Source organism: Cetorhinus maximus, chromosome 1 (genome assembly GCF_964194155.1).
Source record: "Cetorhinus maximus chromosome 1, sCetMax3.hap1.1, whole genome shotgun sequence".
NCBI classification, from domain to species: domain Eukaryota; kingdom Metazoa; phylum Chordata; class Chondrichthyes; order Lamniformes; family Cetorhinidae; genus Cetorhinus; species Cetorhinus maximus.
In genome coordinates this window covers 9717393-9861571 of record NC_135879.1, presented here as the reverse complement: position 1 = coordinate 9861571, position 144179 = coordinate 9717393, and the positions used below count along the sequence as shown (strand labels likewise).

Genomic DNA, 144179 nt, shown 5'->3' with positions numbered 1-144179 from the left:
TCAGCTCCTGACCTTGTCGAATAGGTACGAGGTACTTGCTTCCTGTGTGGATGAGGAACAGGGCTGTAGGGAGGATGAGCCAGCTGACCACGGCACCGTGGCACAGGAGGCCATTCAAGAGGGGGGAGCAAAAAGACAAGTGGTAGTTGTAGGGGATTCTATAATTAGGGGAATTGATAGTATCCTTTGTAAGCAGGATCGAGAGTCCCACATGGTATGTTGTCTGCCCGGTGCCAGGGTGAGGGACATCTCTGACCGGCTTGAAAGGATATTGGAGAGGGAGGGGGGAGGATCCAGTTGTTGTGATCCACGTCGGGACAAATAACATAGGTAAGACTAGGAAAGAGGACCTGTTTGGGGATTATCAGGAACTAGGAACTAAATTAAGGAGCAGGTCCTCAAGGGTTATAATCTCCGGATTACTACCCGAGCCACGTGCAAATTGGCATAGGGACGCGAGAATAAGGGAAGTAAACACGTGGCTAAAGGAGTGGTGCGGGAAAGAGGGGTTCCATTTCATGGGGCACTGGCATCAGTATTGGAACAGGAGGGATCTGTACCGTTGGGACGGTCTCCACCTGAACCAATCTGGGACCAATGTTCTAGCGAAAAGGGTAAATAGGGTGGTCAACAGGACTTTAAACTAGAAAGTGGGGGGGAAGGGAAGGGTAAAACTCCAAGAAGTATGACTAATGGGAAACAAAGCAGCAGGTTAGCGTGTGGGGGGGTTGGGGGGTTGGAGGGTGGTGGACTCAACTTCATGGAAAATTATGAAAAAACTGAAAAGAAAGGAGAGCCCAGGAGAGGCTATTACATTCTCCAGAACACAAAATAGGATAGAGTGTTTGGAAAGGACCAGGAATCTAACTTCAAGCACATCAGATAAAGGGACAACAATGAGAAAGGGGACGGGAAATACAGACTGAAGGTGTTGTATCTGAATGCACGCAGTATACAAAATAAGGTAAATGAGCTTGTGGCGCAGATTGAAATTGGCAGGTATGATGCGGTGGGCATCACGGAGACATGGCTGCAAGGGGATCAGGACTGGGAGCTAAATATCCAAGGATATACATCCTATCGAAAAGATAGGCAAGTTGGCAGAGGGAGTGGGGTAGCTTTGTTTGTAAGAGATGAAATTAAATCGATAGCAAGAAATGACGTAGGGTCAGATGATGTAGAATCTGTGTGGGTAGAGTTGAGGAACTGCAAAGGTAAAAAAACCATAATGGGAGTTATGTACAGGCCTCCGAACAGTAGTCAGGATGTGGGGCACAAGATACACCAGGAGATAGAAAAGGTGTGTAAGAAAGGCAAGGTTACAGTGATCATGGGGGATTTCAATATGCAGGTAGACTGGGAAAATCAGGTTGGTAGTGGATCCCAAGAAAAGGAATTTGTGGAATGTCTACGAGATGGCTTTTTGGAGCAGCTTGTGGTAGAGCCCACTAGGGAACAGGCAATTCTAGATTTAATGATGTGTAATGAGGCAGATTTGATAAGGGAGCTTAAGGTGAAGAAACCCTTAGGAGGAAGTGACCATAATTTGATAGAATTTACCCTGCAATTTGAGAGGAAAAAGCTGGAATCAGATGTAATGGTATTACAGTTGAATAAAGGCAACTACAGAGGCATGAGGGAGGAGCTGGCCAGAATTGACTGGGAGATGAGCCTAGCAGGAAAGACAGTGGAACAGCAATGGCAGGAGTTTCTGGGAGTAATTTGGGAGACACAGCAAAAATTCATCCCTAGGACGAAGAAGCATACTAAAGGGAGGACGAGGCAACCATGGCTGTCAAGGTAATTCAGGGACAGCATAAAAGCTAAAGAGAAAGCATACAATGCGGCGAAGAGCAGTGGGAAACCAGGGGATTGGGAAGCCTACAAAGACCAACAGAGGACAACTAAAAAAGAAATAAGGAGGGAGAAGATTAAATATGAGGGTAAACTAGCCAGTAATATAAAAGAAGATTGCAAAAGGTTTTTTAGATACATAAAGGGTAAGAGAGAGGCAAAAGTGGACATTGGGCCGCTGGAAAATGACGCTGGAGAAGTAGTAGTGGGAACAAAGAAATGGCGGAGGAATTGAACAGGTACTTTGCGTCAGTCTTCACAGTGGAAGACACGAGCAACATCCCCAAAGTTCAAGAGAGTCGGGGGGCAGAGTTAAGTATGGTGGCCATTACCAAGGAGAAGGTGCTAGGAAAACTGAAAGGTCTGAAGGTGGATAAATCACCTGGACCAGATGGATTACACCCCAGAGTTCTGAAGGAGGTAGCTGAAGAGATAGTGGAGGCGTTAGTGGTGATCTTTCAGGAATCACTCGAGTCAGGGAGGGTCCCAGACGACTGGAAAATTGCTAATGTAACCCCCCTGTTTAAGAAGGGAGTGAGGCAAAAGACAGGAAATTACAGGCCGATTAGCCTGACCTCGGTCGTTGGTAAGATTTTAGAGTCCATTATTAAGGATGAGATTTCAGAATACTTGGAAGTGCATGGTAAAATCGGGCAAAGTCAGCATGGTTTCATCAAGGGGAGGTCATGCCTGACAAATCTGTTAGAATTCTTTGAGGAGGTAACGAGTAGGTTAGACAAAGGAGAGCCAATGGATGTTATCTACTTGGACTTCCAGAAGGCCTTTGACAAGGTGCCGCACGGGAGGCTGTTCAGTAAGATAAGAGCCCATGGCGTTAGAGGCAAGGTACTAGCATGGATAGAAGATTGGCTGTCTGGCAGGAGGCAGAGAGTGGGGATAAGGGGGTCCTTCTCAGGATGGCAGCCGGTGACTAGTGGAGTTCTGCAGGGGTCAGTGTTGGGACCACAACTTTTCACTTTATACATTAATGATCTAGATGAAGGAACTGAGGGCATCCTGGCTAAGTTTGCAGATGATACAAAGATAGGTGGAGGGACAGGTAGTATTGAGGAGGTGGGGAGGCTGCAGAAGGATTTGGACAGGTTAGGAGAATGGGCAAAGAAGTGGCAGGTGGAATACAACGTGGGGAAGTGTGAAGTCATGCACTTTGGTAGGAAGAATAGAGGCATAGACTATTTTCTAAATGGGGAGAGAATTCAGAAATCTGGAGTGCAAAGGGACTTGGGAGTCCTAGTCCAGGATTCTCTTAAGGTTAACTTGCAGGTTGAGTCGGTAGTTAAGAAGGCAAATGCAATGTTGGCATTTATTTCGAGAGGACTAGAATATAAAAGCAGGGATATGCTGCTGAGGCTTTATAAGGCTCTGGTCAGACCACATTTAGAATATTGTGAGCAATTTTGGGCCCCGTATCTCAGGAAGGATGTGCTGGCCCTGGAGAGGGTCCAGAGGAGGTTCACGAGAACAATCCCAGGAATGAAAGGCTTAACATATGAGGAACGTTTGAGGACTCTGGGTCTATACTCGATGGAGTTTAGAAGGATGAGGGGGGATCTGATTGAAACTTACAGAATACTGAAAGGCCTGGATAGAGTGGACGTGGGGAAGATGTTTCCATTAGTAGGAGAGACTAGGACCCTAGGGCACAGCCTCAGAGTAAAGAGAAGACCTTTTAGAACAGAGATGAGGAGAAACTTCTTTAGCCAGAGAGTGGTGAATATATGGAATTCATTGCCATAGAAGGCTGTGGAGGCCAGGTCATTGAGTGTATTTAAGACCAAGATAGATAGGTTCTTGATTGGTAAGGGAATCAAAGGTTACAGGGAGAAGGCGGGAGAATGGGGTTGAGAAACTTATCAGCCATGATTGAATGGTGGAGCAGACTCGATGGGCCAAATGGCCTAATTTCTGCTCCTTTGTCTTATGTCTTAAACCGCTACAAAGTCACAAAAAAGGAATGGAACCGGACGGACTTCCCGGCAACGACCTAAGCACGGGAAAAGACAATGGCAAACTCAACCCTGTCGACCCTGCAAAGTCCTCCTTACTGGCATCTGGGGGCTAGTACCAAAATTAAGAGAGTTGAGAGAGCTGTCTCATAGACTAGTCAAGCAACAGCCTGATATAGTCATCAGCAGCATGTACCATCTACAAGGTGCACTACAAGGATTCACCAAGGATCCTTGGACAGCATCTTCCAAACCATGACCACCACCATCTAGAAGGACAGGGGCAGCAGATAGATGGGAACACCACCACCTGGAATTTTCCCTCACCATCCTGACTTGGAAATATATTGCCACTCCTTCATTGTTGGTGGGTCAAAATCCTGGAACTCCCTCCCTAACAGCACTGTGGGTGTACCTACACCTCATGGACTGCAGTGGTTTAAGAAGGCAGCTCGCCACCACTTTCTCAAGGGCAACTTGGGATGGGCAATAAATGCTGGCCCAGTCAGTGAAGCCCACATTCCATGAATGAATAATAAAAAAAATTAGATGGATGACTAAAAGCTTGGTCAAAGAGATCAGTTTTAAGGAATGTCTTAAAAGAGGAAAGAGAAGTAGAGAGTCAGAGAGGTTTTGGGTGGGAGCTCAGAGCCTAGGGAGCTGAAGTCATGGCTGCCAATGATGGATCGATTAAAACTGGGGGTGAATAATGGACCAGAACATAGAGCAGAGATCTCAGAGGATTGCAGGGCTGGATCCGCTCACAGACTTTGGGAGAGGTGAGGCTACACAGATTTGAAAACAAAATTTAGAATTTTAAAGTATTGAAACATACATTTTCAGTAAAAGTACCTTGGGATATACAGCACATATGAAGATGGAACAACTTACCACAGCTTTCGCCTCACACCCAGTTATTCCAATTTTCACGAAAGAAGATCCCAAAAGTTATCATTCGATCATACGCTTGATCGGGTATGTTGGTGCTGATTATTCTACAGCATTTAACAAATATCCATAAATGGCTAAAATTGGTTGTTAAAATGATTCTTCAGATAAATAATAGTCCTTGATCATATGATAGTAATTCTAATTTTCTAGAGGCTTCAAACTGTTTGAAGATACTAACGCTTGATCACTAACAAAGTGATTCATGCTTGCTCTCTGCTACATATTTCTGATATCTCAGATCACTTCATTTCCTGCATGCCCACACAGTTAGCATGTTATAAGAAGAATTCAGTTATTGAATCTGAGTCAGAGTGCCATATTGATTGAAATTGTGCATCTTGTTGATAAATTCTGTTTATATTAGGGATATTTTATTTCAAGTACAATCACTTATGCATGCTAGACTGTAGATGTACTTTTTGACTCTGTAACAGCCCCTTTAAAGGATGATGCTTTCATATCGAAACAAGTGTTTATATGGTGCAATTGTTAAAAATGTACAGGAAAGCAACCAAAACATTCATAGGCAAAAATAAAATAGTGTCGATGCGGGAAATCTGAAACAAAAACAAAGTCCTGGAAATACCCAGCCGACCTGGCAACATCTGTGAAGAGAGAGAGAGAAACAGAGTTAATGTTTTCGTTCTGATAAAAGGTTATTGTCTTGAAACATGGGCCTGAATCTTCGGCTCAGCGAGTGGGGGCGAGGTGACGTCGGGCATGCGTCCCAACGTCATTTAGATTTTCAGTTCGGCGGGTGCACAGCCAAGTCAGCTACGTGCCCGCCGTACTGTCAAAGGCCTACTGAGGCCATTTAAATATCAATTAAACTAATAAACCGAGCTGTCCGTCCAATCTTAAGGTTGGCGGGGGGGAGGGGCAGGCGAAGAGCCCAGGCGGCCTTCACATTTTTCATGGAACCTCATCCACGGGCGGGACAAGGTTTCATGGAGGGTTTATAAACTAAATACATTTTTTCATTAATGTTCATTGACATGTCCCAGCTTATGTTGTCTTTTAAAATCTTTCCTTTTCTTTATTGAAATTTTTGGAACTTAAACTCATCTCCCTGAGGCAGCTTTGTGCGTCAGGGAGATTTTTGTGCACTTTCGCGCGCAGGCCCCAACTCAGGGAACCGCTCCCCACCCCCCCCTGCCCGCACAGGGAGCACTCAGCGCTTCCGGGCGCACGTCACACCAATTAAGGCCCGCCCACGTAAAATGGTGGCGCGGACCTGGGGTACGAATCAGGTCCGCGCCTGCCACCGCCCACCCTCGCACAACCCCTCTGACTGTGGGGGGGGGAATTCTCCTCATTAACTCTCTTTCTCTCTCCACAGATGCTGCCAGATTGGCTAAGAGTTTCCAACATTTTCTGTTATTAAGTAAAATATGAATTTAATTCACAGATCTTGACTCGAAACGTTATCTCTGTCTCTCTCGCTCCACAGATGCTGTCAGACCTGCTGAGTTTTTCCAGCATTTTTTGTTTTCATTTCAGATTTCCAGCATCCGCAGATTTCAGAGATCTAATGTGTGGAGATTGTCAAAACCAATCTTAGGTATCCCAAACACGTGCAATCTTTTTTATTTGCTCACAAGATGTGGGCGTCGCTAGCTTGGCCAGTATTTATTACCCACCCCTAATTGCCATTAAGAAGGTGGTGGAGAGTTGCCTTCCATGTAGTGTAGGTACAGCCTGCTTGCTGAGGCGTAAAATGACGCGAGGTGACGTCGGGCATGTGTCCCAACGGCATTTAGATTTTCAGTTCGGCGGGCGCACAGCTAAGTTGGCTACGTGCCCGCTGTACTGTCAAAGGCCTATGAAGGATTTTGACCCAACGACAGTGAAGGAATGGCGATATAGCTCCAAGTCAAGGTGGTGATTGGCTTGGGAGGGGAACTTGCAGGTGGTGGTGTGCCATGTATCTGCTGCCTTTGATGGTAGTGGTCATGGATGGTAGTGGTCGTGGATTTGGAAGGTGCAGTCAAAGGTGCCTTGGTGAGTTTCTGCAGTGCATCTTGTAGATGGTACGCACTGTTGCCACTGTGCATCAGTGATGGAGGGAGTGAATATTTATTGTGGTTGATTGGGTGCCAGGCGGCTGTGTCCTGGATGGTGTCGAGCTTCTTGAGCGCTGTTGGAGCTGCACTCATCCAGGCAAGTGGAGAGTATTCCATCACACTCCTGACTTGTGCTTTGTAGATGGTGGACAGGCTTTGGGGAGTCAGGAGATGAGTTACTCTCCGCAGAATTCCCAGTTTTTGACCTGCGCTTGTAGCCACAGTATTTATATGGCTAGTCCAGTTCTGTTTCAGGTCAATGGTGACCCCCAGGATGTTGATAGAGGGGAATTCAGTGATGGCAATGCCATTGAATGTCAAGGGATGATGGTTAGGTTCTCTCTTGTTGAAGATGGCCATTGCTTGGCACTTGTGTGGCGTGAATGTTGCTTGCCACTTGTCAACCCAAGACTGAATGTTGTCCAGGTCTTGCTGCATTTGGACATGGACTGCTTCAGTATCTGAGGAGTCGTGAATGGTGCTGAACATTGTGCAATCATCAGCAACCATCCCCACTTCTGACCTTATGATGGAAGGAAGGTCATTGATGCAGCAGCTGAAGATGGTTGGGCTGAGGACACTATCTTCAGGAACTACTGCAGTGATGTCCTGGGACTGAGATGACTGACCCCCAACAGCCGCAACAAACTTCCTTTGTGCTAGGTATGACTCCAAGCAGCGGAGAGTTTTCCCCCGATTCCCATTTTGCTAGGGCTCCTTAATGCCACACTCAGTCAAATGCTGCCTTGATGTCAAGGGCAGTCAGTCTCAGCTCACCTTGGGAGACCATGTTTGGACCAAGGTTGTAATGAGGCCAGGAGCTTAGTGGCTCTGCTGGAACCCAACCTGAGTGTCAGTTAGCAGGTTATTGCTGAGTAAGTGCCACTTGATAGCATTGTCGATGACTTCTTCCATCACTTTGCTCCTGATCGAGTGTGGACTGATGGGTGGTAATTGGTTTTTGTGTACAGGACATACCTGGGCAATTTTCCACATTGCCAGGGAGATGTTAGTGTTGTAGGTGTACTGGAACAGCTTGGCTAAGGGCGCAGCTAGTTCTGTAGGACAAACCTCTTGCTGGAATATTTTCAGGACCCATTGCCTTTGCAGTATCCAGTGCCTTCAGCTGTTTCTTGATATCACATGGAGTGAATCATATTGGCTGAGGACTGGCATCTGTGATACTGGGGAACTCAGGAGGGGGCCGAGATGAATCATCCACTTGGCATTTCTGGTTGAAGATGGTTGCAAATGCTTCAGCCTTGTCTTTTGCATTGATGTGCTGGGCACTCTTATCGTTGAGAATGGGGATATTTGTGGAGCCTCCTCCTCTGTTTAGATGTTCCAGGACTGCAGAGCTTAGATCTAATCTATTAGTTGTGGGGTCACTTATTTCTGTCTATCGCATGCTGCTTCTACTGTTTGGCATGCAAGTAGTCCTGTGCTGTAGCTTCACTAGGTTGACACCTCATTTTTAGGTATGCCTGGTGCTGACATGCTCTCCTGCACTCTTCATTGAACCAAGGTTGATCTCCTGGCTTGATGGTAATGGTAGAGTGGGGGATATTCCGGGCCATGAGTTTAGAAATTGTGGTTGTATACAATTTTGTTGCTGTTTTTGATGGCCCACAGTGCCTCATGGATGTCCAGTTTTGAGTTGCTAGATCTGTTCAAGATCTATGCCATTTAGCATGGTGGTTGTGCCACAGAATACAATGGAGGGTATCCTCAATATGAAGACAGGACTTTGTCTCCACAAGGACTGTGTGGTGGTCACTCCTACCAATACTGTCATGGACAGATACACATGCGACAGATAGATTGGTGAGGATGAGGTGAAGTATGTTTTTCCCTCTTGTTGGTTCCCTCACCACCTGCCGCAAACCCAGTCTGGCAACTATGTTCTTTAGTAGTCGACCAGCTCGGTCAGATGTGGTGCTATCGAGCCAACCTTGGTGATGGACATTGAAGTTCCCCACCCAGAGGGTGCCCTTGCCACCCTCAGTGCTTCTTCCAAGTGGTGTTTGACATGCAAGAGTACTGATTGAGCAGATGAAGGGACGTAGTAGGTGGTAACCAGCAGGAGGTTTCATTGTCTCGAGTCGATCTTGAGGACTTCCAGAGCAACTCCTCCCCAACTATACCACTGTCCTGCCACCTCTGGTGAATCTGTCCTGTCAGTGGGAAAAGACATACCTAGGAATGGTGATGGTGATGTCTGGGACATTGTCTGATTCCTTGAGTATGACTGTCAAGTTGTTGCTTGACTAGTCTGTTGACAGCAGTCTCAATTTTGGCACAAGCCCCCAGATATTAGTATGAAGGACTTTGCAGGGTCGACAGGGCTGGCTGTGCCATTGTCGTTTCCGGTGCCTAGGTCGATGTCCGTCTGGATTAATTCCATTGTTTAGACTTCATAGTGGTTTGATGCAACTGAGTGGCTTGCTAGGCCATTTCAGAGGGCATTAAAGAGTCAACCACATTGCAGTGGGTCTGGAGTCACAGGTAGAACAGACCAGGTAAGGACAACAAATTTCTTTCCCTGAAGAGCATTAGTGAACCAGATGGGATTTTATGCCAATCATTCCATGGTCACCATTTCTGAGGCTAGCTTTTTCATTCCAGATTTATTAATTGAATTTAAATGTCATCAGCTGCTGTGCTGGGATTTGAACCTGTGACCCAGAGCATTAGCTTGGGCCTCTGGATTGCTAGTCCAGTGGTGTTGCCAGTATATCACTGCCTCCCCCTAAATTTAAATTTTAGCGGTGTGTACACCCTTTTATTCTGCACAGAATACTGCCTTCGCTTTGTATGCGCAATTACTGAGACAGCCTTGAAAAGCCTTAAGTATAGGAGGTTTGTTGAACATTTTAAACACCTCATAGAGTTGATACAGAGAATCTGTTCCCTTTGGTGGAGTAATGAAAAACATGGGGGCACATGCTTTAAAATAGAGCTAGGCAATTCAGGAGCATGATATAAAAAAACACTTACGCATAGGGGAGAATTTTCTCCCTGTCGGGCGGGCCAGTCGAGAGTGGGCACAGGCGGGTGAGGAGCCAATCGGCGCCCACGATTGGCTCCACACTGCCATTTTACACGGGCGGGCCAATTAAGGCCCGCCCAGCGTGATGCATGGCCGGTAGCGCTCAGCACTACCTGTGCTGGCGGGGTGGGGGGGAAGAGGGAGAGTCGGCATGTGCGCGAAAGAGCGTAGAAGTCTCCCTGAGGCATGGAGCTACCTCAGGGAGATTAAGTTCAAATTGAAGTATTTAAATAAAGAAAAGTAAAAATTATTTCGACATATCCCCTCATCTGACATGTTTATGAAATGTGGAAAAAAATTTATTTATTTAATAAAACCTTCAGGAAACCTCATCCCGCCCGTGGGTGAGGTTTCCTGAAAAACCTGAAGGACGCTTAGGCTCTTCGCCTGCCCGCCAACCTTAATAATTATGTTAATTGAATTTTTTATTGGCCTTAACAGGCCTTTGACAGTTCGGTTGGTGCACAGCTGCCTCCGCCAAATTAAAGATCTGAATGACGCGCGGTGACATCAGCACACATGCCCGACGTCATCGCGTGTCACTTTACGCGATGGGGTGCCCCGCATGTCGACGTGAAAATTCTGGCCATAGAGCAGTAGAAATCTAGAACTCCCTCCCCTAAAAGGTTGTGAATGCTGGGAGAATAGGGTTGAAGTACCAATCATCCCTGGTGTAATTGAAAAGCAAGGCAAGCTTGAGCGGCTGAATGGCCTAATCCTATTGCTACTTGGAACCTCAGGGAAGATGGACGTGTACTCTGCACTATTGCACATTGACCACAATATTAGTCTGAACACCCAGATTAATGCCTCATGCTCTACACTCTTTCTACCAACTGTGTTAACTTTGTTATACAATTACTAGCAGAGTCCATGGTAGATCTCTAATGTCCATTTCTATTCAGACCAACGAGGGCAACAATGTTTTCTCCTGAGACAGTGTCCACTCTGCCAACTGGCTGTTGTTCCAAGAAGGATGTTAACCTTAAAGGCTATTTAGGATGCTTTGGCGGAAGTTTGGTATATCAAGTGAAATTTATTTTTTGCTTCATTTTGTTTGCATACTTAACAGTTGAGTCTTTGATTTAAAACCATAATAGCTAAGTACAGCCAAGGTGAAGGAGGGTGGGGGCTTGGTGTTAAAACAATGGTTAGCTCCAGAACAGACAACAATAATAAAGGGAACATTGAGCATCGACTAAACAGGCAGGCAGAGCTAAGAATAGAAGAGGAAATGGAAAACTATTCACCTAATTGACACAAAACTAATTGAGCCTGAGAACTAGCCACAATCAAACGACTTCACTGGGTAAATGTTCCCCTCCAGTTTATTTGTACCATGCGGGGATACATTTAACAGTTCTGCAAATAGTCACTCAGGGCCTGATACATATTGATGTCACACTGGTGCTCAGTCATGCACTCATGTGCAGAATGTAAAGCCAAACATCTCCTGAAGCTGAGAATTCCCCTACAGTACAAATAGACTAAACTCCCACTGCCAGCCTCCCTCAAGAGTTTCTCAAGAAGCCAAGATCTTTCTGCGATAAATCTTGCTTCAGCTGTGCAATGAACTCCACTAATAGGTCAGCTATTAGAAGCTGTACCAAAGCTTGCTGAAAGTTTAATAAAAGTTTGGGTTTATTTTTCAACGGGAGCCTGTTGTCCCTCATTTGCACTGATTAAAATGATCAACATAACAAGAAAGGAATGAGGATAATTCTACAGGTTCGTAAGATTAAGAACTCTCTCCCGACGTTTATTATTTATAAGGTCCCACAAAAGCTTTGTTCGAATAAATATCACAGTTCGCAGTCTAGAAATTAAATCAGAAAAAGTTTTACAGAAATATGGAAGAGCTTTAAAATCAACACTAGGAGAGGAACCAGTCATGATTACACCTCCCACCCCACCCCCCGATCACTATTCAAAGACACAGGCAAGGAAGTTAATGTGCATGGAGTCTATGATGGGGCAAGCCGTAGTTGCACTGCCAACTATCATTTAGCCAAACTCTCACACGACAGTTTTCTACTTAAGGCAATAGGAAGGAAGATTGCTCGGCCCATTGGAACTGTACACCAGACGGGGAGAAGAAATGACAATAAAAATCACAACACAGTGGCTGAGAAATCTGGCTGTGCAGTACCTTTCTTTCAGGCGCTAAGGAGCCTCCCATATGATGTCTCAGAAGCACGTGTATGCACATGTTAATCAGGTGCCACTCGCCATACGGGATAAGATGGATGCATCGCATGTCGGGAACATTTGATCAGAGAAATCATTTACTTAAATTTGAGTCCTCCACAATTTTTCGAAAGCCCCAGTGCTTCATTTGCCACGCATGGTAGATTTGCACTTAATTTGTAACATGCAACATTGCACTAACCAGCAGGAAGGCACTCTCCACTCTTACCTGAATTAGAACCTGGGAGGTGCAGGAATCGAGGGGAGAAAATGGTTGGAAGATTCAGGAGCAGCAGTGATGTAAACTTAAGCATCACATTACACAACTTTCAAACCATGATGTAGCTTGGCTGATGGTGAGAAAGGGCCCCCCACCTCAGATCCCTCCTGCAGGCCCGAAGGCTCACACCGTCCGCACATTGTCCACTATCACTGGGGAAAAATAAACTTAAAAGCTTTGCTATATTTATTTATGATAAAGAAAATATGATTTTTCCTAATATTATTGTGGGATACTGAAGCAGGCTTGTGGGGGCTGTGTTGTGTGTGTGACCAATTTAACTAAACTGAAGACAGTCAGACTGCAAGGTTTGAATCATCAAAGGGAATAGGTGTAAAAGCAGGCATTTTGAAATGGGCAAGCTAGGATGAGATCCCAGTAGATACCGTATGAATGGGAATTTGCATTATGAGATAAGTGAGGAGTGAATTGTTAGCTGTTTGAATTTCAAAGAGACATGACAAGAAGTTTTACAACTGGCAAAATCATAAATAAATATGGTAAAGCTATTAAGTTTATTTTTCCCAAAAGTGCTGGCCATAATGACAACATGAAAGATTTTTATATACTGGGAAAGGTAACTTTCAAAGAAAGTTTAGAACAATGGTTTTAAGGAATCAAAGGGGAGAAAATATATTTAAGGAAAGGTTGAAAGCTGTATGAAGGGTGTGGCCAGGTGAGATCTTGAAAGGTGGGTTGTGTGAAGACAGACTTGTGAAAAGCAGCTTCTACCCACCCCAGAGAAATGCTTGCTTGCCCCAAAAAGCAAGTTTTGGTAAAAGCCTTGGATTTCTATTGCCAAGTGAGAGGGAGAGAGAAACTGTGAAATACCTTCCTTACAGTGATAGTGGGTGCCTTGTGGTAATATTACTGGATGTTTTATAGATTAAGAATCTATTTGGACTGTTGACTGGAAAATGGTGTTTATTTTGGGAGTCTAGTTAAGTAGAGGCCTTTTGGGAAATGTTGTAAGACTAAATTTAACTTGTGTAACTGTAATCTTGTGTGTTTAAGTTTTCTTTTCTTTTGTTAATAAATGTTTTAATTTAATACTTAAAATCTCTAAAAGTAGTAGTGGAATCTTTACTTCTGACTTCAATGCACATAGCTTCTCTTAATGAAATACAAATTGCAAATCATTGTGATAGCTTGGCCAAGTTTCCCTTTGGGATTTGGTTAGCACAGTAATTGCCACTTGCCATATCATAACATGGGGAAGAGACTGTCGTCCACCTCCTTCTGGAATGTGCATTTGCAAATAACGTCTGGAAAGAGATGCAGTGGTTTTTGTTGAGGCTCATTCCAAGCAACTCCATGAAGCAAGGACTCAGTGCTCTACTTCTGTTCCCAGGGATGCACGCCAAAATAAACATCAACTGCTGCTGGAGAACCATCAACTCAGTAAAAGCTGCTCTACGGTCTTCCCGAAACTTATTGCAAAGACTTCTTCACGTCGCAGTGTTGCAACCTGGCACATTCCATGGTTCAGGAATCTGAGTTGAGGAACACACTAAAGCTTGGGGCAGCAGTTGCAAAGGCCACATTCTGATGCCCTTCAGCCATAGTGCAACCAGGGGCTGGAATCTGTGCAAAACCCCTCGGACTGTATGTTTAACATGTAATGAATATAATATTAACTGTAATTGCAAACGTAGTGAATAACTTATCTTGGGAGTCAGAGAGGTGGTGGACCTGTGAGGGAGCAGCCCAGAGTAGGGGCAGATAAATCGGGACTGAGGCTTGAGGCCTACACTTACCTTGGGAGTTGGAGAGGAAGCAGACCTGCAAGGGAGCAGCCCGGAGCGGGAGCAGATAAATCGGGACCAAGGCTTGAGGCCTACACTTACCTTGGGAGTTGGAGAGATGATGGACGTGCAAGGGAGCAGACCAGGGCGGGAGCAGATAAATCGGGACTGAGGCTTGAGGCCTACACTTACCTTGAGAATCGGAGAGGCACACCGGTCAGCTGCTTGGAACTGGCCCGCGCTGAGTCCGAAAGGAGAGGAAAATAAATAGTGACATCACAGAAAAACTGTAAGTTCATTGGATGGTAAGAAACTGCTGTTAGAGACTGCCTTTAACTTGCTGTAAATTAGAAAAGCCTATTATTTTTAAAGAAGAAGCTATACTTTAATTTAAGTGAGAAACACCAGGAATAAGGGAAAGTCAGGGCCAGTAGAATAAGGTAATATAAGTAAACCAAAGTAAAATAAAGTTAAGACATGGCAGGGCAGCTTGGTTGAGTGGAATGTCTGGCCTGTAATATGTGGGAAGTCATGGACGCTACCGGTGTCCTAGACAATCTCGTGTTCAGGAAATGCTCCAGCTGCAGAAACTTGAGCTCCGGGTTTCAGAATTCACGTGGCAGCTGGAGTCACTGTGGCACATCCACGAGGCTGAGAGCAACTTGGATAGTATGTTCAGAGAGGTGGTCACACTGCAGCTTGGGAGCCTACAGGCAGAAAGGGAATGGGTGACTGCCAGGGAATCCAAGAGAACTAGGCAGATAGTGCAGGAGTCCCGTGGGGTCCCGCTCACAAATTGGTTTTCCATTTTGGAAGCTGGTGAGGGCGCTGGTTCCTCAAAGGAGTGCAGTCAGAGCCAAGTTTGTGGCACCACGAGTTGCTTGGCTATAGAGGAAGAGAGAAAGAAGAAAGGAAGAGCAATAGTGATAGGGGATTCATTAGTTAGGGGAACAGACAGGTGTTTCTGTGGCCATAGACGTGACTCCAGGATGGTATGTAGCCTCCCTGGTGCCAGGGTCAAGGATGTCACAGAGCGACTGCAGGACACTCTCTCCTGGGGGAGGGTGATCAGCCAGAGGTCGTGGTTCATATTGGTACCAACGACTTAGGTAGGAAGGGGGATGTGGTCCTGTGATCAGAATTTAGGGAGCTAGGTAGAAAATTAGCAAGCGGGACCTCAAATGTTGTAATCTCCAGATTGCTCCCAGTGCCATGTGCGAGTAGAGAAATAGGAGGATAAGGTAGTTGAATGCGTGGCTGAAAAGATGGCACAGGAGGGAGGGCTTTAGATTCCTGGGACACTGGGACTGGCTCTGGGGGAGATGGCACCTGTAGAAGCTGGGTTGCACCTGAACAGAGCCGGGACTGAGTTCCTTGTGGGGCATTTTGCTAGTGCTGTTGGGAAGGCTTTAAACTAACTTGGGGTGTGGAAACCAGGGGAGAATGTGAGAGAGGAATACCAATGTGTGCAAAATACTGGGAAAGACAGATAGCACCAAATTAGAGAATAGTAAGTTAATAGACAGAGTTGGAGTAAGGGAGAAAGTAATGAAGTCTAAATCAGTATTACTATGCATGTATGTGAATGCACGGAGTATAGTAAATAAGATTGGGGAGTTACAGGCACAGATTGCCATGTGGAAATGGATAACAGGGACGTGACTCAAGGAAGGGCAGAACCGGGTGTTAAATATTCCTGAGTACAAGGTGTTCAGAAAAGGTAGGAAAGGAAGAAAAGGAAGATGGGTGGGGGTATTGGTTAAGGAGAGCATTGCAGTGTTGGAGAAAGAGGATGTCCCAGAGAGCTCAAGGGCAGAATCAATTTGGCTAGAGCTAAGGGACAAAAAGGGTACAACTACATTGATCGATGTAGTCTATAGACCGCCAACTAGTGGGAAGGATGTAGAGGAACAAATCTGCAGGGAAGTTACAAAGAGATGCAAAATTATTGAGTAGTTATAATGGGGGACTTTAATTACCTGAATGTAGACTGGGACAGTGGTAGTGTAAAGGGCAGAGAGGGGTAAGCACTCCTAGATTATGTTCAGGAGAATTTTTTACAGCAGTATGAGTCCAGTCCAATACGAAAGGATACACTGCTAGACCTGGTTTTTGGAAATAAGGTGGGCCCAAGTAGATCAAGTGTCAGTGGGGGAACATTTAGGTGACGGTGATCATTGTATTGTAAGGTTTAGGATGACAGAAGAAAAAGACAATAGGCAATCCAGAGTAAGATTAATTAACTGGGGGAGAGCCAACTTCAATGGAGCAAGAGCAGAGCAGGGGTGGATAGACAGGAACCAAAATTTGGCGGGAAAAACTAGCTGAACAATATGCTACCTTCAAAAAAGACATGGTTTGGGCACAGTCAAAGTATGTTCCCTCAAAGGGGAAAGGTAGGGCAAATAAATCCAGAGTTCCCTGCATAAAAAAGATAGAAATTAAGATAAAGAAGAAAAAGTATGCTTATGACTGGTGTCAGATAGAAAATACAATTGAGAACCAGACAGAATTCAGAAGGTTCAGAGGGGAGAAGATAAAGCTAGAGACCAGAAGAGGGATTCTGAGGAAAGACTGGCAGCCAACATGAAGGGGAATCCCAAAGTCTTCTATAGGCATATAAATAGTAAAAAAGTGGTAAAAGGAGAAGTAGGGCCGATTAGGGATCAAAAAGGGGGTTTACACATGGAGGCAGGGGGCATGGCCGAGGTGTTAAATGAATGAAAATGTCTTAACCAAGGAAGCAGATGCTATCAAGGCCACGGTGACAGAGGAGGAAACTCCGCCACTAGAAGGGTTCAAAATTGATAAGAGGAAGTGTTGGATAAACTGTCAGTACTTAACGTTGACAAGCTGAGATGTATCCAAAGATATTGAAAGAAGAATGGAAATTGCAGGGGTATTGGCCATAATCTTTCAGTCTTCTCTAGACTTGGGGAGGTGCCAGAGGACTGGAGAATTGCAAACATTACGCCTTTGTTCAAAAAAGATTGTAAGGATAAACCATAAATCACAGACCAGTCAGTTTAACTTCAGTGGTGGGGAAACTTCCAGAAACAATAATTCAGGATAGAATTAGTGGTTACATGGAAAAACGTGGATTGATTAGGAGAGCCAGCATGGATTTCTGAAAGGAAAATTGTGTTTAACTAAATTGCTGGAGATTTTTGAAGAGGTTACAGGAAGGGTTGATGAGGGTAATACTGTTGATGTGGTGTACATGGACTTTCTAAAGGCATTTGATACAGTGGCCCACCCAGACTTGTGAGAAAAATTAGAGCTCATGGAATAAAAGGCACAGTGGCAAAGTGGATACAAAATTGGCTGAGTAATAGGGAACAGAGCGTAATGGCCAATGAATATTTTTCTGGCTGGAGGGAGGCTTGTAGTGGGGTTCCCCAGGGGTCAGTATTGGGACCCTTGCTTTTCCTGATATATATTAATGATCTAGATCTTGGTGTGCAGGGGACAGTTTCAAAGTTTGCGAATGATACGAAACTTGGAAGCATTGTAAACTGTGAGGAGGACAGTGTAGAATTTCAAAAGGACGCAGACAAGTTGGTGGAGTGGGCAGATAGGTTGCAGATGAAGTTCAATGTGGAGGAGAGTGAGATGATGCATTTTCGGTGGAAGAACATGGAGAGACAATATGAAATAAGGGATACAATTCTTAAGGGGGTGCAGGAGCATAGAGACCCGGGTGTATATGTGCATAGATCATTGAAGGTGGCAGGACAGGTGGAGAGAGCAGCTAATGAAGCATATAGTATCCTGGGCTTTATTAATAGCGGCATAGAGTACAAGAGCAAGGAGGTTATGTTGAACTTATATGACACACTATGCTGACCTCAGCTGGAGCATTGTGTACAGTTCTGGGTGCCACACTATAGGAAGGATGTGAATGAATTGGAGAGCGTGCAAAAGAGTGGTTCCAGGGATGAGAAACTTCATTTATGAAGATAGATTGGAGAGGTTGGGATTGCTCTCCTTGGAGAGGAGAAGGCTAAGAGAAGATTTGATAGAAGTGTTCAAAATCATGGAAAGAGTTGATGGGGAGAAACTGTTCCTGCTCGTAAAAGGATCAAGAACGAGAGGGCACAGAGTTAAAGTGATTTGCAAAAGAAGCAAATGTGATGTGAGAAAAAACCTTTTCACACAGCGAGTGGTTCGGGTCTGGAATGCACTGCCTGGAATTGTGGTGGAGGCAGGTTCAATCAAGGCATTCAAGAGGGCTTTAGATGATTATTTGAATAGAAACAATGTGCAAGGGTACGGGGAAAAGACAGGAGAATGGCACTAAGGCATAATGCTCATTTGGAGAGTCACAATGGGCCGAATGGCCTCCTTCTGCACCATGTGATGTGATTTTGTGACATACAGTATTGGAAGAAACTGATTTGTTTTGCACCTATGTAATGTCCACTTTGATCAGTCATGTGATATACTTTTACGAATTTTATGAATAAAGTGTGTTTTTGGAAAAAAGTTACAGTTTATTAAAAATTCAGAGTTGTGCATTTGTACAAAACATTACATTCAGCAAATAAATCACAGAAACATGAAAATTCAATGCTTACAAGATGGTTTGAATTATGAAATAATTTGGATAAAGCAAGTTTGAGTTAACAACAACTTGCATTTATATAGTGCCTTTAAAGTAGTAAAACATCCCAAGGTGTGTTGCAGGAGCTTTATCAAACAAAATTTGACTTCATGCCACATAAGGAGATATTAGGACAGGTAGCTAAAATCTTGTTCAAAGTGGTAGTTTTTAAGGTGAACCTAAAAGGAGGAAAGGGAGGTCAAGATGCAGGGGGGTTTCGGGAGGCAACCCCGGAATTTAGGACCTGGACAGCTGAAGACCCACCTTCCAGAGGAGGGGTAAAGGAGTTCTGGGATGCACGAGAGGTCAGGATTGAGGGAGCCCAGTGACCTCGGAAGACTGTAGTGTTAGAGGAGGTTACAGAGATAGGGAGAGGATTTGAACACAAGGATGAGAATTTTAAAGTCAAGGCGTTGCTAAGTGAACACAGAGGTGATGAGTGGACGGGACTTGGTGCAAGTCAGGATTAAGACAGCAGAGTTCTGGAGGGCATCAAGTTTTTGGAGATTGGAAGCTGGGAGGTTGTCCAGGGGATAGTCTGGAGGTGATAGAAGAGTGGCTGAGAGTGTCTGCAACAGATGGGCAGGGATGAGTGATACTACAGAGGTGAAAGTAGGTGGTCTTGACCAGGGAAAGGACATGGAAACAATTCAAAGGCTGTTTCTAGTACTCTTGACCCCCTTGAATTTATGTACACTAGTATTTATGAACATCTTGTGGCATTCAAGTAATTCATCCTCAAAATGTTTTTTTTTTTCGTGATGAAGCCAGTTAACATCTGTACTCCTGTAAAGTACCAAAGAACCAAAGTGTGGTCAGAAATGATTAACTCTTTAATATCATATTTACACATATGTATATACAGATATATATGTGAGATAATACAACATAACATATTGCATCTACATTGACAAGTATTAAGAAATTACAGCTGCCTTGGTGTCATGTCCATGTGGATTGTACTGAGTGATGCTGAGTGCTTTAAGCCAGGTATTTTGTTGGCACTCACTGCACAAGGTGACATTTCATTGTTTAATTAGATACAGCATGTAAATGAGCATCATCACCCTGCCACCCCCTGAGATATCTGGGATGAGGATGGGCACAAATAAGGGCAGGTGTGGACTGTTGTGCTGCTGGCTGGCAATGCCAATTCCTCTTGTTAACGGCCACTGAAGACTAATTATCGGAGGCCTTTTTTCAGTCAGCCAGTTCATAGCACCCTCGCCTTTGAATCAGAAGGTTGTGGGTTCATGTCCCACTCCCGGAAACCAAGAACTGTGAATGTACTCGAAAGAGTTACAATCTGTGACTGTTGATAACTCGAAAGAGTTTCAGGTTCCAGGCAGTAGGGGGCAGTGCAGCTGCCTTGAGGCAGCCTCCTGGTGGCAGACCGAGGGTGATGCAGGTGGGTGGGGGAGGGGGCGGGTTGTGCTCAGTGCTCCAGCCAGGCTTCGATTTCCTCCTTGCCTTTCTGGGTTCAGCTGCAGCCCAAGGCCGCCCTGTGGGGAAACACCCCATCCACCACCCCCAGCCCCCACCTACTCACTCTCAGTGGCGGCCCAGTCACAGAAGGTTAGAGAGACGGTGCCTCCATTTTGGGGCGCCCTCTCTCTCTCTCTCACTTATCCGCAATGGCATCCTGCTGCTGCTTTCGAGCTAGAAGGCCCCTGATTGGCCCTCCAGCTTTTGAGTGCCCTCCAGCCATCCTTATTGTCCAGTTCAGGGAGAATCATGACTGAATAGCTGTTCCCAATACCAAATGGGCTTCTGACTCCAATTTAAGCCTGACAGTGGAGTCCTGAAGTCTGTAGAGAAAATCCTGCACTTGGTGTTAGTGTGTGGGTGAAAGAAGTAGATAAATATATATATATATATGTGGTTACAGATGGGTGTTGAGAATTGGAGAAAATCTCCATTAAAAATCCACAGAAGCAGCTGGCTTTGATGTAAATACTTTAGACCAGTGACAGGGTTTGAGGCATTTATTTCAAAGCTGCAAATTTATCAGCTCACTAGAGGTCTCAGAAAGCTCTGCAGACACAACATGTGATTACTTTTTTTAAGAAAAGGTCGCTTGTTTATTTTAGATTTCCCTGTTTGATACAATGAGCTACTTTGAGGCGAACTTTGCAAAATGAAACACCAGCTGCAATCTTTAATTCTGAGGCTAACACAGACATGCTCCTATCAGTAGATAGTGTGTTAAGGGTATTTGGTTGTAGTTGAGGGGGGGGTGGGGGTGGGGGGGTGGGGAACAGAGACAGGAAGAATCTTCGCAGCAAAAGGGATAAAATGACTGAAATAATTCTTTTCATCTCCATGCAGTTCAGAGTTTGCGATGGGAAATGCATTGAGCTCTATTTTCACCTGGCTGTCAGGGGAAGGGAACTTTAACTCAGTCATTTGTTCTACCCCACATAGTTACACAGCTCCAAATCATCTGCTTGTTCTATTTGGTAAATAGCTTTTGACCGCGTGCAGCACAGAGGTTATTGGATAACCTGACTTCTACAGGAAATCCAGTGAGGGATCAAATTGTTTGCACACTGATTACTCCTCAGTTTGCTCCTCAGTCTGCACCTAATTTGTCCACTTTTCACCTCCCTAACATCACCCGACTTTACACCTGTCTCAGCTCATCCACTGCTGAAACCCTCATTCATGCCTTTGTCACCAACTTGACTATTCCAATGCACTAGAACATACAAACCAATGAATTAGGAGCAGGAGTAGGCCACTTGGCCCCTTGAGCCTGCTCTGCCATTCAGTAAGATCATGGCTGATCTGATTGCAACCTCAACTCCTCACTCCCGTCTACCCCCAATAACCTTTCACCCCCTTCTTTATCAAGAATGTATCTAGCTCCTGGCTGGTCTCCCAAATTCTACCCTCTGTAAACTTCATGTCAACAAAAACTCAGCTGCTAGTGCCTTAACCGACACAAAGTCCCATTCCCCTCTCACCCCTGTGTTAACTGACCTACATAGGCTCCCGGTCAACAACGTTTTAATTTTCAAATCCTTCCATAGCCTGGCCCCACCTATCTCTGTCATCTCCTCCAGCCCCACAACCCTCCAAGGTATCTCCAATTCTGGCCTCTTGACCATCCTGATTTTAATTGCTCCACTATTATGTTGCCTTAGCCCCAAGCTCTGGAATTCCCTCGCTACACCTCTCAGCCTCTCTAACTCACTTTCCTCCTTAAAACCTACCTCTTTGATCAAGCTTTTGTTCATCTGACCCAGTGTCATATTTTGTTTTGTGATACTGTTGTGAAGCGCCTGGGGATATTTATTACATTAAAGGCGTGATATATATATATAAGTTACTGTTGTTGTTGTTGAAACATATCAAATGGCAAAGAGAAAAAGAACAAAACAATCCCCAGTTGGTCTAGAAATCAGATTGGTCAGATAAATCTGTATGAGCAAGCAGGCCTTTAAGAAGGGAGCTTATTTTTGAGTGAGCGTGACAACAACAAATACTTGTATTTATATAGCCTCTATCATGTCACAACATTTCCTAAGGTGCTTCACGGGAGCATTAGAAAACAAAAATTGACCCTGAGCTACATAAGGTGATTTTAAGGCCAAGCTTGGTTTAAGAGGTAGGTTTTAAGGAATGTCCTAAGGGAGGGAAGTGAGGGAGAGTGGCAGAGAGGTGTAGGGAGGGGATTCCAGAGCCTAGGGCCTAGACAACTAAAGGCACAGCCAGCAATGGTAGAGTGATTAAAATTGGGATGCTCAAGACACCAGAAATGGAAGAGCTCAGATATCTTGAGAGGGCTGTGGGGCTGGAGGAGGTTACAGAGATTGGGTGGAGCGAGGCCATGGATGGATAAAGGATGAGAAGATTAAATTGAGGCTTTGCTCGACAAGAAGCCAATGTAGGTCAGCAAGCACTGGGGTGATGGGTGAAGGGCCTTGTTGTGAGATAAGGCACAGGCAGCAGAGTTTTGGATGATCTCAAGTTTACTGAGAGTAGAAGATGAGCAAGCAGCCAGGAGAGCGTTCAAATAGTCAAGTCTAGAGTAACAAAGGCATGGCTTTCAGCAGCAGATGAGTTAAGGCATGGGAGGAGTTATGCCATCTTACAGAGGAGGAAATAGGCAGTCTTAATGATAGGGTGACAGTGTGGTTGAAAGTTCATCTCAAGGTCGGCTAAGATAACAAGGTATTGAACAATCTGGCTCAATCTCAAACAGTTGTCAGGGAGAGGCATGCGACGGAAGTTTACACCCCTGTACCCTCTGCCCCCCCACACAGGATTGGGATGGTGCATGAGTTAGCATAAAATTGGGCACCATGGCATTGACACCGTAGCCATTGGCTGTCCACCACCACCCGCCCCGTGGGTATTTTACCCATGGTGGGGGAGGCTCTGGGTGCCCCATTCGCCTGTGGATCACTCCTCCTGCCAACGCTGGGATGTTTCCCATGACAGGGGAGGCCAGCACCAAGTGTCAAGTCCACAGGGCGAAACCTTGCGGCCTTGCTGCCAGGTCAGAAGGGGAACCACCTGTTCGGGTACCCTAAGTCCATCAGAGCTTCCCCCTCCCCAAGGTATTCTCCCCACCCTCATAATTCCCTTCCAACCCACCCCTGTTGATCCTGGCCCTCACCACCTTCACTGGGGCCTGCTTGGCTGACACGTAGTTCCAGTAGTGGCCACTACTCCCGGAGGCGCTACTTGGTCAAGTAAGCTGCTGGCTATTTAAAGTGAAATGGCTGAAGGTGAGCCTGCCAAGTGCAGGCGAGCTCACCGCTGAATTTTACACTGAGTAGGGCAGTGATCCTATCCCCTATGTAAAATTCAACCCATGGAATCGGTGGCTAGGGAATGTAGTTTGTGGTGGGGACTGAAGAATTTGGCTTCAGTCCTCCCAATATTTAGTTGGACAAAATGGCTGCTTATCTAGTACTGGATGTTGGACAATCGGTCTTACAGTTTAGAGACAGAGGGGGGATTGAGAGAAGCTATGACAATGTAACCAAGAGGCAACATGTCGATGAGAAAATGCAGGGGACCACGGATAGATGCTTGGGGGATGCCAGGGGTAATGGTGTGAGAGTGGGAAGAGAAGCCACTGCAGGTGATTCTCTTGCTACAATTGTACAGATAAAAAAATGGAAGAAGCAAGTGCAATCCCACCCAGCTGGAGAATAGTGGAGACACACTGGAGGAGGGTGGTATGGTCAACCTTGAGAAAGGCTGCGGGCAGGTCAAGAAGGATGAAGGGGGATAGTTTACATTTGCCATAGTCACATAGGTTGCATTTGTGACTTTGGTAAGAGCCACTTCAGTACTGGCAGGGGCAGAAACCTGATTGGGGGGGGAATTCAAACATGCAGTTCCAGCAGGAATTTGGGAGGCGACGGCATGCTCAATGACTTGAGAAGATATGGAGGTTGGAGATGGGGTGGTAGTTAGTAAAGATTCACATAGTTGCTTGGCAGTTGAACCAATAAAAATGAAGGTCTACATAAATGGTGATGTTTTAAAACAAATCATTGCTACATATGGAAAACAACTGATAGGAGGGAAGAAAAGGAAACATTTGTAAGGCTATTAGCAAACAGCAGGGTAGTGGGACTAATTGGATAGCACACAAAAGTATGGTGGACTGAATGAGCTGTAAGATTCTCATGATAAAATAATTCATAATGAGCTTATGATAGGTTAGAAATCCACCACTGATTGTACTTTCCCCTTGAATTCTGCAGCCCAGTAATGAATATTAAATAGCTGTAGTTTAGTCTGCCTTCTCTTCAGTGTGCTTTTGAGGGTTGTTATTATGCATTTGATGTGTTACAGTTCACTCACGGAGCCTGGGTTGCTGTGGCAACATGCATTTTTGCATGCATGTTGCAGTTAGGAGCCATGTATAGTGATGGTAGAGACTCCAAATTTATTTCCGTCACATAGCTGACCAGGAATCTTTCCTACTCTTACCGTGTGCTGGAAGAATGTTTAAGTTGATACACAGCCTGTTTGGTCACATTATGAATGTGCCTTCCTTGGCTATCAAGACCTGGGGTGGGACACTAACCTGGAGCTTCTGGCTCAGAGGCAAGGACCTCCTCATTATGCATGTAGCTCAAGTCATTAACAAGTAATAAAATGGACCCTGTAGTCAGAAATGTTAGAGCTAACTCTTTAACAGAACAACTACACAGCAATGAAAGCTCTCCCCTCCCACGATTCCCAGTTGTAGCTATTGGCAACCAGCCTTGATTACTGTTCATTTCACCACTGACAGGGTTGCAAAGCCTTGGAAATGGCCATCAGGATTGAAGAGCATCTTTTCCACCAATCTGGTTAGGATTCCCAATCCTTCATGATTGTTTTTGGGATTCCATGAATTAGGAGGAGATCGATCATAGGGATATGAATAAAAAAAGTGTGAATGTTTGTTTCTCATTTTCCTGAATCATAACCTAAACATTTATAAGTTATATAAACATATTGGTGATGGGATATTGAAGTTGTTTGACTGGCAGTCATGACTGGCAGTTATTTAAGAGTCCATATGCTTTACAATTGGTGCGGATAGGCAGGCGTTTCCACAAGAATGACAGACAACCAATGGTGGGGCTGTGAGGGCCAGACAGACGGAGGAAGCAGAACATGTGATGAAACCTCCAGGAATAGGTCCAACCAAAATTGGCACACCCAAATGGACTAAAATGCATCAAATACTAAATACGCTGCAAACAAGTTATTAAGCATTCTTTGATCGTCAAAAAAAATCAACCTTTGCCCTCTAATAACCTGCAAATTCCTTCCTGAAAAATCTGCAGTAATGATGTAAACACTCGCTAATCCTCTTAGACAAACATTGTCCTTCATTTTGTGCTTGGTGCATTGACAATGTCTTTGCTACAGACCACACTCTACTCACTCTCCACTCCCAGGCAGAAAGCTTTAAACTGCTTCCACTCGCGTTTCATTAATGAAACTATGAACTGGTCAATGGAACACTCATGGGCGTACTCGTGTGTAAGATCCTCAGGAAAATTAAATGGATGATAAATGCTGGCCTTGGTAGCATCACCAACATCTCCAGGACCAATGGCTAAAAGAAAAACCCACCCACTATCGTCCAAAATGAGGAAGTTAAAGAGTCGGAACATGCAGCACATTGTGGTTATCATATAAATAAAAATTTAAAAAATAATTGAATACTGGGAATCCGAAATAAAGCGAGGAAATTTTGGAAGTACAGTATTCTGAGAACAGAACAGGTTATTAATGGGTTCTATTGAAGGGTTCATTAAAACAAATCACAAAAAATATTTAAAAGTGGAATGTTGGTCTTTATCCCAAGAGGGTTGGAATCCAAAAGGGTGGAAGTTATACTATAGAGTTCTGGCAAGACCCCCATCTGGAACACTGCATTCAATTCTGGCACTGTCTTTCAGGAAGGAATGATGTATTGGCCTTAGAGAAGGTGTGGTGTCGATTCACCGGAATAACACCTGGGCTGAAAGGGTTAAATTATGAGGACAGGTTGCATAGACTCAGTTTCTCTTCCATTGAAGATAGAAGTTTAAGGGGTTATTTAATTGAGGTGTTTAGGATGATTAAAAGGGATTTGATAATGTAGGTGGACAGAAACTATTTCCTCTGGTGGTGAAGTCTGGAACACAGAAGCATAGCCTTAACATTTGAACTAGACCATTCAGGGGTGATGTCAGGAAGCATTGCTTCACGCAAAGGTTAGTGGAAATCTCAAACTCTCTCCTCCAAAAAGCTTTAGAGTCAACTGAAAATTTCCAAACCGAGATTGCTAGGTTTTTGCTAGGCAAGGATATTAAGGCTTATGGAACCAATGTGAGTAGACGGAGTTAATATACAGATCAGGTGTGATTTAATTGAATGATGGAATGATGGAATTAGGGGGAAGAATGGGCTAATTCAGTTCCCATATTCCGAAAATGCTTAACTTGCCTTTTCTCTCTGCAGACACTGACTAACTTGTTTGGGATTCCAACTGTTTCTAGCTTTATCAAGTGATGTGACAATCATCCCACTAATGCTCTCAATTTACAATAGAAATTGAAATTTTCTAAATGACTGATTAGGCCTCAGCTGGAGTATTTTGGACAATTCAGGCCCCCACACTTCAGGAAGGATGTAAAGGCCTTAGAAAGGGTGCAGAGGAGGTTTCAGGTATGAACAGAGGTTGGACAAATTAGGACTATTCTCCTTGAAATGGACAAGGTTAGAGTTCACTTCATAGAGGTTTTCAAGGTGCTGAGAGGTTTGATAGCATAGATAGATAGAGAAAAGCTATTCCCTCTAGTGAGTGGGCCAATAGCCAGAGGTCATAGATTCAAAATGATTGGGGAAAGGTCTAGAGGCGAGATGAAGAGGAATGTTTTCACTCAGAGAGTTGTTGTCATTGACCTGAAAAGGTGGTAGAAGCTGATTTCATAAATAATTTTAAAAGGGAACTGGACAGGTATTTGGCAATGAGGGACTTACAGGGGTATGAGGAAATAAACATGACTTCTCTTTCAAGAGCTACAGACAAGACAGGCTGAATGGCCTTGTTCTGTTTTTTAAAATGTATTCTTTGATGGGATGTGGGTATTACTGGCAAAGACAACATTTTGTTGCCCATGAACTGAGTAGCTTGTTAGGCCATTTCAGAGGGCAGTTAAGAGTCAACCACCTTACTGTGGGTCTGAAGTCGCATATAGGCAGCAGACTTCCTTCTCTAAAGGACATGAGTGAACTGGATGGGTTTTTACAATGATCAAGAGTTTCTTGGTCACCATTACTGGAGTTTTAATTCCAGATTTTATTAATTGAATTGCTGTCACAGTGGGATTTGAACCCATGTTCCCTCACAGCACTAGCCTAAGCCTATGGATTACTAGTCCAGTGACATTACCACCATGTCACCACCTCCCCTGGTGCTGCAAGGTTCTCTGTTTGTATGAAACCAACAAAAAATCAAAAGGTATATATTCAAACTGTACATTATTGATGTTCACTGCTGATAGCAAAAGATCAATGGAATAATTTTCATTCCAAACGTAACTCTGCATCTATTGTGAGCAATTTTTCATTGGATTCAGAAGCAGCGATGGGGTCTGGATAGAGAAATTCAGATCTATAGTAGAACAGAGAAACCTGGGGCTTGGAATTTTAATTTGCTTAGCATCTCTGTTAAATTAGCAGAGGATAGAATGTCAGATTCCATTAAGTATCCCATCAGTTCAGGGGTCTAATCTCGTTCCTGAAAATGCAATATGGTGACAGGATATAATAAAAACCTATTAATAGACTGTGATTATAACATCTGAATATGCTGCAGTCATTTTTTTTTTTACAGTTCTTACTTTTCCCCCTTTACAACAGATGCACAGACCAGTAAGTACCTTCTAGTCTAACTCTGTAATATGCAAAGTTGAAAACACATGGAAATACAATAAGCATACACATCAGCGGGCAAATATAATGTGTATTCCGTATGCCACAAGAGAGGCATTGAGAAAATAATTGATGAGTATGTATTCTTACAAGGTTTAAAAAGAAGGATCAATGGTTTTGAGTCAATTTAATAAAGGGGAAGAAAACTTCCAACTTCCGCTCACATATAGTCATGACAAAGAAGGACTGACTTGCATTTCTGTAGCATCTTCATGACCTCAGTACATCTCAAAGCCAATGAAGTACTTTTGACATGTAGCTACTGTAGGCAAAGCATCAGCCAACCTACACACAGCAAGCTCCCACAAACAACGTGATGATGATCAGAGAAACTGTTTCAGTAATTTTGATGAAGGATAAATATTGGCCAGAACGTTGGGGAGAACTCCCCTACTCTTCTTTGAAATAGCACCATGGGATCTTTAACACCCACCTGAGAAAGCAAGGCCGCAATTTAACGTCTCACCTGAGAGACGGCACTTCTGACAGCGCAGCATTCCCTCAGTACTGCACCGGAGTGTCAGCCTTGATTCTGTACTTAGTCTCTGGAGCAGCACTTGAACCCACATCCTTCTGATTCAGTGGCTGCAACTGATCCATGGCTGATACACATGGTATCATACAGCATAGTCAGAGATATTCTTATGTAGTAGAACCCAGGGTCAAATCTCAATCCTGGTTAACAGTGGGTGAGTGGTTGTGCTAACTGTTAGCCAAGTTACTGGATGCAACTTATATAGTGTTGACAAAACACAGGAGGCAAGAAATCAATATAGTTGGTTAGGGGAAAATCTCACATATTTGTGAATTGCATCCCCATTTCCATGGACATTGGGTAATATTCAGAGCTGTGAAGTAATGCACTGATTACACAGCGCTCTCTTCACCTCCTTTGAGAAAGCTAACTTGCCGCTATTCTGTTCAATCCACATCAATATACAGTGCAAAACAACTCGAATCCTTTATGGAAATGGTCATGATAGAGGTCACCCTACAGTAGTGCTGCCCTGCCTACTCCACACTCTCAAGATGCAAGGCACCCCCCTGTGCAGGCATACAATACTCACAACAAACATGCCCTAGAATTTTACAAAGGGCTCACTTTGAGTTACTATCTAAGCTAGCCTTGTGCCTTTGAAATGGTGATAAATGCATTAATATATCCTTCAGCAGAGCATGAGACATAAAAAAGTGAACTTGTCGCAAAAGGCTGAGTAGGAACTTCAAAAGATATTTATGGTGAATTGTCTAAACTTTAACTTTACCCCCTGGACTGAAAGGACCGAGGATTGGACCAGCAAGGAAATTAGGTGAGTGCGGGGATGGGGGTGGGGGGTGCGGGGGCGGTTGGTGTAGGGATTAGGGCCAATGCTGTGGGTGGACAAGTATTGCAAGGTCACATTTCCGGCTCTGCATTATTGCCTCTAGAGCTATGCCGAGGGGGAGTTCGACTACAGCCAAACCCAAGATGGTGAAACCAATGCACAATGGGAATTGTCTAGATTTGCCACCTATGCCATGTTCCATCAAAGCCCCTAACTAAATATTTCTCTGATGGCAGATTGGCCGGAGACTTAAGAGTGCAGGTTAAAGGAGCATTAAGTGGGAATCTCTCCATTGCTAGCAGGTGAAAGAAGACACTTTTGAATGAACTTGCTAATCAAATCTAATAAAAACCCTCTTCAGCCAGCAGGAGGGGGTGTTGGCGTTTGGTAAATTTAGATCATTTTTAAGTTTCTGAGAAGTGATTCACACTGCGGCTGAGAAAAAACAAAATGTAACCAAGAAGAGGTGGAAAAGGACATGAGTGATAATTGAATGCAATTTAATAGCAGCGACTGCTCGGTGCTGCAGACAGCTCGGCATCTCTGTGAAATGAAAGTCAGATCATGTTCTCCAATCTTTGTAACAAATGAAAAGATGCAGTTCAATTGTCCTTCCTCATTAACAGCCAAGAATTGGTGGCAAAAGGCTCACCTTGGTTTGATCCATTAATCATCAATAATTACTTCTATCAGCCAAAATTGTCACTGTGGGAGTGTGTGTTCAATAAAACTGGTTGTAATTAAATGTTTTGATTGATCTATTTGTCAGCACACCGCTTATTAAGTGCACTGATTTACGTTTCTCTGTGGTGGTGTGTTTGAACCTAATGATGCCATACAAGATGAGTATTTGCGGACAGAGGCATTGCGTACAAGATTAAAAGAGGCAATGATAACTTTGTACAAAAAACTGGCTCAACCACAGTTGGATCAATTTTGTGCCCTCCCTTATTTTAGAAGGAGCATGAGGAATTCATCAGGGTGACAGAAGGGGTGAGGAACCATAATTACAAAGAGGCTTGACGTACCAGAATTATTTCAACCGGAGCAGAACAGAAAGCAACAAGGAGATTTGATAGAGATATTTTAATAAATTATAAAGGATTTTCATTGAACAAATAAGGAAAGTTTATTCCCTCTGGTTCGGGAGACCACGCTAAAAGAGCTGCCAACTTAAACTTGACACTCAGAAGGCTGTTTGTTTACAGAATGAGAGGTGCGGGTGCGAGTGGATGGCATTGATTTCTGTTGTCGGTAAAGGTGGAAGATCCTGTTGACACTCCTTCGCTTCGAGTCCAAAACTAGGGTATTTTTTTTATTGTGCGTTTGCCAGACTCATCCATGTTTCCCAGTGGGCAGAGGAAGTTCCACCTTGAGCTTCTGGGTGTAGGATAATCCGAGTTTTTCATTAAATTGTGGCATTCCCTTCCAGGAATAGGCCACTCAGCCCTTCAAACCTACTCCGCCATTCAATAAGATCATGGCTGGGGTCTCAACCCCACTTTGCCAACTGCCCTCCCATAACCATTAACTTCCTTGTCTATCAAAAATCTAACTCTGCCGGAATGACCGAGCCTCCACTGGGGAAGCGAATTCCACATACTAACGACACTTTGAGAGAGAAAAAAATCCCCTTGTCTCCATCTTAAACAATAGAACTCTTATTCTTAAGCTGTGTTTCCTGGTTCTAGTCTCTCCCACAACTGGAAACATCCTCCCCAGTGTCTACCCTATCAAATCTCTTCTGGATCTTATATGTTTCAATATGATCACCTCTCATTCTTCTAAACTACATAGGGTATAGGCCCAACGTGTTCAACCTTTCTGTTCAGCTTCTCGGTCCATTCCCCATGATCTGAAGTGCAGCTTTATCCAAGTAATTTTCAGCCAAACCTAAAGATTGAACAGAAAACTTTTTCATTACACTTTAGTTTGGTTTCATTAAACGCTTTTGCATAAACTTCCGCCACTTCAGCAGTGAGATAGAATAAAGACTTCACTTGACCATGAATCAGGCTTTAAATTGCCAAACAGGTTTTATTAATGGTAAATGAGGAGTGAGTGAGCCAGTTCACCACAGGAATATCATTAACCTCTTCAGAATCATTGACACAACACAACTGATGGACTGACTCAAAGACAGAGCTGTTAAGGATTAAACCAGAGAAGCAATGAGCAAACAAAATCGACATAGTAATTGCCAGAACTGTAATGATAAAATTAAATTACGAAGTTACAGACTTGCTCTATGATAATATTCTGGTGCGGTTTTAGCATCTAATTTGTTGGGAATTTTCCACCTTTGTGATTTAAGGGATGAAATTCCTCCCTTCAATAGTTTTAGTAGGAAAGAAAGCTGAGAGTTTCACAACAGGTTTCCTTAGTTGTGTGCTGATTTTTTTTCCTTCAATAAGAGTTTTTGTCAGATGGAGTTGTCATTTAATTCTCATGGATCGTCATCAAGGTTTGTCAGTGAATTAATTGATTGCTTTATTCACAAGTTTGACAGGATCACGCAACAGCCCCAACTTATTCTGTTCAGTTTGTTGTCGATAAAACATTTTATGCCATTCTAATTCATCATGTAGTTTCTACAAGGGAACCAAAGGGGATCAAAAATGATCAAGGGGGTCATTTGTTTTCTGGTGAATTCCTTTCAGGCTTTATTGATGCCAGGCAGAATCACTACACATTTGTTACTCCATTTGGTTACACTTATGCCCCAGTCTTTTCTTCAGTTCTTCAGAGGCAGTGACTAAGTACAGTTCCAAAATGTTGCCAGGAACTTGAACAGGCAACCTTTTATCATATGGTTGGTCATCACTTCTGCCTCAGTGGGAGTGCTCATGCCTCAGAGGGTTGTGGGTTCAAGTTTCACTCCAGAGACTTGACCACCTAACTCCAGGTTCAAGCACCTCTGTGCAGTGCTGAGGGAATGCTGTACTTTGTTAAACTGAGGCTCTCTCTGCCCCCTCAAGTGGACCTAAAAGGCTCAATGACACTCGTTCAATGAACAGGAAACTTTTCCCTGGTGTCCTAGCCAATATTTACACCTCAACTAACATCACTAGTTAGAGTTTTTGTCACTATCTCATTGTTGCTTGTGGAAGTTTGCTGTGTGAAAATTGGTTGTTGTGATATATATATGTACCTTTAAGGGAGCATATCTTAAAATACTGTCAATCACTACCACCTTGAAAGGACATGACGTATTGTCGCATAACTTGCAAGCAGCAGAAGTCGAGATCCAGATAAACAGAGTTTCCAAGTTAACGTAAGATGTATATAGTCTTATCTTCAAATACAGAACTTACATTATTGTTTTACCAATCTGTGTCATATGATTGGTACGTTTACAACAGAGGTTGGAACGTAGCATTGGCTGCTACATTTCCCTAAATCAGTATGCTTCTAAGAACATACAAACATAAGAAATTGGAGCAGGAGTAGACCATACTGCCCCTCAAGCTTGCTCTGCTATTCAATACAATCATGGCTGATCTTCTGCCTCAACTCCACTTTCCTGCTCACTCCCCATATTCCTTCATTCCCTGAGACCAAATATCTGCCTATCTCAGCCTTAAATATACTCAACAATGGAGAGTCCTCAACCCTCTAGCGTAGAGGATTCCACAGAGTCATAACCCTTTGAGTGAAGGCATTTTCCCTCACCTCAGTCTTAAATGATTAACCCCCTTATCCTGAGACATTGCCCTCTTGTTCTGGATTCCCTAGTCAAGGAAACAACCTCTCAGTGCCTACCCTGTCAAACCTCTTTAGGATCTTGGATATTTCAAGGAGATCACCTCTCATTTTCATTCTTCCAAGCTCAAGAGAATATAAGCCTAAAAAATGTATGCGGCCTCTTATCAAAGGACAACGCTTTCATCCCAGGGACCAGTCTAGTGAACCTAACCGTTTCCAAGATGAGTACATAATTCTTAGATTATGGAGACCAAAACTATGCACAGTTCTCTTAACAAAGTCCTATACAATTGTATCAAGATTTTCTTATGTCTATACTCTAATCCCCTTACGATAAAGGCCAACATACTAATTGCTCTCCTAATCGCTTGCTGTACCTGGATGCTAACTTTGTGTTTCTTGTATAATTCCCTCTGAACATCAACATTTCAAAGTTTCATACATTTTTAAAACAATTCCACATTTCTATTTTTATTGCCAAGTTGAATAACCTCCCCACATTAGGGGCAGAATTTTGTCCTTGATGGGCGGGCGGGCCCCACCGGCTCGGTGGCGGGCAGGCAGCCGATCGCCACTGCCGAAATGGGCCCCACCGCCATTTTAAGAGGGCGGGCCACCTGACGGGAAGCGCTATGTGCTCCCTGTGCGGGTGGGGGGAGGGATTCCCCAACTGCCAGAGCGCGCTCTTTCACGCATGCGCACATCTCCCTGAGACTAAGTACTGCCTTAGGGGGAGTGCTGAAAGTTTTTGAAAGTTTAAAAAGAGAAAAATAAAGAAATTATTAACATGTCCCCCTCATGTGACAATGCCACACAAGATGGGACATGTTAACAAATATCACAGAAACTTTATTAAAGTTTTTTAAAACCGACATGAAACCTCATCCCGCCGGTGGATGAGGTTTCATGTTTTTTCAGAGGCCCGCTGGGGCTCCTGGCCTGCCCGCCAGCCTTAAGGTTGGACGGGCAGGGCCTTTAATTGGTTTAACTGCCCTGTCAATGGCCTCAATTGGCCATTGACAGGTCGGCAGGCAGACAGCTGATTGCGCTGTCCCCCCCCGCCTTCCTGAATATTTAAATGGGGCGGGATGATGTTGGGGGTTCCTCCCGATGTCATCCCGCAACGGCGAGCGGGCCCCGCCCCCAGCTCACCAACGGAAAATTCTGCCCTATATTCCATTTGCCACCTGGTTACCCACTTCATCGGTCTATTTCTCTTTGTAGCCTCTTTGTGTCCTCCTCACAGCTTAGATTCCCACATAACTTTGTATCATAAGCAAACATAAATGCATTAGTCTCTGTCTCCTCATTCTAAGTAATTCACATACATTGTAAACATCTGAGGCCCCAGCACTGATGCTTGTGACACACCTTTACTTACTTAATTGATTGTAAAACATTTCGGGAGTTCTGAGGTCCTGGACTGCAGCTTCACTGGCCCAGGGTCTAGAACAGATGTGGCCCGGCCAGGGACTGAACAGAAAACCCCTTCTGTCATGATCTGCTTTGGTTTCATCATTTTCTCTTCCCCAGTTCTCAGCAAGGGAGTGGAATAAAGACTTCATTTGAATGTGAATGATTAGTTTTGATTGCCAACCAGACATATTAACAAAATCAACCATCATTAATTTTCAGTAGTTACATGGTTAACTAATCCCTCCTCAGGATGTAAAACAGTTGCTTTTGCCACACTGAATTTCATGACTGAAAGTGGATGGTGTGCACTCTCTGGGATTACCCACTTCCTTTCCGCCACATTCCCGGTCCTTGGGAATCTTCTCCTCTTGTCCAGATTTTTCCTATTTCCCTCCTCCTCTGCTGTAACCATTTACACCACCTATGGAGCCATCTTTTGTTTCTTTACTTGCCCCATTATTACCCCAAGTCACCTTGCACCATCATCCCTTCTTGTCATTTAATCACTCCTGTGCCCCACCTATTGGAGGCCTTAACGTTTTGCACTTTTCATGCCCCACTTTCCTCTGGCTCTGTACTCACTTATAAGCCAGTAAATTGCAAACATCTTTCCAATTCTCAGAAAAGGTCATCAACTTGAAATGTTAACTCTGTTTCTCTCTCTACAGACCATGCCTTACTGCTGAGTGTTTGCCAGCATTTTCTATTTTTATTTTGGGTTTCCAGCATCCACAGCATTTTCTTTTGTTTCAAAGTGAACACTCCCAACTTGCCGTGCATCACTGCTGACCTTCCAAAGTGTCTCTGATTTAACAACCTGCATTTATAAGGCACCTTTTATGCAGTAAAATGTCCCAAGGCACTTCACACTTCACAGGAGGCAAATGACAATAAATTACAGCAACAGCTTAGACACCACATTTTTAGACAATGGCTCCAAGTCCTTGACTCCCCATCCAGCAAAAATAGTTTCTCTCTATTTCCTGTCTGTTTCCCTTAATATTTTGAAAAATTTGATCAAATCACCCCTTAGCCTCCTCAATTCCAGAGAATACAATCCTAGTTTGTGTAATCACTCCTCACAAATTGACCCTTAGAGTCCTGGTATTGTTTCCAAAGGATGCAGTACCTACACATAGTGAAATATTTCCATTATATGTCCAAGCTGCAACACAAGTAAACTGGGAGCCACATTCAAGTGGCTCACTTACACTTACTCAAAGCTTCACATATTCATATGCAGGGACCTGTATTCTGAAAGCAAAAAGAACATGTCCAGGTATTTCACCTTTTCTCGAATTAAACAAAAGTGTGGTGGACAATAGTTCCCTAGTGCATTCTCCATGGCAACGCCTCAACCAATCAGAGTCGACTTACCAACCGACCAGCACCCTTTTCTCATCTAGTATAAATTGTTCTCCTTTTGAAATTTGGCATTCTTGCATCTATCCTGATGAGTGCAAGACAAAAAGCATCGATGACATGTCTCTTTTTTCACTATACTAAACCGTTTTAATAGAGTGAAGCCTCTAAAAAAGGTTAAAGGAACACTTTGCTGCATAAATCCCATTGAGCTGCAATATTTTAAGCAGGGCACATAAAACAGTTACTTCCCTTTTTCTTACGTTTCCATATGCCATATCCTCCACGTCAGGGTAACTAGGCAATATGTTCCCAAGGCTGTGTCAATGTCACTACAGAGTAGGCCACTCAGTCACTATGAGATAAAGGGGGAATTTTACAACTCCCTACACTCCCCCTGGAGTGGGCTGGTAGGTGGGGGCAAAATTGGGCATTATGGAATCAGCACTGTGCCCATCACCTACCTGTTGCCACTGGTATTTTACCTGAAAACCACCCTGGTCCCAACAAAACACTGGAGTTAACTGGGTGTTCGGGAACTTGGCTTCGGTTGTCCCAGCAGTGGTCACTAATCTCAGGCATGCTGCTGGGATGAGAGCGCTGCCAGCAATTTGATTGGTCAACAGCTTTTGAAAGGCAGGACTTCTTCCCTAGTGGGGGGGCAGAAGTCTTGCCCTGAGCCAATTAACAGGCGACAGCCATAAAATTGGTTCTGGGGTGACCCAGGCACGCAGAGCAGGGCTCAGCCCGACTGTTAAGCCGGTAGCGGGACCTCTAGGTAAAAATTAGCCCACAGTCTCAGTCTCCTCACCACCGCAAAAGTATTTGGTATCCTAGGCTTCACCCTGAGCAGAGTGTGGATGAGGTTGGAACTTCACAGTGTGAAAACCACAGGCACAAATCTGTACACAGCACAATGTGATGGAATTCCCACTTACCATGCCTCCAGGGTTGGTGCACTGTGGCCTTGCCATACACATTGCCGCAACATCCCTCATTAAACAGACTCAACGGCAGTGAGCATTTTGCATATTCAGTTTTAATTGGTTTCACAGAAACACCAGATATTTACATACACTCATCAAAAACCACCAGCACAAACTGATTTTCAGTGTCACAGTAGACAATTGTAATGTGCATAGCTCCATGCTAACCATTGCATACACTGTATACACAACGTCCTCAGCAAACAACCATCGTACATAGAAAACGTAGCAGTAAATAGGTAACACCAAATTACACACACACACACCCTCACACTCACACACACACACACACACACACAGATACATTACATACACACACGCGCACGCACACAAAATCTTTCATTTTTACACATACAAGGGAAAGCAGTAGACAGATAGGCAGTTTCGTACTGTTGAACCTCAAACACAATGTCTGCAGAACAGAGAGGGTCCTGCTCCCAGGCACTCATTTCAGTGGGAGGGAATCACTGGAATGGGGCCTGGTCAAAGCCACAACACTCTTGAGGACAGCTGATGGAAGACTTCAAAGTACACTGTAAAAAAAACACACACTTAAAGGAAGAATTTTACAGCGAGCAATATCTGAATTTAAAGGACATTCACATACAAAAAGAGAGAAGGAAAAATGAGAGAGAGAGAGAGTTCTTGGTCACTGCGCCCACACTGTTGATACTCACGCTTCAGGCTCATAATCTTGGTAGTCATCCTATGAAGAGTGGAAACAGAAAAAAACATCAATTTGCATTAAACATTTCCTACCTGTTCTTTCTGCCTCAGGATTTGCCCTACAGGTAGCACCCCTGTATGGTAAACAGCCACACCCAGAAGTGTGCTTTTTGCCAGGGATTGGTCCCAAGCACTTACCCAGCTACAGTGGTTGGCTCCAAGTGTCACCCCTTTGCATTTCATCAGTTTGGTGCTTGCAACCTAGTGAGGCTAGCCTAGGGATAATGGTCGAACACTTGGAGAGTTCGAGGCCTCAAACCAAACAATTTTCCACATCATTGCTGCTGAGCAGACAGATGACAATTTGGCAGGAGTGTTTCCTATTCCTGGTTCGGAGTACAGGCTTGTTTCTTGTATTTGGTCTTGGAATGTGGGCATTACTGTCAAAGCCAACATTTGTTGCCCATCCCTAATTGCCTTTGAGAAGGTGGTGGTGGGCTGCCTTCTTGAACCGCTGCAGTGCGCATCCACAGTGCTGTTAGGAAGGGAGTTCCAGGATTTTGGTGCAGCGACAGTGAAGGAACAATGATATATTTCCCAAGTCAGGATGGTGTGCAGTTTGGAGGGAAAACTTGCAGCTGGTGGCGTCCCCATGTGTCTGCTATCCTTGTCCTTCTAGGTGGTAGTGTTCGCAGTTTGGAGGGTGTTGTTGAAGGAGTCTTGGTGAGTTGCTGCAGTGCATCTTGTAGATAGTACACACTGCTGCCACTATGCGCTGGGGAGGGAGGGAGTGAATATTTCAGGTGTTGGATGGGGGTGCCAATCAAGCAGGCTACCTTGTCCTGGATGGTGTCAAGCTTGAGTGTCATTGGAGCTGTGCTCATTCAAGCAATTCGAGATTATTCCATCACAGTCTTGACTTGTAGATGGTGAACAGGCTTCAGGGAGTCAAGAGATGAGTTACTCGCCACAGAATTCCCACCCTCAGCCTTGCTCTTGTAGTCACAAAGTTCACTGGTGCCTCCAGTTCCTCACTTGAGTGACCACGTTTGAGTTCAGGGAGAGAATTTTCTCCCTGTCTGGCGTTCATGGAGTCCATCGCCGCCCACGATTGGCTGGGCACCGCTGTTTTACATGGCGGGCCAATTAAAGCTCAGCGCTACCTGTGTGGGTGGGGGGAGGAGGGAGAGTCAGGGCCAGCGCCCTTTTGCACATGTGTGCGAAAGAGCGCAGAAATCTCTCTGAGCTGCCTCAGGGAGATTAACTTCAGATTTAAAGTTTAAAATAAAGAGAGTTGAAAATAATTTACATATGTCCCTTCATGTGACAGCGTCACATGAGCTGGGACATGTTTCTGAAATGTTCAAAAAAATTTTATTAATATAATAAACCCTTCATGAAACCTCATCCCGCCCGTGGATGAGATTTCATGATAAATGCGAAGGCTGCCTGGGCTCTTTGCTTGCCCGCCAACCTTAAGGTTGGACGGGCAGCCCTGTCAGATTGGTTAATTACTTTATTAATGGCCTTAGCAGGCCTTTGACAGTTCGGCGGGCACGCAGCCGACTCCGGTGCATGTCCACCGAATGAAAGATCGGAATGACGCGCGGTGACATCGGGACACACGCCCAACATTACCACGCGTCATTTTACGCATCGCCGCGCAGAACCTGCCCCCCCTCCCCCGCACACTGAACAGAAGATTCTGCCCCAGAAATTGAGAATGGATGTCAACATCGAGCCCAATCCTTGACCTCACCTTCCCAGCAGACATCATTAGATAGTGACCATAACTGACAACCTGGTTGATTTTTAATCTCTATTGCCATGCCAATTATCAAATAGCAGTTACTGCTTGTCTAAATTCAGCTGACTTAACAAAGACTGGATAATTGAACCTGGCACCATCTGGTCTCTATAGTCTCCAAGGATTACATAGAATTTACAGCACAGCAATAGGCCACTTCGAACAACTATTCTTTGCCGATGTTTATAGCCTATAGAAGCTTACTCCCATTCTAATTATTTCTTATTAACCGGCTCTATTATTAGTCTATTCCCTGCTCTCTCTCATATTTGCATCAAGCCTCCACTGAAATGCCTCAGTGTTATCTCTTTCAAATGCACCATGTTGCAAACAGTATCCAGGTCCTTAGCACACTGTGTAAAGAAATTCTTCCTAAATTATTTCATTAATCTGTTAGTTGCTACCTTATACGTATTCTCCTTGTTCTGAACCCATTTACAAGTGGAAACAGTATCTCCACATCTACCTTATCGAGTTACTATTGTTACAAATGTGAGGTTTTATAAGATTGTTCTGTTTCGGGACTGTGCCTTTAATTTAGGGGAAAAAATGGAGGAATGAAGGGTTATGTGACCTGTTCTGAATTTTGATGACAGCAAGACTGGATGGTTTGGTTATTTAAGATTAAAAGGGGACCCAGGTTGTTTTACAGGTAAGAAGGTGCAAGGCGTTCATGCCTGTAGACAATGACAAAAGCATTTGCACTGATTGGTGGGGATAGACTGTTAGTCTCCACAGTCTCAGGAAGGTGTTAGGAATGTCAGGTTTTGTAAACAGTTACATTTTAAACAGTCTATTGAATTTCAAGATAGAATGAAGTTAAGAGACTAAAGGATAGTTAATTAGCATTTCTACCTGGATACAAGGCCCATGTAATTCACATTGTCATGGAGATGGGCTTTGAGAGGGTAAGAGTCTATAGGAAGCCATTGTAGAATCGGGTAACATGTTTTCATAAAAAAAAAATCACATAGACAGGTTCAGTCTGCAAGAAGCTGAGGGGGAATGGGGGGAGAGAGAGAGATAGAGAGAGAGAGAGAGAGAGAGAGGGGAAAGAAAGAGAGCATTCACCATGCAAGAACATGGGTGGGAGCTTGTGCTTGGATTGAAGAGACCAAGGTCACGAGGGTTTAAACAAAGCTGAAAGATTTGCCTAGCTTTGGCTAGAGGGAGGGATCGCCAAAGTAATGCACACCATGAAAGTCAGTTTGAGGAGTAAAAATTATCTGACTGGGCCGAGTGGCCTACTCCTGCTCCTAATTAGTATGTTTGTAAAAGGAAAAAGCTAAGAATCACTTTAGACCGGTTCTTGGAGAATGAAGTGTCCACTTAAGGGTCAGACTAAAGAATAACCACAGAGGAAGATTTTTGATCATTTTAAATGTTAAACGGTGATCTTTTCTGCAGTTTAGAGTATAAGCTGCCGACTTAAATAATGTTTAGTTAATGTTGCCTTTAGATTGTGATAGTGTTGCAGTAAAAGTCTTAAAATTTGAAATCTTGTCGAACAATTGCTTTAAGCTGGTCACTGGGAATTCAAAATTCTTTTGAAAAGTTATCAGTCTCTACGGAGATCGTAACATCACGCCTCTCCTCACTATCCCATCTCATGCAAAGAACTGTCACTTAGGCAATATGTTCTCGGGCTGTCTCTGTCTTTGCAATTGTACCCAAGTCTATAAGAGAGGACAGAGGAACATGTATTACAAAAAGTAATTGCAGAATTAAAAGAAAATCGAAGTCACTGCACAGGACTTCTCGATGTTTACACTCTTGTTCTTGGCACTGCTACTTAAACAACCAAGAGAAAGTACATCTGAAGAGTAGAAAACCCTCTGAACTTTCCCTCAGGGATATGTGGTCATCTGTCACAATCACTTGAAGTTTAGCCCTGCAGCTTCTGGTGCCATTTGTAACCTCATCACTGGATTCCTGACATGTAATTCAAAAATCTATCCAGTATTATACATTGGTTGGTTTAAGTGTGCATGAGTCCCTTCTGGAAGCTTGTTTAAACTGCTCCATTCTAAATAACCCACAATGAGAGCAATTTCATGAACTTACCCCAGGGGCTGCTGCGAAGGCCTCAGCATCAGGATCTATTTGCAATGCCTCTGTGTTGTCCATCACACCTTCCTGAGGGAAAAGATCCTCATCCTGTCAACAGAATAAGCCACCATCAATACTGTTGTATTCAATCCTGAGCTACCAGGAGCGACTGTTGTAACCACGTTGGGCGCTTTTGTATCAGACGGTTCTGGATTTCAGTGGATCTGGCCCTGTTCTTGTACTAGATGCTTTCTTAGGTCTGGTATGTTAAAGCTCACATGGTTCGCAATACCATGGCCCGGTCTGAGGCAAGGTCTGTTCATTCGTGGGCACCCCCTGACAAATCTGGAGGTGATTCAAAAATGAATGGTTTCAAAACCAACTCATTACAGACTAGACAGTTCCCAATGGTCATGCCAAGGTTATTCCCAGATTGGCGAATGTGCCCAGGAACAAAGGTCCTATCGGACCTATCCTGTATCCTATAGCGCCGCCTGTGGGCGAGCCGGGGGACATGGTCTGTTTCTGGTATAACTGGCTTCCGCCAGTGGCCACCCTATAATGTGTGCCTGGGCACAAGAACCAAATATTCCTTCTGTGCTCATTGCATACTGTTGAAGAGATTAGGTTAGAGAAATAAGGACAGAAAATGCTGGAAAAACTCAGCAGGCCTGACAGCATCTGTGGAGAGAGAAACAGAGTTAACGTTTTCGAGTCCGTATGACTCTTCTTCAGAGCTAAAGAGAAGTAGAAAGTGATGGAATTTATAGTGTTTAAGGGGGGGTGGGGGCTAAGGAGAGATTGATAAAGATGTCATGGACACAAGACAAAAGGAGTGTTAATGGCAGTGGTAAGGGCTGAAGAAGGTGCTGATAGTGGCACAAAGGTATGAAAGCAGAATGTGTGAATAGCAGAACAAGAGTCAGCACTCTGTGAAAGAACAACATGGAACAAGTGACAGATGACCCTTTTGGGGGCCCCTTTATCCCTTTCTTTATCGTTTTGCTCCCAAGCACCACCCGTCCCCCCACCCCACCCCCACAAGGGCCATCTCTCCCTCGCCCCCACCAATCACTGACCTTCTATCCTGCTTTACCTGCTCCACCTCCCTTAAACAGTATAAAATCCATCACATTTCTACTTCTCTTTAGCTCTGAAGAAGAGTCACACGGGACTCGAAACGTTAACTCTGTTTCTCTCTCCACAGATGCTGTTAGGCCTGCTGAGTTTTCCCAACATTTTCTGTTTTTTTAATTTCAGATTTCCAGCATCCGCAGTGTTCTGCTTTTATCTTAGGTTAGAGAAACCCTGCAGTGAGATGAATGCTCCTACCAATAACTTTTAACAATAAAATTATAAAACCAACACAGCAACTTTTCTTCTCTCATTCTTCTCTTGCTGGTCCTGCTTTCCTACCACTTTCTTGCGCCCATCCTGTTCCCATTTCCATAGCACCGCCCATAGGAGCCTAAATTAGGTGTTCAGGCCCTGGGCCTGGGATGTTGTTTTACTAGAAGTCTGTGACAAAACCGGACACTAGCCCCAGAAAACCATGTCCCTTGCTTTGAGTCATGTCTCCAAAGGGAACCTATCAACCCTTCACTGGTCAATAGCTCCATTACTGCTACACTATGGAAGTAATGGAAATCTGGAACCCTCTTCTCTGAGGTTAGGTCAATTGTAATTTTAAAGACTGATACCGATATACTTTTATTAGGTAGTGTATTAAGGGATATGGGACCAAAGCAGAAAATGGAGTTAAGATACAAATCAATTCTGATCCAATTGTAAAGTGATATAGGTTTGAGGGGCTGAATGGCCTCCTTCTGTTCCTATGCTTTTCGCATGTGGCTGTCTGCTATTGACAGAATCTGGTGAAATGCACAATTGTGGCACTGGCAGGAGGCTGAGGAGCTGATAAATCAGTTGTCAAGCTCTCCATTAAGCAGCAAGATTCTGGTTAGCAATGGTAAAATGATGGAGAGTAGTCAGTCAGGAAGGCAAGAGCAGTTGGCAAGATATCAGTCAATTGACACTGGCTAATGAGTAAGCAGCACAATTGGCAGGTTGCCTGGTTCTGGCAGCAGGAAGCACATGGATGGGGCAGGAACGATCTGCCAGTTAGTCACCATCTCAACTGCATTAATCATCCAGCAAGAAATTGGATACATAATTGATGATTATGTATCCACTTTTGCTTCCCTTCCCACCCAAAAAAGTGCCTACACCTCATGCAAGGCCTGTGCAAGGGTACTAGGTGCCTCAGTGAACCTTCAGCCTTGCGCCTCTGCACCACCCCCCTCCCCCTCAATTAACTGTCGAAAATGAATATTGTGCATTAGAATGAATAAAAATTCTGATTATAGATTTATTTTACAAGTAAAAGGAGAATATTATGATGCTGATTGTACATTCTCATTGTTCTACACTTTTCACAGGACATGTCCTAGAAGAAATGCAGATTGTAATGAGTAATGCAGCTCACACGATGTAATACTGTGTGTTCACGCAACAGTTACTGGATTTTATGTGCTATTTACACAATCAATCATCATTACGATGGAGTGGGCCTGATTACATTATGTTCTTATATATTATTTACTGGATCACAGTTTTGGGTCCAGATGACACACAACTAAATTATATTTATTATTGTGTTTATATTGCAGAGACAGGTGTACTGGAAGGAGCTGTGCAACGCGTTCTGGCGACTTGGTGTTCTGGAATTCCCCCCATCTATTGTTTAGATTACACTTGTTCTAGAGTTGCCACCAGTCCATTCTGGCTAATCTAAAGACCAAAGGACCTGCTTGAATCTTGCAGACAGTACTGGATTCTGTGATCTTGCACATGTATTTCTCCCATTCATTGGAAACTCTTTCGAGTTATCAACAGTCACAGATTGCAACTCTTTCGAGTACAATCACAGTTCTTGGTTTCCGGGAGTGGGACACGAACCCACAACCCCCATTCATTGGAAGGTGGAACAATAGACACTTTAATGGAACAAGGCCAATTATTCACCAAACTGCTTGACGTATGACTGAACAGAGGAAAAAGCCAAATTGCTTAAACTCCGTCAAAGATTGTCTCAACGAGCTGCCAATCAAAACTGCTACCCTCTCACTTCGTGGAGTTGGGGCCATAGCAACATATTGGTTGGAATTTAGTGCCCTCCCACGCGGCGAGTTTGGTGGTGGAGGGTGCATTTAATCAGGTGGGAGGGTGGTGGGTGGGGACCAAAAAGGCAGGTTTGCATTTATAGAGTGTTTTCACAACCAGTGGACATCTCAAAGCACTTTACAACCATTGAAGTTCTTATTAAAGTCTGGTCACTGTAGTTATGTAGAAACAGGCAGCCAATATACACACAGCATACTCATCCAAACAACAATGTGATAACAGCCAGATAATCTGTTTTTGTCACGTTGAGGGATAAACATTGGCCAGGACGCCAGGGATAACTCCTTTTTTATAGCTTTTTTTTTCGAAATTGTACCATGGGACCTTTTACATCTACCCAAGGAGGCAGATGGGACTTTGGTTTAACATCTCTAAATGATGGCACTCCCTCACTACTGCACTGGAATGCCAGCTTAGTTTTTTGCACTCAAGCCTTGGAGTGGGACTTGAACGTTGTACCTGGAACACAGTGACTCCAAGGCAAGAGCGCAACCAACTCAGCCACTGTTGACAGTCTGCGGGAAATGGAGGAGCCATACCAACACTAAGCTCTATCTAACATGTACTTTCACAGAATCACAGACTCTTAATGGCACAGGAGGAGGCCATTTGGCCCATCATGTCTGCACCGGCTCTCCAAATGAGCATTGTGACTTAGTGCCATTGCCCTGCCTTTTCCCCGCACCCTTGCACATTGCTGCTAGCCAAATTGATTCTGTCCTTGAACCCTCTGGGATATCCTCTTTCTCCAGCACTGCAATGCTCTCCTTAACCAATACCACCACCCCTCCTCCTTTCCTATCTTTTCTGAACACCTTGTACCCGGGAATATTTAACACCCAGTTCTACCCTTCCGTGAACTAGGTCTCTGTTATCGCCACAATATCATATTTCCACATGGCAACCTGCGCCTGTAACTCCCCAATCTTATTTACTATACTCTGTGCATTCACATACATGCATAGTAATACTGATTTAGATTTTGTTACTTTCGCCCTTACCCCCAACTTTACCTATTAACTTTCTATTTTCTATTCTAGTGCTGTCTGCCCCTCCCAGTATTTTGTGCACGCTGGTATTCCTCTGGAATATTTTTTCTTGGTTCCCACACCCCTGCCGAGTTAGTTTAAAACCCTCCCAACAGCACTAGCAAAATGCCCCACAAGGAACTCAGTCCTGACTCTGTCCAGGTGCAACCCAGCTTCTACAGGTGCCATCTCCCCCAGAGCCAGTTCCAATGTCCCAGGAATCTAAAGCCATCTTTCCTCAACCATCTTTCCAGCCACGCATTCATCTGCCTTATCCCCACTGACAAGTGGCACTGACAGCAATCCGGAGATTACTACATTAGAGGCCCTGCTTGCTAATTTTCTACCTAGCTCCATAAATTCTGAATGCAGGACCACATCCCCCTTCCTACCTAAGTCATTGGTACCGATGTAGACCACAACCTCTGGCTGATCACCCTCCCCCAGAAGAATATCCTGCAGTCACTCTGTGATTTCCTTGACCCTGGGATGCCACATACCATCCTGGAATCATGTCTACGGCCACAGAAACGCCTGCCTGTTCCCCCTAAGCAATGAATTCCCTATCACTATAGCTCTTCCTTTCTTCATCTTCCCCTTCTGTACAGCGGAGCCGCTCGTGGTGCCACAAATCTGCTCTGACTGCACTCATCTGAGGATCCAGTCCTCTCACCAGTTTCCAAACCGGAAACTGATTTGTGAGCGGGACCCCAGGGGAATCCTGCACTACCTGCCTACTTCTCTTGGACTGCCTGGTGGTCATCTATTCTCTCTCTGTCTCCAGGCACTTAAGCTGCGGCGTGACCACCTCTCTGAACGTGCTATCCATGTAGTTCTCAGCCTCGCGGATGCGCCACAGTGACTCCAGCTGCTGCTCAAGCTCCGAAACCTGGAGCTCAAGTTTCTGCGGCTGACAACACTTCCTGCACATGTGGTCAGCTAGGACACCAGTAGCGTCCATGACTTTGCACTTATTACAGGACAAGCATTCCACTTGACTGAGCTGCCCTGCCATGTCTTAACTCTACTTTCCTTATGTTAACTTCATCCTACTTTGGATTATTCATATTACTTTATTACATATAAGAAATGCACATTATAATAAGTAATGCAGCTCGCACAATGTAATACTGTGTGTTCATGCAACAGTTACTAGATGATTTTACGCGCTGTTCACACAATCAATCATAATTACGATGGAGTGGGCTAGATTAAATTATGTTCTTTGATATTATTTACTGGTTTGCAGTTTTGGAATAGTCATGTACAGGTGTAAATTTGTAAAACTGTTGCATAAACAGAATGAGGAATATAATATGAAATTTTGGGAGAGATTGTAATTTAAATACATGGAAATCTATATATATGTCAGTATATGGGGATATATATCAGTAGATCTAGACCATTCATTCCCACTGCTGAAGTCTGTTTGCACACTTAAGAGGTTTCATGAATAGTTCATTCAGTTTTTTGCCGCCACCACCCCCCCCAATGCTTTACCGCCCACCGCCCCCCCAAATTTTGTTGCTCTAGGTGATCGCCTAGTTTGCCTCATGGTTGCACCAGCCCTGACCACATAGGCTGCAGCAGTTCAAGAAGGTTGCCCACCACTATCTTCTCACGGGCAATTAGAGATGGAGAATAAATGTCGACCTTGTCAATGATGCTTATATCCCATGAATCAATTTCTAAAAAGACATTTGCCCTACAGTCCTCACTGAAGTGACCTTTCTTCTTGTATAAACCTACACCGTGTCATTTGTCAGCTCCCTGGCCATGTATGGAATTAGAATGAAACCCGATCCCATCATTGCTTGGTGCCCATGCAGAAACGGTTGTGTTTTGGGTCTTTGACTTTGATATTTTCTCATGTTCAGAGTCACCAACTACTTCTGTAGGCGGATATTGCATCCCCTACGACCTTGAGGGCATTTTATTCTTCCCAATATCTGGGTAAACAATACAGTAGTGGGCTCCCAAGGATCACAACGGAGAAGCTGTATACTTTACATTGACTACATTGCTGCCACCAGGTTCACCTCTCTTTGATCAACCAACTGAAATATTCTCTCTATCAGATCAAAACTAAGGTTCTAAGCTGACAGATATCAAAGCAAAATCCTGCAGATGCTGGAGATCTAAAATAAAAATAGAAAATGTTGGAAAAACCCAGCAGATCTGGCAGCATCTGCAGGAGAGAGAAACAGAGTTAACATTTCGAGATCAAATGACTCTACTTTGCAACTCTTTCGAAGTTCCGGAGAGGAGGCATATTGGATTTGAGATGTTAACTTTGTTTCTTTCTCCCACAGATGCTGCCAGGCCTGCTGGTTTTTTAAAATATCTAAACTGCCCGATGGTTTATTTAAATAGAACAGGTAAGTGAACAGTATAGCGCATAAAACTGTGAATTACATAGAAATTACAGCACAGGAATAGGCCATTTCATCCAATCAGCCCGTGCCTTTGTTGCACACAAGTCTTCCTTCCCCTCTGTTTCATCTAGTTTGATTAGCATATTCTGCTATTTCTTTTTTTCTCATGTATTTATCTAGCTTTCCCTTAAATGTATCTTTCCTATTAGCCTTAACTACTCCTTATGGCAGTGAGTTCCGCATTCTAACCGGTCTCTGTGTAAAGATATTAGTCTATCAATTTCCTATTGACTATCTTATACTTTTGGCCCATAATTTTGGACTCCTCCACAAGTGGAAACATGTTATCCACAAAGTAAACGTATTACTTTACTCTATCAAACCCCAACATAAACTTAAAGGTCCCTCAGCCTTCTCTCTTCTACAGAAAAGAGACACAGCTGTTTCAGTCTTTCATGACAGTTGTAACCTTTCAGTTCTTGAATCACCCTTGCAATTTTTTTCTGAACCTTGTAATTCTTTTCTGTACCATCGCCAGTGCCTCTATTTTCTTTTTATGTATAATATGGAGACCAGAACTTTGCACAGTACTCAAATGTGGTCTAACTAGGGTTTGGTACATGTTTAGCATAATTTCTCTCTGTTACAATTCTATTCTATCTCACCAGAAATGAACACCAGTGCTTTTTGTTTTTTTTAAGCATTTATTAGCCTACTTTTTATGATTTGGGTACCCGTACCCTTAGATCCCTTTGCATCTCAACCCAATTTGACTCTTATTTTCCTGGGAATGTGTGGCTTTGTAAGTCAACAAATGAAGGAAAACTCAAAAATGTGATGAAGAAACAGAGATCTGATGTCCCAGGGAAGCCCGACAATCCCTTCACAGAGCTCATTACATCTGTGGACCTCAGTCTGAAAATCTATGGGATATCCAAAACATACAATAGAACTCTAAATTTATAGATGTGTTGGAATAGAAGAGTGTACTTACTTGGGGATTAAATGGTTTATAATGAGGCATTCCATACAAGGACTACAGAAAAATGATGATTGATGGACAAGTAAGACTCTGCCCATTCCATACTTTCATATCAGTACAATTATGACCAAGAAATTCACACTAAAAGGCTCACCCTCAGAGCTGCTCAGCATTAAAAAGTTTCAACTGAAAGAAACGCCTCTGTGCCAAAAGAGTTTCTTACAGTTGATAAAATGTAAAAGAATCCAATCTTTCAGAGTCAATGCCCTTTCAATTATAACCATAAACAACTGAGACTTGGCTGTCTGTTCATACAACCACAAGTGGGACGAAGTTTAATTAAAACTAATATAACGGAGACGTGATCTCCACATTAGAGAATATACTATAGAGATCACACAGCAAATAGAGGCTCAGAATACTTCAAATCATCATCGATGTAAAGCATGCTGCTGTGAAAATTAAATACAGAATCTGATAGCTCCCTTAATTAGTAGAGATCACAGCAGGCTCCCAAGGACATCATTAATAACCTGTAAAGGTACGATAACATCATTCTGTTATCTGCAGGTCACTGCATTAACATTTCACAAGGTGAATGCCTTCAAGCCATTGTATTCTTCGCTCTTTCACATGCTAGGATTAAGCATTTACATATGTTGCCATTATTTTTGCATCTTTGCAGTACAAATTGAACAAATTCCTCACAAACTAAGAAGCTCAGTAGTGCTGCATTTTAATTTGACAGCTCTTAAAAATGGACATGTTGTAAACAATAACAAATACTGAATAGGTATGCAGAAGGCCATACCTCCGACGGTGGGTTCAGGATGTCACTTGAATCACTCAATTTAAATTATGCCGTTTAATACTTTCCTTTTAAACTTTTCTCTATGGTTAACTGTCAATGATCACTTCAAAAAGTGAACTTTGTGTCCCTTACCCACTGGAGCACACCTTTTACGAATAGTTTCCAGTTAAACAATAGCATTGCCCAGGATCATAATGAAGACCTATTGCTGTTTCTTGGTAACTGAAATGTATCACGTGTTGCTGCATGCATTCTCCTCTCATTACTGAGGATGGACAGAAAAGCACTCTATAGACACACATGGGAGCACACTGTAGAAAACCTCAACAAAACTCATCCCAAGCTATCAGGATTGATCAAAGAAGTTTCCACTCTTCAGTCTTGGGAAATGGTAAAGAAGAGACCTCACTGATGTAGAATAAATAATACTAATAAAATGACCTCAGAAAATTACTGCAAGGTAATTCAGTACAAGATAACACCTTTAAATTGGTGAGAAGTAACTTTAAAATAGGTATTAGAAAAAAATCAGCTCAGCTAAGGAGGTAGAGTGAAAGGCATTAGGGTCATTCAAAACACTGTTTAAAAGTAGTGAGTCCAAATACAAGAAGGATGAGCTAGAACGGGTTAAATGGCCTTTCCTTGACTTTTTCTTATCTTCTGCAAAACAAATAGAACTGGCTTCAGTCACACTGGGCTGAACTTTAAGTGCCCCCGGTGGGCATGTTTCCCGTGGGGTGAGTGGGTATTGTAAAATAGGTCGGGTGCCCACCTCCCCACCCACCTTTACACCCACCCCCGAGCTCACCCCCACAATATGAAGGATGGGCAGGTGCCATATTTAAATAAGTACTTAAAATCAATTAGGCTTGTTATCAGGCCAATTGACCCTGATAATACACTGCCCACGCCATAAAACGGCTGGTGTGGGCAGCAGGGTGGGAGCGGGCAGTCTGATTTTTTTTCCCCTATAATGGTTAAATGGCAGGAAGGAAGGGGGTCTAGCACTTCGGGCGCTGCCTTATGCCGATGGCGTGGCAGCCACCTAAGGCCGAACCCCATTTTCCTTCCTACCCACTCGCTCTCTTAATTCCACCCCCTCCCCTAACTTACCCAAACCTCCCAGGCCCAAGACCCCAGAATCATCTGCTCCAGGTAACCATCTTCTCCCGCCGCAGTGAGGGTGACCCCCACCCCCCGGATGGTCCTGGCCACTATGCGGTTAAGAAATAGATCAGCTCTCTTGGCTTGGTGCGAGGAGCACCCTATCCAAAATCCCACTTTCAACCAACAAAGGCCAGTTCAAACCAGTTGACCCCCCCCAAACTAGGGTTAAGAACCACTAAATGGAAATTAGAGAGCAGATTATGATACAAAACATCATTGAGAGACACTTCAAAATTACGTCAGAGTTCAATACAATATTGGAAGTGTTAAAAATTCAAATACTAGCCAAAAGGTAGCCCAGTTCAGATCGCTTTTGATTCTGTTTGCTGCAGGGCTATGGGAAGAATTTTGCCCTTGGCGGGGGGTGCCTGGCAGGGTTGGTCGGGAAGCCGACCATCAACTGCCTCAGGGAGATGAAGAGATATGAAAAAAAATTTTAAAAAATAAAATGTAATGAAACATGTCTCTTCATGTGACTGTCACATGAGCAGGGACATGCTATTCATGAAAAATTAAACTGTTTATTGTATTTTTATTTGCTTTTGGAAACCTCATCCCGCCCGTGGATGAGGTTTCCAAAATAATGCAAAGGCCGCTTGGCATTTTCGCCTGCCCGCCAACCCACAGTGAAAAATATTATTTAATTAATTACTTAATGGCCTTAGCAGGCCTTTTAATTGTCGGCGGGCACACGCCCGCCCACTGAGCGAAAATTTCTGCCCTATATTAAAGATATCACCATTTAGTTTATGGCTCAGCAGGTAGGCACACAGTGGGTAAATGAATTGAACATTGTAGAAATGCGAAACAAAACAGAAAATGCTGGAAAAACTCAGCAGGTCTAACAGCATCTGTGGAGAGAGTAACAGAGTTAGCGTTTTGAGTCCGTATGACTCTTCTTCAGAGCCCTCTGAAGAAGAGTCATACAGACTCGAAACGTGAACTCTGTTTTTCTCTCCACAGACGCTGTTAGACCTGCTGAGTTTTTCCAGCATTTTCTATTCTTGTTTCAGATTTCCAGCATCCGCAGTATTTTGCTTTTCTCTTATTGTCGAAATCAGCCCAGGTTGGTTCCCCATTCAGACTTGAGATAGCTGATCTTAGTCAAGTGTCAAGAGGGTTATTACAATTGCCCTCAACGTCCCTGGGCTGTAAAGAAAGAATGGAGGAAAAGCCAATAATTGCTGCTAACAGTGAGTAGGATAGGACAGAAGCAGTGGCAACTTGCATGAGACACTGGATGGTCAGACACTCTTGGAACTGCACCCCAAGATGAGTTAGGGCTTTTAGAAAGAGGACAACAAAACAAAACAATTCAGAATCTAGTTGTCTTGCATTTTAGGCCTGCAATGGAAAGAGCGAAAGGCATTCCAGGTTTTAGCGATTGAAATTATAGGAGCCATTTATCCTCCTGCATTGTGACTGATGCAATAAGATTCTTGTTAATAGTCTTGGTTACTTCCCGCAGTGACAAAGAAACTTGTAACAGCCACCTATATCCTGAATATTTTGTTGCTTTGGCCTGAAGGAGAAAAGTTGAGACAAGGAGGTAAGGGAGGCCGGTGTTGTTATGTTGATGTATTTATTAAAAAAAATCATTTAGAAACTTAGAACAGACTGGAATTTTAGTGCAGTACTGAGGGAAAGCTGCTTTATCTCGTGTCCTCTTTCTTTCCAATGTTAAACCGCACATGGCCAATATAAAATATCCCAGGGTATCATTCCAAGAGCAGGGGTGGGAAGTGGACTCTTGTGGTGGGGCAGTCAACATTCATTTTTCAATCACCACCACCACCACCAGCACAAGAGTAACTGTTCATTTATCTGGTTCCTGTTTGTGGGATCGTCCTGTGCTGCTTGTTTAGCCCACATAACAACAGTGAGTGCACTTCGACGTGCTGTGAGATATCCTGAGGGGAGAACAAGGTGCAATATGACTGCACGCTCTTTCTTCCATAAATCAGACTTTGCCTCAGTCTGTTCCAATTATTGACTTTATGGCATTTGAAAGCAAAACTGTCGAAGTAATTGAACCGTGAACCTGCCCAAATCTACTTATGTATGTCCCCGAGAGAGTTGTAATACACAAAGCCTGTTATTCTCAGGCCCAGAGGGAGCACTGATTAGGGACTAGCAGGGGAGCTTTTTAATTAAGTATTTATTCAATTCAAGTACTCTACCTAACAATTAAAAGTACACAAATGAGACACTTTAGATAAATTTCCTCATTAAGATTCTAAGAAATAGTATTGAACAAGTTTTATGAAAATAAACCTTGTTGGCCCACTCATTTAAAGCCCATTGCTGGTGGGAATCGTGTAGCGTTTAATGCGAGTCCAACTCGAGTTTCATTTTAATGACACACTGGGCGGGATTTTCCCTGTGGGCTACTGAACCCTGCTGTCAGGTTCAAATCAGGGTCAGAAGCCCGCGCTGTGTGGGGAAACAGTCAATCAATGTGATTTGCCCCAGAGCAGCCAATTAATGGCCAGTGGGCAGGCTCGGTGTCCAATTAAGGAGGGTGAGTGGGCTCTCAAAGCTGGAGAACCAATAAGAGGCCCCCCCAGCTTAAAAGCATCAGCAGAATGCCATGGCAATTAAGTGAGGGAGAGGGCACTCCAAAATGGAGGTGCCGTCTCTTCAACTTTTTAATTCCGAAATGAGTGAGACCTGAAATGGGCCATCACAGAGGAGAGGAGAGGAGAGGGGAGGGGAGGGAAGAGGAGAGGGGGTTCCCTCCATAAGGTGGCCTTTGGCTGCTTCAGACCAGCAGGCAGACAAGGCCTCTTAAGAGCAGCTAGAATCCCAATCAGCCTCCGTTAACAGCCCACAACAGGCCTTCAATTCGGACAATCGGCAGCCCAGTGCTTGTGGTAGCCCTGCTGTTTCCAAACCACACCCCCCCCACACCCCCACCTCCAATCCCGCTTCTGGAAAATGGCCTGGGAGGAGATGAAGTCAGGAACCAGCTCACAGGCCGGTGGCATAAAGTTCTACACCCTCCCCATCCCTGCATTTCCGGCTCCAGCCGGGTCTAAAAATCCAGCCTCATATACTGAAAATGTGATTTGAAAGAACAACTGCTTGCTTCACATGTCCAGGCAACATTTGGAAATCAATAAGTCACTGATAAACTTGACTAATCTGCAGGGCTCATTGGGTTTAAGGTGTTAATCAGATTTATGTCTTTGGCATTGTTGACTTAATATTATCAGTTAAATAAGGGGAAATTATTTCCATTGACAGGTAGGTCAGTAACCAGCAGATACAGATTTAAGATCATTTGCAAAACTATTGGTACAGAGCTTGCTTTATGTTGCAAGTTACTATGGTCTGGAATGCGCTGCCTGAAAGGGTGGCGGAAGCAGATTCAATCGTATCTTTCCAAAGGGAACTGATACTTGAAAAGGAAACATTTGTAGGGCTAGGGAGGAAAAGCAAGGGGAGCGGGGCTAACTAGATAGCTCATCAAAAGAGGCCCAGCCATGATGGGCCAAATGGTCTCCTTCTGTGCTGTGACGTTCTACGTTTCTCAGCTTAAGCACCCCAAAATTTGAGGAACGGTTCTAAGGCATTCAGTCAGGTGTCATCTGCTTAATTCCATAAGGGCATCGTGCACAAACTAAGACATGGTGTAACATTGTAAGGAAAACTCTGATGACGACAGCAGATCATGCATTCACGGAACAGACTGACAAAGAAAACAGGTTAGTTTACATTGCACCAATTATAAAAAAAAACAGCATGAATATCTGAGTAAGAATGAGTTCGGAGGCTGCAAGGATAAATAAAAGTGGGGATATCTGATCCCAGTCTGAAGTATGATTAACTCCTGCAGTACTGAGACCAGGGCCATATTGAATACAGCTGGTCCAGGATATACGATTTGACAGATATTCTCATGTTGCTTTGTTGTGAGACAGAAAAAACTCAGCAGCAATTTTCCTCTGGAGGTGGAATGGGGTGGTTTGGAGAAGAAATTTTGCTGAGTTTCATCCACTTCCTTTTTGGTTCCATGCTTTAGCAGACGCGAGCATGCTTCTTGGTCCCTGGGGCACACAGCGGAACTCAATGCCCTTCCCCGTGGAATTTGGTGGCTAGGGAGCATTTAATGGGGAGGGCGGTGGTGGGTGGGGACCACGCCATCTTCTCACCTCCACCCTGACCAAGTCTGTGGCAGGAAGGCCAAGGATGCCCATCCTGCCCGATCGCTAATCAATTGCCCACTTAAGGGCCTCAATGTCTACGTAAGGGCACTATCCCGCCACTATTGGTAACTGGTATTAAACCAGTGGCAGACAAGGGACTCCCAGGAAGCACAATGAGCAAACCGAAATGGGATTTATTGAGGGCTCCCCAGGGGTTCGTCATTCAAAGGCACTCAGCTGCCGACCACTACTGCTCCCCACCGCTACCCACTCCTCACCATCACTCACCTCTGGCCTGGGATCCTACCAGCAGCAGCCACCACCTGCCTGGTGGCACTGCCATTCAATAGATTCACCATCAGCTCTCAGCGGGCAAGACTGCCCCGAGATTAAAGGCCCTGGGCATGAAAAGGTCTGCCGCTGTCCACTGAGTACCCGAGTGGTCTTCAGATTGGCAGGTCTTTCCTAACAGAGGCGGGGCTCTCGCCAGCCCTCCAGATGGTGTGGGTGGGACCCATCACCTCCATTAAATTGCACAAAATGGGGACAGTGGAGAGGAGAAACCATCGAGGCGGAGCCAGAGTGTTAAAACTCTGAGACTGGAGACATATATCCCTAGCAATGTGAATAATGTGATTCTGGGGCATGTAGAGGGGTTAGCAGGATGAGCAGGATCTGCACCTGAATGGTGAGGCCTAAAGCGCACCCTATACTGGGCCTTGGGCCTCATTATCAGGCTTTGGAGCTACGGCCACCTAAATAGGCATCCCCAAATATTGGGTGTTGGAGCTGATCATTGGGAAGGCATCCCCAGGTAGATTGCCAGTGAAACCCAATGGAAGACTGAAGGCAACTAGGGATTGGCAATAAACGCCAGCCTTGTCACCAGTGCCCAAAATCCGACAACAAATAATAAAAAAGGTCAAAATTCCTTCATCTATTGTGTGCACTTTCACTGAGGAGAGGATGGCATCATTTTCAAATGCAAGGCTTTAGTCTTGTGCCTGGAGAAGGCAGAGGGTGTTGCTGTTCAGGCACAACACAGGTCAGGTGCAGCGTCAAGTAGCTCCTGTCTCAATACGGTGCCTCTTGCTTGACCAGCTTAGAAGTTCCATTTCCCAGGTATTTGTGTAATCCCACAAGTGCTGAATGTTCTCATTTTCTGAGCAAGCAGCTCACATCAGCCATGGAATTGTCAAAATATCCTGTCATATTTCCAGGAATGTGACTCATCCTTGATGCACAAGTAATCATTAGTTTCTCCGTGCGGCCAGGCGTAGTATCAGCCCCAATGCCACACAGGAAGCAACAATCCGTCACGCCTGGTGACTGCTTACACGCTACACAACCAATGCATTGATTCAATTAGTCCCACTGAGGTTGGCTTAAAATAAAAGAGCCATTCCGATGAAATCAAAACTGCTCAAAACGTCTGCTGAGGCCTTCCACCACAGGCAGGTATTTTTAATAGACCGCCCATATTAATTATCCAATAACCTTAGAAAAAATAAGTGCCTTCAAGGCAGCATTGATTTCTCCGGCAATAAGGCACATTTAAAACGCCTGAGGCCGCAGCAACATTCAGGCACCTCATCTGCTACGCCTACCTTGGCATTTAACTCTCTCTGTGAAAGATTGGAATTGGACATCGACAAAAAAAAACAGCACAACATAAGGCCCTGCCAAGCATTTTTCTGAAAGTTGCAGCCTTGCCTTTCAGTTTCTCCACTGTTAGAATTCCTGGGCAGAATTTTGCCCTCGTCGGGGGCGGTCAGGAAGCCGACTGCCGCCCACGATCGAAGACGGACCGCGATTTCACGCTGACGGGCCAACTAAGTCTCAGTGCTGTCTGTGTGGGGCAGGGGGGTTGGGGGAAGAGGGCAAACGCGCGAGTTCACCCATGCCGCAGGTGCGCGTAGGAAAAGCTCCCTGATGCACAGAGCTGCCTCGGGGAGATGAAGATATAAAAAAAATGAAGAATTATAAAATGGTAAAAAAAAATGTCCCCTCACGTGACTCTGTCACATGAGCAGGGACATGTTCTTAATGAAATGTTAAAATTTTAATTTTATTTTTATTTGCTGTTGGAAACCTCATCCCGCCCGTGGATGAGGCTTCCTAAAACGTGCAAAGGCCGCTTGGACTTTTCGCCTGCCCACCAGCCGTAAGGTTGGACTGGCAGCGAGAAATAACATTTAATTGGGACTTTAATGGCTTTAATAGGTCTTTTAATTATTGGCGACTCCCGTGTGCGCCAGCGGACCGAAATATCACGCGAACGCGCGATGATGTCGAGACGCTAGCCCGCCCGACGAGCATAATATTCTGGCCCCTATGTTTTTCTATGGGTGAAGTTAAGTGTACAGAGTACGGAGTGAGGGGAGCCAGTGCTGGAAAACTGAACCATGACTACAATAGTCACAGCTGGGCAAACCATCCCTTCAATTTCTCTCTACTGAAGTTACAACTACCACTGTACACTGAACAGGCTAGGGGATATGTTCCCTAGAAAAGACTGATGGGTCAGGGGTCATCTGATAATAAAAGGGTTTGATAGGGAAGAAGTGGAGAAAAATGGTTTCCATATATTGGGGAATACCAAGATTAAGGATCGTAATACAAGACAGTCACTAATAAATCCAATAGGGAGTTCAGGAGAAAGCTCTTTACTTAAAGCATGGTTAGAATGTGGAACTTGCTGCCACAGTTGAAGTGAATAAAATAGATGGATTTAAGGGGAAGTAAGAGAAATAAACAAAGGAGTAAGGAATTTTCTGATAGGTGAGATGAAGAAGGTTGGGAGGTTGCTGGTTTGGATCATAAACACTGGCGTAGAGGTTTTGGGCTGAATGCCCTTTGTCTGTGCTGCGAACTCAACTGAAGTAAAATAGTTATAATTTCTTCAAAACCTCATTTCCCACACCAAACTCTGTCACCACTCCGAGTAAGATTCCAAAACATGCTGAACGGCTTGAGCACCCTTATTTGGCAAAAAGTTCCCATTTCATTTTTTTAACGTCCACCTGAACTGACAGACGAGGCCGCGGTTTAACATTTCAGACAAACAATGGCACCTCTAGCAATGTAGCACCAACCAAAAGTGTCAGCCGAGATCATACCCTCAAGTTTTCAAGCAGAGATTGAAGGTATGATTTTCATCACTGGAATGCAAGCGCATCACTGAGCAAGATCCACTGTTCATCAGCTCTCCACCTGAGGAGATCAGAGTATCCCTCCAGATAGGTTGGAATTCAACTCTGAGTCAAACCTTTTTGCAATGATATGATATTTGTAATGTAACTACATTGATCAAGATCATAGGTATGAGAGGATCTTATCTTCAGACAGATTTATACAGTGAACAAATTACAAGGGAATACTTTTACAACTCATTTCTACCCAGTAAGAAAAGAGAAAGACCAACATTCCAGACATCATTTCTGAAGTAATCTGGCAAATAATTAAGGCGGCTAACAGAATGCTATCCTTTATTATGAGAGGGATTGAACATAAAAGTAAGAATGTTATGCTTCAGTTATACAGGGCATTAGTGAGACAGCACCTCGAATACTGTGTGCAGTTTTGGCCTCCTTATTGAAGGAAGGATGTAAATGCATTGCAAGCGGTTCAAAGGAGGTTTACTAGATTGATACCTGGAATGAGTGGGTTGTCTTGTGAGGAAAGGTTGGACAGACTGGCCTTGTTTCCACTGGAGTTTAGAAGTGTGAGGGGTGTTTGACTGAAGTGCACAGGATCCTGAACGGCCTTGACAAGGTAGACATCGAAAAGATGTTTCCTCTTGTGGTTGAATCCAGGACTAGGGGACAGTGTTTTAAAATTAGGGGCCACCCTTTTAGGACAGAGATGAGGAGAGTTTTTTCTCTCAGAGGGTTGTGCGACTTTGGAATTCTCTGCCTCAGAAGGTGGTGGAGGCGGGGTCTTTGAATACTTTTAAGGCAAAGGTAGACAGATTCTTGTTAGGCAAGGGAATCAAAGGTTATCAGGGTTAGATGGGAATGTAGAAATCGAAACACCAGAAGATCAGCCATGATCTTATTAAATGGCGGAGCAGGCTCGAGGGGCCGAATGGTCTACTCTTTTTCCCATTGCTTATGTTCTTATGAAATGGTAGAGAACAAGAGCTGGCAAATTACAATCCTAAGGACATAAGAAACGGAAGCAGAGGACCATGAAGCCCATCGAGCCTGCTCTGCCATTCAATATGATCGTGGCTGATCTTTGGCTTCAACTCCCACCTACTCCCCGTAACCCTTGATTCCCTGAGAGACCAAAGATCTGTCTATCCCAGCCTTAAATATAGTCAATGATGAAGCATGCAAACCCTTGACGACAGAGAATTCCAAAGATTCACAACGCTTTGAATGAAGAAATTTCTCTTCATCGCAGTTCTAAATGATCAGCCCCTTATCCTGAGACTGTGCCCTCTTATTCCAGATTCTCCAACCAGGGGAAACAACCTGTGTGTGTACCCGATCAAGCCAATTAAATTTTGCATGTTTCAATGAGATGGCCCCTCATTCTTCTAAATTCCAGTGAGTTTATAACTCAGCCTTTCATCACAGGGCAACCCTCTCTTCCCAGGGACCACTCGATAATGAACCTTTGTTCTACTGTCTCCAATGTAAGTATATCCTTCCTTAAATATGAAGGCCAAAACAGCACGCAGTATCCAGGAGTGGTCTCACCAAAGCGTTATATAGCGCAAGACCCTCCAAATTGCTTGCTGTACCTGTATGCTCATGTTCAAAGTCCCTTTGAACATGAGCATTATCAACATTTACAAGCTTCATGCCTTTTAAAAAATATTCTGCTTTTCTATCCCCATAACCAAAGTGAATAACCTCACGCTTTCCCACAATATACTCCGTCTGCCACCTTGTTGCCCATTCACTTAAAGGGCCAGGTTTTCACTTCCAAGGCAATTAGCTTGAGTTGGGAAATTTCCCGGCTCGGCACACCCACCTTGGGAAAAATCCCTGAATGACACGCTTTTCATTTTGGGGGTGGTGGTTGGGCGGGGAGGGGGGAGGGTGTGGGATGCAGTCAGGCTCACCGCCCCCAGATGCAGATCAGAAGCAGCCAGAGGGCTGGTGAGTGCTGAGCGGGGCTGGTTAAAACGCCTGCCTCAGTTCTCTGGGATTCCATCCCAGTTAAGTTAAACATTAGGCTCTTTATCCCTCATTCCTCCTCAAGCCTCACCCATTTCCGATGCCTACACATGCCAATCCATGCCCCCCAGCCCGCCCCCAAAGGCCTCTCATACTCCCCGGCAAGTCTCCGAGATCTGGTCACCTGGATTAAATTCCACCCAGTGAGTGAGGCTTGTATGGGGGACCAGGTAGGCACTTCACCGCCTTGGCTTAATGCTGACATAGTTGCTTCAGCATCAAGCCACACTCTAGAGGTCAAGAAGATGTTACTTCAAGGCATCATCTGTCATCTCAGGTAGGTAGTAGAGATCCTATTTCTCTATTCAAGGAAGGGGCAGGGGTCTTGGCCAACATTTATCTCTCAACCACATCTAAAGACAGATTTATATGGTCCTTAACACATTGCAGTTTGTGGGAGCTTGCTGTGTGCAAATTGGCTGCCGTGTTTCCTACAATCACCTTCTCCTCCACCACCACCTTCTCAAGAGGAATTGGGGATAGGCAATAAACGCTGGCCTAGCCAGCGTCATCCATATCCCATGAATGAATTTTTTAAAAGTGGCTACATTCAAAGTACTTCATTGTCTGTGAAGTGTCTTCGGACATCCTGAGGTTATGATGGGAGCTGTATAAATACAAATTCTTTTTTCTTGAAGTTTAAAAATCGGAAATTTATGGTAGAAATTTCTCTCCTCCACCCACTGTGTGTGTGTGTGGTGGTGGGGGGGGAGGTGGAGAGAGATTTCTTCTTTTGCAGATCTGGACTTACCACAAATAAATGTTTATCCTCACACTGGCATAACCAAGGCAACCGTTTGTGTGTTCCCATGATGATTAATGGTTGAAACTCCACATTTTCCTCTCAGCTCTGTAGCAACAATACCCAAAAACTAGGGCAGGTCAATGGAAGGATAAATAAAGGAATGAGGCTAGTTTGAGATAAACAAGTAAATACAGCGGCAGAATCTTCTGCTCTCTCTGGAAGGGTGTTTGGAGGTGAGGACAACATTTAATCAGGTGGGACGTTGGCGGGTGAGTACCCTGCTGCCTTCCTGCCTCTGGCAAAATTAAGTCCAGGGAAGAAAGGCCCCTGGTTGGACTTGCCACCCCGCTGCCTGTTGAAGCCTTTAAGTGGACAATCGATGACCACTTAAGGTCTTCCTACACCGTAGCTGGTATTAATTCAGCTGCAGGCGGCCCTGTCACCACCTGGGGGACATGATAAGTAGACCTGTGTATACTGCTTATTGTCTCCCTGGTTGTGGGGGTTGGGTGGTGAGGGGTGCTGGGAAGTCCCTCGTTCAAAGGCACTTAGTGTCTGGTCAAGGGACCCGGCATCGGTAAGGGGGGTGGTGTGTGTAATGAGGCCCACGCCCCTATCCTGCAAAACTCTTCCTGCCATTAATTACCTCTGGGCCTGAATCGCTCCGTGATCCTGGGCATCCGGTGGCTATCATTCCGGCAGCAGCCACTGCCTTCCTAGTGGCACCACTGAGCAAAACAGTTGCCGGCCTTTGATTGGCCCAGCAGCTCTTGGCGTGCGGGATTTCCCACCCCCAAGATCCTGATCCTGCAGAAGGCTCACAGTGGCCTCTCAACTACCTTGATTGGCGACCATTCAATCAGGTCAGAGCTGATCTGTATCTCAAACCCATTCATCCGCCTTTGTTCCATATCCCTCAATACCCTCATACAACAAAATTTACTGACCTCTGTCATGAAATTTTAATTGATCCAGCATCCGCATCGAGCTGTGGAGGCTGCGGGTTATTGAATATATTCGAGGCCTAGTTAGACAGATTTAATCAAGGGCTGTGTGGCGCAGGCAGGAAAGTGGAGTTAAGGCCACATAGTGAGCCATGATTTTAGTGAATGATGGAGCAGGTTCGAGGGACTGAATGGCCTACTTCTGCTCCTATTTCTTGTGATCTTATGATCCACAGACTTTGGGGAAGAGAGTTCTAGATTTCCACCTTCTGAGTGAAAACATTTCTCCCTGATTTCACTCCTAAGTGGCCAAACTCTTAAGGTTATGCCTTCATCTTCTCTTCATTTGCCCTATCAAATCACTTTACATACTTTGATTGGATCAATAGAGGGAAACATTGTCATGGATCAAAAGCAGAAGGAAAATGGCAATTTTGCAAAATGAGACAGGACATCATTACTTCATTAATTACTTAATATGCTATATTACGGGCAGAATTTTGGGACGGCGAGCAGGGGTGGGGCCCGCTTGCCGATGCATAAAATGATGCGCGATGATGTCGGGCGTGTGTCCCGACATCACGGCGATATTTCGTTTGGCGGGCATGCGTCGGAGTCGGCTGCGCGCCCGCCGAAATGTCAACGGCCAATAAAGGCCATTAAGAAATCAATTAAAGCAGTTTAGAATGCTGCCCGTCCATGTAAAATGGCGGCGTGGACCCGATCAGGGGTGCCAATCGGATTCACGCCCGCCCCCGCACAACCCCTCCCGATGGGGTGGGGGGGGGAATAATTCTCCCCTATGTGTCGGGCTAAATTCCCTGACTAGACCAAAACTTGGGCGCTTGTCCAAGAGTCATTCTGAGATTAAACCCACTAGCTCACAATTACAGCATAGTTGGTGTTCTTCTGTTTACACAAATAACTACCATACATCACTCATGGTTTACAGGTCTATGATGCTGGCACAAGAGCCCTTGTAAATGCAGTGTTAGTGACATGATATTTTATAGCTCCTATTTTATACCCAGTAAGAGCATCCAGTCTGCTCTTTCCCCATTACTCTGACAACATGGTGCAACTTCAAATGAGCTGCATCGAGTGCACTTGCATGGCACTCCCATCAGTTATCCTCTGTCCTTATAGCCCCCTTGAGCATGACTGTCCAAGTGGCACCAATTAGAGTAGAAGTTAAGAGTAGTTTGTTTTCTGTGGCAGGTTCCCACCTGCTGGGAACTGGATGGGGAGAGTTTTAACTCACTTCACTTAGGACCCTTAGCAAGCAGCAGTGGAAGTGGTGACCACAATCTTTAAAACCAGAAAAGGAAAGCAAATCCATGAATCAGCCTAAAGACATAGCCAATAGATAGCCAGACAGAATTCAGTTCTCTTTGCCAATGCTTGTTCAACAAGATCTTGCATTTACATAGTGCCATTAACGCATTAAAGCATTTCAGACAAAATTTGACACCAAGCCACATGAAGAGCTACGAGGAAAGGTAACCAAAAGCATGGACGGTTGCTAATGGGGGCGATGGAAATCAGGGATGAGCAAGAATCCAGGATGGGAGGAGCAGAGAGATCTCAGAGGTTTGTAGACCTGGAGGAAGTTAGAGTTAGGGATGGGTGGGGCCAGCTTCAAGTTGGGCTGTTCTCTTTGAGCCCTGAAAACCTTCATCACCTCTTGAAGAATTTGTATTGGTGTTTTAATACACTGATTGATTCTTTCAGCACAGGAGGCTATTTGGCCCTTTGTTACTGGGCCAGCTCTTTGAAAGAGGGATCCACTGCTCTGCTTTTACTCAATTGGTCTGCAAATTATTCCATTTCAAATATATAGGCAATTCCCTTTGAAAAATTACCACTGAATCAAATGAAAGTTGAAGTTTAATGACTCATTAATAATGACTTTAATGCTAATTAAAGAATTAATTGCTCGTATTCTTGAGGGACCCTTCCCCCAAATTGAAGTGCTATCATTCACGCCCCTTTAAAAAGGTAGGAATCCTTCTGAGCTGAAAATGACTCCACAAATCAGCCTCATATTTCTGTATGGTTATTGAGTATTCAGCTGGTCACGTAAGGTGTATTCTTAATGGAAAGCAAACTATTGAATTGCTCATAAATATGAACAAGAGATAATTATTCCCTGAATAAATAGCCTTTGGCTAAAGGCACAATGACATTTCTCAAGTTATAAAACAAGCCACTTATGGAATAAAATAACAGCAGAGAACACTGGAACAGAGCCAGAGTCTGGATTCAGTTCCGAATGCAGCCAGGATAATGTAAATCAGCACTTGCAAGTAGAATAACAGCTGCAATCAATGGGGGAATATTTCTCAAGAACTGTCAAGAAGACCAGGATATAAGGTAGATGTTCCATTGATCATTAAGCTCAGTTAACATGCCATTGAAAATGAACAAATTGGACAGATGCATCAAGTCCAGCAGATGTGAAAAACTTCAGGAAAAGGGAGGCCCAACCCTTGTCTGAGGTCTCCTTGGGCTACCTTAAATTCAGTCAGTTCCTGTTTAACTGCATTTGGGGAAAAAGTGGCCTATGTGCAGCCTAACCAGGTGTTCTTAAAGGGACCACTGGAGGCTGCTGTAGTGGTCTCTTACAGTCTGCTGCCAGCATATATGTTGAGGGTCTCGATGTCCTCATGAGATCTGTTTCTTTGCTGTCTATGCTAGATAGCAATAGAGGCAGATATTTCATAACGCTCAGCAAAAATTTATCCCGGTCACAAAGAAGGACTTGATGAGAAGGATGAACCACCCGTGGTTAACCAAGGCAGTCAAGGAGAGTATCCAATCAAAAACTAAGGCATACACAGCAGTGAAAACTAGTGGTAGGCCAGAGGATTGGGAATTTTTTAGGAACCGGCAGCAGATGACTAAAAAGCTAATAAAGAGGGAGAAAATTGATTATGGAAGTAAAATGGCAAGAAATATAAAAACAAACAGCAAGAGCTTCTAAGGGTAAATAAAAAGAAAGAGAGTAGCTAAAGTGAGCGTGGGACCCTTGGAGGATGCGACTGGAGAATTGATAATGGGGAACGGGGAAATAGCAGATAATTTAAACCAATATTGTGCTTCAGCCTTCATGGTGGAGAACACTATAAACATCCCAAAGATATCAGATAAGCAAGGAGCTAATGGGAGGAAAGATCTTGTAACAGTCTCTATCACAAAGGACAAAGTATTTGACAAACTAATGGGACTAAAGGCAGACAAGTCGCCAGGACCTGATGGCCTGCATCCAAGGGATTTAAAGGAAGTGGCTGCAGAGATAGTGGAGGCATTGGTCGAAATATTCCAGAACTCACTGGATTCTGGGTGGGCCCCAGCGGATTGGAAAACCGTTAATGTGACGCTCCTGTTCAAGAAGGGAGGGAGACAAAAAGCAGGAAACTATAGGCCAGTCAGCGTAACATCTGTTGTTGAGAAAATGTTAGACTCCATTATTAAGGAAGAAATAGCAGGGCATTTAGAAAAGCTAAACGCAATCAAAAAGAGTTAGCATGACTTTGCGAAAGGGAAATCATTTATGACAAATTTGCGAGTTCTTTGTGGATATAACAAGTAGAGTTGTTAAAGGGGAACCGGTAGATGTAGTGTGTTTGGATTTCCAGAAGACATTCGATAAGGTGCCATATAAAAGGTTAATGCACAAGATAGGAGCTCACTGCACTGGGGGTAATGTATTACCAGGGAGTTTAAAAATAGAGAAGTCTTGATACAACTGTACAGAGTGTTGGTGAGGCCGCACCTGGAGTACTGTGTACAGTTTTGGTCCCCGTATTTAATAAAGGATATACTGGCATTGGAGGCAGTTCAAAAGAGATTCACTAGGCTGATTCCTGGGATGAAGGGGTCGACTTATCAAGAACCTCTAAACAGGTTAAGCCTTTATTCATTAGAGTTTGGAAGAATGAGGGGTGATCTTATTGAAACGTACAAGATTCTGAGGGGGCTTGATAGGGTGGATGTTGAGAAGATGTTTTCACTAGTTGGGGAATCTCGAACTAGGGGACATCGTTACAGAGTAAGGGGACACTCATTTAAAACTGAGATGCGAAGGAATTTCTTCTCTCAGAGGGTAGTGAATGTTTGGAATTCTCTACCTCAGAGAGTTGTGGAGGCCAGATCACTGAAAGTATTTAAGGAGGAGGTAGATAGATTTTTGGAATATCGGGGAGTTGAGGCCTGGGGCAGATCAGCCATCTTATTGAATGGCGGGGCAGGCTTGAGGGGCCGAGTGGCCTACTCCTGCTCCTATTTCTTATGTTCGAGATATGCTAAACAAGATATTGAGAATGACGAGGGTCCTGGTTGAACACAATTACATGAAGTTTGTTATTAGCAACAACTATATACAGCTCTGCACAGGCCTTGACCTAGCCTGGGTCCTACATTTACATAGGCTGATTACTTGACTATGTGCCTGACTCATATACGTAGGGCTGAATTTTACGTCTCTTGGGCGGGAGCGTGCCCAACCCGATCAGGCGTGAAATAGCATGTGATGACGCCAGGTTAGCGTCCTGTCGTCATCGCGCACTCATGCAATATTTCGGTCAGCAGCCACAAACGGGTGCAGGGCCATGCCTGCCATTAATTAAGAGGCCACTTAAGGCCATTAAAATGCCAACTGACGCCAATTTTCCATTGCCCATGCGATTTCGTGCTCATTGTATGGGCAAAATGGGCAGGTGGCCAGCTGACAATTTCAAAAACCTCACCCATGGGCAGGATAAAAAGGGTAAGCAGCATGGCCAGTGTCAGTAGTGGGGATTTTGGCACATAGTTTACTGCTGGTGACTTACAGCTTCATCTCTGTTCGGGGCTTCATTCTTAGCATTTCCAGGCTTCATTTTAGGTCTCCTTGGTGTCTCCAAGGGCCCCGGAGGATTCAGACTGTGTGGACCCTTCCAGGTATCTGACAGCCTTCCCTGGTGATGGGCATTGTGGTCTCCGCTGGAGGCACCTCCTCTGAGGAGGAAGGGAGGGACAGAAGGGAGAGGAGACCAGGTGTCCCAATGCAGCTTCCAGGGGAGGGACCTGTGGGAGGAGAGGTGCAGGCACAAGTGGCGCAGGGCCAGCAGGAAGTCCAAGGCGGAAGGGACTGCAGAAGATGCCACTATCCTGCTGCCAGGGTTTAGAGGTGGCGATGCAGCTACCTCAACATGTCTGATGTGCAATACCGAAGGAGGCTCCGCCTCTCCAGGGAGACCATGACCTCCATTTGTCAGATGATTGGGCCTGAGATCAGCTCTGACTATGTGGGTGGACACCTCATGCCCGTGGCTCTGAGTGTCACAGCGGCCCTCCAGCTCTTTCCAGGGGTCAGTGGGGGATCTATGTGAAATCTCCCAATCAGCTGTCCACAGTTGCGTCAAGCTGGTGACAGAGATCTGGTCAGGGTACTGACCTTTACTCATTACCATATGGACGAGGCCAGCTAGGCTGAACGAGCCAGAGGCTTCGCTGCGATTGCTGGGTTCACCCTTGTCCAGGGTGCAATCGGCTGCATACATGTGGCCATCAAGGCGCCAATGGGTTAGCTGGGTGCCTTTGTCAAAAGGAAAGGATTCCACTCCAAGAACATCCAGATAGTGTGTGACCACAGGATGACGTTTCATGGCTAACGTTTATCCCTTAATCAACATCACTAGAACAGATTCTGGGCATTGGCACCTTGCTGTTTGTGGGAGTTTGCTGCATGCAAATTGTATGCTGAGTTTCCTACGTTATAACAGTGACTACAAAAGTAATTAGCTGGTTGTAAGGTGTTTTGGGAAGTCATGAAAGGTGCTACAAAAATGCAAGCCTTCCTTTCGTTGAAGCTGGTTTAAGATGCGCATTCTTGGCTGTGGGGGCCAGGGGAGGTTATGTGAATCCACTTTAAATATTGAAGAGCTACCATACATCATCAACAAGTGACATACTTTGTGGAAATTCTTCCGTGCTAACGTCTCAGATATTGATATGCTGATTAATCATTACATTGACCTTCATATTGATGGGAGAAAAAGGTTGATGTGATTGTGCAATGTCAATGCCTTGATGCTCTGTAACGCCGATTCAAATACAAGGTCAGTCTCAATCAAAGAGGCAGCCATTAAGATTAAAAAGATGAAGGAAGGGATTGTGCAAGTGGTATTTAAAAATGAAGTCTGCTACCAATTAATTGGCGAGATGTACTGTGAACGTCAGTGTGGCATTTCCCATTAGGAATTCCCTTTTTTGCCAAAACCATTCAATGAAATGTGAAATCAATTGAATAACAAACAAGCTGCAAACTACCATAACAACAACTTGTAATTACACAGCATCTTTCATGTAGCAAAATGTCCTAAGGTGCTTCACAGAAGCATTATAGAACAGAATTTGACACCGAGCTTTATAAGGAGGTACTGGACAGCTGGTCATAGAAGGAGGTTTCAAGGTCTTTTCGATGGAGGGGAGAGGTAGACATAAACTGGACACACACAGGAAAAAGAACACCCCCTAAAGACTTCCAAGGCCACTAACTTGACCTACCAGCATCAGTTTTAGATGATCAAAGAGTGAAGACAGCAAGAGATGGATAGGACTCAAGGACAGACATCCTCAATTCAATTCAGCCCATTTCAACATTGGCATTGGAGAGGGCAGTTTGGAAACTCTTTATATTTGAAGTTCCCATGTTCCCAGCTTGAGAACAAATTGGGACAGAACCTGTGGTAGGCAGACCAGTGACAAGAGGATGCATCATGGGCCCCATCTGGAGGGTCCAGGCTGGGATCATGGCCGGTGTTAATTTTGTACCAATTGTGTTTAATTGTATGCAGGTGGTGGGCATTAGCTGGGAATCCACTTATGCTCCTACAAGCGGGAACAGACTAAAATTGGGGTTGTTGGGTTACAAGTAACTCACCTCCTGATTCCCAAAATTCTGTCCTCCATCTACAAGGCACAATTCAGGAGTGTGACGGAATACTCCCCACTTGCTTGGATTAGTGCAACTCCAGCAACACTCAAGAAGCTTGACACCATCCAGGAAACAGCAATCCACTTGATTGGCACCCAATCCAACACCACAAAACATTCACTCCCTCCACCACTGATGCACAGTGGTAGCAGTGTACACCATCTACAAGATGCACTACAACAACTCACCAAGGCTCCTTCGACAGTACCTTCCAAGCTCGCTACCTCTACCACCTAGAATGCCAAGGGCAGCAGATACATAGGAACACCACCACCTGGAAGTACCCCTCCAAGCCACTCACCATCCTGACTTGGAAATATATTGCCATTCCTTCACTGTCCCTGGGTCAAAATCCTGGAACTCCCTCCCTAACAGCACTGTGGGTGTGCCCACACCACATGGACTGCAGTTGTTCAAGAAGGCACCTCCCCACCACCTTCTCAAGGGCAATTAGAGATGGGCAGCAATGCCCATGTCCTGTGAAAGAATTTTTTTAAAAGGTGCATGTTAGTAATGTGTATGTCTGCAAATAAATGCTTAAAGTGTGTGCAGGCTGGTTCCAGTTCTATAAAAACATAAGAAATACGAGCAGGAATAGGCCATTCAACCCCTCGAGTCTACTCCACCAATCAATAAGGTCATGGCTGATCTGATGCAGCCTTAGCTTCACTTTCCTGCCTTTCCCCTATAACCCTTGACTCCCTTGTAGATCATTAATCTAACTCAGCCTTGAAAATATTCAATGACCCAGCCTCCACTGCTCTCTGGCGTAGTGAGTTCCAAAGATTAACATTCCTCAGAAAAGAAATTTCTCCCCATCTCTGTCTTAAATGGGAGACCCCTTATTTTGAGGGAGACATCCTCTTAGCATCCAGCCTGTCAAGCCCCCTCAGGGTCTTATATGTTTTAATAAGATCACCTCTCATTCTCATTAAAGTAGAGATTGACAGATTTTGGATTAACAATAAGTAAAGAGTTATGGGGATGGTGTGGGTAAGAGTTACTGAAGTGTTTGATCAGCCATGATCGTTTTGAATGGCAGAGCAGGCTCGATGGGCTGAATGGCCTTCTCCTGTTCCTATGTTCCTATTCTTCTAAGCTCCAATGAGTATAGTTCCAACCTGCTCAACCTTTCCTCAGAAGACAACCCATAGATCCCAAGAATCAACCCACTGAACCTTCTCTGAACTACCTCCAAACATAAGTAAGGAGTCCAGAACTGTATGCAATACTCCAGGTGTGGCCGCACCAATGCCCTGTGCAGTTGTAACAGGACATTCTTACTTTCATGCTCCAGTTCCCTTGCAATAAAGTCCAACATTCCATTTGCCTTCCTAATTGCTTGCTGTACCTACGTGCTGCCTTTTTGTAATTCATGTGCAAGGACACCCAGATCCCTTTGAACCACAACATTCTGCAGTCTCCCTCCATTCAAATTGTAATATGCTTTCCTATTCTTGCCACAAATGTGGACAGCTTCACATTTTCCCACATGACACTCCGTCAGCCAAATTTTTGCCCACCCACATAACCTATCTATAACCCTTTGCAGGCTCTGGGTCCTCCTCATCTTTGTATCATCAGCAAATCCTTCACCCCCGGACTTTCTAGAATAGAACAGTCTGGATCGTGTGGGAAAGAAACGAAACATTTTTGAACATGTGAAGTAGCTCTATTACAGAAGGGTGCACTTTTATATTCTTTCCTCATACCGTTTAACCTCTACCACTAGCCACAGACATGGCAACAGTCCCAATTGTATGATGTGCAGTGCCTTGAGGATGCCCGAGATGCATCATTAGTAGGCCAGGCACTTAAAGCATCTGAACAAGGTGACCATCAGAACCCCATAATCTTTATTGTGCTTCCATTCATATGGACCACAAGCACTCAAAATAACTCAGACCATGGAAGATTTGCTTGGATGGCAGGGGAAGGGATTTTCCAATGGAAAATTTGTGTCTTCCCTTGTAATGGTCTGATTGAATCTCATGTACTTTTCTAGCAGTAGTTTTCTGGGATGATGCTGAACTTTGACATTTTGAGTCAGCACAGCGGCTGTACAATTACAGCAAACACCTGTTGTGGGAGTGAGCTTTCATCACTTAACTACATCTGACAATTTCTTTGCCAGATCTATCTACAACAGAGCACCATGATAGTTCACAATATATTTGAAATGTGGCCACCAACTAAACTGCGTTGAGCCTTGTTGTTGATGGGCAGAGGGAGAGATACGGATTTTAGCAAGCTAAGGCAAAACAACATCTTCTCACGTGAGGTGATAAAACAGCAGCCTTCTGAAGTCCGCATCAGTCTGGTATTGCGGAATCTATGATCTGACTTCCAAATTTCTAAGTTCTTCCACAGGGTTCAAAGGCACTTATTAACTTTCAGTGGAAATCAGCCTAAAATTGTGCAATTATTAATAATGACACATATACTTAAAATTACACTTATGATCACAAGAATTGCCAGAGATTTCAAACGCTAGAATCCTCGAGGGGACGGGCTTGTCAAACCTTGTCCAGTTCTGGAGTACCTGTTCCAACACCTCGCTTTTTACACCTTTTCTTTTTGCTCAGATTATTTGAGGATCAGCGTGTCTCAAAGCACCATCTCGTGTTATTCACTTCATAAGTTTCAACGTTAAAAAAGGCTTCCCATGCACATTATCATGGCTTTATCTCAACGAACTTGTCGATCAACCTATTCAGCCGGGTGAGTTATCGCTTGGGCCTTGCATAGATGTGTCCTTGGAGACGTTAATCCTTAGGAGGACACCCTGCTAAGACAAAGAAAGCTTGCAGCAAGATGCTCATCAGCCAAAGTCAAAACTGATATTGCCAACCTTCTAATAGCAAAACTAAAGTTAATATAAAGAGTGTAACCACTTCCTTACAGTAGCTTTGAATGGAACAGCCTGGATGTAGCCAACTATCTTCTTTTTCAAAGATTGAAAGCACCTATAATTCTCTCCAGTGGCTCAGTGTGAGTTTGTACCATGTGCTGTTATATTCAGCCAGACTGATCAGCAAGGTTCCTACAGTGCATACCGTCCGGTGTGTTTTCCTCTGGTTGCTAGTAAGCAAAAATGAAAAAGAGAGCTGAAATTGTAAAAACCTATTTTAAATTCGCACTGATCCTTTTAGCTGAGAAAAAATATGAAGACTGATCAGCAACAGGAAAACAAACCTCAACCAGAGAAAAGCTGGGGCATAGAAACTGGCCTCAGGTAACAGCTAAAGAGGATGCCTGGTCACGAGCACGAACCCTTGCTTGTAACTGTGTGTATGAACATTAAATGAGGGCAGGACTGAACCCCCAAAGTCCAACAAGATGATGAGTTTACACTCATTGATGCTCATTCACAATCAGCAAAGTAATTAAGAATGGGGACATATGAACAAGGAGCAGTAGGCCATTCAGCCCCTCGAGCCTGCTCTGCCATTTAATAAGACCATGGCTGATCAGATAGTAACCTCGACTCTGCATTCTGCCTACCCCCGATAGCCTATCACCAAGGATCTATCCACTTCTGCCTTAAAAATATTCAAAGATCTGCTTCCACCGCCTTTTCAGAAAGAGAGCTCCAAAGACATGCCTCATCTCCGTTTTAATTAGGCGAGCCCTTATTTTTAAACAGAGACCCTGTCAAAACCCTTCAGGAACTTCAATCAAGTTGTTTCAATCAAGTTGCCTCTTCCTCTTCTAAACTCCAGCGGATACAAGACTAGACTACCCAATCTTTTCTCATAAGACAACCTGCCCTTTCCAGGTATTGGGCTGGTAACACTTCTCTGAACTGCTTCCCACGCATTTACATCCTTCCTTAAATAAGGTGACCAATGCTGTACACAATACTCCAGATGTGGTCTCACTCATGCTATGTATAACTGAAGCACAACTCCTTACTTTTGTATTGATCATTGACCATAAGATGTATGGGCAGAAATAGGCCATTTGGCCCATCGAGTCTGCCCCACCATTGAATTCGCCTTGCAATAAATGATAACATTCTATCAGGTTTCCTAATTACTTGCTGTACTTGCATATGAGCCTTTTACACTTCATGCACTAGGACAGCCAAATCTCTCTGAATCTCAGAGCTCTGCAATCTCTCACCATTTAGATGATATGCTTCTTTTTTATTCTTCCTGCCAAAATGGACAATTTCACATTTTCCCACATTATACTCCATTTTCCAGATCTTGGCCCACTCACTTTACCTATTAATATCTAGTTGTAGACTCCTTATGTCCTCTTCACAACTTATTTTCCTACCTCACTTTGTGTCATCAGCAAATTTGGCAACAATTCCATCTGTCCCTTCATTCAAGTCATTTATATAAGTTGTAAACAGTTGAGGTCCCAGGACTGATCCCTGAGGCATACAATTTGTTACATCTTGCCAAGGATCGATTTATGCCTACTCTCCACTTCCTGTTAGCCAGCCAATCTTCTATCCATGCCAATATTTTACCCCCTATGCCCATGAGCTTTTATTTTATGCATTAACCTTTGATGTGGCACATTATCAAATGCCTTTTGGAAACTAAGTACAGTACATTCAGCACCCCTTTATCCACAGCACATTACTTCCTCAAAGAACTCTGATAACTTGGTCCCCTTTCGCAAAACCATATTAACTTATCTTGAATACTCTGAACTCATCCAAGTGCCCTGTTATAGCTTCTTTAATAATAACTTCTAACATTTTCCCTATGGCAGATGTTAAGCTAATTGGCCTGTAGTTTCCTGCTTTCTGTCTCCCTCCCTTTTTGAATAATAGAGTTACATTTGCTATCTAATGGGACCTTACCCGAATCAAGGAGGTTTCAGGACTTTAAAACCAATGCATCAACCATTTCACTAGCCACTTATTTTAAGATCCTAGGATGAATTCCATCAGGACCCGGGCACTTGTCAGCCCGCAGCTCCAACAATTTACTCAGTCCCACTTCTCTGGTGATTGTAATTTTCCTGAGTTCCTCCCTCCCTTCCATGTCCTGATTTATAGCTGCTTCTGGGATGTTACTTGTATCCTTTATAGCAAAGACTGATGCAAAATACCTATTCAATTCATCTGCCATTTCCTTGCTTTCCATGATCAATTCTCCAGACTCATTTTCTATAGGACCAACGCTCACTTTGTTAACTCATTTTTTAAAAAATATTTATAGAAACTCTTACTATTTGTTTTTATATTTCTGGCTAGCTTTCTCTCATATTCTAATTTTTCTCTCCTTATTAATCTTTTAGTCATCCTTTGCTGTTCCTTATATTCTATCCAATCTTCTGACCTTCCACCTATCTTTGCACAATTATATGCTTTTTCTTTAAGTTTAATACTATCTTTAACCTTTTTAGTTAACCACGGATGGTGTATCCATCCCTTGGGCTTTTTCTTACTCATTGGAATGTATCTATTCTGTGCATTCAAAATATCCCCTTAAATGTTTGCCACTGCATCTCTATTGACGTATCCCTTAACTCAATTTGCCAATTCACTTTAGCCAACTCTGCTTTCATGCCTCATAATTGCCCTTATTTAAGTTTAAAAACATAGTCTCGGACCCACTCCTCTCTCCCTCAAACTGAATGTAAAATTCAATCATATTATGGTCACTGCTATCTAGGGGTGCCTTCACTATGAGATCGTTAATTAATTCCATCTCGTTGCATAATACCAGGTCTAGTATAGCCTGCTCTCTGGTTGGCTCCAGAACATGCTGTTCTAAGAAGCTATCCCAGAAATATTCAATGAGCTCCTCATGTTGGCTACCTTTGCCCATCTGATTTTTCCACTCTGTATGTAGATTAAAATCTCCCATGATTATTGCCGTGCCTTTCTGACAAGCTTCTATTATTTCTTCCTTTATGCTCCACCCTATCATGTGATTACTATTGGAGGGCCTGGACATGACTCTCACAGTGACTTCTTGCCTTTATCATTTCTCATCTCGACCCAAACATTTTCCACATCCTGGTTTCCTGAACTTAGGTCACCCCTCTCTATTGTGCTAATACCATCATTAGCTAACAAAGCCACTCCTCCACCTTTTCCCTGCTTCCTGTCCCTCCGAAATGTCCTATAACCTGTAATATTCAGGTTCCAATCCATGTCCTCCTGCAGCCATGTCTTGCAATGGCTATCAAATCATACTTATTGATTTCTATGTGTGCTCTCAGTTCATCTGTTTTGCTTCGAATGCTTCATGCATTCAGATACAGAGCTTTTAGTTTCATCGTTTTATTCTTTTTATAACCTCTAGTCTCATCTGTTGATTTACTGTTAGATTTTACTGTTAAATCCTTCCTGTCCTTTATCCTCTATCCCTTCCTGTCACAGTCTGTTTTTCATTTCCTGTAATAATACCTGTCTCTTTTGCCTTGTCTCTACTCTTTGATTTACCACATTTCCCAAATTTGATCCCTTGCCCCCACTACTTAGTTTAAAACCCTCTCTACTTCCCTAGTTATACAGATTGCAAGAACAGCAGTCCCAGCACGGTTCAGATGTAGACCGTCCCAATGGTACAGATCCCACTTTCCCTAGTATTGGTGCCAGTGCCCCACGAGCTGGAACCCACTTCTCCCACACCAGTCTTTGAGCCTCGCATTCATTTCCCTAATTGGATTCTTCCTATGCCAATTTGCATGTGGCTCAGGCAATAATCCAGAGATTATGACCTTTGAGGTTCTGTTTCTTAATTTGGTGCCAAGCTCCTCATACTGATTAAGCAGAACCTTCTTCTCTGTCCTGCCTATGTCATTGGTACCAACATGAACCAGTGACTGGGTCCTCCCCCTCCCACTGGAAGTTGCTCTCCAGCCTCGAGCAGATGTCCCTAACTTTGGCACCGGGAAGGTAACACAACTGTCTGGACTCACACTCTTTGCTGCATAGAACGGTGTCAATCCCTCTAACTATACAGTCCCCTACGACCACTACATTCCTTGTAACTACCCCTACTTGAATGGCTTCCTGTACCATGGTACCATGGCCAGTCAGCTCATCCACCCTGCAGCCCCAACTCTCACCCAAACAAGCAGAAAAAACCTCAAACCTGTTGGACAATTGCAAGGTTCGAGACTTCTGCACTCCTTCCCTCTGGGTCACCTTCCCTGCCTCACTTGCAGTCACACCCTCCTGTCCCTGGCCACTGACCATATCAGCAGACCCTATCCTCAGGGGTGTGAATGCCTCCTGGAATAAAGTGTACAGGTAACTTCCACCCTCCCTGATGTGCCGCAGCGTCTGCAGCTCAGCCTCCAACTCAATAACTCGGAGCCGAAGTTCCTGTAGCCATAAACATTACTGTTGAAATGGTTGCCCTGTATCACAATGGTATCCAGAAGCTCCCATATCCTGCAATCGCAGCACATTACCTGCCCTGCCATCTCCAATATGGGTTAATTAATTAACAATTGCTGATTAATTAATTATAATCAATAAAACTTACACCTCCCAATAGGTTTCAGCACTGTGAGTAAACTTTATAATACTGATAAAACAATACAGTACTTACAATACTAATAAAACTAATAATATCAGTTACTGGTGCACATTTTCCTTTAGCTACACCAAAGTGGAAATCAAATACTGGAGGCTGAAAGAGGGGAGAAGAAAAAAGCACCTCTTCCCCATCCTTCACTGAACTCCCCACTCAGCACACTTTACTTCCTGCAGTAAACCAAAAGCACCTCTTTCCCCTTGTGCACCGAATTCCCACTTTGAACCAAATATACTCACTCGGCCTCTGTCCCACTCAGGCCGAAGTCTCCCTTCACTGACCGTGCGCCTCTTACCGACCAGCTCACTCCAGCATGAATCACTGAAGAGTTATAGGCATGTTTCTTTAAGGATGTCATTGAGACTATCACTATTCAGATACCCTGTACAGACGTTCTCCAGCAACCATGGAAGAGCTCTTGAGAAATAGATACTATTTGTGACTTTAAAACAATAAAAATGGGATGGCTTTTCCAGCAATGGAAATTGTAGCTAGTCAGTGCATAACCATTTCAAGAGGTTTCCAATTTTACTGCAGCAATGACCTGACCCAGTGCTTTCCTGAAGTTCATTCAGTATTGGAGCAGGGATGCACAAATGTGGAGAATGGCCATGGAGCGATAAGATGGGGAGTGATTTCATCACATTCAAGCTCAGCATCAAGAAATTCTTCAAAATATTATAACATATTAAAAGGCACCCTTTGCATCTTAAGTCTTCGCAGTAATGGGCAGGCTTCAAGATGAATATGAGTTAATTTTAATGGTGAGATTCAAATATGAAGTTGGGGGAGAAAGTGGGCATGGGTTTCAAAAGTGGCACCTGCGAGGGTTTGGCGAGGAGAGGTTGAAGATGGAGCTGCAGATTGCAATGACGGAGAGATTGAGGTTTTTTTTAAAAACAAGGAGAGCCTTGTACAGAGGGAGTTAATGCAGAAGCTGTTCAAGGGACTGAAATTCAGTAAGCATGTTGCTGAAGGCTGTCCAGTGGAGACACAGGGCTGAGAAGAGTTGACAGCTGAGTAAGAGAGAGTGGAAGTTGACTGAATGGGTTAGCAGAAGTGCAGAGGGCCTCAGGTGTTAGCAGTGCGCACCAGTGGATCTGCAGTAGCAGTAGAGAAGCCTGAAGCAGTGGGAGTGAAAACAAAGCGTGAGGAGCACTGAGGCGTTTGGAGCCAGGGGTAAGTGACAAGTGAAACACACAGGATTCGTGCAGATGAGAAAACTGGTCCCAGGAAGATTGAGAGCAGCAGTAGGAGCTCGAGGAACCAGACCAACCCTGTGCAGCGAAAGGTGACAAAGGAGTTTGGAAAGATGAGTAAGGTCAGCAGTCATAGGAGGTGAGTGGATAGTAATAAAGCAGAGATCATCCTGCAGCAAGGGAACAGGATGGGAACCAGCAAAGAACAGATCAGAGTAAGCTTAATGCTTAACATAGAGCAAACATTCCCAATAGAGCAACAGAAAACTGATCCAGTCGAAGCAGAATCAATTTAGCCCAGCATAGAAACCAGCAGTACCAGACATAGCACAGCAGCAGAATAAAGCTGCAAAACCCTCCTCAAAGGCAGGTTAACATTTATTGGAACCCAGTTGAATTTATCCTGTCTTGCATTTCCAAGGTTTATTCTCAAACCTTCGGATGGCTTCATATTAAGAATGTACTTCAGCCAAGTGAAGAGACAGTCCTCGTATTAGCCTTGAAAAGGTCAAGGTCTAATCTCATTAATGAGAAATCAAATTTTCCCTGTCTCTCTGGTAGAATTTGCCCTAATTCTTAAAATTAGCCAGAGATGCGTAACAGGGTGAGGATTTATCAGCATCTCTCCATTAGTAAAGGCCCAGCAGTGTTGATTTTAATTCAGTGAGAATATGTTAGGAACATTTCAGTAGGCCATTCAGACACTTGACCCATTCCACCACTCAATTTCATGGCTTCTGTGAATCCTAACTCATCTTGATTCCATGTTTCTTAATAACCTTGACTAGCAAAACTCTACTGCTCTTGGAATTAAAATTATTAATTGAGCTAGCATCTATAGCCTATTCTGGGGTGGGGTTGCATATTTCTTTCACCCTTCGCATGTTTCCTAACTTCTGCCCTGAATGGACAGTCCCTGATTTTAGGGCTATTTCTCCTTGTCCTCCTTCACACACACATAATATTTCTACCTATTTACCCTGTCAGTTCTTTGCAAAAATCCTGATGAACCTCAGTCAAATCATCCCTCAACCTTCTACGTTGCAGTGAATATAAACCTAGTTTATGCAATGCCTCCTCATAACCTTACAGCCATGGTAAAATTCTGGCCAATCTGCATAGTACTTCTTCCAAGGCCAATATTTCAAAACCAGAGTTGTAGCTAAACCTGCTCGCTTTATATTCTAGTCCTCTGGTTATAAAGTTTAACCTTCCTTTATGATGATTTTTTTTTGTACCTGACTGCTATATTTTATTGATTTGTGCATCTAGACCATTAAATCTCTTTGAGCCTTCACTCTTCCTAGCTTTTCATCCTTTAAATAATTCGAACCTATACATCTTTGGTCCAAAATGGATGACCTCGTTCTTATTTGCATTGAAATCCAACTGTCATGGTCACTTAAGCTATCTGTGTCCCTTTGTAATGTTATGCTCCTAACTAAGCTACTTAGAAGACAGGATTTTTCCCTCAGGTGGGCACATGTGCGACCCGAATGGGAATAAAACAGTGCGCGATGACCTTGGATGAGCATCCCGACACCATCACGCACTTGTGCGATATTTCAGTCAGCAGCGACCCGCCGACAATTAAGAGCGCTCTTAAGCCCATTAAACAATGAATGAAATAGAATTTTTCCCTGCCGGTCCAACCTTATGGGTTTTTGAGGAAACCTCATCCACGGGCGGGATGAGGTTTCTGATGATAATTAAAAATAAAATAGAAGTTTTTAGAATTCATTTTCAGCATGTCCCTGCTCATGTGACAGAGTGACATGAGGGGGGGCATGTTTTCCTTTTTTTTGGGTAACTTTATTTTTAATGTAAAAAATCTTCAGCCCCCTGAGGCGGTTCTGTGCCTTCAGGAAGCTTTCTGTGAGCGCACCCGCGCGCATGCGCTGACTTCTGCGCTCGCCCTCCCCCCCCAAACCAAGCCCAGGCAGCTCTGAGCATTTCGGCGCGTGATTCACGTTACCTTGCCAGTAATTGGCCAGCCAGTGTGAAATCGCGGTCATGGCCCTATCGTGGTTGGCGGAGCGTTGCGCGGCTGCTCCTGGGTCCACCCGCCACGCCCACCTAACAAGGGGAAAATCCTCCCCAGGGTGTCATCGGAAAACTCGGATATATGGCTCTCTATTATGTTATCGAAGTCAGTAATGAGTTTAGTAAATGGTTGAGGCCCCAGGACAGATCCTCGTGGGACACTACCAGTCACTTCCTTTCAATTCGAGTACAGACCCATTATCCCTTCTCTCTGTCTTCTTCCGTCTAAATAACCTCCTAACCAGGCTAATAACTAGCCTTCAATTTCATGAGCTTTAATCAACCATCTTCAGCTGCTTCATCAATGACCTTCCTTCCATCATAAGGTCAAAAGTAGCGATGTTCACTGATGGTTGCACAATATTGAGCATCACCCATGACTCCCCAGGACAATATTTAGGTTTGGGCTGATAAGTGGCAAGTAACATTCGCGTCACACAAGTGCCAGGCAATGACCATCTTCAACAAGAGAGGGTCCAATCATCTACCCTCGATATTTGATGGCTTTACCATCGCTGAATCCCCCACTATCAACAACCTGGGGGCTACCACTGACCAGAAACTGAACTGGACTAGCCATATAAATAATGCGGCTACAAGAGCAGGTTAGAGGCTGGGAATTCTGTGGCAAGTAACTCACCTCCTGACTCCCCAAAGCCTGTCCAAGATTGTCAAGGCTCAAGTCAGGAGTGTGATAGAACGAGTGCTGTTCCAACATCAATCGAGAAGCTTGACACAATCCAGGACAAAGCAACCAGTTGATTGGCACCCCACCCACCACCTTGAGCATTCACTCCCTCCACCACTGGTGCACAGGGGCAGCAGTGTGTACCATCTACAAGATCACTGCAGCAACTCACTAAGGCTCCTTCGACAACACCTTGCAAACCCACAACCTCTACCACCTAGAAGGACAAGGGCAGCAGATGCATGGGAACACCACCAGCTGCAAGTTCCCCTCCAAGTCACATACCATCCTGATTTGGAAACTTTTCACGGTTCCTTCACTATCGCTAGGTCAAAATCCTGGAACTCCCTTCCTAACAGTACTGTGGGTGTACCTGCACAACATGGACTGCAGCGGTTCAAGGCGGCTGTTCACCACCACCTTCTCAAGGGCAATTAGGGATGGGCAATAAATGCTGGCCTAGCCAGCAACACCCACATCCTGTGAAAGAATTAAAAAAATTAGCTTATAGTCTGTTACACGACTTCTGGATTTCCAGTTAAACTACATCCGTGGACAATTCCCAGTCTACTACATTAGTTGCTCCTTCCAAAAATGTAATTTAGGCTTGATAGACATGACCTAAGCTTTACAAATCCATGTTGGCTTTCAATAATCTGCTCTAGGTGCTCAGTTACTCTGTCTTTAATTGTAGATTAATGCTTTAAGGAAGAATACCCATATTATCTGTATTCCTATTAATAACCATGAACACTGATGAAATATAAATTACATGCAAAGATTATTAAATAACATATCATAAAAGAATATGCCCAGAGATTGCACTTACTCGTGCTGTGGTGCACATGATTTACATGATCCATTGTACCAATTCATTAAAGTTAATTTGACTGCACATCCCTCATCCTAAACTGCTCCAATCAAAAGGACAAGAACAGCAAAATCATTGGAAACCATCACCTCCTAGCAGGGTTGGGCTAAATCCTTCCAAATCATCGGTTAGGCTGGTTAAGTTGGAGTGTTGTGGCCATTTCTGGGCACGGCACTTTCAGGAGGATGTCAGGGCCTTGTCGAGCGGAAATGTTAACTCTGTTTCTCACCGGACAGATGCTGCCAGGCCAGTTTGCAGCATTTTCTACCTTTACAAGAATGATACCGGGGCGGAGAGATTTCAGTTATATTGAGGGACTGGAGAAGCTGGGATTGTTCTTAGAGCAGAGAAGGGTAGATGGAGATTTAATAGAGTTGTTCAAAATTAGGAGGGGTTCTGGTAAAGTAAGGAAGGAAAAACTTTCTAGAGGTGGGTGAGTCACTAACCACAGGTCACAATTTTAAGATAATTTGCAAAAGAACCGAAGAGGAGATCAGAATAATTTTCTGAAGCAGATAGTTGTGGTGACCTAGAATGTGCTGCCTGAAAGGGTGGTTGAAGCAGATTCAATAGTAGCTTTCCAAAAGGAATTGGGTAAGTACATGAAAGGAAACTTTTACAGAGCAGGGAACTGGGATGAATGGATAACTCTTTCAGAGAGCCAGAATAGGCACAATAGGCTGAATGGCCTCCTGCTTTGCTGTAAGATTATTTGTCTAACAAATGAGAATAGCAGAGGGATGCACAGTGGCTATTTGCTTAATGTTCACTCTGTCAACCTGGGCAAAGGTTTTCTCCCTGTTTGGCGGGGGGGGTGTTGGACAGGAGTGGGTGTGGGCGTGTGCACAGCCGATCGTCGCCCGCGATCGGCTGTGCACACGCCATTTTATGCCTTAATTGGCCCGCCCAGCGTGACGCGCACCCGGAAGCGCTGTGCGCTCCCTGTGCGGGCGGGGGGAGTAGCCTGAGTCGGGGCCTGCACGCGGAAGAGCACAGAAATCTCCCTGAGGCAAAGAGCTGCCTCAGGAAGATTAGTTTGATCTTTAAAAATTTTAATCAAGACAGAAATAAAATTTTAAGACATGTCCCCTCATGTGACAGTGTCACATGACCTGGGGCACGTCAATGAATTTTATTGAAAAATTTTATTAAACTTTAAAAACCTTCATGAAACCTCGTCCCGCCCGTGGATGAGGTTTCATGATAAATGCGAAGGCCGCCTGGGCTCTTCGCCTACCCACCAACCTCAAGGTTGGACGGGCTGTTTGGTTAAGTATTTTAATTGATATTTAAATGGCCTTAATAGGCCTTTGACAGTTCTGCGGGTGCGCAGCTGATTCCCGTGTGTGCCCGCCGAGCTGAATATCTGAATGACACGCGGTGACATCGGGACGCACGCCCGACATCACCGCGCGTCATTTTACGCGTCGGCGTGTCGGGCCTGCCCCTGCTCGCCAACCCAAAGATTCTGCCCCTGGTGCCCGGCTTTATCACATTGAATGGAACTGCTCTGTGATACATTATCTTGTGTGGCAAAAGGGGGAGGTGATGGCGTGGTGGTTTTGTTGCTGGGCTAGTAATCCACAGACCCAGGTAATGCTTTGGGGTACCTGTCTTCAAATCTTGCCAGGGCAGATGGTGGAATTTGAATTCAATAAAAATCTGGAACCAAAAGTCTAATGATGACCACGAAACCTTTGTTGTAAAAACCTAAAATTCCCTTTAGAGAAGGAAATCTGCTGTCCTTACCTGGTCTGACCTACACATGACTCCACATGAGTGACTCTTAAATGCCCTCTGAACAAAAGGACGGGCAATAAATGCTGGCCTAGCCAGCGATGCCCACATCCAATGAACAAAATTTATATTAAGAAACTGAGTAAGGTATCCCCAGAATGATAGCAACAGAATGAGATGACGATGGAGAAAAGACCAAATTTTAATCACATAGTGTCTCTCTGCACCAAAGGGACTATCAGTGCCTTTTTCAGCACTCTGGGCTGTGTTCTGTTGAACATATTATTTATATGTTCTATTCTTTCATGAGATGTGCACGCCGCTGACTGGGCCAGCACTTATGTCCCAGCTGAATTGTCCTCTAGAAGGTGGCAGTGAGCTGTCTTCTTGAACCGCTGCAGTCCATGTGGTGTAGGTACACCCGCAGTGCTGTTGGGAAAGGGGTGCAAGGATTTTGACCCTGTGATGGTGAAGGAACAGCGATATGTTTCCAAGTCAGGATAACGTGTGACTTGAAAGTGGTGGTATTTGTATCCTTCTGCTGCTCTTATCCTTCTAGGCAGTTGTGGTTAAGGGCTTAGAAGGAGCCTTGATGAGTTGCTGCAGGGCAGCTTGTACACGATACACATTGCTGCCACTATATGTCAGTGATGGAGGGAGTGAATATTGAAGGTGGTGGATGGGGTACCAATAAAATGAGCTGCTTTGTCCTGGATCTGTTGACCTTCTTGAATGTTGTTGGAGCTGCACTAATCCAGGCAAGTGGAGAGTATTCCATCACACTCCTGTCTTGCAAACGGTTGACAGGTTTTAGGGAGTAAGGAGATGAGTAACACGCTGCAGTGTCACTGTATCAAACACTCACATTAAGAATTCAAGTGAGGGCACAAATAGAAAACTAAAATGCTAAATGGAAAACAAAGATATGATGCAGGAATCACTTTCAATGTCAAATAATTGACTTCATTCTTGGTGAATTTTTAAACCATAAAGTCTCCTCACATGTAGGATCTCTTCCTAATACCTCCACCTTGACCTTGGCATCGATTTTTGTCTGATCTATACCTCTGCTGAACACCTTGGGATTTTTTTCCCCACACATTGAAGGGGCTACATTAATGCAATTTATCTTTTTAAAATTGGTTCCAAGTAAGAGTAGGCTTGAGTGGAGCATAGACACCAGTATAGACCAGTTGGGCCATATGGCCTGATTCTGTGCTGTAAATTCCATATCATTCTATGATCATTCTAAGACATCCAGTCTTAATGAAGGATAAATTAATTAATGATAGCCAACAGGAATTTGTAAAAGGTAGATCATGCTTGACTAGCCTAGTCGAAGTTTTGATGAAGTAACAGAGAGGGTTGATGATGGAAATGCGGTGGATGTTATCTATATGGATTTTAAAATAGCATTCGACAAGTACCACATAAAAGACTGGTGAACAAAATTAAGGATCATGGAATTGTAGCATTAGTGTTCAATTGGGGGAAAAAAATAGCTTAAGGACAGAAAACAGTGAGTCGTGGTTTATGGTTATTTTTCAGACTGAAGGATGATAGGCAGTGGTGTTCCCCAAGAGTCAGTGCTGGGGCCACTATTTTTTTTGCAACATAAGGCAACATTTTCCCCCCCATCGGGGTGGGGGAAGTGCGGGAGCGGGCGTGGGCGGGTGGCTCTCTGATCGGCGCCTCCGATTGGGGGTGCGCCGCCATTTTTCGTGGGCGGGCCAATTAAGGCCCACCCAGCGTGACATCCACATGGACTTGCCATGCGCTTCCTGTGTGGGTGGGGCGGTGGGGGAATGCCAAATGCGGAAGTGCGCTCCAATCTCCCTGAGACTAAGTGCTGCCTCAGGGGGATCAGTTCCCAAAGTGAAAAAGCTATTCTGTTGAAAATTTCATTTACCACCCATGTCCCATCATGTGACATGAGTTGGGACACAGACATAACTTTGAATAAAAGTGAATCTTAATTTTAAATTCAGTCCTGAAACCTCATCCTGCCCGTGGATGAGGTTTCATGCTTTTTCAGGTGGCTGCCAGTGCTCCCAGCCTGCCCGCCAACCTTAAGGTTGGATGAGCAGGTCCACTAATTGGTTTAATTGTTTTCTGAATGGCCTCAATAGGCTGTTGACAGGTTGGCGGGCGCCCTCGCCGACCTGAAAATACAAATGACGCAGGATGACACCGTGAGTTCCGCCTGACGTCACTCCCGCGTCATTTTACATGTTGGTGAGTGGGCCCCGCCCCTACTCACCAACGGGAAAATTCTTCCCATATAAATGACATGTATCGAGGAATGTGGAGTAGAGTTTCAAAATTTGCCAATTATACCAAACTTGGAAGAGTGGCAAACAGTGATATAAATTACCTGCAACAGGACAAAGACAAGCCAGCAGAATGGGCAGGCAAGTGGCAGATGAAATTTATTATAGAGAAGTGGTAGGTGATGTATTTTTGTAGAAGGGAGAGGAAGAGGCAATATAGACTTAATGGTACATTTTTAAAGAGTATGCAATAACAATGGAATCGGGGAATGCATTTGCATCTATCTTTGAAGATGGAACGGCATATTGAGAGAATGGTTTGCAAAGCTTATGGGGTCTTGGACTTTATAAATAGAGGCATTGAGTACAAAAGCAGGGAAGTTACATTGAACCTTTATATAGTTGTGGTTAAGCATACAGTTCTGGTCATTACACTCTAGGAAGGATGTGAGGGTTCTTGCAGAAGAGATAAATCAGAGTAGTTCCAGGGATGGGGGATTTTAGTTACAAGGTTTAGGTTGGAGAAGCTGGGGTTGTTCTACTTGGAGCAAAGGAGATTGAGGGGAGATTTGGATCGAGGTGTACAACATTATGACAGGATTGGATAAGGTGGACAAGGAAAAACTGTTCTCAACAGCTGCTGGTACAAGAACAAGGGGGCACAGGATTATGGGTTTGGACAAGAGACACAGGGGGAATATGAGGAAGAACGTTTTTTTAAGGCAGTGAATGGTAATGATCTGGAACTCACTGCCCATGAGGGTGTTGGAAACACCAATGATTTCAAAAGGAAATTGGATGGAGACTTGATGGAAATAAAACTGCAGGGCTATGGAGATCGAGCAGGGCAGCGAGACTGACAGGGTTGCTTAATATGGACTCGAGGGGCTGAATATCTCCTTCTGTGACATAAATGACTCCCTGAGTCTAAAAACAGAAAACATCACCATAGGTATGGGGGAGAACTCTCTCAATCCTGGCACCAACTTCATATTCATTATATATTTAACAATACAGTTGGAGGGCATATTGATCTTTCAATCTATTCATACTTCACCAAATCAACTTTATATAGACTGACAGAATGCTCATGATTTTTTTATTCATTTGTGGATGTGGACTACGTTTGCAAGACCAGCATTTGTTGCCCTTCCCTAATTGCTCTTTAACCGAGTGGCTTGCTAGTTAAGAGTCAACCACATTGCTGTGGGTCTGGAGTCACATGTAGGCCAGACCAGGTAAGGACGGCAGATTTCCTTCCTTGAAAGACATGAGTGAACCAGTTCCTTTTTTCTATAATCAACTATAGCTTCATGGTCACCATTAATGAGGCTAGCTTTCAATTCCAGACTTTGATGATTGAATTTAAATTCAACCAGCTGCCGTGGTGGGATTTGAACCGGTGTTCCCAAAGAATTAGCCTGGGTCTCTGGGTTACTAGTCCAGAGACATTACTACTGCTGTTCCACTAGTGAGCCCAGTGCTGTTGTCCATGAGTATGCCAAAGTGGAACTCCATGATGAGCAGCGGTCACTTAATTCTTTCATATGGAGCAGAATTATGACTACTACTGCTAAACCATGCCCATTGAGAAAAAAACCATGACTGGCAAAATTCACTTCACCCAAATAGTCTTTACAGCAAAATTTATTAATTTTGCTTCCAATCTCCACCCCTCCATCATTTTCACATGGTCCATCTCTGACACTTCTCTTCCCTTCCTTGACCTCTCTGTCTCAATTTCTGATGATAGACTGTCCACCAATATCCATTACAAGCCTACCGACTCCCACAGCTACCTCGACTACAGCTCCTCACACCCCGCTTCCTGTAAAGACTCCATCCCATTCTCTCAGTTCCTTCGCCTCCGTCGCATCTGTTCTGATGATGCTACCTTCAAAAACAGCTCCTCTGACATGTCCTCCTTCTTCCTTAACCGAGGTTTTCCATCCACGGTCGTTGACAAGGCCCTCAACCGTGTCCGGCCCATATCCCGCGCATCCTCCCTCACGCCTTCTCCTCCTTCCCAGAAACATGATAGGGTCCCCCTTGTCCTCACTTATCACCCCACCAGCCTCCGCATTCAAAGGATCATCCTCCGCCATTTCCGCCAACTCCAGCATGATGCCACCACCAAACACATCTTCCCTTCACCCGCCCCTGACGGCATTCCGTAGGGATCGTTCCCTCCGGGACACCCTGGTCCACTCCTCCATCACCCCCTACTCCTCAACCCCCACCTATGGCACCTCCCCATGCCCACGCAGAAGATGCAACACCTGCCCCTTCACTTCCTCTCTCCTCACCGTCCAAGGGCCCAAACACTCCTTTCAAGTGAAGCAGCATTTCACTTGCATTTCCCCTAACTTAGTCTACTGCATTCGTTGCTCCCAATGCGGTCTCCTCTACATTGGAGAGACCAAACGCAAACTGGGCGACCGCTTTGCAGAACACCTGCGGTCTGTCCGCAAGAAAGACCCAAACCTCCCTGTCGCTTGCCATTTTAACACTCCACCCTGTTCTCTTGCCCACATGTCTGTCCTCGGCTTGCTGCATTGTTCCAGTGAAGCCCAATGCAAACTGGAGGAACAGCACCTCATCTTCCGACTAGGCACTTTACAGCCTTCCGGGCTGAATATTGAATTCAACAACTTTAGATCTTAAACTCCCCCTCCCCCCATCCCCACCCCGTTTCTCCCCCCCGCCCCCTTTTTTTTCAATAATTTATATAGATTCTTCTTTCCCCACCTATTTCCATTATTTTTAAATCTAAAACTAAAACCTTGTTAGTCTTTTCCACCCCACCCCCACTAGAGCTGTACTTTGAGTGTCCTGTCTTCCATTCTTAATTAGCACTTTTCTTAGACAAATATCACCACCTTCAACACCTCTTTGATCCTTTTGTCTGTGACATCTTTTGATTATCTGCTCCTATCACAGCTTGCTTATCTCCACAATCACCACACCCTCAACTTCTCTCTTCCCCCCCCGCCGCCCCCCCCCCCACCTTAAACCAGCTTATATTTCACCCCTCTCCTAACTATGCTTCAGTCCTGCCGAAGGGTCGTGAGGACTCGAAACGTTAACTGATTTCTTCTCCACCGATGCTGCCAGACCTGCTGAGTTTTTCCAGGTAATTCTGTTTTTGTTTTAGTCTTTACAGCTGCCAGACACAAGGGGCAGGATTTAACGCATTGGCAAGCGGGTGGGTGGGGCGTAAAATGATGCACGGTGATGTCGGGGGGAACTCCCGATGTCACCGCGCCCCATTTAAATTTTCAGGAAGGCGGGGGCACAGTGAAATCAGCTGCTGGCCCACCAATCTGTCAATGGCCAATTGAGGCCATTGACAGAGACAATTATGTAATTAAAGGACCTGCCTGTCCAACCTTAAGGCCAGGAGCCCCGGCGCGAATTAGAAAAAGCATGAAACCTCACCCACAGGCGGGATAAGGTTTCATGTAGGTTTTAAAAAATTTTAATAAAGTTTTTGTGAAAATTATGGACATGTCCCAATTCATGTGACATTGTCACATGAGGGGACATGTTAGGGAAATTTTCTTTTTCTATTTTTAGGTTTTTTACCTTTACAGCCGATCTCCCTGAGGCTGCACTTAGCCTCAGGGAGATGAGTGCGCTCCTTCGTGCGCATGTGCGAAAGAGCGCACTCTCGATTTTGGGATTCCCCCACCGCCCGCACAGGAAGCTTCCATGCGGATGTCACGCTGGGCGGGCCTTAATTGGCCCACCCACATAAAATGGCGCCGTGCCCCCAATTGGGGGCACCGATGGGAAGCATGCCTGTGCGCGCCCGCCATTCAACTTCACCCCCCAACAGGGGGAAAATTCAGCCCAAGGAGTTCAACCCATCAATCATTCAGGCCTGGATTCCAAGCTGAAACGTGACAACTGAATTGGCACTGCACTGATTCACTTTACTGTCCAGTCAAGTGTGGTCTGCCTGTGTCAGCACTGTGCACTTCAGAGCGACTGTCACCTTGCAAACCATATGCTATACAGAAACAGAACAATCAATGGGTCTATCAGGTCTGTGTCATCTCTTTGAAAGTGCAATTCAATTAGTCTCGATCCTATCCTTTTCTCTGCCGCCCTGAAAATTGAGTGTCTGGCCTTTGAAAACTGAAAACAACCCAGAGATATGCCCAGCGGGCAACAAAAGCATCCCACTACCCCCACCGTCCCCTTCTCTCCCGCTATTACCTGCCCAGGCTTCTCCTGAAATATCTATTCTAAATGGGCACATAAGCAACTGGGGTATCACTGAGCGGGGGGGTGCCCTTAATTTAATTTAAATAAATTGGTGGGTTCCAAATGAGCCTGAGTGCAGTGTGTGCCGAATTGCAGCGTGGGATGCACTGGCCAGCTGCATTAGTGTGCAAGGTAGGCTGCGGGCCTCCAAGTCCGCTAAATGTAGAGAGGTGTCTAAGGTATTTCAGGTGCCAGCCGTCAAATTAAAATGGCTCTAAATGGTTCCTGTTCTGAACAAAAGATCTGACTTTTCCTCAAATTAGATAAATTGGGTGACCAGGTGTTCTCTTTTTTTTGCTGAGACAGTCCCAGATTTTCACTAAACGTCCAAGTGTCCAGCAGCTTTCTCCAAAATTGCTCAGATGTCACAGGTTACAGCTCCCGAGTTCCCTCCGCTCGTATTCCATTTACTGTCGACAAATCCCCCCCCAAAATAAACCTCTCGCGCTGCACTGCACCCTGGGAATTGGAATGCTGCCCGCTCGCCGACTGTTAAGCGGCTGCACCGGCACCGAAATCCTTCCCACCGGCAGCTAGAGCCAGGCGGGGATCAGCCTCTGGGTGACGACTGAAGATTGAGAATGGTGTTCGCCAACCACATGCTGCGCTGGATGAGGGAGTCAGATGGCATCCATCGGCTAGACTACTAATCAGCACCGAGGAAGGTGGCAGACAAGTTCGGTCGCGCTGTGACATGTTAAACAAAACTTCTCTATGAACGATTGCGTGCTTTCCAGCTTGTGACTCTGGGTGCCAACAAAGTCTCCCGTACTTGAGGTGTGTTCGTTAGTTTAAAAACTAACTTCTGGCTGGAAACATCTGTTGTTAGAACCCAGCGTGCAAACGAAAATAAACAAGGCTTTTAAATGGAGATTGATCTGACCATTGTGCACTAGACAGTAAAGTTAGATGGAATAGAAGATTCTGGCTGGGATCTTGTGGCAAATTAAGCCTTGGTTCAGTTGTTTTAGAAAAGTGAGTGAGGCAGAAACGGCATTAAACAAAAATCTGTGGTTCAGAATTGCTGTCTTCAATAATTGGCTGTCTTAATAAGGTTGCCAACTCTGGGTGAACATATTCTGGGAAGTGTCATCACATGACCTCCTACCTTCAGCTGCCCCTCCCCCAGACTCCCGCCATTGGTAGCCCAACATGTGCATCATCACGGAACCTCACCTTGTGCCCTGGTTTTGACTTTTGAAAATCTGGTCACCAAAGAGTCTATGCTTTAGTGATTCTAGCAAAGTCAGGCGATAAAAGCAGGGTGGGGGTGGGCCGGAAAGATTGAAAGGAAGAAAATTGCAACTCGAGGAGAGTGGGGTCTAGCTACAGCAAAAGAAGCCAACAAAGTGAGTCACTCTGGTGCTTGAGAAATGGGGTCTTTGTTGATCTGGCTGCAGGGGGCATTACAAAAAACATTTGGAACCAATGACCTAAAATGCAAGGGGTTTCCGCTTTGGGTACACTGGCAAGCTGGTGTAAATGGCACCCAAAATTGAGCCAGGTTTGAAAAGTGTCCTATTTTCCCTCAAGTTTCCGCACAAACTCACATGTATTTCATCAAAAGCCAATTCTGCCATGAACCAGCTCAATCAGGCAGCATTTTAAAACGACTTTAGAAAAATATTCCATGATAGTTGTGACAGTGGTAACTAGGTGTAGTTTGATTACTATGTAGATTTATCATTAAAAATACGCACATTTAAGCACAGTGCCAATTCACCATCTGTGAGCAAACCAATGTTGGATGACTTTTTAAAAATACGCAGAACCGTTTGCTAGTTACAATGGCGCAGAGTAGTCAGTTTAAGTAAATTAAAAGATGATGCAAAGCTTGTATAATACAGCTGGGTTCAATTTATGCATGATAGGGATATCCCTACCGTGTGACTTAGTGGTACTCCAGTTGCTCTGCATCCATTTAGAACAGGCATTGCACAAACAGCCTGGACAGGAGATGGCTGGGGTTTTGAGGGGGGAGGAGTGGTTGTTGGTGAGAAGTGGGGGATTTGGGTGGGCAAGTATGGTCATTTTGTTGCTGGCTGGACCTACCCTTCATACCATTTTGCATTGGTTTCGGTTGAATACCACTGATTAATCCAACACAACTGAGCAGTGACCCCAGGCCAAAATGCTATAGCAACATCAAGAAAAATTGCACAGTGATGTAGAAGACAGCAGTTAGAACAGTTAGAGATCAAAGGAAGAGGTCTGGAAAAGAGCAGCTGCAGTCACATATGACTGACAAGATGAGGAACGAGCATCGAGGTTTTTGGTTCTATACAGTTTAGTGCAGTCCGAGCACACTTCATTCGAGGTAATACAAACATTTGATACAAGCATATGAACAATGATGGACAGGAAAATACCTTTGGGTCAATTCAACCTCGCCCACACAATTCTGATACCATGTGGGTTGCCAACTATGATTAAATGTATTCCTGGAGATTTCATCACATGACTTCCCCCCCACCCCAAGGCTCCTTCCTTTTGACGAAAGCAAAAGACTCTTTGTCCAAGTGAATGATGCTTGATTATCAACCAAACAGCCTTCCCACCCACCCCCTTTTTGAATATTTTTACATCTGGTAAAGAGAAATGTTCAAAGAAAATGACAAAAAAAAAATCTTATTTTTAATGTCCCAATGGTTTTTTTCCAGGCAGCTTTGTCCTGGAGATTGATTTTCAATTCCTGGAGACCCCTGGCTAATCCTGGAGGGTTGGCAACCCAAATACCACGTGTATTGCAATATATATGCTCTCTGTCCCACCCGAAAATCATGAGATCTCCCAGCAGAGGTGAAAACCAGGTTAACAACCGAAGTTAGCTTGAGAAAACAAACGGGGGAAATTCCTCTCCTACTTTCCCTACAAAACCAGCCTAGGAGGTTCCTCTGGTCCTGAGTTTCTTGCCGCACCTACCCTTCATAAGAGGTGATCAGCCCCATGACTCACTACAAACTTCTTCATCTTCAAAGTGGAAGTGAACTGGAGCAGCAACTTATCAAAATGAAATCTCAAGGGGTAATTTTGACTTGCTGCTCCCAGGGAAAGCCTTATCTGCTGTGAACACACATTGGAATATTGGGCGAGTGCTGCAGGTATTCCTGACTATTGGCAGAAAAAGTGCTGGATGCTCGGACATGCGCTGTGCATCAATTTGCCCTCCTGGGATGGTGATGGTGGTGGGGGACTAATGAAAGAACTTGCACTTGTACAACATCTTTCAGTACCTCAGTATGTCCCGAAGCAGACATTCAGATAAAGACAAAATAAAAAGTGACAACTGCTGGACCTAATTGGATAGCTCTTTTAAAGAGCTGGCACTGGCATGAAGGGCTGAACAGCCTCCTACTATGCTGTCAGATTCTATGAGCCTGAAGTAAACTAAAGGCACAGCAGGCTTGTGGCCCAAAGAAGAAACATCTGGCATAGAGGTGTATATATGAAACGGCCAAGCCTTTTCACTTTTCATATGCTGATCAGCCTCCTCTGAGTCCAAATCATTCCATATCTGCCCCTGCCTTGGCTCATCAGCTGCTAAATCCATCCCCACCCCAGCACCCACCCCTCCCCAACCAACACCCCCACAACCATTCATGCCTTTGTAACCTCCAGACTTGACTATTCCAATGCTCTGTTGGCTGACCTCTCAAGCTCCATAAAGTTCAGCTTATCCCAACCTCTGCTGTGCCCATATCCCAACTCACGCCAGGTCTTGTTCACCCATCTCCCCCCTGGTTTGCTGACCTACACTGGCTGCCGATCCACCGACACATTGAACTTACAATTCCCAGTCATGAGATCAAATGCCTCCAAGGCCTTGCATCCTCCCTATCTCTCATACCTACTTGAGCCCTGTTAAACCTTCGAGATCTCTCCACTCCTCCAATTCCGGCCCCTGGTACATCCCCAATTTCAATCTCTGCACCGTTGACAGCTTAATTAGGCCCTAAGAATTCCCTGAACCTCTCTACCTCGCTAAGACTTCCCTTAAAAATCTACCTTGCTGACCAAACGTTTAGTCACCTGTCCCGATATTATTTTATGTGGTTTGGTGCCAAATTTTGTCCGGGCCTGTGAAGCACCTTGAGACGGTTTGCTACATTAAAGGTATCATACAAATGCAAGTTGTTGTTGTATCAGCCGCGTTCTCCGCTTTCATTCACAAAATGACAGTTTCTTCCCATTCCTGGGAAATTGGAGAAACCGTAGTTCGGAATTTGGGTCATATGTGGAATTAGAAACTCACACGGGAAAGCAAAATTAAAAAAAAAACCTGCTGAGAGGAACAGAATGAGATTAAACAAATTGACTGCCAGTGTGCAAAGCAGCAGAGCTCTCGAACAAGCTCACTGGAGTCAGAGAACTCCGACACAGCTGACAGCCTTGTGAAAAGAGGGGGGAAAAAAGGATGTAGCGAGATGACTTGCGAACAGCTAGCTGAGCTGTAGATTTTGCAATTAGGGAGCTCACTAGATAGTTTATCTCAGCCCTAACTAAATGCCAGCTCCCATGAAGTTGAAGGCGAGACTGCCAAGATTAGATTGCCATGGAATCGTGTACAGCAGCTGTGACTAGTGCGGCAGTGGGAATACTGTGGGCAGAAGCGTAACCAGCAAAAAAAAAAACAGAAACATCAGTCACCTGTGCCAGAATTACAGAAAACCTGATCACTTTGACTCGCAATGTCACCTTGGCTCAGTGGGTAACATTCTCAGTTCAAAGGGTTGTGGATTCATGCTCCACTCCAGAACTTCAGTGTATAATCAGCACAAACAATTCAATGCAATATTGTAGGAGTTACTGCCTCATTGTCTTCCCAATGAGAAGTGACACATTTACAGCACAGAAACAGAGCATTTGGTTCAAGGGGCAGTTAATCTAAAGAACACTAAAATAAAAACAAAATACTGCGGGTGCTGGATATATGAATTAAAAACAGAAAGTGCTGGAAAAAAACTCAGCAGGTCCGGCAGCATCTGTGGAGAGAGAAGCAGAGTTCACGTTTTGAGTCCAACATGACTCTTCTTCGGAACAGCGAGTTGGATGCCAGAGCAGGTCGGGGGCTGGGTATTCTGTGGTGAGTGGCTCACCTCCTGACTCCACCAAGCTTTGCCAATGGCAGGGTGAAGGGAGAGGGATATGTGAGAAGCCAGCCTCAAAAGGAACAGAGCATTCAAGGTGAGGGGAGGGGAGTCGCAAGACTCGAGCAAGACACAGAGATAGGAAGGGGCAAGACCATGATGAACTTTAAACATGGGATGAGAGGACGAGAGTTTTAAATTTGAGACACATTGGGGCCAGAATAAATGTAGGCCAGCATGGATAGGGCAATAAGTGAGTGGGACTTGGTGCAATATACAGGGGGAGACAGTGGGGTCCAGAGGACAAGGCTCATGCTCATGGAACATGGGTTCAAATCCCACCATGGCAGCTGGTAGAATTTAAATCCTATTAATCTGGAATTGAAAGTTAGTCTTAGTAATGATGCTGATGTAAATATATCACTGTTTGTTGTTAAAACCCATCTGGTTCACTAATGTCCTTTAGGGAAGGAAATCTGCATGTCCTTACCACATGTGGCTCCAGACCTACAGCAATGTGGTTGACTCTTAGCTGCTCTCTGAACAAGGGTAACTAGGGATGGGCAATAAATGACGGCCCAGCCAACAACGCCAATGAACGAACCCCATGAACGAATTTTTTAAAAATTGACACCATGTGTAGACAGTGGGGATGGGACAGAAGCTGGCCACCATTATTCTTTAGGCCAACAATGAGAAATATATCAAAAATCTGCAACATCATCGGGTAATTAAAGAAAGTAAAATGATGCATTCTAGATAGATGCATTTATCCTCACAACAATTAACAAAGAAGAGGATTTTTTTGTGTTTGACAAATCGTAAGTTAAATTCGCAACTCAGAGAGCCCAGAATTCTGCAAAGCAGTGCAGATTTAAGATCGGGTGACAAAAACAAGGGACTGAAAATATAACTCTAGAGATTCAATATGCAAATTATAAGCATCTGAACAGCTAGTCAAGCAGATGACCTGTAATTAAAGAGAACTAGTTTTCAATGTGTTTCTTCTCCCTGTTGTGACTCATCTCCTTTCAGCAGGGCTGGCACATTACTTATCAAGGTAACCTGCGGTTAGTGGTAGAGGCAAGTGAGAGGCTGCATGTACAGGAATAGTGCCTTTCAGCCTTGTTTTCCACTAAAGGATCACTTCGAAAAATAAGATGAGGAGGATTTCTGCTCCCCCAGAAGGTTTTAGTCTATCCTTCCTCCCTCTCACTAGCTGAATTCTGATGCTCTCCTTGTGCCATTGAAGTGACCAATGTTTCCAATTTTGGAAATCCTTTCAATCTCCCTATCCTCCTCTTTCTCCGTGCAACGTAATAGGTGGTACATAGAATGTAATGCAAAGGAAGGAACATAAAGAAAATGACAAACTTGCATTTATATAGAGCCTTTCATGTCCTCAGGATGCCCCAAAGCACCCTGTCATGTATTACTCAGTATTACCCAGCCAATGAGGTATTTGTGAAGTGTTGTCACTGATGTAATGTAGGAAATACGGCAGCCAGTTTGTGCACAGGAAGGTTCCACAAGCAGCAATAATAGAAAGACCAGAAAATCTGTTTCACTGATGTTGGCTCAGTGATAAATATTAGCCAGTGCACAATGCCAGTGCACCCAGACTTGAATAAAAAACCTTTTTATCTAACTAAATCTCAAGGAAACAACTGAAAAAAGAGATAAATTGAGAAAGGGAACTGCATTGAAAACACAAACCAGATACAGGCCAGTTATCAATAATCCACCAATAGTGTTGCAATCTTGAATCCTTTCAGTGTGAACATGGGAGCAATGCCAGTCCAGCCAGCCTGCTCAACACGGTCGTGATATCTTATGTCTCACGATATATACACTCCCACACCCCACCCAAAAATTAGGTGATCACTTTGGAGAGACCGAAGTCTAGATAAAAAGCCAGGCCAATTTAGGGGAAAAAAAAAATCAAGCAAACTCCTCTCTGATTCCCATCCACCCACCCCACCCCACCACAGCCCCCCCACCCCACACTCCACAAGCAAGCAGAACTTGCCCAGGAGATTACTCTAGCCTGAGTTAATTGTGTACCCTTTGCAAAAAATGACCGCCAATCCAGACAGAAGCAAGTCCAGCTCTCGCTTGAAGGAATTCAGAGAATCGGTGTCCTCTGCATGAGCTGACACTCTGTTCAAGCGATCCACTATTCTCCAGGAAAATAAAAGATCATATATGCTGGATCTGGCCTCATAACACTTCAAACTGCAACACCTGATCTTTCCTGAACTAGTTCAGTGGAATAAACTGTCAACTGGGACACAACCTATTCACAACCAGCACCTACCAATAACGCACTCACCATCGGTTTACGTGCTGACAGCCACTAGCTGCACAGAACTCAATCTGACTGAACCAAGTTAAAGCCACAAAGGTTACTTTGTAAGTCCAAAGCACAAAAATCAGACACCCTCGATTGATTTTAAGACTGAGTTTGTAAATGGCTTTAAACTTCCCTTTCCTGTCGTTAGCCAAACTTTTCAAATGAATTAAACCATTGAGGTGATTCCCCGGTAGCCATTTTACTCTCAGTAATTCAATTTAAAGAAATCAAAGGGCATAAACCAAGGCTATGCCCGTACGCTGTATAATTCTGCTCTTTTTAAAATCATGTTTTATTGAGCTGCCAGGGCACCTGAAGACAGGGATCCAGCTCGAGAAGTAGCTGCTGTCAGTTCTGCGTCGCCCACAAACAGAACTGAACACAAGCAATAGCCACGTTTTCCCAGCGGCCCAACTAGTAATAACCCCAGTGTCCTTCTGCAGAACTGAGCCACAGGGACCTGGAGGATTCCAGGTCCAATCCATGATGTGCCCTGTTTGTTTCATAATCTCAGCCAGTGTGAAAGAAGAATAAAGCCTGCATTTATTTAGTGCTTTTCGCCGCTTCGGGATATCCCGAGCTCTTCACAGCCAATGAAGTACTTTGAAGTGTTGTAATGTAAGAAACGCAGGTGCCACTTTGAACACACAGCTCCCACAAACAGCCATGTGATAATGACCAGAAAGCCTGTCTTATTCATGTTGGCTGAGGGATAAACATTGGTGAAGACAATGCCAGTGCGTCTAGACTTAATTAAAAATCCTCTTACCTGCCTAAGTCTCAGAGAACAGAACAAACAAAAAAGAACTGGCCCGGGAGAACTCCCCAGGAAAACTGCAGAATGGGGGAGAGTTGACCTTGTGCCAGTTTCCTGCTGGGCTGTACAATCTGCTGCATCGTGCAGGCGAGGAGGCTTACGTCCTTTTTGTGCCGTAGCCTGGCCCCAGATTTAATGCAAAAAAAAAAAATACTTAAGGAACGAACACAGAGCACAATTTTGCTGGATTTGCTCTTCCCACCTTTCTCCTATTCCAAAGCCCCATGTGTGAAGGAGGCCTTCAAGTGGAACAGGCTGTAAAGTTTTACGCAACGCTTAACAGCAAATATTTTTAAATGCGACAATTTGTTTTATTTGTAATTTCTTCCATATTTCTGAAATTTTTATTCCACATTTATTTTTAGAGGTTTATTTTTCAAAAAAGTATTTAACATTGATTTTGAAGTGCCTCGAATACAGTATTTATGGTTGAGGTGGCCTGCCAAGAATAAGAATAAGCGTCAGACCATATGTGCAGACCTTTGTAAACCAACCAGCCAAAGCCAGGCTCCGCAGGCAGCCAGTGGCACAGACTTTGCCATCTGCAGCGAGGCCAACTTGAAACATCGGGATAGCACCATCAATGGTTTTAACGTTATCTTTATTCTCAGCTATTATGCCTGTGGTTCATTCTGTTAGCACTGCAATGCCAGCTAAATTACTGGTCACACATCTATCAAACAGATGATTAATGCATTGCTCAGCACGAACATCACTTTTATCTTCTCTCCACTGCTAGAACAGCACATCTGCCCGAACCTCACTGCGCTGGGAGCAGTTCTCAAAGAAGGAGGGTTGGGGGTTGAGGGTCACTGATTACTTCCATCCTGAAACTCATCCCAGGTATCACTCAGCGGCCCTGAAGTGTTTTGATATGGGCATGACAACTGTAAGTTGCAACTTGAATGTGTGCTCTACTGAAGTATGGTTTTCCACATGAGGCAGTGTAAGAGTTGGAAGCTTGTGCCATAGTTTCACATGGTTGAAGCAGTAGATGTGGAACAAGCTGACAGTCCAATACCGGTAGTGACCAGTAATCTTGAGCTATCCACCTGATAGGTGGTACTCGTTCCCACTTTTAACTTGCTAGCAGCCTTACAGAAATACAAAAAAAGTACCACCGGAACATTCCCACCTCTGTTCCCAGATCCTGTAGCAGCCCTATAAAGCACTGGGGCTAGCTGCCACCTCATCTCAGGAACGGTATATTGTCATCTCGTGGGAAACACAAGAGTAAACCTTCACTGCATCGCCTTAATTCCAACTTCATCATGGGATCAAGCAGGAGACTGGCTATTGCACTGTTCCAGGACATGCCTCCAGTCCCCATTTCATACCCTTCCCTGGGACTTGCCTTCTTTAAGGTCTGGTACCTTTCTTGGTAATGCTGACAAAATATTTAATATCTATGTTCGAGTTTTCTGAAGGCTGGTAAAACCTGTGCCTCTAATCTGTCAAATCTCTGAGCAACCCGTGTGATATATCCTGCCCACACTTCAATCCCACTCTGCACCTGGCCCACTGTGCAGAGGGATCATTCTGTAATGACTCAGTCAATACTGGGTCAATATACTGGATGTTGACACACTAACTACTGTTGTCCTCCAACTATTATCAGGTTTCAGCATTAGCCCCAAATGCTACATGACTTATTATATATATGTCAGTCTTAACTCAGTGGTAGCACTCTTGCCTCAGAGTTAGGAGGCTGAGGGTCCACTCTAGAGACGTCAACACAAAACCGATGTTGACCAATCAGTTCAGTATTATTGGAAGTACTGCCTTTAGAATGAGGCGTTAAATCGAGGCCCTGTCTGCTCTCTCTGGTGGACGCAAAAGATCCTATGGCATGACTACAAGATGAGCAGGGCAGTTATCCCATTGTCCTGACCAACATTTATTCCTCAATGAACATCAGTGAAACAGATTATTGGCTTATTTGTCTCATTTGTGGGACCTCGCTCTAAGCAAGTAGACTGTTGCAGTTCCCTATGTTCCAACAGTGACTACACTTGAAAAACGCTTAATTCACAGAAGAACACTTTGGAATGTTCAGAGGTCATGAAGAACAGTCCATAAAGGCAAGTTCTTCCTTTTTGAAAAAAGAGATTTAAATAAAAAGTAAAACAAAATACACAAGGAAAGAGCAGAAAAATTGGATCATAATGCATTCTTCTATTAAAGAGACTAGAACTAGGGGGTACAGTTTAAAAATAAGAGGTCGCCCCTTTAAGACAGAGATGGGGAGAAGTGTTTCCTCTCAGAGGGTTGAGAGTGTCTGGAACTCCATTCCCAGAAAACAATGGAGGCTGGGTCATTGAATATTTTTAAGACATAGGTAGATAAATTCTTGACTAACAATGGAGTCAAAGGTTATCGGGGATAGGCGGGGATATGGAATTAAGGCCACAATCAGATCTTGATCTTATTATATAGTAGAGCAGGGTTGAATGGGCCGAATGGTCTACTCTTGCTCCTAATTCGTATGTTTGTAAGAGCTAGCAGAATCACAGGCATGAATGGCCTCCTTTCCATACTATGACTTTCTACAATAGCATTACTATGGTAGAAGAGGTGAAGGGAAAAGCCCTTTTGTTTTTAAATGTATTCCAGTACGAACCTCAAATTACAGTACGATACACAGTCATGAACAGTTACTGATCTGATCCATCCATTGATTACAGAAAGTTGGCACACTTATCTTTTAACTGCCTATTTCACGGCCAGTTTGTCATGTGTGATAACTCAAATATTAAGCCTGGAGATAGATGTTTGTGCAATATTCAGGGGACTACCAGCAGGTTATAGAAAGATTTTTAAATGAGATTGAGTGCCTGCTTGTTTACCCCCAGACATTGCTCAATTTTATTGCAAGTATGAAGTGTTGCCCTGTTACACAGTATCAGAATTGATTCTGCTTAAGAGGCATCAATCCCAGTATTGCCTTACATGGGACAAGTAGGGGAGAGGTTTCCTCAACCATTTCCTGCAAGGAGTAAGATGTCAGTGGCCAGCTAATGGGAACACGTATTTAATAAGTGAAGGACTCCTCTATGGTTCAGAGAGGCACTCTCCCTCAAAAGCAAGGAACATGACATGCCATAGAATCAGAATCATAGAATGATGCAACACAGGAGACGGCGATTTGGCCCATTGTGTCTGTGCTGGGTCTTTGGTAGAATTATCCAATTAACCCTTCTCTCCTGCACTTTCTCTGGAGCCCTGTTAATTTTTCCCTTCAAACGTTTATCCAATTTTCATTTGAAAGTCACTGTTGAATCTGCTTCCACTGCCCTTTCTGGCAGCGCATTCCAGATCATAACAACTCACTAAGCAAAAAACATCTTTCCTCATCTTGTCTCTGATTGTTTTTATCAATCACCTTAAATTTGTGTCCTTTGGTTCTTCTGCCACTGAAAATAGTTTCTCCTCGTTTACTCTATCAGAGAACCATTCATAATTTTAAACATTTCTATCAAATCTCCTCACAGTTGCTCCAGTTTCTCTTCATCACGGAAGTCCCTCATCCCTGGTGCCATTCTAGAAAGCCTGTTCAATTTTTATCCCTCAATCAACATCACAAAAATAGGTTACTTGGTCATTATCACATTGCTGTTTGTGGGTATTTGCTGTGTGCAAACCAGCCACGTATCCTACATTACAACAGTCACTACACTTCAAAAGTACTTCATTGGTTGTAAAGTGCTTTGAGACATCTTGTGGTCATGGAAACGCATTATATAAATGCAGGACTTTCTGAAACCTCTTCTGCTTGCTCTGTAAAGCCTTGACATCCTTCCTGAAGTGCAGTGTCTCGAATTGAACACAATATTCCAGCATAACCAGTGTTTTACAAGGTCTGTCATATCTTCTATGGTTTTGTATTCTATTCTTCTGTTAATAAAACCAAAGATCCTGGATGCCTTTCTTAAAAGTTATTTGCACAGGATTCACCCTAACCTGGATCCAAAATGGGAAATTTCCAGCTGTTCACATATCCATATGAACATCACAAACCAAACCAAGTGCTGCCCAAACATTGCTCACTAGCTAATGCCAGAGCAGGGCGTTAAATATTTCCACGAGAGGTGGTTCAAGTTTAAGTAACCAGCTTATTCCTGCATTTTCATGTTAATATTCTCAGATTTTCTAAGCTTCAGCTCCCTGACATACTCAAGAAACGGTTTTTAATGTTAACTGCTCCTTGCTTGAATAATCCTTTGAAGCCTTTGGCCATTCGAGCCTCTACAGAAACAAGATCATGCTCAGATGACGGTGACATCAAACACTCGCACCAATGCGATGCAAAAAGAGTACATCATTTAATAATATCCAGACCAAACGGATTTGAGGGAGGTGGGTATATTATGGATAGTACCCAGCCCAGGGGACAAATAAATTGAAATGACTTTTGAAATGCTCACCTGTTTCACCAATTGATCCTTCTTCACCAATCCAGTAGCAGCTGCTATGTTTCCAGCTCCTTCCACTGTCTTCTGAGCAACTGTAGACATTCCAGTCACCACAGCTCCTCCTACCAGAGACGCCTGCTCTTTGGTCTTCTCAGCCACTGACAAAATAATCATAGGGAACATTCTGAATGATTAAAAACTCACGATTCAAGGAGAGTCATCCTTCCCAATCTGTACAGGAAAGACACAGAAACAGTACCAGCCACAAACCAGTCATCTGCTTGGTTCATTTTGAAGGGTTGCAATTTCCAGATTGGAATGTTTTACGAATACTCTACTCAGCAACAACTTGCATTTCTATAGTACCTTTAACACAGTAAAACCCCCAAGCCCCATGGTGCTTCACAAAATTTGACACTGAGCCATACAAGGTGACTTTAGGACAGTGACAAGAAGCTCGATCAAAGAGGTAAGTTTTAAGGGGGATCTTAGGGAGAGGAAGGAGAGTTTTAGGGATAGAGTTCCAGAGAGCGTAGGACTGAGGCAGCTGAAGCCACAGCCACCATGATCATTCCATTTATCAAAAGTATTCTTATTATTTCTGCCTAATAAAGGACATCCAATCATCCTGGTCAACATTTATCCCTCAGCCAACATCAAACAGATAATCTGTTTACTTATTTAATTAATCTGTAGAGCCATACTGTGTGTAAATTGGCTGCTAAATTTCCCTACATTACCAGAGTGACTACATTTCAAAGGTACCTTGTTGTCTGTGATGCGCCTTGGGATACACTGAGCTTGTGAAAGATTCTATATGAATGCAAGCTCTTTCTCCCTTTGTGTAACAGTGAGATAGGGGCAGGAAGTCGGGCTAAGCCGATACCAGCTTGAAATACATTCCTTTGCTACTCCTTATCCTCTACTTGCAGCACATTGAACAGATGGGCAGGAGCCTCAACAGCTCAGAACAAGATTACAGCGTGCCCCAAAGACAACAGCCAACTTTACTTTTTGAAAAAAAGGTAAGCTGGACGTATTGGCTGCCAGTTTACTGGGGTCGACAATCCACTTTCTGCGAAGGGGGAGCTTTGCTGAGCTGCAGAAACAGGTTCACAGAGCTCCAACTACAAAAGCCCATACAACATCCATCACATTCCCACATCTCTTTAGCTCTGAAGAAGAGTCATAAGGACTCAAGATGTTAACTCTGTTTCACTCTCCACAGATGCTGTCAGAGCTTCTGAGTTTTTCCAGCATTTTCTGTTTTTATTTCAGATTTCCAGCATCCACAGTATTTTGGTTTTACCGACACAAATGTCAGTGGTTACTGGACCTTGATTTGAAAGGATTGTGAATGGAAGTGAGAGAATGATTTGTCCTTCACCATTATGTACTTATCCTTTTGTAGTTAATCAAAAATGGAAAATTTGCATTATTGGGAGGTAAAATCCTGCTAATAATTTACAAATAAGAGAAATCTAGGGCAGATTACCAACCCCTCTCCCACCAGAAACAGTTTCTCCTTACTTATTCCATCAAGACCATAATAGTGTTTAGATCAACATAGTCAATGCTGGGTGGTTCTTAATCCTTTCTTTGACTACCCAGTAGTACTCTTCCTTTCCTCATTGCTTTGTGTACAGCAGTGCCTTAGCAAGATCCTCCAACTCCAGTGACAAGAAAGGCAGTCCAACAGCAGCGTCCTCTCCCAAGCCAACTTGCCTAACGTTGAGGTGCTAATCATTCAAAACCAGCTCCACTAGGCAGGATATGTCCCTCGTATGCCTGACACCAGACACCTGAAGCAATCGCTCTACTCAGAACTTGGTCATGACAAGAAACTCCCAGGAGGACGGGGGAAATGCTTTTGTCCTTAAAGCATCCCTGAAGAGATCAAACATCCCCATCGACTCTTGGGGGACCCGGGCTCGTGACCAACCAAAATGGGGTAGGCTCATTTGGGAAGGCACCAAACACATCAAGAGGCTCTGGTGGGAACTTGCGGACATGACGTTGAGGTGTCGGAGAGAGCACACAAACTTCCAAACAACCCATCTACCCAACCCTTCAAGCACCACCTGCCTCACACATGGTAGAGTCTGCAGGTCTTACGTCTGAAAAGACAGATGAAAGCTTGTTCTTCACTGACAATGGAGATTAAATGAAAAATCTGTTTCATAATAAAGGAAAATTGGTGCCACTGCAAATTAATTTAATTCAGAGTCTGCAGAGCATGCATTGGACTCATCAGTCACTTCATAACCCAACAAACTCAAGGGGAAGCAAGTCATCCTCGATCCTGAGGGACTACCTAAGAAGAGGAGAGGCCATGTGTAGTGATTGTAGCTTTAAGGATTGTAGTGACTGCAGCTTTAAGAGTTATTTTGTTGTATAGTATCATGTGACAGTGTGAACGAATTGGCTCTAGGTGCGGGGAACCGTAGAGTGGGATTCTTCTTCTACTTGTGGAGTTTGATGGAAGCATGTAACTGCTGCTGCAACCTGTAAATGAAGTTCAATGTTTCTAATGAGAAACCCATCTGGAAAATCAAGTCCATAACACCTTGTGTACAAGCCAAATGTCTCAAATGCTTTTTCAAGTGGAATTATGGAGGGTATTGCTACTGTATTAGGTTGTCTTTGCAATAGCTCAGTGCATGGTGCAACATTTTTAATTAAGACTCATTCGATGAAAGCAGAGCCCCAGGCTAACAGCAGGTTGCATAAAGGAGTCTGGACTTCAATCCCGACAAGCATATCTGAGACATGCCTCCTTCTATTACAAGATGGGATATCTCTCCCCAACCATGCCCAACATCAGTTACTTGCCAGCTGCCAAGAGAAGCTAATAGTGGTTCTGTAAAGATGCCCTCTCTAATGCTTTTATTTCCTCTCCTCCCTTCTTCTACGCTACGTACAGGGGAAGATAACACTTTTTATGTTAGCTGCTGGTTCACCATCACAATGTTTTTTATTTATTTTTTGCAAAAGGTTTTTGCTTTACCTTTACAGCCAAGACTAGACACACATGCTAGACTTTGGTTCAATAACCTGACTTTGTTTTTTTCAAATATACACCCACATATATTAAAATCAACACGCTGCTAGCTTATTTTATTTGTCTGTAAATTATATATTTAGATAAGTGCTTTACAAAAAATAATTCAGCTGGACGAGCATTTTGATGAACAGGAGTTAAAAATAACCAGATTTTGAATCTCTGGACCACAGCCATTAATTTAAATGAATCCAGAGCAAAAACAGCAAATGTTTAATACATCATTTTCACAACAAAATTGTTCAGTATAATTCCAACATAACAGTAGTGGCTATATCTGAAAATAATTCAATGGCTAGGAGGTTTATTTTATTCATTCATGGAATGTGAGCGTTGCTGGCTAGGCCAGCATTTATTGCCCATCCCTAATTGCCCTTGAGAAGGTGGTAGGGAGCTGCCTTTTTGAACTGCTGCAGTCCAAGTGGTGTAGGTACACTCGCAGTGCTGTTAAGGAGGGGGTTCCAGGATTTTGGCCCAGCAACAGTGAAGGAACAGTGATATATTTCCAAGTCAGGATGGTGAATGGCTTGGAGGGAAACATCCAGGTGGTGGTGTTCCCATGTGTCTGCTGCCCTTGTCCTTCTAGATGGTAGTGGTCATGGGTTTGGAAGGTGCTGTCTAAGAAGCCTTGGTGAATTCCTGCAGTGCATCTTGCTACTGTGCATCGGTGGTGGAGAGAATGAATGTTTGTGAATGGGGTGCCAATCAAGCAGGTTGCTTTTTCCTGAATGTTGTCAAGCTTCTTGAGCGTTGTTGGAGCTGCATTCATCCAGGCAAGCAGAGAGTATTACATCACACAACTGACTTGTGCCTTGTAGATGGTGGACAGGCTTTGAAAACTCAGGAGGCGAATTACTCGCTGAAGGATTCCTAGCCTCTGACCTGTTGTTGTGGCTATAGTGGCCAGGACTTTACCGCCCCTCCACAGCGTGTCTCCTCCAGCAGATGTGGCGAGCCACTTTAATCTCCATTCAGTTCAGCGGGACCGTAATATCCTGCCAAGCCAAAGGGGCTGTAAAATCCTGCCAGTATTTATATGGCTAGTCCAGTTCAGTTTCTGGTCAATGGTAACCCACAGGATGTTGATAGTGGGGGATTCAGCTGTAGTAATGCCATTGAATGTCAAGGCGCAATGGTTAGATGCTCTCTTGTTGGAGATGGTCGTTGGCTGACACTTGTGTGGTGTGAATGTTATTTGCCACTTGTCAGCACAAGCCTGGATATTGTCCAGGTCTTGCTGCATTTGGACATGGACTGCTTCAGTATCTGAGGAGTCACGAATGATGCTGAACATTGTGCAATCATCAGCGAACATCCCCACTTCTGACCTTATGATGGAAGGAAGGTCATTGATGAAGCAGCTGAAGATGGTTGGGCCGAGGACACTAGCCTGAGGAACTCCTGCAGTGATGTCCTGGAGCTGAGATGACTGACCTCCAATAACCATCTTCCTTTGTGCTAGGTATGATTCCAAGCAGAGAGTTTTCCCTTTGATTCCCACTGACTCCTGATTTGCTAAGGCACCTTGATGCCACACTCGGTCAAATGCTGCCTTATGTCAAGGGCACTCACTCTCATCTTACCTCCGGAGTTCAACTCTTTTTCCATGTTTGAACCAAGGTTGTAATGAGGTCAGGAGCTGAGTGGCCCTAGCGGAACCCAAACTGGGCATCAGTGAGCAAGTTATTGTTAAGTAAGTGCTGCTTGATGGCACTGTTGATGACCTCTTCCATCACTTTACTGATGACAGAGAGTAGGCTGATGGGGCGGTAATTGGCCAGGTTGGCTTTGTCCTACTTCTTGTGTACAGCATATAGCAGGGCAGTTCTCCACATTGCCAGGGAGATGCCAGTGTTATAGCTGTACTGGAACAGGTTGGCTAGGGCTGTGGCAAAGTCTGGAGCACAAGTTGGAGTACGACCGGCAGAATGTCATAAGAGCCCATTGGGGAGGTGGGGGGGTGGTGTCATAGTGGTATTGTCACTGGGCTGGTAATCCAGAGACCCAGGGTAATTATTTGGGGACCCGGATTCGAATCCCACAATAGCAGATAGTGGAATTTGAATTCAATCTTGAATTAAAAGTCTAATGATGGTTCACTGATGCCCTTTAGGGAAGGGAATCTGCCATCCTCACCAGGTGTGGCCTACATGTGACTCCAGATCCATAGTAAGAGTAATCTGAAATGACCTAGCAAGACTCTCAATTGTATCAAACTGCTACAAAGTAATTAAAAAGGAATGAAATTGGACGGACCAGCCAGCATTGACCCAGGCAGTAGAAATTACAGCGACAAACCCAGCTGTGACAGTCTGTAACCCTGCAAAGTCCTCCTTACTAACATCTAGGGACTTGTGCCAAAATTGGTAGAGCTGTCTTATAGACTAGTCAAGCAACAGCCTGACAAAGTCACCCTTATGGAATCATACCTTACAGATAATGTCCTGGACACCACCATCACCATCCCTAGGCATGACTTCTCCCACTGGTAGGACAGACCCAGCAGAGGTGGCGGCACAGTGGTATACAGTCGGAAGGGAAATTCCCTGGGAGTCCTCAACATCGACTCTGGCCCCCATGAAGTCTCATGGCATCAGGTCAAACACGGGCAAGGAAACCTCCACGTACTACTCCCGCCCCCCACCTCAGCTGATGAATCAGCACTCCTCCATGTTGAACACCACTTGGAGGAAGCACTGAGGGTGGCAAGGGTGCAGAATGCACTCTGGGTGGGGGACTTCAATGTCCATCACCAAGAATGGCTTTGTAGTGCTGACCAAGTCCTAAATGACATAGCTGCGCCAGGTAGCAAGGGAACCAAGAAGAGGGAAAAAACATACTTGACCTCTTCCTCATCAACCTGCCTGCCGCAGATGCATCTGTCCATGATAGTGACAGTAGGAGCGATCACCATACAATCCTTGTGGAGACGAGGTCCCATCTTCACATGGAGGATACCCTCCATCGTGTTGCGTGGCAATACCACCGTGTTAAATGAGATAGGTTACAAACAGATCCAGCAGCTCGACTGGGCATCCATGAGGCACTGTGGGCCTTCAGCAGCAGCAGAATTCTATTCAATCACAATCTGTAAGCTCATGGTATGGCATATCCCCCACTCTACCATTACCACCAAGCCAGGGGACAACCCTGGTTCAATGAAGAGTGCAGGAGGGCATGTCAGGAGCAGCACCAGGCATACCTAAAAATGAGGTGTCAACCTGGTGAAGCTACAACACAGGACTACTTGCATGCCAAACAGCATAAGCAGCAAGTGGTAGACTGAGCTAGGCGATTCCACAATCAATGGATCAGACTTAAGCTCTGCAGTCCTGCCATATCCAGTCATGAATGGTGGTGGGCAATTAAACAACTCACTGGAGGAAGAGGCTCCACAAATATCCCCTTTCCCAATGATGGTGAAGCCCAGCATATCAGTGCAATATATAAGGCAAATAAACATTTGTTACAATCTTCAGCCAGACCTCCAGAGGTCCCCAGCAACACAGATGCCTGTCTTCAGCCAATTCAATTTACTACACATGATATTAATAAACGGCTAAAGGCACTTGATACTGCAAAGGCTATGGGCCTGACAATATTCCAGCAATAGCACTGAAGACTTGTGCTCCAAAGCTTGCCGCGCCCCTAGCCAAGCTGTTCCAGTACAGCTACAACCCTGGCATCTACCTGGCTATGTGGAAAATTGCCCAGGTATGTCCTGAACACAAAAAGCAGGACAAATCCAACCCGGCCAATTACTGCCCCATCAGCCTACTCTCAATCATCAGTAAAGTAATGGAAGGGATCATCAACAAGTGCTATGAAGCGGCACTTGCTTAGCAAAAACCTGCTCACTGATGCTCATTTTGGGTTCCACCAGGGCCACACAGCTTCTGACCTCATTACAGCCTTGGTTCAAACATGGACAAAAGAGCTAAACACCAGAGGTGGGGTGCAAATGACTGCTCTTCACATCAAAGCAGCATTTGACCGAGTGTGGCATTAGCGAGCCCTAGCAAAATGGGAGTCAATGAGAATCGGGGGAAAACGCTCCCCTGGTTGGAGTCATACCTAGCACAAAGGAAGATGGTTGTTGTTGTTGGAGGTCAGTCATCTCAGTTCCAGGAGTTCCTCAGGGTAGTGTCCTCGGCCCAACCATCTTCAGCTGCATCATCAATGTCCTTCCTTCCATCATAAGGTCAGAAGTAGGGATGTTCGCTGATGATTGCACAGTGTTCAGCACTATTCGTGACTCCTCAGATACTGAAGCAGTCCATGGCCAAATGCAGCAATATCCAGGCTTGAGCTGACAAGTGGCAAGTAACATTCGCACCACACAATGCCAGGCAATGACCATCTCCAAGAAGAGAAAAATTGACCATCGCCCCTTGACATTCAATGGCATTACCATCGCTGACTATCAACATCCTGGGGGTTACCATTGACCAGAAACTGAACTGGACTAGCCATATAAATACTGTGGCCACAAGAGCAGATCAGAGGCTAGGAATCCTGTGGCTAGTAACTTACCTTCTAGCTCCCTAAAGTCTACATCTACAAGGCACAAGTCAGGAGTGTGATGGGATACTCCCCGCTTGCCTGGATGAGTGCAGTTCCCACAACACTTAAGAAGCTTGACACTGTCCAGGACAAAGCAGCTCGTTTGATTGGCAACCCATCCACAAACATTCACTCCCTTCACCACCAACGAACAGTGGCAGCAGTGCGTACCATCTACAAGATGCATTGCAGGAACTCAGCAAGACTTCTTCAACAGCACCTTTCAAACCCCCCACCATTACCCTCTAGAAGGATAAGGGCAGCAGATACATGGGAACACGAGCATCTGGAAGTTCCCCTCCAAGCCACTCACCATCCTGACTTATAAACATATCACCGTTCCTTCATTGTCGCTGGTTCAAAATACTGGAACTCCCTTCCTAACAGCACTGTGGGTGCACCCATACCACATGGGCTGCAGCGATTTAAGAAGGCAGATCACCATCACCGTCTCAAGGGCAATTAGGATGGGCAATAAATGCTGGCCTAGCCAGCGACGCCCACACCCCGTAAATGAATTTAAAAATCTAGTGCCTTCAGCCGTTTCATGATATCATGTGGAGTGAATCGAATTGGCTGAAGACTAGCATCTGTGATGTTGAGGATCTCTGCAGGAGGCTGAGATGTATCATCCACTCGGCACTTCTGTCTGAATATTGTTGCGAATTTTTTAGCCTTATCTTTTGCACTAATGTGCTGGGCTCCCCCATCATTGAGGAAATATTTGTGGAACCTCCTCCTCCAGTGATTTATTTAATTGTCCACCACCAGTTGTAACTGGATGTGGCAGGGCTGCAGAGCTTAAATCTGTTCCCTTGGTAGTGCAGTTGCTTAGCTCTGTCAATCGCTTGCTGCTTATGCTGTTTGGCATGCAAGTAGCCCTGTGTTATAGCTTCACCAGGTTGACACCTCATTTTTAGGTATGCCTGTTGCTGCTCCTGACATGCCCTCCTGCACTCTTCAATGAGCCAGTGTTGATCCCTTGGCTTGCTGGTGATGGTAGAGTGGGGGATATGCTGAGCCAAGAGCTTACAGATCATGGTTAAGTACAATTCTGCTGCTGATTGCCCATAGTGCCTCATGGCTGCCCAGTATTGAGTTGCTCGATCTGTTCAAACTCTATCGCCACGCAACACGATGGAGGGTATCTTCAATGTGAAGACGGGACTTCGTCCCCACAAGGACTGTGCGGTGGTCACTCCTACCAATACTGTCATGGACAGATGCATCTGCAGCAGGCATGTCGGTGAGGACGAGGTCAAGTATGTTTTTCCCTCTTGTTGGTTCGCTCACCACCTGCCACAGACGCAGTCTACCAGCTATGTCCTTTAGGACTCGGCCAGCTCTCTCGGTAGTGGTGCCACCGAGGCAGTCTTGGTGATGGGCAATGAAGTCTCTCACCCAGAGTATATTCTGCATCCTTGCCACCCCCAGTGCTTCCTCCAAGTGTTGTTCAATATGGAGGAGTACTGATTCATCAGCTGAGGGAGGGCGGGGTGGGGGGAGGGGTGGCAGTATGTGGTAATCAACAGGTTTCCTTGCCCATATTTGACCTGATGCCATGAGACTTCATGGGGTCCGGAGTCGAAGTTGCCCACTCCCAGGGCAACTCCTGCTGACTTCAGCTGGGTCTGCCCTGCCAGTGGAACGGGGCACACCCAAGGATGGCGATGGTGATGTCTGGGAAATTGAAAGGTATGTTTCCCGTGAGTTTGACTATGTCAGGCTGTTGCTTGGCTATTCTGTGAGACAGCTCTCCCAATTTTCATGTTAATAAGGAGGACTTTTCAGGGTCAGCAGGACTGAGTTTGCCATTGTCATTTCGGGTGGTCCATCCAGTTCCATTCCTTTTAGACTTTTTACCAGATTGATACAACTGAGTGGCTTGCTAAATCGTTTCAGAGTGCAGTTAAGAGACAACTACATTGCTGTGGGTCTGGAATCACATGTAGGCCAGACCAGGTAAGGACAGCGGACTTCCGTCCCTAAAGGACATCAGTGAACCATTTGGGTTTTACAACAATCAACAACAGTTTCATAAAAACAAAATACTGCGGATACTGGAAATCTGAAACCAAAACAGAAAATGCTGAAAAAGCTCAGCAGGTCTGGCAGCAACTGTGGAGAGAGAAACAGAGTTGATGTTTCGAGTCCATATGACCCTTCTTCAGTGCAGTTTCATAGTCATCATTAGATTTTTAATTCCAGATTATTATTGAATTCAAATTTCACCATCTGCCGTGGTGGGATTCGAACCCAGAGCATATTACCCTGAGTCTCTGGAATACTATACCAGTGACAACATCACCATACCACAGCCTCTCCCATGGGAGTGCTTTGGCATGTTCTGAGAAGCTGAAAAATACTCCTGTTTTCTTTAAGTGGAATACTTTATGCTTGCGTCTGGACTCCTATACAATAGGAATGAGTGGGAAGGCGGCAGGAACTTTGAAATTCTCTGCGTAAATTAAGTTAAAAACGGCAAATGGGATCCTTGGCTTTATGGGGTACAAAAGCAAGGAATATTGCTGGAAAGAGAGACATATTGCCGACGCTTTACGTCTCGCACTTATCAGGATGAACACAGGAATGCCAATTTTCAAATAATCGCAGCAATCTATATTACAGGAGAAAAGGGTGCTGATTGGCTGGCAAGTCGAATTTGATTGGCTGAGGCATTGCCATGGAGAAAGCAACGGGGAACTACCAGCTCCCTAAGCTCCTGCATAATTAAATAAAGATGCAAGGCTTGATCATATTTCTTTTGCTTACTGAGAACGAGTCCCTCCATATGAATGTATGTCTCTCCTAGTAAGTGCAAATGAGCCATGGTACGAGATCAACCCAAAAGCAAGGAAGTCATGCTAAATATTTATAAAAGGCTTGTTAGATCTCAGCTGGAGTATTGTGTCCAATTCTGAGCACCTCACTATAAGACGGATGACTAGGCCTTAAAGAGGATTCAGGTGAGATTTATTTAATTGGTATTAGGGATGAAAGACTTCAGCTACGTGGAGAGACTAGAGAAACTGGGGTTATTTTCCTTAGAGTGGAGAAAATTGAAGGGAGATTTGATCGAGGTGTTCAAAATCGTGAAGGGTTTTGATAGAGCAAAAAAGGAGAATCACGTTCCAGTGGCATAAGGATTGCTAACAGGGGAACACAGATTTAAGGTAATTATCAAAAAGAGCCAGAGGCGAGATGAGGGGAAAAAAAGTCACAGCAAGTTCTTATGATGTGGAATGCACTCCTTGAAAGGGTGATGGAAGCAATTTTAATAATTACTTGAAAAAGGGAATTGGATAAATACACGAAGGGGAAAAAAAATGCAGGGCTATGGAGAAAAAGCAGGGGAGAAAGACGAATTGGTTAGCTCCGTCAAAGAGCCAGCATGGGCATGATGAATGGAATGACTTCCTCCTGCGCTGTACCATTTTATGATTCCAAGTGTCGATTTATCCACAATTAAGTTGATCTTTAAAAGCAAGACGACAGGCACAGCATGCTAGCACATTGCACAAGGTCCCAACAAGTGGCAAGATACTGTCTCCATGATTAGCTCACTCATCCAACTAGAATAAAATACCTGCAGTACCATTAGATGGCAGTTTCTTGAACAAGTCTAAGCTTCCACCTTTACACAAAGACTATTCTAAGTATTCCAACGGCACTGTGGGCCTACCTACACTACATGGACTGCAGCAATTCAAGGCGGTGGCTGACCACCACTTTCTCAAGTGCAATTAGGGAGGGGCAACAAATGCTGGCCTGGGCAGCGATGCCCATATCCTCTGAAAAGATTTTCAAAAAGTGTTGGCTACTCCGAATATGAAGAAGTGCTTTCAGTTAGCCACCTCAAACATTTCCCCTTCACCAGTTTTAACTATGCCCCCTTGTCTTAGTGTCTAGCTATTCACATTCCGCATGAACCCTACCTAGGTGGCTAGGGATGCCTGTGTAAGATGCCTCTTGGATCTCTCCCTTTCAAGGCAGAAGTGGTTACTTTCTCTAGCCTTTCCTCAAAACTCAACTTTCTGACTCCATGAATCAGACCAATGGCTCTTCTGTGCAACACTAACCTGGGTAGAATGCTTTGCTTGTGTCTTGGTGACTGAAAACTAAACAAGGTGCAGTCATGTCAGGCAACTGTACAGTTTCAGCTTGTACATCTCCATCTTTTCCTCCACTTAGCTAGCAATATAACTGAGCATTCTGAACAGTTACTCATTTGCAGGATTATCCTTTACAATGATTTGCAAACTTACCTTCCTGTAAAGCAGACAGTATAGCCACACGTTGAGGCCAAAGTACTTGCCCATGTTAATTCTAGTGAAAAAAGTATATGTGATTTGAAAAGTGGTTGCCATTTCTCATTCATATTAACTTTTTCATTAAAATTAGACAGAATCGAGAAATTTCAGGCCCACTGCAGACATTGTTAATGTATTCTTCCTAAAAGTCAGCAATGGTTCTCTCCCCACCATTTTATCCTGAAACATAATACTGCAACAAACAAAATTGAGGGAGATGCTCATCCACTGTGAAGAACAATTCAGCGCATGGTTTTACTGTAATCAAGCTCAAACTCAATGGAAGAGAATTATACTTCGCCCAAATAGAAACCAGCATTCTTCCTAATCTTTGGATGATGCCATGAGTGATTGTTCAATCTCAGGAGGCTTTGCTCAGGAATCACTCTCAGCCTAGAGTCCAACGTTTCAAGTAGAAATCGAGATGATGATTTATCATTACCTTAAATTATTATATCTATACACAGACAACAACATCCATATTCATCATTATGACGAGATCTACTGATGGATTCTGGAAATTAACAGATAATCAACAGTCCCAAATTTTAGTCTCGACATATACCCTGGGCACAGAAATGAAGGCAAGCACAATACAAATGTATAATTAACTCAATTCTTTTTGGAGCATGCAGTGAATTTATATCAAACATGAGGTTACTGCTGGAAGATGGTACAATAAGACAATAGCTCTCACAAAGCTTTCTCCATGTAAATTTTGGCAGGTTATTAGAATGCGCATTTATCGAAGAAAGCAGGGGGCTCACACTATCACCTCGTTCCCTTTCTCTCGTTTGCTGCTTGTATATATGTTTTATGAATCAGACAAACAAACCAAAATAGCAATGTGGCTGCACGATGAATACTGGAATTCTTCCCAGAGGTTCATTCCAGAATTTGAATTAAAGTCCTATTATCTGGAAAAGAGGAAAAATAGAACTGTTCTCTCCAAGCTGTGGTCATATTCACCCAGCATCTCCCTGACAGCACTCCTCCTGATCTCTCTCCGAAGCAGGATGCAATTAATTCGCAACGGTTCTGTAGGAAGCTTTGAACATGCCTCACTCTGTCTTTTAGTGCTCCAGCAGACTCAGTTGTGCATAGTAATATTGTCAGAATTTGATACACATTGGCAAGCCTTCTGTGAAGTCTGTGGTTCTTGGTTCATGTTAATATTTTAAACGCAATTTTTAATTCTAGGAAGATTATAGTTTCTGTAGAAAATGGGATAAATGCAACCAAAGCGGCTCAGAATCTACTACACTTAAAAGCTTGGGGCCATGTTGATTTAAGGGCTCAACAGCTTTTCTAGCTAAGATTTTCTAGAAAGCTTTTCTAAGCTTTTCTAGAAAGATCCTAAAACTGCAGACAAGCTAATTAGCTGGGGACGTGATGTCAACACTGCTTGCAATGAAGTGCAGTCCAGAGAGGTGTTTTGTTTTGGGAGTTAGAGCTAAATTATTTTAAAAGCATTCAGTGAACCCTGAAAGGTTACGTCATCAAGGAGATGGGTGGAGCTTAAGACAGTGCTTTTGTTTCAATTTACTGGGGCGTTCTGCAGCAGGGGAAGAGGCTATGATGAAAGGATGCTGCTGTTAGCAGGGTCCAGGCAGTTAGAGCTCGAAGAAGCCCTGGAGGCCATTTGGTGCAGCAGTTGGTTGCAGTTTGGACCTCGTGTGGTTTTCAGCTCACAGAGAAACACTGGGAACCATTAGCAGGCTCCAGGCAGTAAGGGCCAACAAAGTCTTATGAAGCTGAGGTGGTGGTGGAACGTCACTGCTTCTGTGCTGGAAATGGTTAGGGCTCAGAAGAAGCCCCGGGAACCTTTATAGCTTGGTGCAGTTGGGAGACTGGAATTCAGAGAAATCCAGGGGCAGTGCCAACTTAGTGAAGCTAGCCATCTGTGAAAGAGTTGGAAGTATGTTGATAACTAGAGGGGGGAGTACAGCTTTGTGAATCCCATGGAACGCAGTCTCAGGAGAAGAGGCTGAACCATTGGGAGGTGAGAATTTGTTGAGGTAGTCTGAGTCAGAGTGACATTTGAGGGAATTCAGAGGTTAGACCTTTGAGAGTGAAAAGTAGAAATCTCTCGTAAGGGAGGCAGAGTTTTAAAGAGATTTTGCGGCTCACAGTGGCCACTGGCATCTGGGTGGGTTACTGAGAAATCCGTTGGATCTGTCTTGGTCGTTTCTGCCACTTAATGTGCAGCATGGCATGTTCAACCACAGTTTTCCTGTCAATTCAGATTTACGTCACATTAATTCTGAATGTTAGAGTATAAGATAGATATTGTAAATTGTTTCACTTTTCTGACTTTGTAAAGTGCGGTTTATTTTGTCCGTTTTAAGCCATGGTATCTTGTGGCCTTATTCTCCTAGTGGTTAACTGGGATTTCAAACTTTTTCTACTTTAAACAAGAAGTTACTGGTCCCGAACTGGATCATAACACGTCTCAGTCAACACTGGGGAAGGAGATGATAGTGAAGTCATTTTTGGTTCTTAATCTCTGCACTAACATAACTTATTAATATAGTATACTAAGGTAAAATAGATTCTGCCCTCAATCTGGTCACTCTGTTCTGTGAGTCCTGTATAGTAGTTTCTATCTAAAAAGCTTTTCTTTTTGAAAGCCTTTTTTCCTGTAAGGTTCCTTACAATGAGAAGTGTATGTCCACTGCTTTATTAAACACGATGCTCCTGAACCCAATTCACCATTCTCCCACAGTCAATCTTTAACTTGTCACTGAATTCAACTTCAATACTTTACTGCGTATTACAGAAGAATAGGTGGGTAAAGGTTACTACTTTCCATTTCCTGGTCTTTGAATACACTTGATGAGAAATTTTGAATTAAATGAAGGATAACATCCCATAAAAACCACAATATTAAGTTTACTTCATGTTCAGGACCACAGCAAGGAACATGAAAATTACTTCACAATGAGTGAAATAAATTGCCTCTTCTTTCTGAGACAGCTACTTAATTTCATTATAGATGTGTCCCTGTGTTTGCACTCTGCAGTCTGAGTGACATCTGTGACAAAATCATGTGAGCATTTGTTCATTAACTTGTGAAATTGTTTTTTTTTTAAATTTCACACTTTTGGGAAATAACATTCTGAAACTGGGTCAAAAAACTTGGGGGGTGGGGGGAGGGGGGGCGGGATCGAGGAAACCAAAGAGCAGCAACTCTTAAAGGGTGCTGCACTTACAGGGATGTTGAGTCTCGGTTAAAAAAAAAAGTGGCTGGAAGATCTGCAAGAACTGCCCTCTTGATGAAAACTACTTCTGGCACCAGATGTTCCCCCTTCACTGGAAAGTACCAGGAGGTCCAGCTCAAGATGGTGCCGCGTAGGGAGGTGGTTATTTTGTGCAACCATGCAGCAGGTTTGGCAGGTGGCGACTAAGAGTCAACTCAGTCCCACACTGCCATGGGCCACTCAAACAAATGAACAAGAATTTCTCAGGACTGCAGAAGCATGCCAGCAAAGTACACTTCAATAAATGCTGGCTGAGATGGAAGGAATGCCTTGCAATCCATTCTACCCTCTTTAATCTAGGTGTTTTGGCTCTCTAGCTTAATTTACTCTCCTAAGCAAGGCTCAACTTCCTGGCCCAACTTGAGGAACATTTACCTTTGACAAAGGCAATGTATGGTAACATGCATGCTACAAAGAGAAAACCCTAGTCTCAGTATTTTCAAGCAGCTGAAATTATTCTTGGTCAAGTGATAGTACATTAAATCAGATCTAGTTCTTATGTTAAGATAGTAAACAAATGTAACAACATACAAGCAATTATATAATAAACTAGGTGAAGAGGGCACTCAGTAGAGTGCATATCTCCACCATGCTGTGTTAACTTAAAAGTTATAAGAGCTTCCATCTCGCTGAGGAGGCTTTGAGCCAATCCACATCCAACAACCTGCTCTCAAAACTCTGCTCACATTTTGACCGCTGTGACAGATTTCCCACAGCAGCTGAGACAATCAATGACATTCTAAAACAACCAACAAAATTCTAAATAAAAAAAAAGGACACAACATTCTAAAAAAGTCAATTCGCCCTACATTCCAATGTTAACTGATCCATTAAAATATTCAAGGATCCTGATCTGCACCTTCACCAAGAACTAATCAGTTCTTCCTTAGGCCGAACCCTATCTGTGTACAAGGTTTCATTGAATCTGCCCATTAGTTTTTGAGATATATTGTTTACAGGCAAACAGACTAACAAAAATGGGCGAAAACATTACCTCTGCTTACCTTCACAGGCGGAGGTAAATATTTACAAAAGAAATTGTATAATCTAGCTCCATGAGGGGGAAATAACAAAAGGTTTCAAATCTAATGTTAATTTGCATCTCCTCAAAACTATTTTATCAATGTTTCTTTCTGCTCTTATTTGTGCGAGGAATCCAAAATCTGTTTGCTTGACTCATTGCAGTTAAGATAATTAGTTGTTTGCTCCTCTTTATAACTCTTGACCTGTTGCCAATGCTTAATATAAACCCATAACTGACAACCCTATTGACAAACAAATAGCAGGTTGTCATATTCATAAGTATTCAAGCCATCCAAAAATCTGTACATATTTGAGAATCTTGCATTAGACTGCCTCTCAAATGTGTTACTGGAGAGCCTTAAAAAATTTCAAAAACACCTATAATAAGATGGGTTGAGGCTGTTTCTTTTCTTTATAATCTCATGTACCCCTCCATGATTTAAGGGGATGGCTAACAGATCAAAACAAGACAGAGATGTTTCATTCTTGTCACACTGCTCTTGCTAGCTCGCTCAGCCAACAGCTAGCTGCTACATCAGCAGTGCATCATAAAATGTTTGGCTCCAGCCCTCACATCTTAGACCCCCCCCACCCCACCCCCCTGGTGACTCACCAGTCCCATCTCAATAGCATCTCAGCAAAGTTGCAATTTAAGTTCCAACTTGGTAAAAATCAAGAGCTTTCCTTTCACCCCAATGGGTGGTTTCTGTTTCCTAACCTACTTCTTTTCTGACTCTTTAAACTTCCCGTATGTTCTCTACTCTTCTTGTCACTGCAGGTGTAATACAGACTGAGCTTAATGCGTCAATTTTAATGAAATTCATTTCTGTGTTGCTGTAGCAGCAGATCCACATCCATTCGTGAGAGAAGTCAAACTAGAGGTGGGCCACCTAATCTCCACCTCCTCAACCAAGTTGACCCTCTAAGTGATTGCTGTGGAGACCATTGAGGGTTTGTGGGTTAGTGAGAGCTTGCTGGTCCCAGCCCTGCATTAAGTCATCCCTTCAACTCTGTCTTCCTGCCAGCACCAAAATCTCTGAAATACAGGCTGCCCTCCTGCCTCAAGGACTGGCCTTGTTACTCTGCAAAGCAATTGGTTACATAGCCAATGCTGCTGTGTGTGGACTTGTGGGCATCAGGGAAGAACAAGAAGGAACTCCCTCACGAGCACACCAGCCTCTGGAAACATAAACAGAGGAACTTCCAATTTGGGGGAAGGGGAGGTGAGTCCAATCAGAAAGCAGCAGTCAGTAGCTGCTGAGGCACCAGGTACCAATACAAGTGGAGATGGCAACAGATGAACAGCAACAGGAGGGAGGGTAAAAGCCAGGTCAACAACTGCTGGAGGACCCTTAGTGATGCACCCACACCCCACATCAAGAAATTATTGTTCAAGGATTCTATCTTGACCATCATCCAGTGACAGCGATTGATAAAGGGGAGTGTCTCTACTTGGCTGCGATGCTAACCCATCGACACTTAGCGGCCAACAGAAAAATAAATAGTCTGTTGAATGAGGGAACAGAGGCCTGTTATAGCCTTTGAAACTATACCACAAGAGAAAATAAGACTCAAACTGAAAATATGAAGGGGGAATGATCAGAAAGTGAGTCAGACTATGTTACTCAGATGTAACTCACTGCAGCCTGATTCACACAATCACTGGCAGACTCCTCGACACTTGGAGCCTGGTCATTTTGCTGTTTATGACAATTTTTTGCAAGTTGTGGCACATACCTACATACATATGAACATGCATACAAATTAAGAACAGGAGTAGGCCCCTCGGCCCCTCAAGCCTGCTCCACCATTCAATAAGGTCATGGATAATCTGATTGTAACTTCAGCTCCACATTCACGCCTATCCAGATAACCTTTCACCCTCTTGCTTATCAAGAATCTAGCTCGCTCTGCATTTAAATATTCAAAGACTCTGCTTCCACCACCTTTTGAGGAAGAGAGTTCTGAAGGCTCACGACCCTCAGGGAAAAAGATCCTCCTCATCATAAATGGGTGACGCCTTATTTTTAAGCAGTGACCCCTAATTCTAGATTCTCCCACAAGAGGAAACATCCTTTCCATATCCATCCTGTCAAGACCCCTCAAGATCTTATATGTTTCAATCAAGTCACCTCTTATTCTTCTAAACTCCAGCAGATACAAGCCTAGCCTATCCGGCCATTCCTCATAAGACAAGCTGCCCATTCCAAGTATTAGTCTAGTAAACCATCTCTGTACTGCTTCAACGCATTTACATCCTTCCTTAAATAAGATGACCAATACTGTACACAGTACTCCAGATGTGGTCTCACCAATACACTGTATAAATGAAGCATAGCCTCCCTGCTCTTGTATTCAATTCCCCGCGCAATAAACAATAACATTCTATTAACTTTCCTAATTACTTGCTGTACTTGCGTACTAGCCTTTTGCATTTCATGCACCAGGACATCCAGATCTCTCTGCATCTCAAAGTTCTGCAATCTCTCACCATTTAGATGATTTGCTTTTTTTTAATCTTCCTGCCAAAATGGACAATTTCACATTTGCCCACATTGTACTCCATTTGCCAGATCTTTCCCTCTCACTTAACCTATCAATATCCCATTGTAGCCTCCTTACATCCTCTTCACAGCTTACTTTCCTGCCTATCGTTGTGTCAACAGCAAATTTAGCAACCATACCTTCGGTCCCTTCATCCAAGTCATTTATATAAATTGTAAAAAGTTGAGACCCCAGCATTGATCCCTGTGGCACATCTTGCCAACCAGAAAATGGCCCATTTATGCCTACTCTCTGTTTCCTGTTAATTAACCAATCTTCTCTCTATGCCAATATGTTACCCCCTATACCATGAGCTTTTACTTTCCACAATAACCTTTGCTATGGCACCTTATCAAATGCCTTCTGGAAATTTAAGTACAGTACCTCCATCAGTTCCCCTCTATCCACAGCACATGTTAGTTCTTCAAAGAACTCCAATAAATTGGTTAAACTTGATTTTCCTCTCACAAAACCACATTGACTCTGTCTGATACCTTGAATTTATCTAAGTTCCCTGCAATAATGTCTATAATAATAGCTTCTAACGTTTTCCCTGTGACAGATGTTAAGCTAACTGGCCTGCAGTTTCCTGCTTTCTGTCTCCCTTCCTCACTTTCTGAATGAAGGAGTTACATTTGCTATTTTCCAATCTAATGAATCTTCCCCGAGCCAAGGGAATTTTGGAAAATTAAAACCAACACAACTATTTCACTCGCCATTTCTTTTAAGACCCTAGGATGAATCCATCAGGGCCCGAGAACTTGTCAACCCGCAGCTCCAACAATTTGCTAAGTACCACTTCCCCGGTGATTGTAATTTTGAGTTTCTCCCTCCCTTCCATTCCCTGATTTACAGCTATTTCTGGGATGTTACTTGTATCATCTGTCATGAAGGCTGATGCAAAATTCATGTTAAATTCATTTGCCATCTCCTTATTTTCTATTATTAATTCCCCAGACTCACTTTCTATAGGACTAACACTCACTTTGTTAACTCTTTTCTTTGTTAAATATCCATAGAAACTCTTACTGTCTTTATATTTCTGACCAGTTTTCTTTCACACTCTAATTTGTCCTTCCTTATTCATTGTTTAGTCATTCTTTGCTGTTTTTTATATTCTGTCTAGTCTTCTGATCTGTCACTCATCTTTGCGCAATTATCTGCTTTTTCTTTAAATTTGATCCTATCTTTAATGCTTTTAGTTAACCATGGATGGTGGGTCCTCCCCATGGAATTTTCTCTCTCATTGGAAAGTATCCATTCTGTGTATTCTGAAATAATCCTGTAAATGTCTGCTATTGCATATCTATTGACCTATCCCTTAGCTCACATGGTACTCACATGGTAAACTGTTACATGTAGAAATTGATCAGACTTGCACAGATATTGCAACACCCCAAAAACACCTGGTCCATCTTAACACAACTGTGCTCCAAACAATTCTGTTTAAGGATCACAAGATATGCAGAGATGAGGCACCCTCATGCAGCTCAATCTGTCACAGTAACAACAATCCTAGTATCTAACAATCTCTCAAATAGCTCTATTAGATTATTCTGCTCACCATCTGAAAAGACCAAATGAAACAAATTCATTACTCTTGGTGTGAAGAAGTTTTTGGGTTTGCTTTTTACCAATTTGCCCCTATTTACTTTGTACTTACTTGAAAGAATTGGCTCAGGGACTTATGAAATATAAACAGATAAACACAAGATATAATGTTTAAAGTGCAATAAGTACCTGCATTGGTACCTGCACAAGCTCTGTGGAGCCAAGTTATACTACTGGCTCCAAACTGCTCTCTCGCATTTTAAGGCTCACCTTACTACAACTTGATCTACATTGTGTTTCCTTCTAATTCTATTGGCCTCGATGGTGCCCTGTTTTGCATAAAATTAACGCACACAAACAGGCCATTCAGCCCACACGGTGCCTAAGCTTACATGGGCCTCCTTCCACCTTACTTAATTACTTTTTATTCATTCATGGGATGTGGACATCGCTGGCTGGTCCAGCATTTATTGCCCATCCCTAATTTCCCTCAAGAAGGTGGTGGTGAGCTGCCTTCTTGAACCACTGCAGGCCACGTGGTGTAGGTACACCCATTTTGTTGTAAGGGAGGGAGTTCCAGGAATTTGACCTGTTAAACGTGACACAATGCCAGCGAAGACCCAATGCAACAGCGGAGGCTCTGCCAATAGCACAGCAGTTAGAAATGACATTTGACATGTTGTCCGGGGCGGTCAAACCGAGCATCTAAAACCTCACTCCTCGCCTGCTGCAGCAATCCAATAGGATGTGCAAGATATTCACACACTGTTTCCTGCACCAGTCTGTGTGGTCATTCCCTCAGCTCGGATTTTGCATCAAACCAACTCTGCAGGAAGATGTAAATCTGCACCTTACTGAACATGTGAATACGGGGTTTGATGAGGATTCAATTATGAGGATAGGTTGCATAGGCTAGGCTAATATCGCTTGAGTAGTGAAGATTAAGGGATGATCTAACTGAGGTGAGAAAAGGAGTTCGTGGCACACAGAGAGAGAGAAACTTTTTTTTTCACCTCTAGTGAGGGGATCCAGAACAGGGGAGGCATAACCTTAAAATTAGTGCTTTGCAATTCGGGGCGGTGCCAGGAAGCATTTCTTCACACAAAGTGGTGGGTGGGGGGGGGTGGAAATCTGGAACTCTCTCCCCCAAAAAGCTGTTGAGGCTGGGGGTCAACTGAACAAAACCGAGATAAGATTTTTTATTAGGCAAGGGTATTAAAGGTTATGGAAGCAGTTCACATATAGACCAGACATGATCTAACCGAATAGCAGAACAGGCTGGAGAGCAGAATGGCCTCTTTCTGTTCCTGTGTTCCTAATGCATAGAAACAGACAGACAGACAGACACACAAACGTGGACAACGAGACGAGCACAGACAAACGTTAAGATGCAGAATTCTATTAACGACTGATACCTGAAGATACTCCATGAAACACACCTTCTTTAGTCCTGGAGCCTGGAAATAAATACATTTAAGAGAAACCCCTGTTAATAAATGTCATGATACCACAAATCCCCTTTGCCAATTCAGAAAGGTTCCGGTCAATACATCAATTCAGAGCTGGGAGGGTGTCATTTTTTATTTTTGTTAATGAAGGGACCAAAACAGGGTCGAGGGGAAATTGACAAGATATTGGCACCGATCAAGGGGGTCGAGGATGCTGGGGAGGAAGTGGAACAGGGACCAGCTTTCCATATGATGCAGTTCAGGGAAGGGTTAAACACGCTATCGTTCCACTCACCCAGAACCTCCCCCGCCCCCACCCACAGTAATCTTCACTCCACCCCCACCCCAACCCCTACTCCGGATCACCCCGGGATAACTGGCAACCTGCAAAAAACATGTCAAAAACACTCAGATTCACAGCTCCGGGATTAATATGGAAAAGGGAAAAGAATTACACACACACACAAAAAAAAACTTTGGCATTTAAATTCAGGGTCTCTTTAAACATTTCGAAACGCAAAACATAAAAGGACTCTATCCCGCATCGAGGTTACCGAATAACAACAGCTGGGTTTATCAGTATCTCCAATGCACCGACACACTTTCACATTGCCTTGGTGTGAAAAGATGTTCACAAATTAATTCAGAAGCGAAATGACCTTGAGACTCACCTCCCACCCCCACCCCACCCTCCTCGCCGAATGTAATCTCTACCACAACCAAAGGCTACATTTCTTTCAATAAAAAAAAAACCCGTTCCCTTTCATCACCCAACAGCTTGCATTTACAAATCCCAACTCCCCACTGCATTAAACTCTTCTTCTCTTTTCTCAAAACCAAAAATCTCTCTTCCTCTCCCAAACACCCAAACACTTGATGCTCCATCGCAATCATTTCCACCGTCTACAACTTTAAGGTTGGTTCTCCACAAATTCCAAACTGTCATCCCCCTTGTCCTAGGTGCACTCAATCGTTCTTGCCAGCGGTACGAGGTTTCACTTGATGTGCTTCAGTTTCTACACATTTTCCCACGGGTTTCACCGCCCTCCCTCCCTCCCCACCACCCCCCAACCATCCACAACAAGGTCCAAGAAGGCATGGCAAACATTGCAATTTTTTTTTTTCTAACTAGGAGAGCCGGCCATTGAAGCAGTGATTTTTCCACCTACCCACATAAAGCACCCCATCCTTTGTCTTTCCCGCTGCTTCTGCCACTCCCTGCTTCGTTTTCTCGGCAGCTGCCACTACCCCATCCTTGGCTTTGGACAGTCCCTTCATGAAAACATCCATGGTTGCTCTTTGGTCACTGGGGGAGAGAGAGAGAGAGAGAGGGGGGGGAAGGGAGAGAGAGATCAGGCAATAAATAACCTTCACAGTGATTTTTTTTTTAAAAATCATCTAAACCTCACATGCAAACACAATGCACAAGTTTACCGTTTATCTTATTCGCAGAAGGAGAATAATTGTTCAGTCTTTCAGTACATCACTGCTGAATCAAGCTTTGGTTTAGAAGGTTGAGGTCAACGTAAGCCAGAGCTGAAAGTATTGAAAGGCTCCAGAGTCTGGTCTTTGAACAGATGTGCTTTGACTCCGGCTCAGATGCCGAGCTTCTTCCCTGCGCCGCTATCTTCGGAAAGCAAACGTGCCTCCTGATTTGTTAATGTGAAAGACTTTCATCCCTCGGCTTCACAAAACCCCTGTGGGAGATTCGGCTTTTCTCTCTCTCTCTCTCTCTCTCCCGCCCCACCAACCTTCGTCCCCGCCTCCAACATTTATATAAAATACATCATTCTCAATCAGCACCCCATGCTGAACCGTTACAGGGAATGCTTCATAATCTTGGACCATCAGCAATCTGACATGTTTTGCTTATGGAAAGGTTTTTCCCTTCTATCATGTTTTGAAGATTGAAGCTATACAGTATTTTAAACCTTCCGCATCAAGAAATGAACACCTATGTACATTTTAACACATTTCCCTTTTTGTAGTGTTCGGTGGGTTTGCTATTACTGAGTGAGCTAAGAAGCCTTTCCCTCCATCACTGTGAAGGGGTTTTGAGGATTTAATTTGACCCCTTGACAATAATAAATAGGAAAGTGTACAGTGAAATGGACATTTCTATGAGATTTGAATTAGTTGTTGGCTTTTTAAAAATTCTTCATACCAGATTAGATAATGCCATGTGCAGACAAGGTTAAAAAAAAATCAATAATTGTGCTCAGTTCCAGCAGCATTTTTTAAAATATGTTGTGCATGATGTCACAAGGAGAAGCCTCACAAAAGCAGGCAAGTTTTACCATCTGGTGAAAGTGTCAATGCTAAATAGAGTAGAAAGAAATAGTTGCTATTCAAATTGAATTTGTTTTTCATGGCGTGCAATGAAAGACAAAAATCTATGGAAAGCAAGATGCTGACTGCATTGCAAAAAACAAACAGTCCTTTATAGTGAGGCCTGTGAGGGATCGTATAATTTTATAATATTTGCTGAGGGAATTCTCCCCACTTTGAATTTTTATGCGCATTGCATGCTGATCTGTTAACATGTGAGGGAACTGGGAGATGACACTTTAACAATAGAGAATTCTCTTGACAAATCTTGCAAATGAATGTAATGAAGGGCTCTTTCCCACCACCACCCCCCAATCCACTTGGTGATTTTCCTTTTGTTCATCATCAACATAAGGTTGCATGGTACCATGGAATACCTGAACTTGGAACCTCCAATCTCATCATTGAGTGTTCCAAGGTCAGCTATAGCACATCAACTCAAAATATGCTCTGTTCGTGCAAACTCATTTCAAGAGGGACCTTTAACGGCAACTGAGGGGACACCTTTCATTTTGTCGGTCTTGACAGGATTTAACCTGAAGGCTCACAGGCGGGGCTTTTGAGTTTTTGGGGAGGAGGTATGAAACGCAGGGGATGGAAAGCTGTGGTGCCTCTCAGTCTTGCCATCTGCGCAAACTTTTTAAAACGTAAAATCCCATTAATTACCTCTTTTCCAGAAAGAAAAATTGGAACGTTTTTAACATAGGAACGAGAGGAGGCCATTCAGCCGGTTCCCCCACTCATGGCTGACTTTTATGTTAACTCCATAGCTTTTTGAGGGAGGTAGTTCCAGATTTCCACATTGTGGACATTGAGTAATAGATGTGTAGCCAATGATATGGAGAATGCATAGTCTGTTTGTTGTGGCTTTAAAGGCAAATCAAAGCCTCAGTGAGTTGTCATGGCAATAACTGGACTTTTCAAGGCTTTTTAAAAACTTGGCTTCAGTGCTCCAACATTCAGATATTTCTGAGGTTGAACTTGAAGAAGATGTCCAGTGGCATTTAGACCTGTATTCTATAACCTATGTAATAGGCCAACAAAGTTGGCTAAAGACTTGAGAAACATTGACCAGAGTCTAATTTGATTCACTATGAATTTAGAAGAAAAAAAGAATCATTGATGAAAAGGAAAGGTGTTGGGCTGGAAACTAGCTCATCTCAGTGCACTGAAAGGGACACAACTCAGGTCAATTGGTCGGAAAAAAACATTGGATGGAACAATGAACCAGCAGCGGGAGGCGTTTAAATATTAGATGAATGTCTTGAAGATGTCTTTATGCCAAATTATAATTTTTAATCCACCACCTGGAAATCTGAATTAAACTTTTAAAAACAGACTTTTTAAAAGCACAGAGACTAAAGTGACATCCCAAGATGGTGAACTCCAATCTGCTTTAAATAGGAAGCATCGAGACCATTGAATTCAGCCTGAAGCCAGCCGAGTGTGTGTGTGTGTGTGTGTGTGTGTGCGTGTGAAATTATTTTATTTAGATTAGTTTAAGTATAATAAAGCTAACCTCTTTGTTGAACTCAAGAAAACCTGTCCCATTGGAAAGTATTTCCTTTTCAAACAAAAACAAAACCCTATTACAGTAAAATGGGGGAGGACACAGAGGGGAGCCACTCGGCCCCTCCTCACCTGGTTGTAACATGAAGAAGGTGTGCATTAACAAATCCCAGATAGGAGAGTGTGTCAAAGGCGAGGCTTCCATTGGTAAAACAGTGAGGTTGGGTCAATAATAAGTTTAGAAAAAGAATCATATGATAAATATTTGGAGGAGTCGTGCAGAACGCCTGTTAAAGAATTTGAATAAATCTGTGAAGTATAGGAGGAAGACCAGACAAGCTGAGAGGAAAGAGAAATTATCCTGCACACGTACAGACTCCAGGGGGTGAATTTTACATTGAGAACTCAGGACCACGGCCATCCCATGCATCTGTAAAATCTGGGATGATGACATAGGATCACAGAATTGTTATGATGCAGAAGGAGGCCATTCAGCCCATCGTGTCTGCACCAGCTCTCCAAATGAACATTATGATTTAGTGCCATTCTCCTGCCTTTTCCCCGTAACTCTGCACATTGTCTCTATTTAAATAATCACCTAATGCCCTCTTGAATGCCTCGATTGAACTTGCCTCCACCACACTTCCAGGCAGTGCATTCCAGACCCGAACCACTCGCTGTGTGAAAACGTTTTTTCTCACATCGCGTTTGCTTCTTTTGCAAATCATTTTAAATCTGTGCCCTCTTGTTCTCGATTGTGTTGCTAATCTGACATCATCACACCGATCTCCGTTAATACAGAAGTCGTGTGGGCACTGAAATCAGAAGGCCACCTGCCTTTTTAAATAACTAATTAAAGGACAATTCAGCTTGTTAAGAACAAAGAACAAAGAACAAAGAAAAGTACAGCACAGGAACAGGCCCTTCGGCCCTCCAAGCCTGCGCCGATCACATTGCCCACCAACTAAAACATTTTGCACTTCCGGGGTCCGTATCCCTCTATTCCCATCCTATTCATGTATTTGTCAAGCTGCCTCTTAAACACCACTATCGTACCTGCTTCCACCACCTCCTCTGGCAGCGAATTCCAGACACTCACTACCCTCTGCGTAAAAAACTTGCCCCGCACATCTCCTTTATAGTTTTCTCCTCTTACCTTAAATCTATGTCCCCTAGTAATTGACTCTTCCACCCTGGGAAAAAGTTTCTGACTATCTACTCTGTCCATGCCACTCATAATTTTATAAACTTCTATCAAGTCGGCCCTCAATCTCCGTCGCTCTAGTGAGAACAATCCGAGTTTCTCCAACCTCTCCTCATAGCTAATAACCTCCAGACCAGGCAGCATCCTGGTAAACCTCCTCTGCACCCTCTCCAATGCCTCCATATCCTTCTGGTAATGTGCTGACCAGAATTGCACACAATATTCCAAGTGTGGCCTAACCAAGGTTCTATACAGCTGCAGCATGACTTCCCAGCTTTTATACTCAATACCCCTGCCAATGAAGGCAAGCATGCCATATGCCTTCCTGACTACCTTATCCACCTGCGTTGCCACTTTCAGTGACCTGTGGACCTGTACACCCAGATCCCTCTGTCCGTCGATGCGCTTAAGGGTTCTGCCATTTACTGTATAATTCCTGCCTGTATTAGACCTTCCAAAATGCATTACCTCGCATTTGTCCGGATTAAACTCCATCTGCCATTTCTCCGCCCAAGTCTCCAACCGATCCATATCCCGTTGTATCCTTTGACAATCCTCTTCACTATCTGCAACTTCTCCAACCGTAGTGTCGTCTGCAAACTTACTAATTAGCCCAGTTACATTTTCCTCCAAATCATTTATGTATACTACAAACAGCAAAGGTCCCAGCACTGATCCCTGCGGAACTCCACTAGTCACAGCTCTCCATTCAGAAAAGCACCCTTCCACTGCTACCCTCTGTCTTCTATGACTAAACCAATTCTGTATCCATCCTGCCAGCTCACCTCTGATCCCGTGCGACTTTACCTTCTGTACCAGTCTGCCATGAGGGACCTTGTCAAAGGCCTTACTGAAATCCATGTATATAACATCCACTGCCCTTCCATCATCGATCATCTTTGTCACTTCCTCGAAAAACTCGATCAAGTTAGTGAGACACGACCTCCCCTTCACAAAACCAAGCCCAAAGACTGGTATTTTACATTGTCCATGCCATATTTCAGTGGGTGCAAAGGAAAAACGTTCAGAGGGAGACATGCAGGTATGAGAAGGCATTGCAAAGGTGAATAAAAAGACTGCAGGCGGAACTATGGCTGACTTTAGCAGAACAGTCTGCTGGAGATGGTTGGAGAGTTTGCGAGTGTTGCAGATTAGTTTAATAATTATTTTCAGCCTTCACTGAGAGATCTTGGTCAGGGAAGGGCACCTAGAGAGAGGTGTTAAGTGAATTTCCTGCACCCCAGTATTGGACCAATGCTGTCCCAATGGGCATTTTACATTCCGGAGGATGCTCCTGCTCCAGTGAGGAGGAGAGGAGGAGAAGGAGAAGGAGGAGGGAAGCTGGCCAAGGACAGGTGCATCCTGTGGTCTAGGAGGTTGTGGAACCTGTTTCTGAGCAAGGCCTATGGAGGGGATTCAACCCCTGCAGGCAGGCTGAGTTAGGCAAATGCACTATCCCATACCAGCAAAGGATGACATACCTCCAATGTCAGAGTGCATCTCTCCAAGGAGACAGTTGACATGCTGGCTTGGAGATTGCATCCAATTGTGTTGGTTGATATCTGATGCCTGTGGCATTGAAGGTCACAGTGGCCCTGAATTTTTTCACCTCAGAGATATTCCAGGCATCACCTGGAGATGTATGTGGAATATCGCAGCAAGCAGCCCATCACTGCATAAAGACTTTTACAGATGCTATGTTCAGGAATGCCCATGAGTCCATTTCATTTAACAAAGGCAATGTCAGCCAGGCAGAAAGAGCCAAAGGCTTTGGCAACATTGAAGGGTTTCCAAAGGTGCAAGTGGTAATAGATTGCACACATATGGCAACTAAAGCACCACCAGGACAGCCAGGGTATTCATTAACAGAATAGGATACCTTTCCACCGATGCGCAGCCTGTATGTTAACATGGGCACAGGATAATGCAGGTGTGTTCACATTATCCTGGCAGTAGTCATGATGCCTACATATTGAGACACTCCCAGGTTCCAGACATGTTCTGTGGACCAGGACCCTTGGATGGCTGACTTCCGGGTGACAAGAGATACTCTCTGAAGAGATGCCTAAGGATTCCCATTCAAAATCCACGCACTGATCTGGAGAGAATGTACAATGAGAGCCATTGGTCTGCTGAAAATGAGACTTCGATGTTTGGACCGGTCAAGCGATGCTCTTCAATGGTCTCTTGCTTGAGTTTCACTCCAGGACGTGGTGTACTGTGCCTTGCACAACTTGGCACTCCAGAGAGGGGAAGCCCTGGCAGAGGGGGAATCTAATGGAGTGACCCCCAACCTCTGTTGAGGATTCTGAGGATGACCCTGATGAGGAGGAGTATGAGCCATGCCAGATAGCTGTGCAAGCCAGAGTCAGGATGCTTTGAATGCCAGGGAGATGCGAGATTCACTAATAATGTGAAGATTTAACTAAAAGTCTGTAATTTGATCTATGAGACCATTTAGGCTGCCCTTGTCTTCTCTTGGTATCACCCAGTCATCAACACCAGGCCCGCCTGTGTCAATCCTGCCAGGGCACCAAATCTGCTGCAGCTGCCACAAACCCGTTCCAGGGTCATACGAACATATAACCATATGAATCAGTAGCAGGAGTAGGCCATTCGGCCCCTCGAGCCTGCTCCGTCATTCAATAAGATCATGGCTGACCTGATTGTAACCTCAACTCCACATTCCCGCCTACCCCCGATAACCTTTCACCCCCTTGCATATCAAGAATCTATCTACCTCTGCTTTAAACGTATTCAAAAACTCTTTAGAGGAAAAGCATTCTAAAGACTCGTGACACTCTGAGAGAAAAAATTTCTCCTCACCTCTGTCTTAAATGGGTGACCCCTTAATTTTAAACAGTGACACCGAGGTCTTGATTCTCCCACAAGAGGGAACATCCTTTCCACATCCACCCTGTCCGTTCCCTCAGGATGTTATATATTCCAGTCATGTCACCTCGAAACTCCAGCAGATACAAGCATAGCCTGTCCAAACTTTCCTCATAAGACAACCCTCCCATTCCAGGTATTAATCTAGTAAACCTTCTCTGAACTGCTTCCAACCCATTTACAGCCTTCCTTAAATAAGGAGACCAATAGACTAAATAAGGGTCCCTTTAAATGGGTGGCCATGACGTCTGCCCGGTTCATGCCCTGCCTCTTCTGTCCATGGATATCCCGCCTTTCAGCCCCAATTGGGCACGCTGCCCACAGTTCCACTCTGCAGTTGGCTGGCTCCCTGCCAGGCGGCCATTGATTGGCTACAAGACGCTTTATCTGGCGTCTTTAAGAGGCGGGAGCAGGGTGGGGGGAGGGGTGGTGCGGAGTCGGCAATCCACACATGTCCGGGTTAGGTTCCCACTTACTCCACTGCCCGTCCCCCGCCAAGAAGCATAAAATTCACCCCCCCGAAGTTGCTGTCAGTTCTAGCGGAGTAATGGCGGTGAACACCAACAGTTTTGCCGTAATTATCACTCCAAAATCCGAGCCAATGAAATCCGATTAAAATGATAAAATGTGAGTTCAGGCTTTGCAAGGATTGTTTTTGCAAGAAAAACACGAGGTTTGAAAGGTTATCCACATTTTGCGTCTCGCTGTAGATTTTCATTCCAAACTGAATCACAGGAATGCATCATTACTAATTCAGGCTGCATGATGACTCTGTGTTGTTTTCTCTCATAATGCAATGGATCTGTCATGCTCACTCACTGCCTGAGGCATTAGAGACTCAAATCTCTGGTCAGTTTCTTCGGCATTGTCACCGAGATCATTTAATACTTTAGCAAGCGCCTCAGAATGCAATAATCCCTTTCATCGGGTGAGAGAAAAATAAAACATTATTACTTTATCAGAATACAAGCTATTAGTCATCATTGCCTGAAGGTCAAAGTAACTGTGGCTTATCTGCCTTGCAATCCATCAGATGCATCCCTATATATGGAATTATAAAGAGAAGTTTCAAAGCTCTATGTTAATTGCTTGGACATCAGTAAGAATTACACTTCTTAACATCAAAAGGAATTGTTGTCTTCCTCCACTTTTATTTGTCGGGCAGGTTTATTGAAGTCATTAAAAGCAGAAAGTGTGGACAAAACATATTTCTCGGAAATCAGAAGACGGATAAATGCAATATTCAGTGAGTCCACATTGCTGCAATTGTTTGTACCACAGGTTTAAACTAATATGGCTTCAACAATTTAATATTTTTTCATTATTGTAGATCTTCTCCCTCTCTTTTGTTCAGCCAACATTCAGAGATTTTTGAGCTGACTCTCAGCATCACCATGTCTCAAAAGGAGCTCAGTCCCTATTCTAAGGCTCGTCCTCACCAGTGCAAGCTCACCAGGTCAAAATCCTGGAACTCCCTAACAGCATAGTGGGTGTACCTACACCACATGGACTGCAGCGGTTCAAGAAGGCAGCTCACCACCACTTCCTCAAGGGCAATTAGGGACAGGCAACAAATGCTGGCCAAGCCAGTGATGCCCATATACCATGAACGAATAAGTGAGAAAAAATGTGTAACCCACTCACTCCCTGACCTCTCTGTCCTTGGTTGCCCATGCTGTTCTGTTGAAGCTCAGTGGAAAAGCAAATCATCTTTCGATTAGACATTTTGCCTCTGGCTTCAACAAGAAGTTCAACAATTTCATATCGTAACCACCATTCCCATTCTTTTGAACAACAGCTGTTGGTTGTTATTTGGCAATTGCCATTACAGCTCCTCTGGGGCCATCTTTTATTTATTGATTACTTGTCATATTACAACCCCTTTGCCTTGCACCATTATCCCCTTTAATCTCGTTTGCCACCCGCCCCATCAAAAAGCTTACCCGTTGTTCTTTCTCCCCTGCTTTCCTTCCCTCTGTACTGCCTTAAAACCTTTTATAGCTCTAACTTTTCCCAGTTCTGATGAAAGGCCATTGACTTGAAATATTAACTCAGTTTCTCTGCCCACAAAGAGTATGCTCATCTCCGTTGAGGAGATTTATTGGTGGTTATGAGATTGATGCAGTGCGCTGCAGCAATGTAGCAAACAATCTCTGTTGAGTCCCTGTGGGTCGAAATATATTTACCTAGATATTGGACAGTTAAAGACGTGGGGAGAAATTTTCCATGCCCGACAGTGTCAGGCGTGCTTGGTGGCATGAGCAGGCAATATAGTGAGAATGCCAGAATGCAGCTCACCACCACCTTCTCAAGGGCAACTAGGGTGGAGCAATAAATGCTGGCCCAGCCAGCAAAGCCCACATCCCGTGAATGAATAAAAAAACAAAATCGGCTTCACAACGTCACGAAACCAGTTTGCGATTGTCTGCTCAGCCCATTGATGGCAGGCTGCGTTTCCCGCCATTGGATATTGGGAACCTCACTGTAATACATCTGTCTATCTTTATAAAGCCTGCCTGCTGGACTCATCGTGCCCACCCCCCCTCCCCCCAAACCCCGCTGGATCATCCGCCCACATTGGCAGGAAAACACGCCAGTGCTGAACACGTCTTGACAAGTCTGACAAGTGTGCAGAAGTCGGGACTTACCCGCCAGCGCCTTGTTCATATCGCGGACATCCGAGGAGCAGAAGATGCTGGAGCCCGACAGCAATGGCACACTGGAGGAACATCCATGGCTTGCTGGGTGGATTCTCATGGGCATGGCTCTGCTGTGAAGCAGCTCACGGAAGCTGGAAAGTCACCGTGGATGCTCACAATGAACGATGGTCAAGGTGGGGGGGGAGAGGAAGGTCCAAATGTGTTTGGGAGGGGGGGATGTATCAGGGAGTGGAAGGCGTACAATCGACTGGGAGAGGAAGAAGTGTCAGGATGGGGTGAGATTGGGAAGGGGGGGTGGAATTAAGGTGTCATGATGGGCTGAGGTTGGGAGGGGGGGAATAAAGGTGTCAGGATGGCGTGAGGTTAGCGGGGGATGAAGGTGTCGGTGGGGAGGTTGGGGGGTGGGGAGGGAGTACGGGGGAAGGGGGTAACAGGGGGGAAGACGGCAAGACCCTGCCACACACATACTTTTCCCTCCAGGATCACTCATTGGCCAGATACTCTCTCTGCGGTGACAGAGGATGAGGTTGAAGGGCTTACAAGCAAAGGGGACTCGGAGGGAGAGGACAGCCTCTGAGATTCCTTAATAGATGACCCAGGGTTTGCGGCTGCCACTCCTCCTCCCTTTGGGTGCCCAGGGGCCCCAGCCTGACCCTTGATAGGAAGAAGCACCTAAAGGGATGTCATGGTGCCCCGTTTCCCTCTCGCATTGCCATTGCAGGAACTCACCCCTGGCTCCTGTGATGGAGTGCAGTCTGCACACATCTCTGCGTTTTGCTGTACCAGGGTCTCCATGGTGTCTGCCATCCTCCCCATGGAGACCTCCAAACATGCGCTACCTCATCAGAGAGCAGGCGAATGCATTCCTCCAGCTCACATACCAAGCTGTTGAGGGCTTCCAACAGCTCTGCATGATGACCCCATGCCTTCTGCTGACTCTCCAGGATGTGTTGGAAGGCCAAATCCAGAGGCTTGACATCTGACTCGGACCTTCCACCAGCTGTCCTCTGAGTGCCAGGGAGCTTGGTTGAACCTGCCTCCTCCTGCTGCGGAGACGTGTCCGAGCGGTGACCATTGGATTGAGAAGCCCAGCCTGCTCTGGACCTAGCTCCCACCGAGGCGTATGGGCAGAATATTGCGCTCATCGGGCGGGCGCGCACCAGGCCCAAACGAGCGTAAAATGTTGCACCATGATATTGGGCGAGCGTCACTCACGCACTCGCACGATATTACAGTTGGCGGGTGCGCGCAGGTGTCGGTAGCAAGCCCGCTGACAATTAACAGGCCTGTTAAGGCCATTAAAGGTCCAATTAAATTAAACTTTTCGCTGCCCGCCCAACCTTATGCTGGGCGGGCAGGCGAGAAGGCCAAGCGGGTGGGATGAGGTCTCGATCAGCCATGAAAAAATTTTTTTTTAATTTTCAAACTAACTTCTAACATGTCCCTGCTCAGTGACGGAGTCACACGAGGGGACATGTTGTTAACATTTTTAAAGTTTTTCTTCTTTATTTTCAAAAACCTTCACTTCCCTGAGACAGCTCTGAGTCTCAGGGAGCTTTTCCTGCGCATGTGAGACCTTCCATGCTCACCCTCGTCCCCCGCAACATGTGCAGCACTGAGCACTGCAGCGCACGTTCCATGCTGGGCGGGATTCATTGGCCCGCCGGTGTGAAATCGCAGTCGCGCCCGGATTGCGGGCGGCGGTTGCTTTTGCAGCTGCTCCCAGGCCAGCCCTCCACGCCTGCCCCAACAAGGGCAAAATTCTGCCCTATGTCTCTGCACTAGTGCAGGGTGTGGGTAAGCGCTGTGATGGGTCTTCCAGGCTACTCATTTCTAGCTCTTCAGTGGAGGAGGTGTCCTCTTGGCTGGAGGTGAGGCCCTAGATGGAGCTGAGGGACTGGCTGGCTGAGGGTGTTGGTCGCTTGGCAGAGCTCCATGTGAACCAAAGTAGAGTGCATGTCAGCAGAGTCAATAACAGGAGAGAGAGCACTCACATTTACGTTGAGAGTGGGATGATGTGGAGCAGGATCCTCACGAGGGTGTTCGCTGCTGAACTCACTGTCACCGCAGGCGCAGTCCATGTACTCACTAGTCAGTGCGCTGGCACACCCCTCAAAGTGAATAAGGTGCCTAATGTGGGCACTCCACCCCCCCAGCCTGGGACCTCTCACTGCTGATGTGAGCAGGCTTCTCCTGCATGAGAACAGATGGAGAGAGTATGAGCAGGACACAGGGCACAACGTGGAATGTTTGCGTGGTGAGTGGGCCCATGGATAGGAGGGAGGCGGCGGGATCCAAATTCAAACACTGCCATGGCAGATGGTGGAATTTGAATTCAATAAAAATCTGGAATTACGAGTCTAATGATGAACATGAAATGATTGTTGTAAAACACTTCTGGTTCACTAATGTCCTTTAGGGAAGGAAGTCTGACCCACATGTGACTCCAGACCCACAGCAATATGGTTGACTCTTAAATGCCCTCTGAAATGGCCTAGCAAACCATTCAGTTGTACCAAACTGCTACAAAGTCACAAAAAAGAAATAAAACCAGACAGTCCACCCGGCATCAACCTAGGCACTGGAAATGGCAACGGCAAACTCAGCCCTGTTGACCCTGCAAAGCCCTCCTTATTAACAACTGGGAGCTTGTGCCAAAATTGGGAGAGCTGTCTCACAGACTAGTCAAGCAACAGCCTGACATAGCCATCCTCACAGAATCATTTCTTACACATAATGTCCCAGACACCACCATCACCATTCCTGGGTATGTCCTGTCCCACCAGCAGGACAGACCAAGCAGAGGTGGTGGCACTGTGGTATACAGTCGGGAGGGAGTTGCCATGGCTGTTCTTGACATTGACTCTGGACTCCATGAAGTCTCATGGCATCAGGTCAAGCATGGGCAAGGAAACCTCCTGCTGATTACCATGTACCGCCCTCCCTCAGCTGATGAATCAGTGCTCCTCCATGTTGAACACCACTTGGTGGAAGCACTGAGGGTGGCAAGAGCGCAGGATGTACTCTGGGTGGGGTACTTCAATGTCCATCACCAAGAATGGCTCAGTAGCACCACTACTGACCGAGCTGGACGGGCCCTAAAGGACATAGCTGCTAGACTGGGATTGTGGTAGGTGGTGAAGGAACCAACAAGAGGGAAAAACATGCTTGATCTCATCCTCACCAACTTGCCTGCCGCAGAGGCATCTGTCCATGACAGTATCGGTAGAAGTGACCACTAAACAGTCATTGTGGAAACGAAGTCCTGCCTTCACATTAAGGATACCCTCCATCATGTTGTGTGGCACTACCACAGTGCTAAATGGGATAGACTTCGAACAGATCTAGCAACTCAAGACTGGGCATCCATGAGGTACTGTGGGCCATTAGCAGCAGAATTGTACTCAAACACAATCTGTAACCTCATGGCCCGGAATATCCCCCACTCTACCATTACCATCAAGCCAGGAGATCAATCTTGGTTCAATGAAGAGTGCAGGAGGGCATGCCAGGAGCAGCACCAGGCATACCTAAAAATGAGATGTCAATCTGGTGAAGCTATAACACAGGACTACTTGCATGCCAAACAGCATAAGCAGCAAGTGATAGACAGAGCTAAACAGTCCCACAACCAACGGATCAGATCTAAGCTCTGCAGTCCTGCCACATCCAGTCGTGAATGGCGATGGAAAATTAAACAGCTCACTGGTGGATGAGGCTCCACAAATATCCCCATCTTCAATGATGGGGGAGCCCAGCGCATCAGTGCAAAAGATGAGGCTGAAACATTTGCTGAAGGCATTAGATACTGCAAAGGCTATGGGCCCTGACAATATTCTGGCAATAGTACTGAAGACTTGTGCTCCAGAACTTACCACGCCCCCCCATCGAAGCTGTTCCAGTACAGCTACAACACTAGCATCTACCCGGCAATGTGGAAAATTGCCCAGGTGTGTCCTGTACCCAAAATGTAGGACAAATCCAAACTGGCCAATTATTGCTCCATCAGTCTACTCTTGATCATCAGTAAAGTAATGAAGAGTTCATCAACAGTGCTATCAAGCGGCACTTGCTTAACAATAACCTGCTCACTGACTTCCGGTTTGGGCTCTGCCAGGGCAACTCAGCTCCTGATTTCATTAAAGCCTTTGTTCAAACATGGACAAAAGAGCTGAACTCCCAAGATGAGGTGAGAGTGACTGCCCTTGACATCAAGAGTGCATTTGACCGAGTGTGGCATCAGGGAACCCTAGCAAAACTGGGGTCAATGGGAATCAGGGGATAACTCTCCACTTGTTGGAGGCATGCCTAGCACAAAGGAAGATGGTTGTGGTTGTTGGAGGTCGGTTATCTCAGCTCTAGGACATCACTGCAGGAGTTCCTCAGTGTAGTGTCCTTGGCCCAACTATCTTCATCTGCTTCATCAAAGACATTCCTTCCATCATGAGGTCAGAAGTGGGGATGTTCGCTGATGATTGCACAATGTTCAGCACCATTCGCAGCTCCTCAGATACTGAGGCAGTCCATGTCCAAATGCAGCAAGACCTGGACAATATCCAGGCTTGGGCTGACGAGTGGCAAGTAACATTCACGCCACGCAAGTGTCAGGCAATGACTATCTCCAGCAAGAGAGAATCCAACTATCACCCCTTGATGTTCAATGGCATTACCATCACTGAATCCCCCACTATCAACATCCTGGGGGTTATCATTGATGAGAAAATGAACTAGACTAGCCATATAAAACTGTGGTTACAAGAGTAGGTCAGAGGCTAGAAATCCTGTGGTAACTCATCTCCTGACTTCCCAAAGCCTGTCCACCTTCTACAAGGCACAAGTCAGGAGTGTGATGGAATACTCCCCACTTGCCTGGATGAATGCAGCTCCCACAACACTTAAGAAGTTTGACCCCGTCCAGGACAAAGCAGCCTGCTTGGTTGGCACCACATCCACAAACATTCACTCCCTCCAACACCGATGCAGGGTAGCAACAGTGTGTACTATCTACAAGATGCGCTGCAGGAATTCATCAAGGCTCCTTAGGCAGCACCTTCCAACCCTCTGACCATTACTATCTAGGAGGACAAGGGCAGCAGGTAGATGGGAACACCACCACCTGGAAGTTCCCCTCCAAGTCACTCACCACCCTGTCTTGGAAATATATCGCCGTTCCTTCACTTTCACTGGGTCAAATTCCTGGAACTCCCTTCCTAACAGCTCTGTGGGTGTACCTACACCACACGGAGTGTAGAGGTTTGAGAAGGCAGCTCACCACCGCCTTCTCAAGGGCAACTAGGGATGTGCAATAAATGCTGGCCTAGCCAGCATCGCCCACATCCTGTGTATCAATTTTTTTAAAAGGAGGACGCAAGCTTGAGAGGGTATGAGCCTGTTGGAGATGTGAGGGTGTATGTGGTAGTTAATGGTGTTGTCCCTTGAGATGTGAGATCCCTTTGGATTTGTGATGGGTTTGCGAATGCGTGAGTTGAGAGTGATGAGAAGAGTGAGTTACCCTGGCAGAACAGATGCGACCATTCATCCTGTATCAGCACTGGGTGGCTGCCCTCTTTTGCAGGGCATTGGTGCTGCTCACTGCTGCCACCACCTCCCATGCTGGATTGCTGTTGCAGCAGCTACCCATCCTGCGGCCAGTGCGGGGGTAGAGGACATCACGGCGGGCCTCCACTGCGTTCAAAAGGTGCTTGAGGGACACGTGGCTGAAGTGGGGGAGGGGGCTGCAGTCTTTTTGCCTTTCCTTGCTGCAGTCCTGGGCTGGAAGCACTGAGAGTTGTGCCCAAGGCGGCACTTTAAATGCTGCGCCCGACATGATGAAGCGCCAAGGTGATCGCGTGGCAGGCGAATGACAGCTGGCCTGCCATGGAAACGGAATGTCTCCCAGGAATGCATAATTAATGCGGCAGGTTTGAGATCCTACAGTGTGAGAAGCTGCCATTGTGGCCGGCAGATAAAGCGTCATTTTACACGCCAGCTACCACACACAGTGCAAATCTGGGACAATTCCCCCCGTGGTCTAGCTCATAGCAAATGTGAGATCCGATTACAAGGGAAAATTGTGATACAGAATCGAAGGGAAGTATCTAACATTAAAACCCCAAAAATGTAATCTCCAAAATGGCACTGGCTGGATGTAATACCTTATACAGCCTCCGCTCCTGGTATGTCACCAGTTAATATTGTTTCTGTGCCATACAATGGCAGCTTTCAGACCAAAGAGAGTGCCAGTGGCTACTGGTGCCATCTGACATATTCTAATGCAAACTTTTCAGAGCCTGATGTTGTCTAGTTGGGGCTAGCTAGTTTTCACAATAGGTGACTGAAGCGTCCAAAAGTGTCTTTAAAATCCAGTTGGCTACGTCAATGTCTATTCTATTTTCACCCAAAAGGAAAAAAAAAAATGAAAAACTTGTGTTTCTACAGTGCCTCTGACAACCACATGACATCCCAATGCATCTTACAACAGGAGTACTTTTGCAGCATAGCCACTGTTGGAATATGGGCAAAGGCAGCTGCCAATTTGTGGACCGTAAGGCCCAACAAACAGCAGTCCGTGAATGACCAGGTATTCTGTTGCAATGATGCGAGTTGAGAGATGAATATTGACAAGGACACAGGGAGGAACCCCCCCTGCTCTTCATTGCAAAAGTGTCATGGGATCTTTTAAATCCACTTGAGTGAGCAAATGGGGACTCGGTTTAACATCTCATCTGAAAGTGGTACTCTAAAATTCTCTTAACATTGAATATAGTCATGGTAGTCTGACAGCCCCGAAAGCATGAGCTCAAAAATCACAACATGGCAAATTACAACGCTGAATTCAATCAAACCAATAATCTGTGAGCTAGCACCAAATGAAATTATGATGAAAGCTGTCAGATTGCCATAGAAACCTAATTATTATACTACGCACTGCGGAAACTCATCAAGGCTCCTTCGGCAGCACCTTCCAAACCCATGCCCACTACCCTCAAGAAGGAAAAGAGCAGCAGATAGATGGGAGCACCGCCACCTGGAAGTCCCCCTCCAAGCCATTCACCACCCTGACTTAGAACTACATCGTCGTTCCTTCACTGTCGCTGGGTCAAAATTCTGGAACTCCCTCCCTAACAGCACTGTGGTGTACCTACAGGTTCAAGAAGGCAGTTCACCTCCACCTTCTCAAAGGCAATTAGGGATAGGCAATAAATGCTGGCCTAGCCAGTGATGCCCACACCCTGTAAATGCATTTATAAAAATGTCCTTCAGGACCTGCTATTCCTACCCAGTTGGGCCCACAAACTGGCTACAACCCCACACTATCTGGTCGGCTCTTAATGCCCTCTGGGTGACTTGGGATGAGCAATAAATGTTCCACTGTCAGTGTTGTCTATATCCCAAGAAAAATAGGGTAGATTTCCGATTTATCATATGAACGAGATGTGTTCTTTGTTCATTTCTACATTGTAAGTGGCAACTGCGGCTCAGCTGGTGATACTCTTGCCCCTTGAGTTAGGAGTTTGGGAGTTCAAGTCAGACTTGAGGACAAAAATCAAAGTTGACACTCCAACGCAGTATTTATGAGTGCTGCACTGCCAACGCTGCTCTCGTTCAAAAGTGACATTAAACTAAGGCCTCCTTCTTCCTCTCAGATGGACACAGCAGATCCCATAACACTATTCTGAAGAAGAGCAGGGGACTTAACCCTACTAACTTGGCTACTATTTATCCCTCAATCAACTTCACAAAAACAGATTATCTTGTCATGATCACATTGCTGTTTGTTGGAGCTTGCTCCAGATTGGCTGCCACGTCTCCTGCATAACAACGGTGTCTACACTTCAGCAAGTACTTCATTGACTATAAGGTGCTTTTGGACATCCAGTGGTCATGAAAGGTGCTATATAAATGCAAGTCTTTTTTTTTCTCTATTCATTTTCACATCAAGACAGATTGACTCATGGGATAAAATGACCCTTTGTACTCAGACTGGACTGTGGCTTTAATGCTCATGTGTTGGCTCGAGGTAGCCGCTTGTGTCAGGTCAATGTGCTTAACCTTTACCAGTCCTGATCAACTTGCATTACCTGGATTACTGTATACTGCAGGTGACTTGCTGCCATTTCACAAGCCTCTGTTGTGCTCAGAATAAAGGTATCAGGTTCACTGGTTCCAGACAGTCTGGCTCCCTGGCTTTGTCCACCTCTTTCTTTTGCACAATGTTGGAGCATCACAGCTGGCTGCAGTGAAGTGGGTGTTTGGCTCTGTCTTCCAACCCAGCCTGTCACTTATAAATTTCACATGCTATAAGCAGATCATTCCTCAAAACTGCCACAAACCCCAAACTCCTACTTTTTTTGCACCTAACCAAAACAAATATGTTTTACAAAAGTGTACTTTAATTGTTAATTAACAAAGAAACAACGACCCTCTAGCGTAGCAGCAACCAGACTGCCTCTCGTATCGTTCATTGATAATTTTAGTGATTGGGTGGATGTACCATGCCAAATTGGGAGTTTGGAGCAATCACACAACTTCCAACGATCTCATGGATTATGGCAGCACTCAGTTTGACCTGACTCTGAGATCAATGGAACAAGAGGCAAGTTCCGCAATGGGCAGATAATTCAGTCATGGTTAGCACCCAGGTGGTAATGTTGAAAATAGCCCCATTGCTTCCTGAGCCCCTTTATGGGGCAGAATTTTACAGCCCCGTTTCGGCGGGGGTGGGGCCGCAAAACGTGGCGAGACATTCTAAACCTCATTGGCTTTGGCGGGAATGTAAAATCCCACTGCCGTAAAATTCCGCCCGTTAAGTAGCTGAAGTTAGAAACTATCTAGAGCCAAATCTAGACAATGATTTCTCAACATCAACTGATGGATTTAATACAACATAGCAATTTTCTCAATTTGATGCATAACAAGCTTTGCTTCTATTGCACCTTGTCCCAATAAATATTGAAAAGACGCAATAATTTAAAAAAGGAAGGAAATCCTATCAGGGATAATGGTGCCCTGTAATCTCAGGATGAGCAACCGTCTTTTAGTTTCCTGCAGCTGAATTTCTTTTAGATCGTGATATCAAGAACTGACTGAATGCACTGGATACAATAAAGGCTCTGTTAACATCCAGTGATAGTACTGAAGACTTGTGCTCAAGAACTAGTCATGACCCTAGCCAAGGTGTTCCAGTACAGCTACAACACTGGCATCTACCCAACAACGTGGAAAATTACCCTATTATGTCCTGTCTAAAAAGTGCAGGACAAATCCAATCCAGCCAATTACCACCCCCCGCCCCCCAACCCATCAATACTCTCAATCATCAGCCAAGTGAGGGAAGGTGTCGTCAACAGTGCTTTCAAGCAGCACTTACTCAGCAATAACCTGCTCACTGATGCTCAGTTTGAGTTCTGCAGGGACCACTCAGCTCAAGACCTCATTACAGGCTTGGCACAAACATGCACAAAATAGCTGAATTCAAGAGGTGAGGTGAGAGTGACTGCCCTTGACATCAAAGCAGCTTTTGACTGAGTGTGGTATCGAGGAGCCCTCACAA

The 144179-nt window shown here is 44.5% G+C and overlaps 1 protein-coding gene across 4 annotated transcripts; it reads right to left on the bottom strand.

Moving 5' to 3' along the window:
* Positions 1-36972: 36972 nt before the first annotated feature.
* Positions 36973-125757, bottom strand: LOC144680711 (alpha-synuclein-like). Of its 4 annotated transcripts, none has more exons than XM_078542201.1 (7): positions 125468-125757; positions 125203-125339; positions 124025-124042; positions 102286-102431; positions 41475-41567; positions 37615-37643; positions 36973-37470 (listed from the first exon to the last, which is right to left on the bottom strand). In XM_078542201.1, exons 2-7 carry the CDS (start codon positions 125321-125323, stop codon positions 37461-37463), a joined length of 417 nt encoding a protein of 138 aa, XP_078398327.1. In that variant the 5' UTR covers positions 125324-125339; positions 125468-125757; the 3' UTR covers positions 36973-37460. The 4 variants fall into 4 exon arrangements, with proteins under 4 accessions (XP_078398327.1, XP_078398149.1, XP_078398418.1 ...); XM_078542023.1 differs by having other exon boundaries at positions 124001-124042; positions 125468-125723; XM_078542292.1 differs by lacking the exon at positions 124025-124042 and having other exon boundaries at positions 125468-125628.
* Positions 125758-144179: the final 18422 nt, after the last annotated feature.

Excerpts from the sequence above, each read along its gene's own strand:
- LOC144680711 (XM_078542023.1), bottom strand. The coding sequence starts at position 125,323 with ATGGATGTTTTCATGAAGGGACTGTCCAAAGCCAAGGATGGGGTAGTG. Across the intron at positions 102,432-124,000 it reads GTTTCATGGAGTATCTTCAG|TGGCTGAGAAGACCAAAGAG; the intron begins GTATCAGTCGTT and ends TTATTTTGTCAG. Across the intron at positions 37,644-41,474 it reads CCTTCGCAGCAGCCCCTGGG|GATGACTACCAAGATTATGA; the intron begins GTAAGTTCATGA and ends CACTCTTCATAG.